Source organism: Drosophila innubila (genome assembly GCF_004354385.1).
Source record: "Drosophila innubila isolate TH190305 chromosome 2L unlocalized genomic scaffold, UK_Dinn_1.0 4_B_2L, whole genome shotgun sequence".
Classification (NCBI taxonomy): Eukaryota; Metazoa; Arthropoda; class Insecta; order Diptera; family Drosophilidae; genus Drosophila; species Drosophila innubila.
The window spans coordinates 13,836,044-13,963,751 of NW_022995372.1; the positions used below are offsets into that span (position 1 = coordinate 13,836,044).

A 127,708-nucleotide genomic window follows, 5' to 3' on the forward strand; every position below is an offset into this window, starting at 1 on the left:
TTATACTTTGTTGCAGACATTTTATTGTAGCAATTAATCGACTCATTGTAGTGTTTTAGTACAGGGTTTTAAAATGGTTGAAAATCTGCAAGTCAAATTCAAATCGGATGAACACCTTCTGCTCAGCACTTAAGCTACACTATTCACATGACTCTCTGTGTGAGTGTCTCGTGTTGTTGTTGTTGTGGCATTAGAAATCTGTCAAGTTAAGCCACAGAGATGCACACACACTTGACCGACAGTCCGACAGACTTTGACATCATTACTCAAAGCAGCAGCCGCAAAATGAGACAAAGTGAAATGAAACCTGGTGTGATTGACACTCTCCTAATAATGGCAAATTATGTGTCAACAGCATTAGCCGAACAGAGTCAGAGACGGACGGACAGTCGGATGCGTCAACACCTCAACAGTATCCCATTGCCTAGTCCTCTTCCTTTCCTCCTCCACTCTTCTTGAGCTGCAGCCCCATCTCAATTCGGTGGTAACGTGTTTCTATTTTGACAAGAAATTTTCCACTTCATTTGATCGCCTACAACGTTGTACTTGTTGTTATTTCTATCCAATTTTTGGGTCTACATTTCAATCGGTTATGCTGTCTGCCAGCTGTACAGTTTCTGATTTGTTCAGAATTTTTTTCCTCTGGTCCAGGGTTGATTTTGCAACTTCTCCCCTCATATTGTACGTAGTTTATTTTGCTTAGATTTGCAATTCTCTTTTTGTTTTGTGGAGGATTTCTTATTACCTTTCATTGAGATGTGTATATATATCGGATATCTGAGATTGTGATAAATAATGGGGGAGTAGAAAGTGACCGTTTGATATTGACATGACATAGACCTCCTTAGTTTCGCTCGCATATCTTATAAATTTAATCTTTATACATAGAAACTCTATCGCTTCGCAAGATTTTTAATTTTTAACAAACCAGAAATAATCGTTATAAATATAAAAATTGCATAATTTAATTAGTAATATGAAATATTTGTTATTATTGGAATTCCATCTAAATGTTTGCACAATGCAAAAGCTGTTATCGCTGGTATGGCAAACTTTATAAATTCTCAATACCTAGAAAATAATCTGATGAATTACAATTTCATCAGAAGTACTATTAAATTTTTCTTTGCTTTAATTTTCACTAATTATAAGGCTTAACAACTGTTTTTAAACAACATCTGCAATTGCAGAGCGGAAGAATTTGAAGAACATTTATGGAATTTCATGTTATGCACAGCTGTGAAATGCACTTTCCGCCGCATTTCATATAACTGTATGAGGCATTTTTTTAATTCTTGTTTATTTTGGTGTTTCTGGTGTTGTCTGGAATTCCTGATGCTCTCCGGCATTCCGGTTATTTTTTCTGGTATTGTGGCACTATTCCGGCCATCATTGTCAGTGGGTTTTCACACAGTTTTCATGGTACGCTCCTCGTATACTTTATGCATGTACGTAAGTATGATGTATGGTGCATGGTAAGTGTGAAAATTAACGGAGAGTGCAGCGAGTGCCGTGTTGCCATTAATCAAAGTTGTGCAACAAAAAGCCACAGCAACCAACAGATGCAAATGCGGCCAAAGATGGCAGCAAAAGTTAATGTATTGAAAATATGCACAGGGCCGGAAATATTTTTAAGAGCCCGTTTAACTTGTGTTGCAACTGCAGCTGGTAATTTAAGCGCCACAAATTCCGGACGACGGCTCTCTGCTTAAAAGGCGAAAATGAAAACCAAAATGGAGGTTGGCCAGCTGCAAGGGGCAGTTAGTGCGAAAATTACGTCATGCTGTCTTGCAGCTTAAGGGTAGCTGACTTTCTGAGTTGAATTACCCTGAACTCGTATATATACTTGCAACACCCCCAATACAAATATTGAATTACTAACCGGGCGACTTGATTTCTTGTTTCTTATTGCAGCCACTGAGATCCGTTGCCAGGAGAAGTCACGCGGTGGCCTCAGCTATGAGGTCATTTTGGCCGAACCGGCACCCAATGTGGCAGTGCCCAAGCGTCCCGTCACCCCTGGCAAAAATGTCAGCGTCGAGGAGATTGAGCAAAAGCTAAAAGCAGCCGAGGAGCGCCGAATTGTAAGTAAAAGAATGGCAACATTTTTTCAAATATAATTTATATCAACGTGGAAAGAATTATCATTAGTTTAATAATTAAATTTTTGAAATTTTCATTATTTATTATGAAATTATTTTGAACTTTTATTTTGGATCTTAATGAAAATAATAAATTTATTGTTTATATAAAATCACAAATAAATGAGTTGAAAGCTTTTAATAAGACAATTAAATATGGGAAAAGCTTGTTTTGTTTCTTTAAAAACAATTCAAATATTATTTGAATAAAAAGTCATGTTAATCTTAAAGTTTTTGAAACTTAAGTGTTTTACATTTTTATAATTACAATTTTTACAATTTATTTATATTCAGTCCTTGGAGGCCAGGAAGATGGCCGAGATCTCGATTAAACTGGCCAAGGTTGAGGAAGCTACACGCAAAAAGGATGAGATTACCAATGAGTTCATTACTCAGACCAAGGAGCAACTTGAGACCAAAATGGAGCATCATGTAGAGAAGCGCGACGCCATTATCAGCGACATGAAGGAAAAGCTAAAGGTAAAAAAAAAAAAAGTAAAAAAAAATGACAATGAAAATGATTCACATATTTGACATTTTTTATTTCAAATCTTTTCTCTCTATAAATATGTGCATTTTTGATTTTTCCTCAACAATTATTTAATGTTTTCAATAGCATCCAAATTGATATATTCGAACTCGAACTCTTCACAGATTCACGCTCAGGAGATTGAGAAGACGCGCGAGACTTTGGAGCAGCAAAAGGCTAATGAGCAGAAGGCCATTGAGGAGAAATTGAAGACCGCTCAGGCTTTGCGCGATGAGAACATTAAGAAAATGTTGGATCGCCTCAAGGAGCATGTGAGTTTACAGCTAAATAATTCGGATCAAACTTAGCTGAGCTTGTTTGTTGTTGTGTTTTGTGTTTGTTCTTAACATCTTTTCCATTTCAAGTAAATATTTGTATATGCATGGATTTATATCGTATATGTATACTATATATTTTTGTTTCATCATCCAATATAATTTGTTGGTTTTCATTTTCTTGATCTCTCATTTAGAACACAATCAAAATTGCTGAAATCAAAACGCAGAACAATCAATTGGAAAATCAAAAGCTTGAGGAGAAAGCGCGCATTATTGAAAACAAATTGTTCACCGCCGAGCAGAATCGCGAAAAGGAATTGCTCAAAAAAATTGAGAAAGTTCAAAAGCTTGTAGGTTTCCCTCAATAACAAAAAAATAAACAGATAATTTCACTTCTATTGTTAATATCATTTGCCTGCCGTTGATTTGTAGCAGCCATATTTTCCAATACCTTCTAAATTGAAAATGGCTTGAATTATTTATATGGTTTTCTATTGCAGGAACGTCGCGCTGAGGTTGTGCGTCAGAACAAGGCCCAGACCCAGGATATTGATGGCCAGCAGAGTCCCATTGCCTCGTCGGGTTAGGCGCTGATGGAATTGTCCGTTGTTGCTGAAGAACGTGGAGCGTCTTAAGCTTACAGCTTGCAACGGTTGCAACATTGCATACGACAACAGCAAGAAAAACTTCAACACATATTTAAGCGAAAAACTTTAAGCAACAACAAACAGAATTGCTTCAAAAATTTCAAGTATTATACAAAAATCGAGCAAAAAACAATGAAAAAAAGATGATTTTGCTGAGCAAAGGCAGCGTTAGTAAACAACAGGCAACAACAAAAATAACAACATCTTAAAAGATAGATTACAGCAAAACGCAAACATTTAAACTCAAACTTTACACTACACTCTACACTACACTACAAAAGTGAAAACATGATAAGTGCATACTGCAAATTAATACGAAATACATTTAGAAAGCAAATTTACATATATGTACAACTCAAATCGAAAAACAAAAATTAAAACAAAAGCATTATGATAAGGTCTACTATCGAATCATATAATTAATTTACTGAATAACCCTAATTAATATTGAAATTTTAAATTCGCTTCAACTTTTGTGGAGGCATCGTTTGAGTTAATTTTGTTTCTGTGTGAATGTTTCATTTTAAAAGTCTTGTTAACTTTTTTTACTTGTTCGATATAAAGCATATTAAACATCCTTAAGGTAATTAAGTGTATTTTCAATTGATTTGCAGAGCATTTTCAAAGAACTAAATGCCATAAGAAATGGTTTGCCTGTCGTTTTGTGTTTGCTTTGCTTGATGATAAAGAAAACAAAAAAAAAAAAACAAGAAACGCAAAATATATTTATATCAATTTTATTATTTAATTAAATATGATTACTATCTATATAATTTAACAATTAACTTTAATTTATAAACATATACGAAGTTGCCAGTTTGACACTTCTTAACATTTTATACCATTTCTGTATAAGTTCGCATTTTCTATCTATATAATAAATGTCAAACAGGAAAAATAAATAAGAAATGCTTCAAAACAAAACAACAACAAAATCTTAATAAAAAAACAAACAATTCAAAGTAAAACAAAACACAATTTTCGTTTCATTTACACAATTCAAACAAATATGAGAACACTTTAGGCATAAATAAAACATAACACAAAACATAAGTACATACACATATATACAATACATACAACCTATATATTATAGAAATTATAATAAAAATGCATATTTTGTCTAACGTCAAGTTATATTTAGAAGAAGATGAGGATGAACATGGCGCAGATTTTTGGCCGCTAAAAAAAGGATTAAACAAAATTTATTGGGGAGAGGGAGATGATTTTTTAGGCAAATTTTTGCATCAGCTGCGAAACTCTTTTCAGATTTATTTGCAAAGTGCAAAGAGCGCTGAAACTTAGCTTAAATTTAAATTCACATAACGTTATAAATGTGTATTTCTGTAACTTAACTATGATAACTATAAATCAACAAGTATATATATGTGTATATATATACAGCTACAATATAGACAACACACCACTACAACAACCACAATCCCAGACACGTGCAAACTTTAAGCCTATTTCAACAAAGAACAAAGACAAACGCAAAAACATCAATACAATTGATAAAAACGCTTCGATATGTACTCAAATTACGATATATACTAATATATTAATGTATAATCAACACCAATAACCAACGAAATAAAAAAAAAACAAATTTTTGTATGAGGAAAGTGAAAAACGATTACGTTTTTCAACAAAAATAAATGTTCTCTTTAAAGCAGCCTACGCGAATGTTTTTTTTTTAGTTTCACGCATAACTTAAAAAAATATAAGTTTACATAAATCAATGACGATAAGTAAATTCGAATAATGAATGTATAATAAAAATCGTAATTGAAAATAAATGAAATATTTATAATTGGTCACTTGTATCTTGACTTTCATTCAAATATGCCGCCAAACTAGCATTTTACAATTATTTCACCACTTTACATAGAAATTTCCCCACATAACACAATTTGTACAGTGAGGGCAAAAATAAAGGGTATGGTTAACGCCATTTGAACATAAATATTTTAAAGACTTTAAGTAGTTTTATGTGAACAAATGTATTTTTTAAATAATGTTTAACGGATAAACTTTGTTTTAATTAGTAATCTTAAAAAACTATAGTTAAATTGAAACATTACTGTCGCCACACCAGAGCAACAATATTGCGTTCTCATAATCAATGATACGCTTTCCTTCAGACTCCTCCTCCTGATCAGGAATGTCCGGTGTTGTTGTGTTGATTGTATTCTCGTGATTGTCGCCTGATATGAAGTGATATTGTCCCGAAGTGCTAGCCAAGATGGGTAAAGTGGGATGGAAGCCGATTCCATTGCAGCAATCACCATGAACTGGCAACTTGATTGCCTCCTTATTGTCCTCCGATTTCAAATTCCAGATATTGAAAGCTCCGTCGGTGTCACCGCTGACCAACCACGATTGATCTGCGCTTAGATCAAATTGTATGCGTTGATTGGTGTTCACCTGTCGCTGGAACTCATGCAGCGGCTTCTTGTAGTTCCTCATGTCCCACTGCAGGAGCTTTGGACATTTGCGAGCTCCACTAAACAGTTGCCAATTGCCGGCAGCGTCGTTGGCATAGCGCAATTGAGTAATTCCCGCCGAGTGGCCACCCAAAGTGAAGAGCGGTCCTTGGTTGGGCGGACAGCGTAGGTCAAAGTGCTGAATGTATCCTTTCCAGTTGCCACAGGTCACAGTGTGCGGATGCTCCGAAGTCTGAGTCATGCATGAAATGGCAAATTTCACTGCATAATCATCGCAGATGCGACCAGGTCGGCTGACGTCAAAGATTTTAAGGCACCGCTTGTAGCCCGCATAGATCTTCTGGCCATCCTGGGAGAAGGCGAGCGATATGGCTGCCATCACCTCATCAACTTCATCGTAGCCGCTGTAGCTGCAACGCAGGCGACCATCAAAGGCGTCCCACATGTGGATGGGCTCGTGTTGTCTTGTGGCCAACCAGCTGCAGATAAAGAACGGAAAATTCAGTGATGCACTGCATCTGCAGCAATAACTGAAAGGGAATCACTTACAAACAGGTGCTTGGATCTTGGCTGCTCATCAGCGGATACCAGACGCAATCGTAGACAGTGCCTCCCTCGGGTACATGCACGGCTGACTGTAGTTTGGAGAGGACACGCTCCTCGGTCACGCTGCTGGCGCCGTACAAGTCCAAGGGCAGCTCCATCACATGCATGCCATCCAGGTGAACGGGCACCAGCAGACAGGTGCCATCTGGTGACCAGTAGCAGCCTTTGGTGTAGTGCTGAGTCTGTGCCGTGGATAGCCAACAACGGCGTCCCAATTCCACGAGTTCCTTCTCAAAGTACGTTGGCATTGGGGTGACTGTCTCCGTGCTCGAACTCTGCTCACAGTTCGATTCCTTCGGCTCTGTGATTATTTTGGACTCTGCACATGGCGCCTCATCCAGGGAGTCATCAAGGCTTATAATTCTCTCGCTGTCCTCCAGTGTGCTGCATTCCTCCATGTCGACGCTGGTTTCCATGCAACTTTGGTTCTTATTGTTGGTCTCCACATTCATGGACAAATCCCTGAGTGCACTGCGATTTACACTAGTGCTATTGTTGTTGTTGTTGCCATGGCATTGCTTCAGCTTAAGACGCTCCGCATCGCTGAGACTGAAACTGAGATTTGCCGGCAAAGTTGTTGCCATTGTGGTGTATTCCATGCTGCTGTTGAAGCTCACGTTGTGATTGAGTAGAGAACTCGCCTGCTCTTCGTCTGCTCCACCTTCCGTCATTGCGACGCTCAAGTTGACGGCTGTGCAACACGCGAAACTAGTTAGAAATATTAATTTTAAAGTCATTTAAAAGCTTACTTACAATCCTCCATGGCGGCTAACTTATTTTGTTTATTTATTTCCAGTGTTTCTTGGCGCGGCGTCTCCTATACTTCGGGGCTGCCACCCGGTCCCAAAGGTTTGCCCCAGAAAAAAAATTTCCGATCTGGCAAGCCTTTCCATTTTAGAACAATGGCCAAAAATAGTAGAATTTCTGAAAACAAACTTAATTTGAATATTATTGTAATATTTCTTGTCATGGTTTGAATATCTATATATAATAGCAAAGTTGGCAACAGTTATTATTATAGCCGATTCGACGGGATTCCTATATCGATATTCATATCGTATCGATGTATCGGTGCTTGATTATGAATTCACCACGATAGTTCGATTGGTCTGTCTTTTTCATTGCGCGCCAAGAGAAATATAATTAAAATTGCATGCAATAGCAATAAACAGTTAATGAAATTTAATAATCAATATGAGAACAATCATTCACATTCAAACAAATAAAAATAATACATTTCGTTATGGAACACAACAAATTTGCCACTGCTTCAGTGTGACCAAAGTAGAGATTAAGGATGACCATACGCTGAATATTGGAATCAGCTGAGTAAATGAAGTAAAAGCGCGAACAATTTAAATTGGTGGAATTTTGATTGAAAAATAAGTGTGATATTGTAAAACGATAAAAATTCACATAAAATATCTGTCAAAACAGTACTTTTACAACATCTCACATTCTACCATTTGAACCTGTGTACATTTAATGATTTAATATGGTTAAAAAAATAGGTTTGCAGTTTTATAAATATTTGTGTAAATTGTGTACAATTATTTATAACACAGATGAATAAGTTAAGTTTCATACTTGTATATTTAAGAGACACTAGTAGCTTATTGAAGCATATAAGTCAATATTATTTTAATGCTCGACACCTTTTACTGATTGGCTAAAGACTTTTGGGCTATATTCATACGTTGACATCGTTTTTGTCTTGTCATTTACGTTTATTGAATTCTAAAGCCCAAACTTAGGCTTCGTGCTTGCTTTCTACTTCCAACAATTGGTCATTTCTTAATCTGACTATGTTTGTTATGTCGTAAATATAATATGTATTGGACTGACTTATTATACAATTCATGTAAAATAATAAATACCGCAAAGTGAGCACCTCCACTTTACATAATCGACAGCCTAAATGTAGGAAACAATTTTTTATTTTGTACAAACATCTCAGGTTTGATCTAATGTTAGGTATTTTACCTGTCTGACCTTACTTTAAGACAGAGGTCACTTGTTTAATAAGTAGTCCCGTTTTTTTTTTTCAAATTAACACCCCCCCCCAACAGTAGGGGTGGAAAATTTTGAAAATAAGCTCGATCTGCCTGAAACTACAATATATATGTATATACTTTTCTCAAAACATATATACCCGCACGGGGTATAAAAATACATACTAACAAATTTTGCTGACCACATAATTTGTATCTTGCGCACGCACTTGCCAACAACTGAGAGCAGTGTGATATTGTCGTTGCCTATTTTTGTGAAAGAGAATGATATTTTTAATCATCACTCATAATGTGACGTCATTGGTAACGTCTCTTTCAGCCGTGTGAGCAGCATTTATTAAAATGAAAAGGCCCAAATGTATCTGTATTATGGTTAGCTACAGAGACAGTGAAAGAGGTAAAAAAAATACATTGAGGTTCCGGTACTGGCTGTGACATTTGGTACATTTGTACAAAAACTAATAAATTTTGTATTCGGTGGAACAATCCAATGTTTTTAAAATGGTTAATATTTATATGCATAGCCCAATTTATTTTATTCAAATTTCATTTGGAATCTATGAACCTTGCACATACTTTTTTATAGGTTCAAGCTTAACTTTAATTGAACTTAAATTTTGTTTTGGTTATTTTTAATACAAATTTTTTTTAGAATCTTGATCTTAATAAGATCTTTTTGATTTAATATAATCCTTTCTATTGATTTAAGGAAAATGTTTGAAGTTACTTAGTATATTTGTACCAAGCTATCTTATTTGTATATTTTGCGCAAGTGTATTCGATAATATCCTATAGACTCTGTCTGTATAGAGTTCCAATAAAACACTCCAATCGTATGGCGGTATCTGGACAAGAGAATGGGGACTTCAATTGTTACGTATTTATTGTATATCTTGGAGTTGCTGAAGTAATATTTTAAAATCGATTTAATAATACCAGTAAACTATATTAGTTTTATGGAATCCCAGCTTTTCAAACATGTTTTTAGAAGGCGTATTCTTTATAACTACACTGGCTAGAGCTTCTCCATCCAATTTAGTTATCTTCTTGGACATGTAACGCACCATCAAACTACCTAGCCCTAATCGTTTATGGGATTCTTTAACTTGCAGCAGTCCCAACGAGCCCGTTGGTAATCTGTAAGATAAAATAGTTGAATGGAATCATTTAACCTCATGTAGCTGGATATCAGAGAGTTTTAAAGAAAAATTTTAATTTCTTTATATTTTCAATTATATTGAATAAATTGGCAGTGGCAGCATAGCAATGGGAACATGTGCATTGAAACGTTTCATTTCTTTTCAGGAATCTGTTTTTAGTTTTATGTAGCAAAATAAGCCAACCGAAAGTTCCCCAAAACTTCAAGTATTTTTGGGAGGTTTTGGTTGGATTTGCTTTCCATGGCACCCCTGACAAGTTTGTTTCAATCTGTTTGTGCATCCTGGTAGTCTATATGCCAGAGATGCCGGCTCAAATCTGGACACTATATCAATGATTTTTAAATTTATTTTTATAACCTGCGTCCAATATATAATACTTATATATTTTTGAAATTTGAAAATAACTTTAAATTTTTTGTAGTTCCGACTTGCAAAATAATTTGTCGTTTGCATAGGTAAATTTGTATACAATGTTGTCAAGCTTTCACACCAAAAAAGACCAAAAACACATGTTTCCCCTGCCATGCTGCCACTGTCAAGTGATTACAAAATTTTTAAATGATTGTATATATAGACGTTCATTCAATGCTCATCACAAAGTAATAATAAAGCTTATATGTAGAAGAAAACTCACCTCAAGCACCACGCAATCAATTTTCCCTTGTTATCGTAAGCACCTACTGATATATTGTGGTCTATCAAACATTTTACAAACTCCTCAGAACCCTTTTCGCGATATGGCCATATTTCATTTACAGTTTCAGCATCTTTAGTTTCCAATTCTCGCAGTGTAATACCAGAAGGAGGTCTGAGAATACAAATTTGCTGGAGTTTTTCGGATAAGTAAAATAATTAATGTTCTTACTCTATAGAGAATTTAGCAACCACTTCTTTACTAGCTCTGTACCAAGATGTCTTCAATAATAGTCGCTGAGAATTATCACATTGTCTTATATAGACATCGGCTGCCGGTGCCAAACGTTCCTCATAGCCATGGAGTTGGTACTCTTCAGAGGAATATGTTAAACAGAGAAGAGCATTGGCCAAGCGTTCTAAATTATTGCTTAAGGTGTTAAAATATACTGTTTTCTTCATGGAACCATTATTTGCCTAAAAAACATTTTTTTGTGAGTAATAATAGAAAGAATTGATTATATTTGATCTATTACAATGATTATAAAGGTGCCATCGCTCTGCCATTCACCGTCTAAAGATAGAAACTTGACATCAAAGACTGGCTCCTTTTTTTTCCATTGAATATAATTATTTATTACATTATATCCTGTTGGCTTAGATCTTTGCCCAGAGTAGAGATCCAGTAAAGTATTCCAATCACTTGCCGGTATCTCGAAGAGAGAATGAGTAAATAATTTCCCTTGCTGCGGCATGTCTTTCACTATGTTGAACTGTACGCAAACTAACACACTAATAAACACTATTAGCAAACGATTTATTTTAAGACAGTGAACGTCTTGAACAATGAACACAACGAATTGTTTGTGGCAGCTCTGCAAAGTCAACTGATTTTTCAAAAAACGTGCCTATGAAAATTGGCAAAACTGTTCAAAGTAAAATAAGTTTAGTATGGATAAATATTCTTGAGGTCATAAAAATATATATTTATATATGTATATCTGCGACAACGCACACTGGGACCGCAGTCCGAAAAGCGTGGCAAAAATCATTTTTTTGACGAAAGCGTTCGTAAAAAGTAATATATGCATTCGATTGAATAATCTTCAAAAATTACGAGTCCTGTTGGATTATTGAAATCGGGTAAGAATTGTAGGCGTGGCAACTTCTCAAAGCTGAACCATTTTTCGGTGCGAGCACAAATGGGATAATTTTACAAAAAATACGAACTAGCTGAGTTGTACAAAATTTATGAGACCGATCTTTATGTTTTTTGATTTCATCTGAAAAGTAGGTTAATTTCTACTGAATTTCCGGAGAAGTTAATCTCTTCACTTGTTTACTTCTCATCCCAGCGATGTTTAAAAAAAAATTACTTAAATGAGTCTATTTTTTTACTTTGATGGAATAGAACTAACAATGGATTCGTTTGGACTCCATCCCACTACTATAGAAGTCTTTGGTAACCAATTCTCTAACTAAATTTCCTGGTCTTTCTTGCGTTCAGATGCGTCTACGCAAGTTATAGTGCGAAAACTAATGCAACCTCGTAATAAAATGGTGATAAAAGAGGAAGAGCGCAGTGCAATTTCATACGTTTTCGCTATGCCAGGCATCATACGATATTTTTTTTTTAATTAACGTACTTAAATTAATGTTGTTTAAAAGATGAAAAAGATTGAAATGTATATTTTAGACAAAAACAAATTGATTTTATTTTTATTTTACATGTAAAATTTTCTCAGAAAATATTTTTTAGCTTTGACAACAAGCCTGAGTCACCCAGTGGGGTGACTCAATTTTGAAAATATGTAAATTTATTGGTTAAAAAGATATGATTTTGCATCGTAAAAATTGTACAAAAATATTTAAAAGGAAAATAAATCCTTTTTTATTTGTAATAATAAAAAAATCAGAACATGTATTTAAAAAAAATTTGTTTTAAAAAAATCTTTTTCTGCTTTTGAATTATTAGTTTCGTTACGCTAAATCGGGCAATTCACCCACTGTGCATTGACATCATTAAAATTGTACAGCACGTGTAATATATTTTTTTTTATTATTATTAAAAGATTATGATTTTTTCTGCGATTTTCAGGCAGATATAGGGGACTCTTCCCCCTACATTCACAGATATAGATTTTTTATTTTTAACACTATGTCATAGATACTAATAAAGAATATATATACTTTGTAGGGTCGAAAATGCCATCATTTCTCTGTTACATACAATACATTTGTGTTAAAGGATTTCTCTTATTACCCATTTAATAAACAAAAACTCGTCATTTTGGCATTTATCAGTCAATGCCAAGTGTTTTTTTTTAAGATTTAAATATTGCATTAGACCTAATCAATCAATGAATGGGTCCAGTTTAAGTGTAAATGTTGCAATTTGATCTATAAGCGGATCGCTTTAAGGCTCGATTTCTGAAGTGCTGAAATGCCGCTCACGTATTAGACCGAGATGAACCGACGAAGAGTATCCTAATTTAAATTGAACGCAATGCAATGGAGCATTGACATTGGAAAATATGCTGACAGTTGACAAAATGTCATGACCAGAGTCCTTCTCCTCCCCTCCTCCTCCTCGGTGGAAATATATGTACGTGCTGTCGAGCCGAATGTCAAAATGAAATTTAGATCGAATTACTTGTACATTTCTCGAATCAATTAAGGCTAAGACACTCTGAGGGAGGCGCGCCAAATAAAAAATGTAGACAACTGTCTCGTGGGATAATGGAAGCATAAAAATAGTTGCCTTTGGGCAATGGGCGTGGTCTTTAGCCAACCTGAAACTCAACCCCAATTTCCAGCTCCAACTGCCGGCTTCTGTTTTTCAATTTGGTCATTTGCGTGACTGTACTTTTGGGGCTGTTTCTGCCTTACCTACATACAAAAAATGGCCTTAAGTTCTAATGCCACTTTATGAGTCGTTGGGTTAAAGTCACATATTTATGCATCCGCCTTCCTGTACTAGTCTGAACATATTGTGGGCTTGGCTGGCGACTTACCTGGATAGCGACTCCCCTACTGAAAACTTTGTAAGCCTGGCGATATTGTGTTTTCCGTAATATTCTAATGGAGTTTTATGACATGTCATAAATTAGAGGCGAACTCTTTGTTAAAGGTGCAGCTTAAAGGAACACACATTCTCGATACTCTCGCTGTCTGTCTAATTATATCCCAACATGTCCCTGTTAAATGCACTTTTAGCGAATCTCGAGATATGAGTTTTATATCCTTTCCGAAAATCTTGTCGTTTTATGAACTTTTTGTTTTGTACAGCTTTCTGTTGATTTCGCATATTTTTGTGGGCCTCTTTCATTGTCCTTATCGCATTGTCAACTGGATTTGTGCTATATTTAAAAGAGGAATGAAATATCTGAAGGCGGTAGACCGAAAAGTCATTCGCACACAGTATTCAAGGGGGACTCATTAGGTTGGGGATTCTTATGCCTGGCAACGTTTCTTTTTTTTTTCTTTTTTGCACAGCTCGGCAGGTTTCGCCTGTTTGTTTTGTATCCTTTTTGCCTTCATTTGACAATAAGCGAAACATTTGCCTATACTATAAGAGTAGATATAGCCAAGGATAAGATACGACGAGTATTCTCGCATGAATATGCATGTTTTGGTAATGACTTAAAGACGCTTTTTCCCCTTACGCAGTTGCCACACTTGAGAATTTAGGTGTATAAATTAACATAGAATTGTATTTGATAGTCCTTGGAGCCAAGTTAATTGTTGTGAAGATGTTTAAATGGGATAGTCAATATCTTGCAGAATAGCAATTATTTTACTTAGGGATTTAAGATGTAATTTGAATCAGAATTTATTGCAAGCGAACATCAAGACATACAGTGGAAATTACATAGCACGAATCCACTAGAAGTAAAGTTTATTCGATAAAAAATAGATTGAAAGAAAATGAATATTTAAAAAATATTCCAAATTCTTTTTAGATTATTAAATTTACAAAAAATCGACACTTTGTGGTCGTATTTTTCTGGAAAATACCAGATCTTCTTGACTAATATTGACATACATAAAAAGATAAATACTTCAACTTGCTAAGTGCAATAGACTTAGACTTTTTTAGACTTTAATTAGAATTTTAATTTAAATTATTAGTTTTTAAAATAGTTACACTAAATTTGATTACAAAATTGACTTTTTGAACCGATTTCCAGAGCTGTTGTTAAATAAATAAATTAAAGTCACTCGAATTCGCGAAGTTTGAGTATAAACAATCAATTGAAGTCTTTAAGAAGTGTTTTGAGCTTATTTGAAATCCCTGAGATGAATTCAAAATTTGCATTAGATAATGCTTAAAACTTAAACGAGTCCTAAATATCAAGTCTTACAATATTGTTGTTCTCACTGATGATAATGTTGTTGTTGATGTTGACTTTTATAGCCAAGTTAAGCAGCTTAACACGACAAAAAGTTGCAGTCATAAATAATTCGCTTAAGCAGAGGGAAGGAGGGAGACATTAAATATAAATTCAGAACTCGGAAGATACCAGAAGAATAACAAAGTGTCATATTCTTATAAACGAAGCTGCGTTTAACATTGCAATTGCTTTTGATGATTCTGATATATCAATATTAAAGATTGATGAGCTCGAAAGCGCATGAAGGTTGTTCCACTTTTGGATGAGTTTTTTCTTTTTTTGTTTTCGCATTTCTTTGTTGACTTTGTGTTTGCCTGCAAAGATGTTGGGCAAATAAGCGAAATGTGGATAAACAACAGATAAGTTAGCACTTGGCCGTGATTCTTAAAAAGAATCTGGCTATAAAAAGTGCAGTTTCGTAATGCAAGGAAGACAGTAATCAATTGGATTGCAAGATGTATCAACTTCTAACTTATCTCAGCTGTTGTCTGCTGCTTGTGGCAGGCATCACAGTGATTCCTGAGTCCGTGGAGGAGGCAATGACAGAGTCTTCCTTTGAGTTTCCCGAGGATTTCACATTGCATGAACTTGGCGAACCAACTTCAGAGGAAGATCATGTGATGACGGCCCACAAGATTAACTGGATGCCCATTGCACAGGGTGTGGATCCAGTGAATATGAGGGAAGCTCGAGATTTGGAGCACGTGATGCAGCCGCTGGAAGTGATTAGTGAGACAGTCCCGACAGATTCTATCCCCGCCAAGCAAATAAGCGTAGTACAAACTAAAGTAAAGGAAGATTTGACAGTGGAGCAGGTCGAGAATGTTGAGGTTGAGGAGGTGGAGGAGCAGGAGGAGGATCATGTGCCACGTGAAGGCAGTGCATGTCCGTCTAACGCGGAGCGCGGTCTGACACGCCTCATTATCAACGCCCGCCCCCTTTTACCCGTCGAGCGTCTACGCAATATTCTTGCCCATGCCAAGGAGGATGCCGAGGTGAGGGATCTTCTAAAGCTCCTGCGCAGTGATGAGTTCAAGGAACGCGTTTCACGTCTGCGCGGCACCAAAGAGAAAGGCGTCCTCAGGGATTATGTGTGCCAGGGACTGAAGCTCAATCACGCCTACTTCATGGACTATGTGGAAATGTTCCTCAATATTCAAACTACAGAGATGTCCAGCAGTCCAGTGCCCAATCGTCGTAAAGGTGTGCGAGGATTGTTGCAGGATCTGCGTGATGCTTTGCCTCGTGCTCAGCTCAGAGATCTCTATCGCCGTCAATTGGCTGTTGATAAGGAACTCAACACCGCAGTTCGACGTATCCGGAGTTCCGAGTTCCGACGTCTCTTGAGCAACGTGCGCGCCTTGCCGGAGTATCGAGCGGTTCGATCTGATCTGGAAAAAGCTGGAGTTCCGCTACAGCAGATACTCAATTTGGTGTCCAACGCTTTGGGCTGGGGCACTATCGACATGGGCAGTGAGACAATTATTGCGGGTGTTTAATATGGAGTCAAATATACACAATTTATTTCCACTATGATCAGAGGTTTTCCAGAAATTAAATCTAACCGAAAACCAACCCAGAAACCATACTATTTTGTTTGGTTATCGGTTGGATTGAATTTCTGAAATAACCCTGAGTATCACAATTTCTAACTTGGAAAATGTAAATTCTTTCAAATTTCTTTGTACTATAACTGTTCTGTATTTTTCTAAACTTTCTAAATTTTTACATTATGCGCAGCAAAAGTTAGAGTTATACAAATGTTCTTGAAAACTAGAAAAATTCTTTATAAATTTTGTAAATGGTTTTAATAATAAATATCATCACTATCATCAGAAAACACCTGATTTTAATGTAGGTATTGCATCAATAATGAAGCGTTTGAATTTCTTTCAGAAATCAAGTTTCAGCTTGCATTAAATTACATTCTGTATTAATATGAGACACGAATATCTAATTTAAAAAAAAAATATGTCTTTCATTAATAAATTCTCCGTCAAATTTAACTTACAGAAGCACGGGTCAATTTTTAAGTTCGAGTTATGAAGATGTTCAAGACTTGGCAGACAAATTACAGTAAAGCTAGGCTGTAGTCATCATCAATTACAGAATTTTTGTGTATTATAATGGTAAATAATGGCGTGATTTTCGCGTGTTTCTTTTAAATTAACTACAGAGAAGTTCGAATATTCACTTAATTTAAATTGATTACGACTTAGGGAAGTTCTACTGTAATTTTTGAAGCATTCCACACGGCTGTCATCCTATTTCGCTTTCGTCTTGGTCCTCCCCTCTATGTGGTTGCTTCCCCCCGTGGTTCTTGTCAAGGCGTTGGACAGCGGGACAACTAAATTTATAACTCATTCGTTGCAATTACAAAAATAGTTGACGATGGTCTTGGACACGTCTTGGGACCGAAATGTTTACATTGTGGAGCAGCAGCAACACCCGAAACCACTTCAGATTCGTTCAGGGTCAAAATCATTAGAGCAGACAGTTTTAGGATTTCTGTGGTTGTTGTTGTTGTTGTATGCCGCATGCTGCCTGTCTTGCCACGCGGCATAAACAAAAATTGAAGAAAAAAAAGACGCTGCCACACATGTTGCTCGTTGTCGTTGTCGTTGCCGTTGTCGCTGCTTCAAAAGAGTTCATCAACTGTGAAGCTGTCAACGCCAACATCTAATCGGGGCAACAGTTGCCATAAACAAATTTCAAAACATATCAAACTCTGTGGCAGTAGCCAAGTGGCAAGTACCTAAAAATACACACACAGCAAGTCTCGAAAAAGGGCAAAACATCAGATTGCGATTGGTTTACGGAAATACAAAAAATTATTTATTGAAATCGCCAACGCAGAGACCAAAAAACATCAACAGTAGCAGTAAAAGCAAAAACAACAACATCAAAAACAACAACAACAGCAACGCTGAACGTGTCAAAATAAACAAACAAAAGACAACAAACAAATCGTTCGACTTAGATAAATGCTAATGTCGAGACATTCATGATAATTCATTCGATAACAGTTGACAGACCTTTGACATAGCAGTGCAATCCATATATGCAGAGATACACATATATATGTATATATATTGCACTGTGAAATAGTTGAACAACTTTGATATAACTCTGAAATTGACTGGAACTTGTCTTTTCTTCGATTGCACACAATTATTTATTTATACGATTTTAACAATGACACGACATGTGCAATAATTATGGCAAGCGATGACATATCCTATTAGGTATATCAGTAAATGTATATTCTCGAATAGAATTGAATAAGAACATATTCTTATTTTCCTGGGGTAGACAATAATCAAGGCAGCTCAACCTTTGTTTTTTCTCAATTACATTTATTGAAATGAAAAACTGAATAAAAACTAAAATACGTATTTTCAAAGAACATTAAAATTTTTAAATTCCAGAAATGGTACAATTTTTTGAATTTTTTTTTACTTTTCTACTTGCTTTTTATTACCTAATAGCATTTCAACAGAATCAGGAATAAGTCAATTCCACATAGACATTCATTAATGTACCTAATATGTTTAAAATTGACAATTTATTATATATTCCAGATTATTGATATGCTCATTAGTTCCATTAACCCGATGAAATTGTTGTTGTTAATTCATTGCAGCGAAGTTGGAAGAATATATATATATTCTTGATCAGGATCAACAGCCGAGTCGATTGAGCCATGTCCGTCTGTCTGTCTGTCTGTCTGTCTGTCTGTCTGTCTGTCTGTCTGTCCGTCTGCTTGAGCGCGTCGATCTCAGAATCCATAAGCTTCAAACTTGGTACGTAGGTTCCTGGACACCATAAGCAGATCAAGTTTTTATTTATTTTTGGATCGGATCACTATATCATATAGCTGCCACAGGAACGATAGATCGAAAATGAAGTTTTAGTATGAAAAACTTCTTGGTTTTTTGAGATATATACATACAATATACATCTGGGCTGGTATTAAACATCCTGCCCAAATTTGGTTCAAATTGGACTACTATATCATATAGCTACCATACAGACGCTCAGTCGAAAATCAAGTTTTAGTACGAAATTTTTTGTTGTTTTTCAAGATATCTTAACCAAACTGATAGAATATGCATTTAGTTTGGTGTTTTACATCCTGGTCAAATTTGGTTCAGACCGGTTTGCTATATCATTTAGCTGCCATAGGAACAATCGAGTGTGCCCAACTGTAGCCGCCAACTTGTTTGTTATTGTTATCGTTCCGGCATTCAAACACAATAAAGCAAATTGTCAGTCGTTCACCTCTTGAGGAGGGTAATACAATAGTTGCCACCTTTAGAACCGCCCCCACCCGCAATCGCTGTTGCAGTTTTAGTTGCAGTTGCATTTAAGGTTGAAGTTGCAGCGTTATTCCCAGTTGCACTGCTGACGCTTCTACTGCTTGGCAATGGCAACAGCTGGCAACTCTCACAGTTGCCGCACCTTGACTTGAACTGGGGAGCAATGTCTCCATTCCCATCTCCATCCCCATCTTCAACTCCATCACCATCTTGAGGTCCACTTTCAACTTTGCTGCGTGCTTCCGCCTTAACACTCAGCCATACGAAACGGCGGCCACATGGCAGCTCTTTGTTGGTGTTGGCGTTGGCGTTGCAAATTACCCTTGGCTTCTAGACAAAACTGGAACACCAACAGCAACTACAGGTACAACTTCAACTACACAGGAACAAAAAAAAAAAACGGCATTCAGGGATAAAACCAAAATGTTAAATGTCTTATTTATAACTATATTTGACGTCAATTGAAACCAGCTTATCTAAAATAATTTAAAATAAAATTAGAAACTAGAAACAAATAAAAAATATAACATAGATATTTAGGCTTAATAAAACTGAAAGAATAAAATATATTTAATATTTTAAAGCTCTGAACTAACTTCGATATTTTTAATACTGAATACAAAATATTTAGTTTTTTCACATTTTGGAAAAATTTAAATCCTCGATGTATCATAAAAATTTTGTATATTAAGCAAATATGTGTTAGATTACTTATGTATTTAAATGCAGACGCATTGGCATTTGATGCGCATCATGTTTTAATTTAATAAGTATATTAAAAAAAAATAAGTACTCAAATTTTTGAATTTTAAAATAGCTTTGTTTTTTTTTCCGTGTACAAGTGCAATTGCTATTGCAATGGGGCTGGAGACCTGCTATTAACTTGGCCACGCTTGGCCAGCTCAACAAACATTTGTTGTTTTTGTTGTTGTTGTTCATGTTGCAATTGTTGTTACCCACGCTGTCTATTGAGAGGAGGCTGTCAAATGTCGCTGCTCGTGGCCAAGGCCATTGAACTGGGCTCTTACTCCAAATAATCTACACAATCCACGCAATCCGCCCAACACACACCACACATACACACACACATACACAAACACACACAGTACTCACACAAAGCGCGATTTGAGGCCAAGAACTCAACGCATTTTGGCCATGAATAAAACGGCTTTTGACGTCATCAAAGTGATTAGAAAAATATACCAGAAGCTGCCACGCCAACGGAAGCCATTAGATGAGTGCAGAGGGGGAAGAGGTATGTGGATAAAGTGGGGAGGGGACAGCTGAATGGAGTTGTATGTTGGAGGCTTGGCATTCCAAGCAATTAATAATAATTTCCGTTGCTCAAACAAAAAGCCAAGTTAAAGCTTCTGCAGTCGCTTGTTCATTATTGTTGTGGCTGCTGTTGTTGTTCTCTTTATTATTGCTGTTGTTGTTGCGGTTGTAACAGACCAAAATCATAACTCTATTTGCGGATGCTAAACGGCCAAAAAAAAAAAACAGAATATTTATTCTTTTTCCTTAGAACTTTACATTAAGTCTAGGTTTTGGGGCATGTGTCGGGTTGCTTTTTAACATAAAGATACTATAATATATACATTCACATATGCATTTACATACCTCTAAATTCCTAGAACAGCTCACAATGGCTCAAAGGCCCTTTTTGCTCTGTTGAACTGCAAAATATGCAAATTTTGTTAAGGATAAAATCTATATTTGTTAACAAATTCTTGAGAATCGATTTTTATCTCCATTCAAAGTTTGATATTCTTTTATCTTATATTTTAAGTTATTGAAATGAATTATAATTAAATCTATTGAGCTGAAATTGACTTACACACATAAATTCCTAGGTTAATGCCCAATGATTTAAGCTAAAAATGTACTATAATTACATAATATTGTAGGGTTGGTAGCTCATACTTTCCCAATGGAAACCCTATATTAAATACTTAAGTCTGGGGCGTTACGCACCACAATTTACGCCTAATGAAACGCACCACAAATGCTTATTGAACTAAAGCAAACTTGAAGTCCAAAAGCTAACGAAACGAAACCACAAATCAAATTAAAATTCCAAATATGTTAAGACATAATATGCCAACCCATTTATCCATTAATCTTCATGATGGTGCTGCAAACGCCTTCCGAGAACCGCTGCGAGAACTGCAATGTACCGATAGTTGATCTTCCAGTAACAACAGCAACTGCGGTAGCAACAACCGAAAAAAACTGGCAACACTTCTGCAGTCTACTGGCCATGCATGACTTGGCGTTTGATGGAGCGCTTAACCCAAATAAAACCAAAGACAATGTGTGAGAAATAACCAACAAGGGTCGAACCATGAATACTCTTTTATTTGCCTTTCAAAATTATTCAAGACTCAACTTTTTTTTAAATTTAATTATTGTAGTTAAGCTGATTTTTACATTTATATGTATGCTTGTTTTCTGTAAATATGACGAGAATGTGTATGCTTCATTCTTATTGAATTCTTGACATTCAAATATGCAATATTTTCTCAAATTATTATCCAGAAAACTATTTATTCTATTGTTTTAAGTTTCGCAAGTTTCGATATATTCAGAATACATATTATCACTTATAAAAATGGTTTTACAGTCTCAAAATTTGTTAGGAACCAACAACTTTTATAAATAGATAATACATCTTTATTGTAAGACCACTTTGACTTATATAAAATTACTATATTTAAGATATATATTCTTGATTAGTGCTCTACCTTATTGAACTTAAAACTTTCGATTAAGACTCTCCACTTTTTTAATTGCAACACATAGTCAGCATACTTTTTATAATGTTAGGGTATGGGCAAGTGCGTTACAGCTAAAAGTTCGATGACAACAATACCAGAAATAACAAGAGGCATATGAGAAAACCGCCGCCAAGCCAAGCCTCGGACTCGCTTTAATCAGCGTTTTTGAACGGACAAAACAATTGCCGGCCGGCACCGTCAGTGGTGTGCCATAAACCATGCCCCCATGTCCCTAAGCCCCCATGCCACATGCCCCCGCTACCAGTCAATATATATTAATTTACATTAGGGTGCATCAGTCTTTTCGAAAAAAATAGTAACCCATATTCGTAATCTAATGTCAATTCCAAGTCTAAAATTAGGCTTTCAAGACAATTAGTCCTCTGATTCTATGTTAATACTATATAATTTTTAAAGTGCTGGTCCTGACAAAATTTTTGATACCAATCTTGTCAATTAAAACTTGATAACAATTTCGAAAAAATACATTTTTCAACTCGAATAGCGGGGACTAGAAATTGATTTAAGAACTATGGTATCTCGGTAGAAATATCTTAGAATTGACCGTAGATTACGAAATTGGTTTACCCTTTTTTATTTTTTTTCGTTCCATACAAATAGATGCACCCTAATGTACATAGTTCCCCCAAAAATTTTCGAAAACTTGCTGAGTTTTCAATTGACACAGCAAAGTCGATGAAGGGAAGAGGAGGGAGGAAAATGGGCAACTTCAGCAGAGGGGAGTTCAATTTGTTTGGTCAGCTAGTGCGAGCAGAAGTTGTTTACATTGTTGCTGTTGTTGTGGTTGTTGTTGCTGTTGTTGTTGCTACTGTTGTTGTTAGGGGGTACTCAGTGGGTTAAGTGCGTTTTATGGTTTGTTGATTCAAAAAGCAAGGCGTGTTCCCAACAACTCTCAACCTGAATTGAGAGCAATGAGCAAAGCAATAGCAAAAGCTTGCCCCACGGGGCTGAACTCTTTGGAACGGTATTACAAAACTTTACGCAGCACGATTGGTGACATTTTACGGCCTTGTTCGACGAGACTCGCAATTCAGTCAGCCACTCTGTCAGACAGTCTTTCAATCCTTAATGATTTATGGTGCTGGCGCTTGGAATTTAAAAAAAAGTAAAGTACATAGCATCGAAATTGCGTTTTGCCAAATGAAAGTTGGACAGCAAGTTGTCAGTCATAAATCGGGATCTTCTAGTAAAGAATTGTATTTTGTACTCTTAAGTTCTGTATATTTCCATAAATACAGCTATGTTTTAAAGGGGTATACTTAAGCTCCTCATTGGATTCTCTTTAATAATTTGAAACTCTAAGAGTTCTTCGCAACATCTACTTAAGATTTCTTTAGATTTCCGGGGCCAGCTTGTTCTCATTTCATATGTTAATTCGTAGACACTAAGCCAAAAACACCTTTGGGCCATGTTTTACACAATATAAAATACAAGCCGCAAAACTCCATTCACAAGCGGTTTTTATCAATGAAAAACTTAACTAAAAACTCTAACATCAAGACGGCGTTTAGTGAATGATTTAGTTTAGGTTTTGGGGCCAAGCCCACGCAGTTAATGCAACAATCTAACAAAATGCAAAGCAAAGCACACCTAAAAGCCACATTCAATATGCAAGTTAAGAGACAAAAAGTTGTCTTCCTTTTTTTGGGAAATAAATATTAAAAAAAATACTTGACACGCGCCAACCTGTCGGGCTTCTCATTAATTAGCTGCCAAAATGGAGCTGAACTAAAAATTGAAATCAATCTATACTATACATATACATATCATGTTAGCATCAGCTGTCGCATTGAATTTGTTGAGAAAAAAAGGAAAAACAGCAGCTTATGTCATCATCAAGCATGTGCGGGCGTCTTTTGTTTCTGAACTCATAAAAAACAAAAGATGTTTTATTATACACCATATTTTTATACCATATGCTGGATTTTCGAGCCATAAACGCCATCAAATTGATGACGTTGGTGTTGCAAATGAGACAACGACCTACATCAATGTTACATGTAATCGTTTCAAAGACCCGATTACGAGTACAACGCGACTTTTGGTTTCGTTGTGGGCGAGTAAAGTTAGACATGGATTAAAGCTCGTCAAATGTCGACTTTTGTGTAAGTTTCCTTCACTTCTGAGACGAGATAAGTCAGAAGTTAAGCGACTGAGGCTTAACTAAGAATAGTTCATAATGTTAAACAAATAAAAGCGTGACTTCGAATTACACTTTTTCCAGATTTGAGACACTAATTTGCAACAGATAATCAATTATTATTATTATTTACTTAATTTTTCAAGGACCGATACTTATAAGAATTATTTGTTGATTCTTATTAAAAAAATGTATTTTAAATTTTATTCTTGATCAAAAAAAAAAAAAAAATTATTTGTAAATTTTAGAATTGCTCATATTTTGAACATTTTGTTACACAAACACTTTTAGGTTTGTTTTCTAATATATATGTATATGGTATACATACGTGTATACGTGGTATACAAAAGTGTATTATATAAATTTTTTATAAAAATTATTGAAATTAAATTATTATTAACAACTTTTTTCATTAAGTTTAGTTTATTTATTGTTATTTAATAACTGAGATTGGCACAGATTATTTTTATTAGGTTTGATTTTTTCACAACTTTTAATTGCAAACGCTGATAAATTTTCGAGTGCCTAAAGTAATATAATCGTATAATACGATTGTTTTATGCCAAAGTAGAGAAATTCGTATAGTTTAAAATCGTAAGTAAAATGTTCAGGAAAGTAAAGTTGAGTTAAATAATTTCGAGTTTATATACTGTACGAGTATAACAGTATTACTATAGTATATTGAGTCCCTCCAGTTGCCTGGCTGAAGCTGAGTGCAAGTGAACTGGGAATTGGCTTGATTTCTTTTGGCAGACAGTCGCTGTAGTATCTTAAATTATAACGGAGGGCTCTCACAGTGACAATTGTGTCAACGTTGCACTTACTATATTTTTCTCACATGACGAGCACATGCAACTTCAGCTGCAACTGCAACTTCAGCTGCAACTGAATAGGACAAAGCGGCAACTTGTTGCCTTGCTTTCTATTGCCAGGCAATTTTCATGCTTTCCACATGCCACCAAATGGGTTATGCATAAGTATGAGTATACATACATACATATATTTGATATATGATTGTCGTTACGCATGATATTTCTTTAGCTTTTCTTTTGTTGTTGCTGTTGTTTTGTTTTGTTGGCGCTTTATATGTCATTGTTTTGGCGTTTGAAATTACACGGAGACTCGGCCAGCATCAGAGTCATGAGTTGCTTCATTGAAACGAGTTGTTGATTGTTGATTGTAATGAGTTGTTGATAACTTTCGCTGCGTTCCAAACGGAAGTTGATCTCCAATTGATATGCTGATGATGATGTAATGATTGTGGGTGCTGCCCCTCAATAGAAAGTTGTTCGTGCAAAAGGTAAAAAATGCAATCATAATCATAATTATCATTAGCAGGTTAAGTAAAAAGTGTAGCCCGCATCTTGTGCTAAATTGAAACTTAAAAAGTCATAAACAAAACAATTTACAAGCTGTTCGCCTTCTACGGTCATATCCAATATCTAGCCAAGATTACATGCCTCTTACAGACATTGATTACAGGCCGCAGTTAAGCGACAAACACTTTTGCCCATTTGCGGTGTAACTGGTAGCAATTTTATCATCAACTCAGACACCACGCAAATTTCGTGTATTTTGCGCCCAATTCCACAGCATTTTTATCAATTAACCAGAGACACCTACCCAATACAGATGGCACCCACACACACAGAGTATCTTTGGTCAAGTCTCGCCCACTGACCGACTGAACCGACTCGACGACCCTGCCCTCATCCCTCCTCCCACATGCCACATGCCACGCGGTTTCTTGGCGCGTGCGCAGGCGCAAAACTTCATCTGCATAATTTGAGTTTTAATTCAAGTCTAGTTTTATTTTAGTATACTTTTATTTGGTGTGTGGGAGACTTTTTATGTTTATTGTTCATCTGGTTTAAGTTTTATGTGCCTCTGGAGCGGATGTTGACAATTTTTGGACAATACTCACATTCGTTCTCGTGTTCGCGCAACTGCATTTTCACTTTTCATGTGCAACTTTTGCTTATTTTTTTAGAAATCATCTCCTGTAGACAATGCCATCATGTTTTGAGGGAATTCCCACATAAATTTATTGTGTGAATATTGCGCACTGTCTTCGTTATTAATGAGCTGATCTTAATGCTGCTGCCTAATTATATTTATAATTTCATTTTATTTGTTAATTAAGTTGCATGCATCATGACAGTTGCATGTGCAGATGGAGATCGGTCAATAAGTCTATCACGATAGTCATATAAGACATCATTAGTGTGGTATCTTTTTTGTTAGTGTCCACAAATAATGTCACTAAATTAATTTGGTGTATTTTTAGAAAATTCATATTTTGTTAATCAAATGTACTTTTATATCCTATTCACTGAAAATATTTGGATATTACTTTAAGCACAAACTTTTGTGTTGTTTAATAAGGATAAATAGTAAAGGCGAACCAATCAGATTTATATTTCCATTAAATACTCATAAAAAAAAAGTCGACCCTCATTTTATTTATATATTTCTCTTAGATAGAAAATTGACTGAAAACTATAATTGATTAAATGATGGTATACTAAGTAAAATTTAGACAAACCTATGTAAATGAAAACTATGAAATTATGGAAGAGATATTCGGAGTAACTTTAACTATTTAAAATCTATTTTTCATTGACATATTGTAATTAATAAATATACTACTACTTACATCAGTTTTTAGCTAAATAATTATGTGGAGCTTGTTCTATTTGGTCTTCGTTTGGATGTGACAACCCTCCAATTTTGATGATATGTCCAATCTTGATTATTAAATGGACATGCTGCTATTATTAACACACCGCCTGAAAGACCAGAAGCCAATTAAAACAACATTATCTACACACAGTGGTGTCTATAGCCTATGGATTTGTTTAATAAACAATTTCCGCTTTGATTTTACCCACATGCCCCCAACTTGTCTGAGAGCTCGTTTCCTCCTACTCCAACTTCCCCCCTCTTTGAAGCTAATTAGTTGGTTGTGTCTGCTGTGTGTGTGTATGTTTGTGTGTGTCTCAGTCGATGGCAGCATCCACTCAATTATGCCAGGCAAAGTGTGAAAACTAAGTCCGCACCCGCAGTGTATGGGCCCTCTGATATGACCAGGGCCTAAAGGGCTCGATAGATTGGCTGGAATGCCGATTGATGACTCGTTGGGGCTCAGTTGCTCAGGTGCTCAGGTGCTCAGCAGCTGGCTGACTGACCTGCAGACATAACATAGGAAGTGCAGCTTCCTTTTGTCGGTCGTGTTCTTCTCGCTTCGAAGCATTGGTATTTCTTTTACGCGTATATTGCGTAAAATTAGCTGGTAATTTGCTTTGGCTTCTGGAGTTTTCACTGGATTCGCTGCTACATTTGCGACTTTGATGATTGATTGTTGTAGTTGTAGTTGTTGTTGTTGGCCTATTCAATCGATTCCGATGCAGTTGCGACTTCGCATTGGAATTTCCCTTTTAACAAAAGCCGACAAAGCCGCGAATGCGAGCAACAAAACGATGTCGCTTTAAGTCAATTGGCATGCAGCTAAATGGCCGGGCCAAGTACGTTTGGCACGTATATAAGTAAGTCTACCTGTACAGGTAAACAGCTCTGGGCTAGCCCTGTAATCAATCAATGCTCCACACTCTTTTCTCCATTTCCCTGTGCTGTTGCTTCCACCGGAAAATATTTGCTTCCGTTCTTTGTTTTTTTTTTCTCCACATAGTTTTTTCTATTCTGTGGCAAATAAATTACAATTAAATGCAACAAACATGCAACAATTATGCACTCAGCGGATGTTTATTATCAACAACAACAACAACTACGAATATAGTCAGACCATGCCAAGCGACAACATCATTAGCCAGTCCCATTCCAAGCTCCAGCCCTAGTCCCAAAACAGAACCATTGTATCTAATTCTGAAGCCCTTGTTTCGTTGCAGCGAATAACTTCAGAGTGTGGACTTAATATACGACGACATATAGATGCTCTTTTCTACTAAATAATAATAAAATATTTCTAGAATTTAATAATATATGACAAAGTTGATTTTTCAGAATCTTAAACGAAGCTATTATAAAAGCAGATAACCTTGATTTTACTAAATGATATCTGATTTAATTTTATTAACAATATATATACAAATTAATAAAATATAATATGAGCATACAGAAATATATGTTTAGAATAACGATGAATTTATCGTTCTTAATCTTCCAACAGTTTTACAATCTCTTCCTCTATCTATTATTTCTAACTATTTTATTTCTTGATTTGGGATCTCCACATTTTCCCTCTCTTTCTTTCATTATTTCTTATTTGACTGTATTAGCATCAGAAATGAATTTCTTATTAATTTTCTGATTTTACTCTGTTATTTTAGGATCTAGGATCTAAATGTGCTCTCCAATTTCTGCTTCTGTTGCTCTCCAATTTTTTCTCTCTGTCTCCCTCTCTGTCTCCACCTTTCCATACCTCCATCTCTCTATCTTTCTCGTATTATTTGCTTTCAGATACGAATGTGATGACAAAAATATTATACTCCAACTGGTCAGTAGGAAAATGCACAACCCCACTAAAAAAAAAAAAAAAAAAAAAAAAAAAAACTGAAACAACAATAGCAGTGACAGTAAAAGTTGTTGTCTGTCCCTGCTGAGCATGTTAATCCGGAAGTGGGTCATTTTCCAAACGCAAATGAAAGCGTGTGCCCGCACTGCGAACCGTTGAAAATCATAATAACACATGCTAGCTCATAGATGAGAGTTGCGAGATGGGAGATGGGAGATGATAGATTCAAAGATGTGGGATACGCTTCACGATGTATGTGAAAATGATACGATGAAGTCAGTGAAAGAGAAGCGCTGAGCTGACAGAGAATTGCCGAATGCATCATAATAATACTTAATAATAATATAATCAAAATGAGACATTGTCTTTTGTGTGGGAACGAGGAACTGTTTCAACTGTTGGCTCTTATGCAAAAGCCATAACCGATTGACGTTACAAATTTTGATGGCAGAACTAATGCTCTTTATAACATTGCAAAATCCACAACATAGAATAAATGAAAGTGCTCTAAGAAGTAAAAGATATTTCCCTTAGGTTCCTAGAGTTTAACCCTTGTCGTACTGTAAATCATAAACAGGGAGTTTGTTTGAAATATGCAAACCTTTTAAACGGAGCGCCTTTTTGACGCAATCTGTGCCCTCGATATAGTCGATCTGACTATCTACCTGCTGGCTACCTGTCGGCTCGCACTAATTTGTGTTCGAGTCGATGTTAGCTGGAAATCGTTTAGGCCAAAAGTGTCGCATTTCATGGCCCTGACCCGAAGTGGACGATGCTACGAGCTGCGACGCGGCGGCGCTGCTTGAAAGCGATTCATTTGACAGATTTATGCATATATATACTTTCGGTTTTCAGTTTTCGGAGCTGAAATGTTTAATTTATGATATGCATTCTGTTTGCTCGACATTCTTTTCCATTTCCACGAGTAGTTTTATTAGTTTTACTGCCGGCCATAGAAGATACTCGTAATAATGCTCTGGAATGTTGTTGGATCAGGGAAAATTTATACATATTTACAGTCTGATAGTCTGGTTACCGCTGAGCTTCGCTTTTCAAATGAGTTCTAAAAATGTAGAATATTTGGGGAGAAGGAGAATTAGGAAAACGAGTAATTGCTTTAGCAGTAAACATATAGCAACATAATATGTTTATATATTCCCCCTTAATTTATAGTATTAAAAGTATTTAAGCCTTTATTCCACACATATGACTTCATCAGATAAAAAAACAAGTGGGATTCCGCTTGGGCATTATCTTTATGAGCTGTCTTTACAAAATTTGTCACGTAATCCAACATGAAATTATACAAAAGTAAATTTGACAAAAAATATGTAAAAATATGAGTATAAAATTTATATTTACGGCACACGACCATTCATTACGAGTCGCAAAACAACAACAAAAATGCAAGAAATATGAAAATAAAACAATAACAACAAGTGATGACATATCTTTGGCATATCATCAGACTCAGCCACCATCACAGTCACATCGGTGTACATCTTAGCCAGCATTATCAGCATTTCTCTTTATGTCTTGGCCATGTGCCCAACATCCAAAATCCTCCCTCCTCCTCACCCCACCCTATAAACTTCCGCCTACACCAGCCACACTTTGTCATGTTGATGACAGCTATCACAAAAAAGAGCACGAGTTGTAATTTGGATACCCTAACAAAAGGTCATGTTAATTTGGTCGATTTAAAGTATATTGTATTTAAATATTTTTCAATAATAATGGTTGATTTTGTTATAATAATATTTGAATAGTTGTTAACTTAGGCCTGATATACCTTATAACGGAATTATTTAAACAAAATATTTCTTTACGATGTATTTAACTTATTTTTCATGAGTTCCAACATTTTATTAAACTTAAATGTATAATACTTTATATTTGAAACATGCAAAGAAAAATAATATAATATTAAAATATTATTTAAAATATCCCGACAAAGAGAGTCACACAAAGAGTAAGATAAGAAGCGTTAGTTTTCAAACTAATTAGTTTATAAACTAAACTAAGAGACTAAATATTTGGCAAATATATTCTTGTCGGATCGGGGAATTGGAACGATTAATTGTCAATCTGTATTAATTGGAAATTAATTAAAATTAAAATGTAGTTAATTATAATTGGAATTGTTTCTTAGTCATTCCGACAGTAATATAGTTTAAGTATATCTAAGAGTCGCCGTTGACAATTCAAATTTGTTATTATACGATTTTATTGTACCCTTTTGATGTGTATAATTCACACTTGCCATTTATTTGAGAGGGCTTTCTGAGGGTCCAACAGCTGCGTGTGTTTGGTTGTTTGTTTAAAGGGTGCCTTTTGCCACAGGAAGTTTGTTCTTATCGCTTCAAGATACAAAAACCCTTGCAAAATGACAGTCATTGTTGTGAATTCATTTCAGATTTATGCTTGGCTCGTTTATAATGCCTTTACTACTCTCGTATTTGTAATTCAATCTTGATAATTGTCATGGACATCAATAAAGCAACCCACAAACAAAATCTTATCATCAAAATTACTTGATTTTTCGCGCCACAGCTAAGCAAATAATTTGTGTTTATTGTGTTGATTGAATAATATTAAATATTGAAATAGAGAAATCGATAACAATATACTTCCATTGTGTTTTTCATGTTTAGGATTAAGGTTAATCGATGTGTTTTAATTTGTATATGCTGATTAGATTATTGGCTAAAAAGTCTTAGTTTTAAGTAGAAATAAACAAGAATGTTCCTATATAATAAGAATATGATTGAAAAAAGTTCCCTTCTATTTTTTTTATTCTAAAATATTCAAGTTCGATTAGTTTAAATTTCTTATAGACTTTGTCGAAATATATAAAATCTTGAATAAAATACGCATTCCGTATTTCGCTCTTTAAGTACAAAAGAATTATATGCAAATGAAAGCCTTGGTAAATAAAACTCAATCAGTTTTCTTTTACCTGTCGCCTCAGTCGTCAAACTCATTGTAACAACAAATGTTTTTTTAAATGACTTTTGATATTTCTTCATTGTCTTTTGTTTTGTGAAAAAATAAATGCGAATGACACCTACTTGCCGGAAGTGCCAGAAGCTAGAAAAATATTTTTTTTTCTATTTATTTCTGACAATTAAACTTGCTAACTGATATTTGTATTTAAATGCAAAGAGATGATGATGTTTATATTACAATGTACATAAATAGAAACCTAAATGAGCCCATATGGACGTACTTTCTCCTTCCACCCACTGGTTAATATTTGTTGGTTTTGCTTGTTTGGGGCAGACTGAAATTAGCTCGACAAGGCTAAAGACAAACATTCGCCCTAGACCTCGACCCTTAACCGGAGGCCAACTTTATCGTAGGCAACACAATAATAAAATATAATAACAACAAGAGCAACATTAAAGCAAACAATAATCATCTATTCAAGTGCGAGTATCTTTCCATCTTTCTGTTTCACTTTGCCACTTGTTCTGGTGTTATCAACTGAGGCTTTCGGCCTGAAGCAGCTGTCACCAACAAACGCAGCTAGAGATTTGGGACTTGTACTCTCAGCTTGAGTTAAAATGTTTTCAAATAAACGTATAAATGGAAAAGAATTTTGCATCAATGGGTGAGGCGGTGAGGCAACATTCTTTTCTTCTCGTCTGGTTTGAGTAATTTGCCAAAAATAAAAAGATGAATAGAAAACCCATTCATAAAACTCACTTCAGGCCATACAAAGTCACTGCACGATACAATTTCTATCAAAGGACTCTCTGCATTCTATTTTATTATTTTCCTTGTTTTTCGTTTCCGTTTCCTGTCCTGCGGCGCAACGAATGTGATTTAATTTCTATTGTCAGCTGAATCGATTCAAAAAGTCATTCGGAAAGTGAGCAGCGGGCCGACTGTTGTCTAAGTAGTTGGCACTCAGCATTCAAGTGTTGGCCAAAAGTGCCGACCAGCCTCTGCCAGGTGTGCATCTTTTCGTAGGTACCTGCATTGCAATTGGTGACTGAAAATCAGACTAAGTCTTTTAAGATATACTTAAGTTAATTAATTGTACTTTATCTACCGAGAACACTAACAGTTTTAATTCCCTTTTAGGATTTGTTCAACAGTCCATTTGAGAGCTAAGCTCTTTGATTGTGGCTGTCAAAATCCGTAAATTTTAAGAGGATGACAGGCGAAATCCAATCGTTTATCAATTAATTTGTTGGTCGTTTCAATCTCAAATCAATAGACCACACACAGACACTTAGCTACAATTGGGGGAATTAATTTCGCACAAAGCTTTATTTAATTCCTATTCTTAGCTCATTTTCAATCAATTAATTTGTCATTTGAAGAGGCTTATTAATCACAGATTTCCGCTCACGCCAACTGAAGCTCTTTATAATCAGGCGACTCAATTAACAAATCAAATCTCATTTGTTTTTACACATCGCTTTCAGCGGATATCATTGATTCGCTTTTATCCAAATATGTATAAAAAAGATTCACATTTAATTGGGTTCCCTTGCGAATGGAATCGATTCAGAACACGAATCCAAATTAATTTCATTCAATTAAATAAATAATGCTTTCTCACTTTTTCACTTCTCCATTGATTAAAATGACATTTCTTTTTCACATTTTTAATTTTACGTATTTAATGCAAATTAAAAGTGTTGCCTGCACATTTAAGCATAATTAATTTGCACTGCAATTTATTGTCAAAATTTATTAAGCAGCATTCAATTTGGTTTAAGTCGATTATGGCCATATTTTACAGCGTTCGGATTTTGGTAGCAGTGCAAAATTAATCAAATATTTCCCTTATAATTTTAAGCAGTGCATAATTGGTCGTTTGACATAGTTATTTTATTTTTACGGGTACATTAATTTGATAACAGCATAATAATCAGTTGGGTTGCACGCTCAACTTCCTTATGACGTTCTGATAAACTGATAAGGAATTGCTCAGCAAATCCCGTAAATGAACTGGACCCTTTTTGTGAAAGCTTTTGGCTGCAAGGATGGTGGTTGGCCCTTTAAATTGCAGAAAGGCTGTAAACACTCTCTACTATACTGAGTTGTTAACTCAAAACAAAATGTAAATTAATTGTGAAAGAAATAAAAGAATCGATATAATCAGGCAAAATCTCGGACATGTTACTTCCTAAAGGATACAGAAAAGACGACGCGACTTTGCTAATTGCATATTAAAATTTTATTATTAATCAGTTCTTGAAATTTATTAAAATTCTTGCCTATTAATTAGTTTAGAACTCCATATATTGCCGACTTGTCAATCGAGTGTTCAGGCAATAAATTTAATTTACAGCTTGTTCACAGTTCGTGGCTGACCAAAAGTTAAATTGGATTACAACAGAGGGAAGAGCTAATCAGTTAATGGATTTGTATTATTTTATATGGTTTTTCTTGTTGTTTTGTTGACTTTAAGCCGCAGGTCACGTAACGGGAACTCACCGATATCCGCGCTTCTATGGGTTCCTCACAACTTGCGTGAGTTTCAGCATCGATTCTTCTCCTGCCCGGAAACTTGTCAACTTTAATTGAATAAGCAATCGCAGCTCGTCAATCGGCAAATAAAGAGTACAAATCACGTGAGCGTGAAATGTCGATAAGTGAGTTCTGTGGACCACTTGCATCCCTGGCTTCTGACGGGTTACCTGTTCCCCTCACCTGGTCAATTGTTGTCGTGCTGCGATTGCCGTTCGATTGCCTCTTTCGTTTCATTTGTGAGACGCATTCAACTGTCGCATCTTGAGAGGAATCGAAGACATCTGCTCAAATACTCCCGATGCTCCCACGCCTGTTTATTTGCGGTCTCATTGATTGGTCCAGCACTCTTCACGTTTTCCCAATTTCACTCCATTAATTTTGCAATTTCGACTTGCCGTTTTGTAATTGTTGTTTGCCATTTTTGCGGTTTCCATGACACACAAACACACACATACAGACAAACGCCCCTATTTGTTTTCAATCAATTGAATTGAAAGTGAAAACATGAAAGTGTGAGTTGAAATTGATTTGCAGGCAAACTACATTTGATTAGACCATTCAGCATGATTAGCTCTAATGAGGCCCGATGCAAATGTGTCTCTTAAAGCTTTATGCAATTCCAAATACCCCTCAGTTGACTGACTCAGTCGGGAGCTTAGACTGCCCGCACAGTTTGACTAAATGGTTTTCTAATTTGTAATTCACAGAAATGCGTTTGGGCTTCAGTTTGAAGGCCTCCAAATGACCGCATTTTATACACTGTTAATAGAAAATATACTTGATTTTGTTGTCCATTTGCTTTTATGTTATTATTGTTTATATTATTAATCAAAACTATATTAAATTTATCTTATTTTTAGTCGCATATTTATAAGAAAGCAACTTAGTATGCAAAAACTTCTTTTTATTGTTTTTTTAAGGGATTTGTTCAAGGAATTTACAAAAAGAAATATAGAATTTTTATTTTGTCTAGTTTTTTAAAATAGAATTTAATATATTAAATTTATGTCATATTCGTATTTGATTTATTTTTCAAATTTTTTAAGAGAACTTATTAAAATCATATATTAACATGTAGTGAATATTCTCACTGTGTGTACAAGCATCAATTGTAATTTTAACATTATATTGAAATAAGAAAATAAATATTTTGGCAGAGTATATGTAGTCTTTTTATTTCAATTGGAATTGTATTCGTATAATTGTTATTTTAATAATTAGATCTCGTTTTCTTCAACAACTTGTCTCCAAATTGTGGAAAGCGAAATAAATAAATTATTTTTTATGGTTCTCATGAAATAAGAAAATAAATATTTTGGCAGAGTATATGATAGTCTTTTTATTTCAATTGGAATTGTATTCGTATAATTGTTATTTTAATAATTAGTTCTCGTTTTCTTCAACACGATATGTCTCCAAATTGTGGAAAGCGAAATAAATAATTTTTTATGGTTCTCATAAGAAGAGCGTCGACGTCTGGGCGCCAGAGCAAGTGGCACTTGTTCTGATTAACCCTTTGATGGCAGCACAAATAATTGTAAATTAATGCACAGCAGCTGCCCACCAAGTTTCATTTTTATTTATTTTTTTTGAACTGCGACAATTTGTCCTGCTTGTTTCATTTTTTTTTTTTAATTTTTTTCATTGTCCATTAATATTGATTGACCGTCATTAAATGAAGCACACTGTTTTTATTTTTCGGCAGATACATTATTAATAATTTCTGGTAATATAATTAAGTGGACTTTGTATTTATTTTAATTATGCCGCTTTGATGTTGTTTTTGCCTTACTTTTTTGCGCATCAACCACAAATAATGATAGGAAACGATTTATAATTTATTTCGATTTAATTGTATTAATTGTTTTTTTTTTTTTTTTGTCGGTGTATCAAATATAACATATTTATGTATTTACATTTTTCATTACCTAATTAGTTGGACTGCAAATTATAATGAACACTAATTGGTGGTCTCACAAATTGAGGTTTGTGGAGCACATAATCGCTAGGGACAATTTATCGAATCTCAATCAATTGCGGCAATTGAACTAGTGTTAATAGATTTAAAATAGATTTAAAAAAAGCTTATCAGATAAAGCGGCTAACATTCTTCAACAGATTACTTGCGAATTTGTTTTAATTTTAGTTTCTAACTTAATTTATAAGCCAAAATTTTTTTCTAAACTATTGTATGTAGAATATATTATAAAAACCGAAGATGTTTGGATTATATGCAATGTCGTTTTTTCTTGGCACCATAGTTAATATGGGTATGTGTAACTAATGTCGGAAATTATATAATTTGTTCACCTCACACATTTTAAGACGTGATATTCATATTCATTTTACAATGATAATGGCTTCAACTACAAGTATAATTATTCATATCTTTGCAAATAATATTCTGAGTAACAAATGGTTTTTTAAATTTTCAGTTATTTATACGATTGTGCTTTACCTGGGATTCGTTAAAGCAGAGAGAAAATGGTACGACTTTCATTCTAAAATGCCGCTGCCTGTCATAGGTCCTGTACTTTAATACCTTAGTGATCCAATAAAATGCTTGACTAATGATCTTTGTGCGTTGAATACTTATGAGTGGTAAAAGCTACTGTGATATATAAAAGGTGGTATCTTTCAAGATTCATTGCAATGCGAGAAAAAGTTGAATTAAAGAAACTTTGCAAGCTGTTAAGGAGAAGTCTATTTATTAGATTTCTTGGCGATCAACATATTTCTTTTTCATTGTATTTAGATTCAAAAATTGCTTCAAATTCTGTCTACACCTTTTAGAAGGGGAGTCATAAATTTTGCTACTGTGTCTTCAGAAAAAAAACAAGATCTATGGGCTTCTATTGAGTTTGGTTTCCCATAGAGCTTATTGGAGTAATCGGCCACAAAGTCAACTTGCTTTGTTTGGAAGTATCAATGACTCTTCATATTTAAATAGAGTCATTACATTTTGCCAATTTGTCAGTCATTCAGATACTCACGATGTGTTAACATGCAAATTGATATTTATAAGAACACAAATACATAAACGTGCCTTATTGATGGACATATGTAAAGATCGAACGACAATCGAAGAAGACAAAAACTAAATCGACTTAAATCAACTCTGTAATGATGCCTGCGAACGGATAAGCGGATGATGCAGACACAGATACCAGACACAGCACACATACAGATACAGATACAGATGCGGAGCCGAGATACATGTACAAATACAACCCAGACCCATCCACACGGTCAATGAAGTTTGTGGTGTGGTTTTATGTGGTCTATGCCGTTCCCGTCGTCGGCATTGTTTTGTGGTTGTTGTTTCCAACTTTGTTTTGTTTTGGTTTTTTGTCATCGTCAACCTTACACTACACTCTTAACTTCATTGATAAAACTTGTTGTAGCTGTCGCTTCCTCTTTGTAAGTGATTTTTTCAGTCTCTTTGACTTGTTTTGCATTTTGTTTTATAAAAAACAAATCCGGTCGGTCGGTCGTTTGTTCGCTTGGTCTCTTGGTAGTTGTGGATACGAGGTATCATGTGACTGCCATGCCCCAGTGAACAGTTTCGGGAAGTAGCTAGATATCGATCAGGTTTGGGGACCTTTTACGTGTATTATCTCTTTTTAATTGTAACGACAAACACACAAATTTCGACAACTTGTGGGCATTAAATTTACTTTTATAATTTCTTGACAACAGTTACGCGAATATGAGAACTAGTCTCAATTTTTAATAAGTCCAATTTCAAAATTATTAATAGTTTTAAAAATTTTTCAATTTAAACTTTTGTCTTTCCAATGCAATTTATTATTTGCCCATGCTGATCGGAATGCAGAATATAATCATTTTCGACTCAAAGATACATTAAGTGTATACTTGTATTATGTAGATACTTTTGTATCTTTACAACTTTTAAGTTGACAATAGCTCAGCTGGCATATCTTGTACCATATTATCCAACGAGCCAGCAAATGCATTGGGCTCGACTGGAGCTGGAGCTGTATCCAATGGATCTGGATTGGCCGAGAGTTCCACAAAATTGGAATCCAGCGGCATGACAACTGGACTCCTGGCAGCTGCTGCCGCATTGTCCAACGGCACTGCACTTATCATTTCACCTACACTCGTATTGGATGCAACTCCAGTTGCTGCTTGTGCCTCAGAAAATGTCTCGGTTATTAGTTTAGGTTCCGGGCCTGGTTCTGGTTCCGGAGCGGCATTTGATGCCGAAACTGGCAACGTGGTTCCGTAGACACTGTGCAGCAAAGCAAGTGCCGCCACTATGAGAATGACGGAGACTATTTTTAGTTTTTTTTAACGTTGAATTGTGCAAGTTTTCTACTTTACCACATGCAAATAGAATTGCCGAAATAAGTTTCATGTTCCTCTCACTGACCTGGCTGCCCATTCCATGATTGCTTTTATACCACTTGGGCAACTTGGCCCCAACGATGTGGCAATAATCAATTAATTTTTATTGATGCCCATCATTATGATAAGGTAATTTTAATAGCCTCTCCAAAGTACATTTGGTTATGGCAATTTCAATAAGTACGATATCAAATATTCTATAATAACAGAGGCAATATGCGAGAAAAATATATAACTTTTATTTTTACCAGATTCTCAATACAATATCAATTTCCTATAGAGAATGCTTTAAATCCGATAATAAATGTTCTTTATATTTCGTATATATATCTATAATCATCTGATAAATTCATTATTATTTTCTAGAACAAGCTAAAAGATTCTAATTTATAGTATATTCCACATATTTTGACCTTGTATAAATAAAATAGAGCAGCTATATGGTGATTTAAATAACCGTTAAATAAAATAAAATAAAAATTTAATCTAATCAAATTCAAGTTAAGTTAAATCAAAAACGTATTTAGGCTTATTCATATTTTATTATTATTGTTCATTGACATAAGACTAAATGCAGAGCATAGATATTGTGTATTTCAACGAACTTTTCAGATATCTCCAGAAATCTTATAGGCATGACTATGGGTTGTTTCCTCGTGCATCCATGGAAAACTAGTTTGATTCACTGGTGAGGCCAATGCTGAAGTTTGATCATATGACAGCTTGCTTAAAAGGGCAACTAAAAGAAATATGTATTTTAGTTTTATGGATCTTACATGAAGCCACAACTTTACTCACGAAAAGAAGCGACGACCAACGATATGAACTTCATACTTCAACAGTATAAAAACATCGAATGCTCTTAAAATGTTCTCGTTACACTTTATATAACATTTTCATAGCCTTTTTATGAAAAGTTGATGCTATAAAATCAATTGAAACACTTCTCGTTTTTGTAATAAATTTTTATTACAATACTTTTATTAGATTCGCCATTTTTAGCGCATTTCAAGTGCTCATTGTTGTTCATTTTAACAGCCAAGTTCATAAACTGCCCTTTAGGTGAAAGATTTTAAAGGCTGGCAAATCACTTGAATTTTTTTTAAACATAGTAATAAACATTAGCGAAACAATTTGTTGTCATATATTTGTGAGATAATGATATTAGAATACAAATAAAAGGAAATTATTTCAAATATATGCCTAATGTTTGGCTTAGGAGAGAGGTTGGCCAGAAGCATCTATTGGAATAATTTCGGATGCATCGCCGACCAGCTCAGCAGGCATATTGACATCATTGATATCAGGAAGTTGGGTAGATCCATCAATTAAAATGTCAGGATAGTCATAAGTTAGTTGTTGGACATCTGAATCATCATTAGCTGGTACCACAGTTCTAGCGAAAGGATCAGCTTTGTCTGATATCACTGAATATTAAAAAGTTGTTGCAAAATTATAATAGTTAATCAGCAGATCCTTGATGGAAATTAAACTAACCCAACTGCTTCATTGGTGGGTCCATAAAATAGAATGGTGGAATACCGGAATTTGGACCCAGCAAACGCTGCATATCAGGCAGGTTTGCCAGAGAATCTTCATTCACCAGTCCAGCGTCCACTTGTATTTGGTTCTGGCAATCAATACATATATTTCCCCCGTTGGAGCCATGAATATTTACCGAAATATTCCTGGGACTATCGCCATCGATATCTCGATTATATATCTGCACGTCGCCATGGCCTTTATCAAACATCATCCACACAACTAATTATGAGATTCTAAAATTGTTAATGACTTACTATTTGTACTTCTAAGTTTTACTTACAGCACACTACGAACAGGAAAGCACTCACTTTAACCATATTGATAGCGTCTTTCGGATCAAATAAACGTTGTCGAACCTGTACAAGCCTTTTTGTGACAGACTCAGATCATACCGAGAAATAGTATTTGTTCCGGATAGTTGGATAACCTGCTATGCGTTAATAGTCCAAATGAAATGGAAGTATCTTATATAAGGTTTTGATAATGCAAATAATTAATCCTATCCATATTAATATTGAGCTTATGTCAAGCAATGTAATTTATTTTGTTGCGGTGGATTAAGTAACTTGTTCTTTGTAATTTCTAAATTATCTTACTTGTTGTAAGATAATTTAGGCATATACACATAAGGTTTAGTAGCTGTTGATTTTCATAGGCCCTCTAAGTGTTTGTCTTATTTAAAGACACAAGCTTTTTTGCAGAATAACAATAAGTATATTATTGCTTAATACAGAACACTTAACACTTTTTAAACACTAATGTACAATTTTCTGTAAATCAAAGGTTATATTTATAGCCTGTAATATACAACCTCCAATAGTTATAGCAAACCTAAAATCTCTCTAAGCTTTCACAGATTTCAAAAAGTAATGAAGAACTAATGTAGCATCTATCAACTAAATATTAATAAGTATTAAAAAGATATTTTTACTTTACATGAGAGACTCTCTTTTTTATTCAATACGTATACTTCAATATGTATATTTCAAGCAATATTTAGGGACAATCCTCAATACAACCAAGCAAATTTGGAGCCTTGGTCGTAATAATATATCTGATAGGAGCTTCAGTCGTAGTTGTTGTAGTAGTAGTTGTTGTTGTTGTTGTCGGAGCTAGAGTTGTAGTTGTAGTTGGACTTGGTCTTTGGTTGGAACTAGACTGTATATAAATGAAAGGTGGAAAATTTGGACCCAGATAACGCCGAATATCAGCGTAGTTTGCCATAGAATCTACATTCATCAGTCCAGCATCCACTTGTATTTGATTTTGGCAATCAATACAAATGTTTCCCGCGTTAGAGTCATGAATATTCACCGAAATATTCCTGGGACCATCTCCATCGGCATCTCGATTATATATTTGAATTTCGCCATGACTTTCATCCAATAGAATCCAAACAACTAAATTTGGAGCTCCGAATTATTATTTGGTACCACTATTTTTTCTAAGTCTTACTTACAGCAAACTATTAACAGGAATGCTCTCACTTTAACCATATTGCATTTCAGATTGAAATAAATATTTCCGGGCCTGTACAAGGCCTTTTGTGAAAGCTTCAGATCAGACCGAGAAATAGTATTCGATACGGATAGTTGGATAAGTTGTTATGTATATAAAGTCTGTCTAATAAGGGTTCATCTTATATAAGGTTTTGAAATGCTTTTCATAGTGCATTAAAAACTAATATAATATTAATATTGTATATAAATTAGTGTACATCTGACCTTGTGTCAAGCAGAGTAATTAAGTTGGTTGCAGTCGGTTGGGTAAGACTTAATATATAAGTGTTAATTTCGAATACTTACTAGAGTTGTGCTTCTGTTTATTGTCATATCAATTGTGTAATTTTTTTGTCTCGTTTCAGATAGCATTCTAAATAAATTTTGTGATTTTTATACCTTGTTAGTATTTTTGTTACATTAGGAACTACTTTTTAAGTATTTATATTTAATTTATTGAAGTTGAACTTATCTAAGCATATTTCGTAAGACTTATTTGAAGGATGGGGGTAATAATGAACATGAAGCTTAAGAATTAGTTTTTAAATCTGACAAATTTCGATGTCGTTTAAGTAATATTTTAATCTGTTGACGACACCTTATACAAATAGAGCCTGTATTGCTGCCCGATATATTAATAAATATATTTTGCGATTTTTTATCGCCTTTCAGTCGGATTATTTGCACATTGCTGTAGGTTAGATCAAAAATCAACCACAGACCTAATATATAAATTGTAGATTAATAAAACTTTTAATTATTATTTTTGTTTTTACTTACAAAACCCTATGAATAGAATATTTTTAGTTAGAACCATGTTGCTGATGTCTTACTATCGAACTAAGTTTAAGGATTACATCGTTATGTCTTGAATTATGGCGAAGAAATTATAATTAGTTGCGGGTATTTCGAAATAACGTCAAGCTTATATGACACGGTTGAGATAAATTTTATTAAATACAAATAGTATGTATTATCTATAGCTTATAAAATATATATAGAGAATATTTTATTAAATAAAGCAAAAAAATGTTTGTGAATATATATACTTAATGAAAAATGTTTTTTTTCGGGATAAAATCAAACCCAAACCGTGTCAAAAGTTTGGCGATCTTGAAATTTTAAAATCCTAATAGGATTTTGCCGTCGCTCTTGCGAAAAAAATGTTTTCATCGTCATATTGAATGAAATATTTTGAACTAAAAATTTATTTATGTTAATGTTGATGCATTATCAATCGTTTTGCATATACTATAATCTAATATTCGGACGAAATTAATAGAAAATATTATAAATGTTCCAATCGAAATTTTGAATAATTTTATAATGCTTTTGTAATCTATGTATTGATTTCGAACTTATGTTGATAAATTGTGCTGATTGTAGTATAGTTATACTAAATATACTAAATATACTTATATACTAAATACAAAAAAATAAAATCTGTGTCCTGAATAATAAATTGGTTAAATGTTTTATTGAATTTTCTGTTCTTAACATTACTAGCATGTAAAATTTAGGGACAATCCTCAATACATCCCGCTCCCATTGGAGCTCGGGTCGTAGTTTCGTGAGTAGTGTATACAAATTGAGGGATTGCTTGAATAATAACTGTTGTTGTAGCTGGAGTTGTTGTTGTAGTAGTAGTTGGTGGTGTTGTAGTAGTAGTTGGTGGTGTTGTTGTGGGAGGTGGAGTGGTTGTTGTCGTAGACGGGGTTCTTGTGGTGGTTAATGCCGTTGTCGGTTCTTCAGTTGTTGGAGAATCGGTCAATAACGGAACTAGATTAAAGTTCCATTGGAAATCGAAAGTTGATACATCAACGTCTTCTTCACTTGGATGCTCCGCGGAACTGGTCTCCTGGTTATCATCCACCCAGATTGGAATTGGCTGATATTTCTGCTGCCAGCTCAGGATTTGGATAACATTCACCAGCCAGATTGGATAATTCTGATTTTCTACCGAATAGCTCACAATTGGGTCATTCTCCTGTTGCCATCTTAGAATTTGCAGAATCTTTATCAGCCATATTGGATAATTCTGATTATCTGCCAAAAAGCTAATTGGCTCATTCTTCAGTTCCAAAATTATTATTTGCAAAATCTTCACTATCCATATTGGGTACATATTATTCTCTTCCGATGAGCTCGGAATTGACTGATTCTCAAATTCCAATTTCAGAATTTGCAGGAACTTCATCAGCCAGATAGGATACTTTTGATTTTTTTCCAGCGTGCTCGGAATTGGCGGATTCTCCTGCTGCCTGCTAGAAATGTCTTCCACCCAGATCGGAATTGGTTCATTCTTCTGCTGCCATTTAAGAATTTGGATAATCTTTATCAGCCAGATTGGATAATTCTGATTCTCTACCGGATATCTCACAATTGGCTCATTCTCCTGTTGCCATCTAAGAATTTGTAGAATTTGTATTAACCAGATTGGATAATTCTGATTCTCTAATGGATAGTGTACAATTGACTCATTCTCTTGTTGCCGACTTAGAATTTGCAAAATCTTCACTATCCATGTTGGATAGATATTATTCTCTTCCGAAGAGCTCGAAATTGGCTGATTCTCAAGTTGCAATTTCAGAATCTGCAAAATCTGAATCAGCCAGATTGGATACTTCTGATCTTTTTCCGGCGAGCTCGGATTTTCCGGATTCTCCAGCTGCCATCTAGAATTGTCTTCCACCCAGGTCGGAATTGGGTCATTCTCCTGCTGCCAGTTAAGAATGTGCAGAATTTGTATAAACCAGCTTGGATACTTCTGATTCTCTTCAGGTGAGCTTACAATTGGCTCATTCTCCTGCTGCCATTTTAGAATTTGTAGAATTCTTATCAGCCAGACTGGATATGTCTGGTTATCTTCCGGCCAGCCCGGAACGGGTTCATTCTCCGGATGCCATCTCAAAATTAAAAGAATCTTTATTACCCAGCTTGGATACTTCAGACTATCTTCCAGTGAGCTCAGAATTGGCTGAGTCTTCATTTGCCATCTCAGAATTTGCAGAATCTCCATTAGCCAGATTGGGTACTTCTGATTCTCTTTCGGTGTGCTCAAAATTGTCTGATTTTGCGGCGGCAATATGGGATCAGTATGATTCTTTTCCGGGGGAATCAGACTTGTCTGATTATCCTGCGGCAATTTTGGATCATTCGGATTCTCTTTTGGTGGGCTCGGCTTTGGTTGTTTCTCCAGCTGCCCATTAAGCATTTGCAGAATCTTTATAAGCAATGTTGGGTACGTTTGATTATGTTCTGACCAGTTCGGAAGTGGCTGATTCACGCGTTGTGTTAGAATTTGCAGAATCTCTATCAACCAGTTTGGATACCTTTGATTATTTTCCACTAAGTTTAGAACTGGCTGATCCTTCTGTTGCCAATTCAGAATTTTCAGAATCTTCATGAGCCAGATTGGAATCTTCTGATTATCTTCCCGTGCGATCGGACTTGTCTGATTATTCTGCGGCAATAAGGAATTAGTCTGATTCTTATCCGGGGGGATCAAACTTGTCTGATTATTCTGCGGCAATATTGGATCGTTCGGATTCTCTTTTGGTGGACTTGGCGTTGGCTTACTCTCCGGTTGCCATTGAAGAAGTTGCAGAATCCTCATCAGCCATGTTGGATACGTTTGATTATCTTCCGGCCACTTCGAAATTAGCTGATCCTGCTGTCTTAGAATTTGCAGAACCCTTATCAGCCAGTTTGGATACTCATTATTATCTTCTACAAAGCTCAGAATTGGCTGATACTTCTGTTGCCATCTTAGATACTTCTGATTCTCTTCCATCCAGATCGGAACTAACGGAATCTCCTGCCGCGAGTTCACAATTTCCAGTAGCTTCATCAGCCCGCTCGGATTCTCCCCGAGTTCATTCGGCCAGATCAAATTGTCCGGGTCTTGTAGTTCAATTGGACTTCCAAAGCTATCAATATTCAGTTGATTTGATTCGTCAGAATCGAGTATAATTAATGGAATAATATCCTGACCATCCGGAATAATAGGTTGTTCCTGAGATTGAAGCTCTGTAGGACTTTCGTTGTTATTACAATTAAGTACCGCCTTGATGACAGTTGAGTGCATTGGGTTTTCAAGAAGAGGCTCTTTTTCTTGGAGTTGACTCCATTTATTCATCTGCTCATACCGCTGCCATTCAGCATCCCTTGGAGCCTGATTCGGATTGGAAACATCTTTCACGTTCATTTGGTTGCCATAAACATTCATTTGCTTGCCAAGTATAAGGTTATAGACATCGCTATAGACAAATCTTGGAAAAACCACCATCCAAATGCCTAGTGTAATAAGATATTGTATATTTGAGTAGTTCTAAATTGAAATATTCTCTACTTACAACACGCAATGAAAAGAGTTCTATCCGTTGTCACCATATTGACACTCTATTGCCTTTTGAACTTCGTCTTCCTAATCTTTCTAGTTTTATGACTAGCATTTATAACCAACAATCAATCGAATTAGTTGCAGTTGATTAAGTTAAGTTAAGTTAACATTGTTATGGTTCACTTGTTTAACTATTGTTAATGCGATTTCAGAAAAGTTTACTTTTATATAACAATTTCGATTTGGTTCATTATATAATGTTCACCTTAACATTATCATACAGAAAATCTTTTCCTTACTAAATGTCAGAATTCATAAACCAAACTCACTCTTTTATTACGTATGTTGCCAAATATGAAAAAAAAAACACATTTCTTTTTATTTTTTGTCATTTTTAGAGTTTTTTATAATCTTTTAAAAATGCTAAGACCAATTTTAAAAAGTTAATTTTGTATAAAGGTTAAGAAAGGTATTTGCTTAATTGCTTTTTTTTCGGTATTTTTACGATTTTTATGCCCTGTGTCCTTTTAAAATGGTATAATGTAGTTTGGGAAAATGTACGTCACAAGCAGAAGGAGGCGTGGCAGAAACCCAAAATTGAATATATTCTTCATCAGTATCGAAGTATTGATCAATATCAGTATTGAATATTTATATTTCAGAACCTACTATCATAATGATAACTTTATTCAAATAAATTGTTGTTTTATTAATAGACTCTGAGATTATTTTTTCTGACAATGTTTTCAGGGATATACAAACCAAGTTTTAATGTTTTTGCATTATTTGAGAATCTGATTTTACATTGTACTTGTTACGAAGCTGAGCCTGATCCTGACAATCTATACAGATATCGCCAACATTCGGTCCGCCAATATCGACAAGGAAGTGGTCTGGATCTGAATCGGCTGAAGCTTTTTTCTTATCTGTCTTGGCTAAAACGGAAAGTTCTTGGCCGTCCGTCACTTGTAAGACGAACCAGATACCTAATAAATAGTTGAAAGATAAATAAAAATGAATATTAAATTATTATTCAATTAAATTAGCCTAAATGCTTACAGATCACACAGACTAGAGTGTTTCGAATCATGACCATGTTGTTCGCAATTTTCAGATAAACTAAACTTAGCTAAACATATTTCTATCGATTTTTGTTTAGCTTACATAAGATTCAGTCAATCGAATTAGTTACGGATTACTGAAAAACCAGAAAAAATGATATGAGACTGCAGGTATACTTTGGGTAATAGAAGTGTGTAGATCGATTATCTTAGCTTGAATTGAAAGAAGTGATATAATACTAAATATAATTATTTATTCCAATTAAATATATAAGTATGAAATATGGGATAACGATAGGTTAATCTTAAATAGTGAATATAGTGAAATATCATTTAAAACGAAATCTCGGTATATTCTATTACATAAGTTATGCAAATTATGATTTTGTATGTCTTGATATATTTATAAAAATTTTTGTGTCTACTACAACATACACGAAAGCTCTTCATTAAAATGAAAATATAAAAAGTTCTTAAGTACTACTTTCTTAGCTTCTTTCTCTTTTCCCCTGTTCAATTCAGCAGGTTGCTTTTCCGGAGTGAGTTCAATGGGTTATGACTGGGTTTTATGTTTTCCCAAACATTATTTAGAAATTTCGATGACATTTATGGCTCTTTGATTTGTGTGTGTTATGCATTGGGAATACAAATATGAAGACATATAATGTGAGAAGCCTGTTTGAGCTGTGAATGATTTGTAAATGATATTGTTTAGGTCTCTATATGAGCAGCAGGTGGTGTTATTCAGTTACTTGTGACTAACTGAGCAACCCGCTGACATACATACATATCGAATACCCAAAGATTAAGCTGACCAAAGCTCTTTGAGTATTACATGTTGTAATCAAATTACATGCACAATTTCACAATTTACGTTTAATTGGACATTAGCGTAAATCGCTCTCGAATCGTTTTTCAATTGCATTCGTTTTCTATTTAAATCGAAATTAAATGAAAAGTGAGGCGATTGCGCCTGCAGACGTTTTGCAACACTGAAACACAAGCGGGAGTCTGTGTGTATTTTTATGAAGTGTAGCATTCGTTAAGCGTCTTGCGAGGGCTTATCTGTAAGTTGCATTGACTACTGCGACGAGGTTTCCTTCGGATTTCCATTCGTTGATGTCCCCCTACAATATATTCTTCGGTTATCTGAACAATTGCGGTGTATTTATGGTGAGCCATCTACTTATCTTTTCTTTTTATTTTGTTACAATAGTTATTCGCCTAATGAGATATTTTTCAAACTAGTTATATTAAAAGTGCTTTAAAATAAAACTGCACTAAATTAAAGTAAATTTATTTTTTTAATTTATTCCTTCAATAGGCTGAGAAATGCCATAGTATTCGGATTCTTTTAATCGTTATAAAATAAATATTTTAAATTAATTGAGAAAGTAATCAATTAGGCAATTAAGTGTTCCTTAAGGTATGATTATAATTAGACCTAGATCTTTTGAAACTGCCCCACAGTTTATAATGCATTTTGCAGGAAAAAAAACCTAAGATTCTCTCCTTACGCGACTTTTTTCTGTGGGCTTATTAATTTGCAGTAAAAAGCGTTTTCCTGAATTGGTTTTCTCACTTTATTTTTTTGAAAAAATTTGCTTAAAAAAGAAAACTGTTTTCTATGTATCCGCCAAGTTGCGTTTGCTGCTGTCACAAATTTCGTGGTAATTTTTTACACTGACTGCAGTGCTCCCCTCACTTAGCCCTCCTACTGTCAACTACGTTAAATTGGCATTTAATGCTGATTTATTGTATGCAATCCGTAAGATAATTTCACACAAGCATTGCGAATGTGTCGTGAGTGTTTCAAATGTAATTGAAGATTGAAAGTTAATGGGGCGTGGGTGGGGTGAAGTCGCAAGAGAGCGTTATGAAAGAGAAATTTGATCAATGCTCATGGCCAAGAGTTGAGGTTTCAGTTTGGACTTAGGGCTTATAAAAAACGTTCTTGGCAGAAACTCGTTTTAATAAAATGCTTAAAACAGCAATAATGTTTCGCACAATAAATCACTTCACATTAATATATGTATCATCTTAATTATGGAAACGTAAGCAAAAATACAGTAAAAACACTTCAGTCGAGTATGCTCGACTCTGAAATACCCTGTGACCAGCTCAGGGATTAAATAACAATCATATATTTATATGTAAATAATTAAGAGATGTAGAAGAAATAGGCAGGATACTAAGAATGTTTGCAACTTTCAGCAAAAGTAGAGTGGATTTTATAGAGATTGTATAACAAAGGCTTTAAATTATCACTTATCTCAAAAGTTACAAATAAACAGAAATATTTGATGTATTTGAAAGTTGCCTCTTTTTGTCTGTCACAAAATTATTATGCCCAATTAAATTTATTTTCAATGGGTACAAAAACACAGTTATTTCAAAAATGGTTTTCAATAAAAAATCAAGTTTAAATAATATATATAATAAGCTTATCTACGTTTGTCTGCAGTTATGCCACATTCTCTCGGAGTTAAGGCAGCTTAAACCCATAAAAGGAAGGAATATATGTATATGCAAGATCATTCTGTTTTGTTTAAAATTATAGGGGTAAATTTCTGTTCCATGAAGTTGAAAATCATAAAGCTCTGAGAATTATGAGCTTACTCGTAAGCACCCATCTCGGCATGCAAATTAATTCAGAGATATTTCGACTAATTCCATTGTCTGCTGTGTGTTTGCTTGCCAAAAAGTTCGCACCGTAGACGGGGTCAGACAAATGGTCTACAAATGATACCAGATATACGAGAACATAAAACACATGAAGGTCACGGCAACTGAACCAGGTCGAAGGCAGTTGGGCCCAAAGCTGGACACATTGACGCCTCTCCACTAAGCTCATGACGACGACGACGACGGCGAGAGCGGATATGCTCCTCTTCTTCTTCTTCTTCTTCATTTGCTTGGTACTGACCAGATGGCACCTGTTTCAAGTATCAGCAGCACAAGCTGTTTAAGTTCAGCTGCTCAAGTTTAGTTTTTTTTCCCTTGTTGATCTTTTTTTTTTTGGTTATATGCCTTAATGGCTTTTGAGCCGCTCGTGGCACTTGCCACTTGGACGGACACTTGGCCACAATCGGAAGTTCATGTTTATGATACGGTGTCTAGCAACATCCTGGGCGTTCGAAATCAACAACATCATCAGCATTGATATCAGCTGCCAGTGCTTAAGATTGCAGTTAAGGTTTATGTTGAAGTTGAAGTTGATTTGTCGTTAGCGTTGTTGTTCTCTAAGTGTTCTTAGCTCGTCAACTGGTTGGCTAAGTCAATGCCGTTGAGCTTTCTTAATTGACGTTGGTAATAATTATGAAAAAACAATCCATAAATGTAGCAATGTCTGTCGCATTATAAATCACTTGTTTAGTTAATTCTTGTCTTTTTAATTGCTATATGGATATAAGGATAATGATATGACATCGAAATAAACAGATCTAGGACAAATAAATTTGTTTGAACGAATTTAAAAATATTTGAACGCGGAATGTATTTAAAGGCCAAATCATGATCAAAATGACATTCCGCTTGAAAATCGGTTAAGTTTTGATCAAGTTATGACAGTTTGAAGTTGGTCAGACTGCGGATTTAGCCACTTTACAAGTCCAAATTTTTGTTAAATTTCACATGATTTTTTTCAAAAAAATAAAAGGTGTAAGATTCAAGTTTAAAGTGTTGTTTTGTACTAATTACGATATAAGGAGTTGATTAAAAGTCAAAACTTGAGATTAAAAATTTTGAATTTTCAAAATTTCAAAGGGGGAACCCTTATCATCAAAATCGAATCTTAGTCGAAAATTTTCTAAATGAATAAATTTTCTAAATGAACAAAAATTGAATACAGAATGAATTTAGAGGCAAAATCATGATCAAAATGACATTCCGTTTGAAAATCTATTCAGTTTTGATCAAGTTATAACAGTTGGAAGTTGGACAACTCTTGTACCTAGCAACTTTACCACAACCTTACCGGTACAAACGTTTCGTTATTCGGTTCTTGACAGAAAAATTAAGCTGAAAAGCATATTAATTGCAAAATAAATTGAATTTAAATACAGATACTTTTATGTGTGGAATATCTTTTAGACTTTATTAGAATAGCAGAAAAATTTAATATATACAAGATACTTTCATGGAGCTGGTGAAAAGAATCTCCTATAGCTAAATATACATACTTAAGTGCTCCGTCAGATGCAATTGTTGTTATCTTTGATAGAGGTGTTTGAATCTAATGCACAATGATCATAAATTTAACTTAATTCATTTGTCTATTCATTGCTGATGGCTATGGCCATAAGTATGTAAGTATCTCTAACAAGCCTTCACTTAAAGAGGCCTCAGTCAACTCAATTATGTAAGACGCTTAGAGATACAATTGTATCTCAAAGAACTTGATTGATAGCATCATTTGATATGCAAGTTGTTGTTCCATTTTTGATTTACAGCTACTGCGCGTATGAGTACGAGTATTAATAGGAAATGTGCGGAGCACGCAAAAATACGAATACGCCGGGGGAAGTGGCAGTTGTCAGTTGCCACTTGTCTCGGCAGATGCAACTCGAATTCAAGTAATGGGTAACAAGTGCAATGTGGCATCTGCATTGACTTGAACATCGACAACGGCATCGGCAACGGCAACGACTTCTGCCTTTTGTTTACATTTGGAGCACGTCTGTTTGGGCTGCTGCAGCTGCTGACCGATGGCTATTAACTTGCAGCCGGCTCAAATCCCCCCACAACAGTAAGTGGGGAAAGACAGAGAGGGGGAGAGGAAGCCCAGCTTCTGCTGTAGAGAGTTGCGTCTTCGATTACACAACTTGAAGTTGGAGTTGTAACTGGAGCATGCATAGGTTTGCCTCCGGCCTCATTCCTGGCATAGCTCAACGCCTAGCTGCCTTTAGATCCATTGTATACATACATACATACACGTACACGAATGTACCTCATAATAACCCAAGGTGCATTGAACGCTCCACATGCTGCCCAAGATTCACCCCAACTCGGAATGTACTCGTATTCGTTGAATATTCGTTGTGGAGCAGTTTTCATTGTGTGCTTTTCACACGCTTATGTGAAAAGCGTGCTATGATATGACTACGATTCCATTCTTAACAAATATTTAACTGTTTACCTTGAGAATGCCATGCAAATAATACAACCATATTTATATACAAACTGAACTCAAGAAACTGCCCAACATTCCAAGGCTTAACTATAATTAGATCAACGGTTTTATACGATCGAATAACTGAAACTGAAAATCAACTATTTAATAGATTTTTCCATACCAAATCATCATGATCATTATCATCATCGTTTTTCATACCAAAGACATCAATCTGTAGTTCTCTTTTGTTTGTTTTATTTCAAAAACTTTGCCATAATTATGATAATTTAATTAACTGCTAAAAACAAGCAAACTCGTTAATTGATTCCGCATTTTTCGCTCAAGTTTTGTCATCGAAACAATTTAACAAAATCCTATGATGTCTTTTTATTTAATTAGCAAACAATCAAGATAAACTGAGAAGTGGGATACAAGATAATACAAGATAAAAGATCTCTTTCCCTGTTGTTCAAATTTTCACTTTCATTAATAATTTTTTTGACTTTTTGAACTCTGTAGTAATTAATTTTTTGCTCGCTTTGTTATGTATTCTTTGGTAAATAAATCATGACTGAATATGATGGTCAACTTGACAGAAAATTACATTTGGCATTTGACTTTCTTTTCGGTACCTTTTGTTGTTGTTGTTGTCGCTGTTGTGAAGCACCAAAGTTCAAACTTTTAACGCTATGTGGCCATAACTTTAATAGCGGGTCTGAGTCTAAACTTCGTTTATTGTATTTGCCGTAATAGTCTTTAACCCATAAATGGCTAGAAACGTGCGCATAATACTTGAAGTTCTAAGTGAAACTTATGGAGCCCATGTTGCTGGCCACATCGTGTTGCAGTCTTTGTGAAAACATCATTTTGCTGTTCTTTTGAACTAGACGGAAATAAGTAACTGTAGAAACGCAACTTTTCCAGTTAATGTGAACTTATTATTTGCTAATTTAGTGTTTCTTATTCTTTAAAATTACTTGGGGAAACATGTTGCCGTAGAATGTTGCAGTACATGTGCGCCTGAAAATGTTGCTGTCGATTCCTCTCGAAAACACATATGTTGTACATGTGTATGTGAAGCTATACAGTTTCAAGCCCATCCGGCGCTCAGTGTCTCTCGTCACGCACTGTGCCTCTGTGCTTGTTCTCTCGCAATTACTTGTACCCATCCCAAAGTCAACCTTTAAGAAAAACCCACATGTCGGACGAACGCTCAATTCTAATTGGAAACCAGTTTTCCAGCGCCGCTCACTACCTACTCGAAAAAGTGAGCAGCCAGCAAGTGGAACTAGTTCGCCCAGGCAACATCGCCCACAGTTGAGCAACACACTTGAGAACGACCCACACAGTCACACATACACCAACGCTGGTCAGAGAGCGCACAACAACATATGATTTGCACCCACGCTAGTAGAAGAGCGAGCACGAAGAGAGAAACATCGAGAGAGCGAGCATAAGGCAGTGAACATAAAATGCATTTGTAGCCATAAGGTTTTCAAGCAGTATTATTTGTTGTATTAAATTTAAAAAAGAGTAAACATTTATTACTGTTTAATAGTTTAAATAAATTTGTATAAATAGTAGTTATATCTATTACAAATATAATACTTACTTTCTTTGACTTTTTGGTCTGTGTAGCAACATATGTTGCCAAGTGCGCTACGCTTTACCGGCTGTTGTTTTTGTTGCGCCGTCTGCTGTGTTAGCTCGATCTGCGCTCAGCAAATGAAATGAGAGAGAGAAAGAGAGAGCGACTTGTTTGGCTGACTGGTTAGCCCTCGCTGCTGGCTGGCTGGCAGGCAGAGATGTTGCTGCAGTTCGGAATGTAAACTTCAGTTGTACTCTAAACATTGTTGAGTGCGGTTGACAGTCTATCGTGTTGTGTGTTTTATCGTTGCTTTTGCTAACAGTTCAAGCTTATCAACATATGCGAAGGCTTTCAATACGAAACCGAAAGTGCATTGCGAATTTTGACAACACAATAATACGATAAATCATTGAGTGTGTGCAGATATAAATATACTCGTTCTGAGATTCCCCTCGAAACTAAAAAACTAAACTAAAATCGGTGCTGCACCTGTTTCCTGCCAACCGCAACAGATGCGCCCCAGTCGGAATCGCATTATGCGGCACGTACGCGCCTTTGGCTACGCATAAAAATGCGTTGTGTTCTTTGAGTGAAGTGCATGATAAGTTAACGATAACTAAGGGCTACAAAAAAAATAACATAAAGACAACAATAACTTTAGCTACGAAAAACGGCCTTGTGCATTTCTCAGTGTATTTTATTTTCTGTGTGCTTGGCAATCGATCAAAGTCGGCCTATAACATTTTTGGGATTACACATATTTGGATACATAGTCTAACTGAATTTTAAAGGTAAGCGCCAAAGCTTTCTTCTTTCTTCCAAGTTCTTAAGTGTAATCTTCAGCTCTTAAGCTGTTAGCCCAGTTCGACTGTTGGCTAATTCGAAATTGATTTATAACGATAATTCACTTGGCTCTGTTCGGTTTCCGCTAGAAAGTCTAAGTCTGAGTTTGAAACAAGGCAGATGATGCTATCTAAAGACTTGTTCACCACTTGCAAGTAGTTAGCTTTGGTCTGGTTTTCTTTTTCGTTTGGCGAAAGTTTAGAATTTTCACTAGTCAAATGGATTTCGACATTATTTTAATGAAGACACCAAACACAAACAAATTTGTGTTTAGCTTTTCCCAACGCTCCGGAGAGTTTGCTTGTTTATCAGGCAAAGTTGATTGAACTTGGGATTACAACGGTTCTTTCTATCTACCAACTCATTTCCGTTTTCCCTCACGTCTATGAATCACAGTAGCTGCGAGAAGAATAAGAGAAGAGATCATCTTGAGGCGATTATAATGCAAAAATTTGCACGCTCTTCAAAAGTTGCTTATGTCATTGTCATTGTCGGTTCTTTGAATGAAATGGATATTTAGCATTCTTATGCAAATTTCCATTGATATTTCAAGTTTCCTCGACAAGTGCCACACACAGAGGTTGACTACGACCTTCCCAACTATTTACAAATGCATAAACATTTTTATGGAAATTAGTCTTGGCTTGTAACTCCAATCAAATGCTCACTTAATTAGTCAGACTTGGTTAAATGTTTATGAAAGACATAAAACTTGATTTGATAATGACGACAGAGTTTACATAAATTGTTTTTCCAAATGCTTTAATCAAACTGTAAATATATCTCAAGATTGACCACATTACAAATTATTGTTAAACTCTTTTTTGTTTCTTTCAAATGTTTCACACGCCTCACATGCGTATTTGATTTGAGATCAGTTAACAGATCATTAGTTAATTTAAATGACAACTTTTGAAAGGGCTCCATTAGGCTACAATTCTTATCGAGTTATCAACTCGTTTTGGCCGTAAATCAGTGCCAACTTTTGCTTTCGATTCCCACAAAAAATGTTCCCATAAACATATGCCAAGTTCATTATTCATCTCTGAAAATCCGAGTATTTCCTTTCAGTTGAGCTCATCTACTTACCAACTTCGAGAATCTAGATGGTTAATTAACGCTTAGCGTATTTATGAAACTTCCATAAAAAACCAACAACAATTTAGACACAAGAATGTTTTTGACTAATTTGTCATATTCAAATGAAATTTAGCAAAATAAATTCCCTTAATCATTACGTATATAATAATTGTGATGGTGATGATGATGATGATAATGATAATGCTGATTACCTTGGAAACTCACTTTGGCTTGATTATGAAATTTTTCGCGAAAGCACTTGTCAAGTTAATAGTCTCATGGATGGAGATGGAGACTGAAATGAGGATGAGGATGGAGATGGAGATGGTGTTGGGGATGCTGCTGATGTTGTTGATGGTCTCTCTAAGTGGTTTTCACTTCACTTTCAAGCAATTTGGTGTCTTGACGGTCTTTTACTTTGGGTTCGTCGCCCCAACACACAATATTGTTACATTGGTATTGATATTGAATTAATTTCCTGTCTCTTGTCGTGTTTTCTCCTGAAAATCACTTGGATATTTGAGGATTACCAAATGCAGCTCACGTTGACCGGCTTTAAAGGTTGGTCCTATCGATTTGTACAATGTCTTTGTACAACCTTCTTTTGGCTAATTAAAAATCAGGAAATGCACGCGAACAATACACGACATGGGGTCGCCGATCTTCACCCTGAGAAGTCCTTCTTCTACGTGATAGCGGGTCGCATCGACTTCTACCTGCCCTAGAGACAGGGCTACTGTCAAGTGCGGTTTGCTACGGTTTAGCGCCTTTTCAGGTAGAAGCTTAAGCCACGTCTATTACGGCTATTTAGACTGGGCTTAGGGGATGGCAAAACGTGATCTATGGACAGTCTTTTTATTTTTTGGGATGTGCGCCTCATTTAATTTCGATATTGGCAATGGCAAGCACGTACTCAGTAGTTCCAGTTTAAGAGCAAAAAATACTCCAAGGTGCGTATTGATTAATATAGCTATTAATTTCGGTGGTCTGGCAATGTCCACTTGTAGTTATCTTTAGCCAAAGATCACTGTATACATTAAAACTGGGAAGATTTCTCAGTTAAAGATTGGATTTCTCTCAATTTACTGAAGTGTATCCAGGAAGTTGTTAGCTTACCATAAACGGTTATACCAATACTTTTTATGTCTTTTGTCTACCAACAAATTGGAGACACACCCGCACATTGTAAGACAATAGACAATAGACAATTGTCATGGCATTTGCATGTGTACAATGGACATATGTCCGGGAATGTTTTCATTTCAGATACTCAGATTGACAGACTTTCAGCTACATTTGAGCAACTTACAATACAGTTAGTCAAGTAATTGTTTTGACTTCATAAAATAATCATATATTATTTTCTTGATAAACAAAAAGCATTTCTGCTTTATTCGAGTCAACATACAGTTAGTAAAGTAATTGTTTTGACAAAGTAAAAAGAACACATATTTATTTTTAAATTAAAACTGTTATTTTTAAATGATTCTGATTATTAGAACAAGCTAAAAATGTCCATAATGGCATTTATTTTAATTATCTTTTAAATTAAAAAAAACAAATAAGAAAATATCTAAATCTGATTTAAAATTCCCCTCCCCCGCCATCACCACCGCACAGTGGTTGAAAGTCACGCGTTTCATAACTGATTTGCAAGTCAAAGTGATCGATGTCAAAGTCGAGACGACAACGGAATTTACAGCTAAATTCAAAGTATTCAATTGAATTGAAAACAGGCCAAAAATGGGTATTTTTGTATTCATTTGTATTTATTTATTTACCAGTATTTGCGTATTTCGCGCGAACTTGGCTAAATTACAGCTAAATACGCGCTTAGTCAGCATCTTAAAACGCAAATTATACGACTCTACAGAAATCGCAACAACAACACAGACATTTCGTAGATTGAGATATGAATAGTCGTATCTTATGGCAAATTGTTGAGGAAGCGTCAGCAAAATTATCAACTTGATTTTGTTGGCGCTGAAATTCGTCTCAGTTGCTGAATTGCTGAGTTGTTGTTGGCCTTTTTGTATTACCTTTTTTGTTGACGAGCTGTTTTGTTAACAATTAATTAACGAACTGCAAATGTCTGTTTGCTGTCTATTTGGCAACACAACTGTGAAATAATACGCTAAATGGCGTGCTATAAAACAATTATGGCGATTTATGGAGATCTAATAATAGGATTAGCAGCTTCTTGACAGCGCTTTTTGATATGCAAAAAAAAAATAGATCTTGAACTTGTGAAAGTCTTCAGACCTCATCATAGTCTGTTTTTCTAATTCATTAAAAATAGATAGAAGGATATTAATGGCATTTTAAATAGATTACTTAATCTGCAAAGTTGATGCTTCATTTTACTTGTATTTTACTTCAAATTGTATTGACTTTAATGTGAGAAACTGAGAATTAAACAATTTTTCTCACTCTTTTGCTGTCGTAACAAAAGCAAAAGACTTTTCCGTGACTTTCTAGATCTCATCTTTTATGGTTAATCAACTGCAACCACTTGAACTTTCTTCTGTCAAAACTACTCGCGTTTTCTTTCAGTCTGTCTGTCATTCTTTTAATGCCACTCTTGTCTTAGCTGATCCCCATTAGGGTCAAGTATCATCTAGTAGCTTAGCTGTGTGCATAAAGCTGATCTGCCTTCACTTTTAAGACTCGTAAAGCATTCAACTGCAGTCGGCAAATGTATCTCACAGTTTGCTTATCAAGTCTGAAAATCCATTGTAAATTTACTTTCTACGCTTTTTATGTGGCATTTTCGTGTGCAACACGTGCCGCACACATCTCCCCCTTCCCCACAAAAAAGTGGGCGGCACATTCTCACGCCCAATGTCAACGGTAACAACAACAACAACAACAACAATAAATAAAGTTGAACTGTCTGTTGTTTGTTGCTGTTTTCGCAGTGTTGCCGTAAAAGTAAACCGCAAAATGCGAACACTGTGGTGCGGTGGTGCAGTTGTGCGGTGGTGCGGTGGTGGAGTTGTGCATTGGTTCCCAGCTCCAATCCTGGAATGTGCTGTTGCCTTGACTTTAATGCACTGTGGGAATGCCTGACACATAACTTGATTGACTTGCATTTTTTTTTTCTCTTTTTCCAACTCTGGGATTCATTAACTGCAACTAAACTCCCTCTCTCACTCTCACTCTCCCTCTCCCTCCCTCCTCTCTCGCTCTCTCTCTCTCTCTCTCTCTCTCTCTCTCTCTCTCTCTCTCTCTCTCTCTCACTATCTGTCGTAATCGATATGCGTGTGCAGTTGGCGAAACCTTAACACCCGTCGGCCTAAAGGGTTAAGACCGGAAGCGCCCCAGTTTAAAGCCGCTGTAAACGCCCCAACACACACAAAAAAAAAAGAAAAAAAAAAGAAAGAAATATAAAAAAGTAAAACAAATCAGAAAACTGAAAAAAGCAGCAAAAAAATACTTTTGGCCATTTGGCGCTCTATTTGAGCGTGATTAATTTACGTACATCAGTCTCTGCCAGGCGGCTAAATGCACAAACACTTGGCCCAGACGCCGAGCTCATAAAAAACATAAAAAGCAACTACAGCAATTGCATTTTTTTCGTCAAGAGACATGAACTTTTATAGTGGGTTTCACTGTTTTGTTGTTAACTTGACGCAGATGTAACAATTTACACTAATAAATTGATCAAACTTTTTAAATATCAAATTTGATTAAATTTTTTAAAATTGTCATTAGTTCTTTAAGTCTTTCAGTAAGTTAAGTAAAAACTTAATTACAAATTGTAGTTTGTATTTGTCTCCTTCTCTTTCAATGTCGTTTTCTTATTGAAAAGTAATATTCCAAAGCAGAAGAAAAATAGTTCTCAGCTATTTTAAATTTTGAGGAACAAAATACATAGTGTGTATTTCTAAGAGTACACCTCATTTTTGTTATATCTTGTCAATGGTGTATATTCCATAAGTCATCAGCTTAGAAACACCCGATTTCTAAGAGTATTTGCTGCTGCGGTGTGGCCCCAGTCTTCGATTACTGTTATACTCTTCTCTCTTTTATTCCTTTCTCTCACTCTTTGACAAATTAGCCAAGTCAAAAGCTACTGGCTGAGCTGCAGCCAAGTTGACAAGTTGACGTCTTCGTTGGCATTGCATATGAACGAGGGGGAAAGGGGAAGGGGAGAAGTGTAAATTGGCAAGGGAAAAGGGAAGAGGGAAAGGGCAACAGCAGGAAACGTTTAGCTGGACAGGCTGCAACAACCTTTTGGCCACTTCAGGCCAACTCCCAGACGAGTTAATTGTGCGTACTTGGCCAATTTGCATGAGAAACTCTTTGATTCCACTTTTCGTTTACTTTTCTTCAGTTTTGGTCACACATTTTTGGGGCTTTCATGAACTTTGTTTAACTGAAATGAAAAAAACTCTGTACTCTCGACTGTACTCTGTACTAAAGCCAAGGCTTTTCGCTCTTATCAGCTGCAGTTGAGGTTGCAATAACATACATAATTGCAGATATTATTGGCATGTAGAACGCCTTGAAAGTCGACTCGTTGTTGCTGCTGCCCCACAAATGAATCAGCTTGCCACATGCCGCTTTATCAGCCAGAAATAGTTTATGTGTTTCCTAGCAAGAGTTATGCTGTCTTAAAATAAAAACAACTTAATCGACACATTCATAAACAAAATGAGAAAAATTAATTGTGGGCGCTTAAGTGGAAAAGCAGTCCCTACACTTGAGTATATATTCTATAAGAAAAGTATAGATATTTATGTATAGATACATTATTTATTTGCCGAAGATTTGCCCTTCCCTTCTCTGAAGGGAAGAATCGACAGACTAGCAGGCAGACGAGAATCTTCAGTTTCCCCTTCGCTCATAACTTCATTAAGATCAGCGCTGTATGTGTGTTTTTGTTTTTCTGTTCTTTCTTGGAATTCTCTTTGTTTTTTAAGCACTTATGTATGTTGGTAGACATATGAGCATACACATATATACATATATGTATGTGTATTGTTGTTGCAGTTGCAAGTTATAAATATTTTCAATGCTTTTAAAGGCCGTGCATTAAATCGTATTTTATGTTTCGTGTTTTGACTTTGAAAGGCATTAAGGAAAAATGTTTTTAAATGTGAAATCGCTGTTTGTTCATCTGTTGATTTATCTGCTCAAATGTGCAATTTGTTTGGGGACAATAAACGACCTTGTCAATGCCAACTCAGCGTTTAACTTTTAACTATGGGAACGAAAACTGAACAAAGCGTTTTTCAATTGAATTTTCCAAAGAACTGCAATATCAAGTCCGTCAAATGAAGTCCAAAAATAGAAATGTATGTAAATTTACATTTGGTTTTTCCTGTGATGTGTTCTACTTGAGAGTATGTTGTAATCATTTATTAACAAATGCAAACAATTGTAAAACAATACCTCGCTTTTCTATAGAAATCGAAAGCGAAATGAAAATGTTCGTTGGCTTTTGTAATTGTGTGCACCGAAAACTTTTGCTCTGAATTTATAATTTCCGCTGAAAACTAAAAGCTTTTTTCGTCGAGACTTTTATATTTATATATTTCTTTATTTTTTATTATTTTTTTATTTTTAATTTATGGGGCGGCAAAAGTTAGCCATAAAATATGACAGGCTTTCGATAAATTTATGACTCGGTTTTTGGTGCAGTGCCAGGAAAAAAATGAAAACATTAAACCGCAGCAGCTCTTTAAATTGACGAACTGCGTTGAAAATTGGAAATGCAGTGCAAATGTTGTGCATAATTTAAGAACAACATTTAATTAATTTCGACAATGCGTTGTTGAGTCCAGTGTTTTTTAAACTTAAGCTGAAATCGCGGCGAATTGTGTGGACAGATGAGCACAATCCTTACCCTAGATACTTTTCAATCTGACAGATACTTTCACAGCTATGATATCTATTGGTGTGCTGTGTGCGCATAAATACATACATAAAAATTAAGTATGTAGAGTATTAAGAACCAATTGAATAAAGCTCACACATACATACACACGTTTTAATTGTGGTGTAAAAATCTGTCAAGTGCATTAATTGTATCTACGAAAATAATAAAATAATATAATTAAGAGCATTTTATTAAATAAATCATGAAGTAAAAAATGAAAAAAAATTACAAACATTTTATATTAATAATAATTGATTAATTAATTGACAACAATTGAGCTTAATTGAGTGCGACAAGTGTGCAGCTTTTAAGGCTTTTCAGATTCGGAGCCTGTGCGCAGATTTAATTTGTTTTTCCGACAATTTTCAATGCAGGAAAAGCAACGTTAAGCGCATTAACAGTTAATACATTAACATTTTGCACTAAATACCAGTTGCAAGTTGTTGTTTATTTTTTGCCCAGGGAGTCGACAGGAATTGCAGAGACGTCAACAAGTTGAAAGCGATTTGCCAACGTAATGGCAACAAAACAGCAACGGCCACTCACCTTAGCAACATCATCCCAGAGAGTCAGCAACAATTAGCTACGGTCAGAGCAACAACAGCAACAGCAACAACAGAGGACTGCATAGAAACTTTGTTGACAAACGCGGAAAAGCGCAGTAAAGTCAAAGACCGACAGCAACAACAGCAACAACAAGTGCAGCCATACATACATAAATGAATGACTAACTGACAACGTTGACGACGACGACGAAGACGACGACGCGTGCTACATTGACAGCCCAGCGACAATGACGATGACAGCGGCAGAGACAGCGGCAGAGACAGCGACAGCGACAAATAGCTGAATGTTGTCATTTTTGTTGTTGCTGCTGTACTACTACTTCTTCTTCCACTTCTTCTCTGCTTGCGTACTCACTTGCACTCAGTCAGCAGCTTCGCAGCCTTCGCGCATGTTGAGCAACATTTTATGCATAAATTCTTTGTTGCAGTCGTTGACCGAAACTTGTTGCTGGCCAAATATTTAAATAACTTATTTGCTTATGTAACTGTTAAGCCGCAGATAAGCAGCAGATGCAAACTCAAACAATTATCCAGAAAAAGAAGACAAGAAAAGAGCTACCAAAATAACAACAAAGTAAAAAAATTACAAATTTATAATTATATTTACACAGCAGCAAAGTTTTCGTCGTAGACTCCAGAGTCAAAGCCGAAAGAACTTGGCCATTAGCAGAAAGCCGCAGCCACAGTCAAAACTTAGACTTGACAACATTAACAACAACGACTAAAACAAATTGTGTAATTTCATTTGTACTTCATTTCGGTTAGCCTGGCTAAAAGAAACAAAAAATGGAAATAAGAATTTGTGTTTTTGCCTTTCAGCTCGGAAAACTGAAAACTAGTTTAGTTTAATTCGCAGTTGGCCAGCAGAACGAGTAATTCCTAAGAAATGAGCAAAAAGGCCCATTATAATGTGGCGTAGATTCTTCTTATTATGTATTTAGTTTTTGTCTTTTTTTTTTTTGGTTCTCTCTGGGGGCAACAACATCTTCTTATTTATGACCATACAAATAGAAATAGACGTTAAACAAAAACATATTTCTGCCGCCATCAAAATCAACTTCCTGCCATATCAAAATTGTTGCTCATTCATGCCCACAAATTTGAGTTGACTTGATAAATTATCACAGTTCTCATTTTTTTAAGGGCTCATAAATTTTACGCCTTGCCATCAATGACAAAAGTTTGACACATTTTCTTTATGCAGAATTGAGTAGAAATTTCGATAGAAATATTTTTAATACAGGAAGTGTGCACCTGAATCCATCGAATTGCGTATGGGATTTGATTGAAGCAGCTATTTAATGACCGAGAATAGAGAAGTGAGAAAAGAGGGCAAGAAAATGAAAAAATGATTGGCATAAAAGCGAAGGCAAGATTCCAAGGATAACAACAGTTTGTATGGGCAATGACATCAAGGAAATTCCACAGGGACATGAATAGTTGGACAATCTAGACATAATAGAATTAGTGCTAACTGCAGATAAATGATGATCAAACGAAACAAAGTATACAATCACATTGTTATGAGCTGGTCAAGCTACAAAGTTTCATGAAACTCGCAGGAATTCGAAAGAACTTGCTTTTTAAAATAGAGAGAAAGGAAAACATTTGATGAAATTAAATCTAGATAAAATTATATATGCTTTGATTGGTTTTTTTGAGTTCTGTTTAATTTAAACTTATTTCAGCTTCGCACTTATTTAATTTATAATTTTGTGCAACGTAATTAGATCTAATAAGTAATAACATTCTAATTTTTTTTTAAATAATTAAATTCAACATTAATAATTTATAGATTTATTTATTTATTTTATTGTCTTTAAAAATCCTATAGAAGCTCTGCAAGTCATGTGAATTTTTAGAAATTTGTTTTAAATTTGTATTAATTTTTAAATTAATAAATAAAGTCAATGCAATTATCTTTACAATAGTATGGACATTTAAAATAATAATTATTATTAGTTTTTAGATTTAAACTCTTTCTTGGCATTCAAGTAAATCTCTAGAAGCTCTTTAAGTCATGTGCATTTCTGGGACACTCTTCAGAGTCTTATGCAACATCAACACAAGCTCTAAGCTGCAGCTCAACTTGTCAACAGTGGAAAGACAATTTTCAAATCCCCTTTATTGCACACGCTGTTATCGTGAGCATGCATCAATCTTGGGCCCAAACAATATGATGACAACAAGAGCCCATACCTGGAAAAATAAAGACAAAGACAAAGAAAAACACCAACACTTTTCACACCTACACAACCCAGAAAGAGGTTCCCCGTGTTGTTTCCTAATTGTGGGCGTTAGCCTGAAACAAAGGTTGAACAATTGCGTTAAGAGCGCATCTCTTTAACGTTGCATGCTGCCAGCTGACCTATGAACTCCGGGAAAGTGCCGCTGCTCCAACATCCGCTCCACAATCGAAAATACTAATAAAAGAATTGGAACCGGAAACCTATGGAAATAGCAGCAGGCAAACGTAAAAAAATATCCATTTTCGGAACTGCTCCACATTCGTGCGGCATTGACTTTGATTTGTCGACTAGAGGACTAGGGTTGGCATCACTTTGGCATCCACAAATGCATCCCTCGCTGCATTTTGATATCCAAATTCCATTTCCATTTCCAATTCCATTTTCATGCACATTTCCACATGTTGTGCACGCACATTTCCTCTGAGTATCTACCTACCTGCTACCTCATAGATCGCATCATGTGAAGCAGCCACAACAACAACAACAACAACAACAACAGCAGCTGGCTTCCAGTTCGACTCGGATTTCTCATAGCCAGAGATTCCCACAGTCGCTATCTATGGATATGGCCAAGGATGCAAGTCAGCTGCCTCGTTGCAACGCTGCAGCGTTGCTGCTGCTGCGTGTATCAAGTGCATCTGAGATACATCATCATTCGTATCTGAGAAATGCGCTGCACTCAAAGCATATGTGCGTGGCCAGATTGTTGTTGCTGAGCAGTCTTCATACTCGTATGTTGTTATTCTCTTCCTTTTGCTTTTGGCACATTTTCCCATATGGTTTTTCATATTTTCTGCGCTGTGGCAGCTGTCGCGTGGACGTCTCGCGGGGCCTGGGAAACTAAACAGTTGCACTGAAAATGCGTGTGGGTGGAAAACAACAGACAACTGTGAGAGCAACGAGTTTATGATACTTGGCAGACACTTGCTGACTGAACCCTCTGTTCTCAGACAAATGCCCGTAATAAATAAAAGATGTATACTGCACTTTTATCAAAAAATGTATTAATAAAAACTGTAATATTTTAAATAATGATTGACCAAATGTTACATTTACTTTGCGAATTATTTATGTAAGACAAAATATTGTCGAAACCTCAAAGTAGTCATGCTGAAAATATATTTAATTATTTTTATTCTAATAACTATAAAAAGATATATTAGCAACATATAAACGTTTTTCCAAGCTTTAAATAGTCAGTAAAATTTAAATATCTAATAAAAAGAATTTAAATAAATTAGTATCACAAATATTGATAAATTAAATAAAATAATCCCATGTATTTTAAAAAAATAATTAAGCAATAAGAATATGCCAAATAGACAACAGCAAAATCACCATGATGTTGACAAGGTCAATTTACTAATTTAAATACTAAAATGCTTAATTAAAATACTAAATTTAAAAAATCCTAATTAACTGTCATATCGCGAAAATTTAGTACAAATCTACATAGTTTAAATATTAATACATTTTGTTGTCACTTAAATTTGTCAAAATAGCAGTTTAGTTAAACTTAAATATATATTCCTAAATTAATTACTTCTTAACTTATTGTGAGCTTGACTTATAAATACACAGCAATTTAACACTAGATTGTTTTGTTGTTCTTTTGAATAGTTAGTTGGTATTTACTTTTTTGCGCAATTGCTTGGGAGTTCTTCAGGTTAATTTGTTGTTAGCTCATCTAACAATTAGTCAACTGTATGCTTACCGTCTCACTCATTCCTTCTCTCTCTCTCTCTCTCTCTCTCTCTCTCTCTCTCTCTGTGTCTGTCTGGCTTGTTGCAGGTAAGCCTTGGCATCATCTGAAGCGACTACGAGTATCTCATCATCGCATCCGCAAGTTGTCAGCGACTTTTACTACCCGACAAACTATTTATAAGGTAATTCGAGCTTGCTTAGCAACAGGCAGGGCAACTTCTGTGTGGAATTCTTTAAATGACAAGACAAATAAAACTTAATAGCTGGCTGGCGAGACGCGAACTCAAACTCAAACTCGAACTTGGACTTGGACTTGGTCTCGACCTGTCCCTGGGCCGAGTTCTCCTGCTCCTCTTTTGGCCTGATTCGTGTTCGTGTCCCTTTGGCGGCTTTTGTTTACCTTTCGGCTGAGGTTTGTCTTTGTAAAGCCTTTGTTGATTTTGTGCGCACGCCGCCGTTACGACTATGTGTTTAGTCCCTATACACACACATACACTGCGAGAAAATACATTAAAATATGCATATATAATACATATATTATAATTATAATTTTTATTTTGTGGTAAACTATTTTATTCAAGTTTTTCTTTACCTTAATTTCGTTGTTAAAAGTCCTGATTTTCACAATTTCTCTCAGTGTATTGTATTTTTAAAAATATTTTGCGTAATGCAGCGACAACGCCCGAAACTGTTGTCCTTCTCCTTTTTTTATTTTAATAGTCTTAAATTCCCGAGCAAATAATTTGACAACAAATAGAACGAAAAAAGCAAGATTAGAGTTGAGGAAAAGATAAGCATAGTCGGGACCATCTACTTTCTAAATGCATAGAACAGAAATAAGTTTGGACTATTTCAATTTTTATGTGGCACACAAAAATTGAATATTTTTCCTCTTATTTTCGCTGCGTAATTGAATTTCCCCTCTTTGCTATTAAGGTTTACATTTCCTGTTGTGCACATACGCACACACCCATGTTCTTTTATTTCCCAACCTCAAATGTAATGTTATGCCGTGTCAAGGTGTGGCCAACTCTAACGAAGACCCTGAGCTGGAGTTGAGAAAACTTATTAGCCATCTACTTTGGAGCCATCTACAAATGTTTGGGGTTGCAAATGTGCAAATGGAAGAAAGTTCAATGGGGGATAAAACGTGGGGGTTGCTCCCCTTTCTATGCTTGACAATTAGGGCGTGTTTCGGAGTTGGAAATGCGAATGATTTGATGATTTGACAGATTGCGGAGTGCCAGCATTACGTGAGGTGAGGCTCGTCACACTCTCTGGGATTGATGAAGTGTGAGCTTAAGTTAGAAGCTGACATACTTCAATGGAGAACCGCAATTATCCAGCGCTGATTGTGACGAAACTTGTGCTTAGCATACCGAAACACGCCCCAACATAACTCAAATAAGAGACAACCGTTTCTAGAAGAATGTAAGTAGATGTCCATAGACAATTTAAATGCTTAAACATTTGCAACACGCCGGGTAGCGTTAGTTTTCCACAGTTTTTCCCTCAGCATTCAACGTGCTACCGGATGCCGAATGCGATTTGAACCAGTTTTGTGACATGGACTGGGCACTGCATAAAGAGAAAAAATCTCCCAGTCGAGGTATAAATCATATCGAAAGAATTTATGCAGCAGGCAAATTCCTCAGTTCGTGTGGCATGGGGCAAACATGTTTTAGTCTGTTGACTGGGGCAACAAGTTGCCAACGGAAGTCGACACACACTTGGTGTATCTTAGAAGTCGATACTATGTATCTATCTCCCCCCTCTATCCCTCTGTCTCGGCTAATGAGTTTCGCATAGGAAGTGATTTCTTCCAATTTGACTTCCTGTCTTGTCTTGACTGTGCCCCGCCAAAGGATGCACTTAATTTCGATGTCTCTGTCTACAGATATGCCTCGGGGCACGGCTCGGCTTTAATTGATGATTGTCACGCTGCGTCGAGTGTTGCACGAGTGTCTTAAAGATACTTTAAGTGCGTGTCTCTAACGCTAGTTGATTTCCGGAGCAACTTTACATGTCGTCGTGCCATAAAATCATATCCAATTATTACGAAAGCTTATAGTCTAAGTATAAGTTCTACCGTCTTTCCACCTTGCCACCGTGCCACGCCTGCAACATGCCACGCAAACATGTGTTGCACGACTTGACTTTACAATTTACGGCGCTCCGCCAAAAACTTTGCGCCCTAAAGTATGCAATGCCAAATTGGAGTACGCTTGACTCTGAGTTGCACTATGGTCCGGATGACGGTTTTTTTGGTTTTTTGGGTCTAGCTTTTTGCATTGGGCCTATGGTATATAGAAGATCAGAATACTATACTATTTAATATCATAATGTTCACGTTATAAAAATCGGTCGTTAACCGACTTTTTGTATGAAACAAGAAATTTGCTCTTTGTTCAAATCAACTCTGGAAAATGTTAAAACTTTGGCTATGCAACATTTGAATTGGAAGTATTTTGAATGCATCGCCATCAAAAAATCGTTAATTTGAACAACTTTAAATAATGACTTTATTCCAAAAAAAATCCTCATCCGGACCATAGTCATTTTAAATGCCTGTGTGTGTGTGTGTGTGTGTGTGTGTGTATGGAGTGTATGTGTGCAAGGGTGTTTTTCTTTGTGTGTGCCTGCTGCATTCGATTCAATTTCATAGTTGGCTCTCGCACCTACGCAAAATTTACGGCACTTTTAAAATATGCAATTTATGGAAGCTGCCAACCAAGTGGCATTTTACCTGCAACCTGCTAGCATCAGGGGAAGGGGCGTGGCAATGTTTGCTTTTGCCACTGCGTCGAAATGGTAAAATTTGTGTGCAGGGGCATATCATTATTGCACCTATTTCATGATATTTTCCCATTATGGAGCAGAAAAGCGCATTAAGAATATTAACAAATAGCAAAAATCCGGTGCACAATATGTTGATTCAGCATCAACATTTCTTTATTTTCTTTTACCGAACAACTGTTCTCAACATTTCTGGAATTTAGCTGCAATACAACAGAGCTTTCTTTTAAAGTAAACTCATAAACATCCTTGGTAAATTTATAAATGATTGGTTTTCAACTAAAACTAGTCACGTCAATTTATTTAATTTCCATTTATATTATTTTAAACTATGATGATTACCAAAATAACAGAAAATGTAGTTTACGCTTCAAGCAATTTTTTCATAATTCTTAAAATTTCACTACTACTACGATCAAATTTCAAAAATGATCAATATTATTTTAATTGCGATGTTATTGTTTTCTTTTTATGTTGGAGAATTTGCTTGTTTTATTTTTGAAAAAAATTTAAATTATTCACAACTAACGTTGGGAAAACTGTGCTGTAACTAAAATACAATTTACCAATATATGTAAATGATTAGGTGACAAATCGCATAAACACGTACATGCAACGCTCACATTTACACACACTCGAACACACACGCACATGTTGATGGAGATAAACAACAAACGAAAGCCATTGCCATTTGTTGACCACAAAATTTGAAAGTGACATTTGCTCTGGAGAATTGCAGTTGTTTCGTTCGAGTGCTGAATGGAGGGGAGTAGAGCGGTGGACGAAGCCTAAAAGCATGCTCTAAATAATTGCAATTTATTTGTGCTGTCATCCTGTGACATGTGGCAACCTCCTGTCTCTTCTTACCTCTTGCCACCTTCGTCCTCGCGTTGGCCGCAGTTACCACTTAATATGCTCATGTTATTAACGGCCACAAAAACGCAAAATGTAACTGCAACTGCACTTCGGGGCAGCGGTTTTGCATCCCTGATTGACAGCATATACTTGCCGCTATCTCTCTCTCACTCTATACCTATCCTTTTCCTTTTTCACTCTACCTGCAGCTTATTCTCCTTTGGTTTTGTTTTTGTTAACTGCCACACGAGGCGCCACTTATGCAATTTTGTCGCCTACACCAGCATCAACAACTGACATTCTGACAACACCTGTCACTCCGTCGCTTTTCCCGACATTTCCGGCAGTCAGTCGAGTTTGGCGCCTGCATATTATCTCACAATGTACGCTCATGGCGCCACACGCTGCGTATACGTGATGAGTATTTGTACGGTTAAAGCCTTTCGAAGTAATGGCTTCCGCTTAAGTTACTGACTTGGGGATACCCGTAACTGTTTCATAATTTGAATTGACTTTATATAATTCATCAATCAATCAATCATGCATCAATCAACGTAGAAAACTTGTCTTTAGTCAGAATTATCACTTGAGATCTGAGAACAGTTTGCACCCTGTGACCTTCATTCCCTATCCACCCCTTTTGAGCAACGGTACGAGTATAAAAAGTAATTTTCATTTTTGTGGCACGCCACATAAAGTGGGCGTGGCGGTAAGTTTATTGTTAATCTGAGCTCTTGTTTTACATAATGACAAGCAGAATTGAAAGTTATGGAAAACGATTCAACTCCTGCTGTCATGGTCATGGAGGAAAATTGCTCCATTTGAGGGATTTTCACTTTAAACTCTAGTTGATGTCTATTTAAGTGCTGAAAGTTTAAAAATGTTTTTCTTTTTTGTTGATTTTCCTTTTGTCTCTTTAAAATTTCAATGATTTAGCTGCTTTACATTTTTCTATTTTCTCGCCGTTTTCTTGGCCGTTTTCTTGGCCGTTTTCTTGGCCGTTTTCTTTGTCCGACTTTTGCCGTCTTTACGCCAGTCTTAACGCTTGCCTTAGCAGCTGTGGGCTTACCTTGTGCTCACCACTTAATTTACACCCTGTAGTTAAAGAAATTACCGAAAAGGGGTTGAAACTGGCATCAGGTGGTATCTTCAAAACAAAATTTTCCAACTTTAATAGTACATTATTAAATTTAAAAAATTGCAGGGTATCTCTAGCATACCCACATTCTTTAACCTAACCTATTTACGGTTTGAATTGTCTCCGACTTGGGCTGTTTTAATGAGCAGCTCTTTCTCCTTTTGGCCATGATGCTTCGCACTGCAAAACGCGTCTCAAACAAGGCCTAATGCAATGTGTTTGTCAATGCCTTTTCATTTTACATTAAACAAAGCTCGTGGCTTAAAAATAAACTCGAGAAGCTTAAGGTGCTTTCGACCAGCCACTTTTTGCCTTGCAATTAAAAAGCAGTTAATGTGCGGGCTGAAAGCACTTACCAAGGCAAAAACGGGGAAATGAGGAAAACACTTTGGACTGGGGTCAGTACTAGTGATAGTGGCAACTTCAACCGCATTGAAATTCGCATCGCACTGGAGAGAGAAAAACTGGAGAATAGGCTTAGAAAAAATACATGTTTAATTTTCGCTAAACAACAGTTAATTTAGTGTCTTTTTTTGTTGTTCTTCTTTTTATTTTTAATTGATTGGGCCCGCCTCCTTTCGTCTCTGTGGCTTTGCGCTTTTTGCTATGCAACAATTTTTTAATTGCGTATCAAATTGGCCAACAGCAACGATGGCCAAGCGTCGCCTAAGCGGCTTACAAAAAGGCCAATGCAATAAACTTGTCTGTCTGCAAAAAAAAAAATGACTTGAAAATTTCAAACCAAAAAATTGCCGTGGATAAAAATATTAGTAAATTATACAAGTAAATGTTAGTTAGTCACTTTTGCACTCTCTTTTTTCAGTCGGTTTTTTTTAAGGATTTTTCTGCCCCGTTTTGCTGCCTTTCTTATGTAAACTTATTCATTCTCTCAGAGAGCAACAGATTTCTTTCGAATTTCTTCAATCCATAATGTTTTTATTTTTTCGAAACAATTATTGTGAATTTAATTTATTGTCATTTCATAATTTTCAAATATTTAACATATGTATCTGCTTGTAAGAGTATTTCCGCTTCGACTTTTTTGCTATAAATTTTTTTGTCATCACTATTTTACTTGAACTGGCGGGAAGAACTGAAAAAAAATGGTTTATAAATATTTCTGATATTAAAATTGGTTTGCACTTTATGGACTGTAACCGACATTTATAATAATTTTTTTCAAATAAATTTTTTTTTTTGCAATAATTCGGTAATGCTCTTATTGTTAAATGAAAAAGAATTTTTACACATATTTCAAAAAAAAAAAAAATAACAATAGTAAACTTAAATGCAGCTAACACTCGAAACTGATAATCTGTTGTCAATTTCATTTAATAAATCAAATTGAAATGAAAAAATATATTAAAGTTTTGTGCCGGAAGTGCGTCTAAAATAGCGTGGATTGGGAATATTATTGTTGATTGATTTAATGTAATAATTAGAAACTTTAAGTGAGCTGTAGATCAACTGCAGTTTATTGACTCATTATCAAAAGGCCAATTTTCATAACTGTTGTTAAAAGTATCATGATTTATTGGAGGTCTTCTTGCTGCTTATTTATTTGTGTATTTTCTTTCTTTATTTTTGCATTGTTCTAGCTAACTTTTGCCTCAATGTGCAGCGAAGCATTGCATAAGTATTTTTTGCCTTTTTCTTTAACTTCTTATTTTTGTTTGGTTTTTGTTGTTGTTAATTTTTCATTTACTCTGCATTCTTAGTTGAGTGATTTTTGATGTTTCGCTATACGCTTAATTTAAGCGCGTCTCGTTTTTTATATTCTGTTTTTTTTAGTGGATTTCCCTCCTTATGGCTTATTTTTAGCAGCTGAAAATGTTTAATGCTGGGCTTCTGCGGACTTGCCGATTTGGCGATGACCGCAAAAGTTAAACGGGTCATGAATATAAAACAGAGGATTATGATCCGCATATCGAGCTGTAAGTCTTGCTTTATAATGTGTATGCTACTGTCGACTTTTGGTACAGTCTCTCCCAAAAGATATCCCTCAGCTGCATTTGTGAACTCCATCTCATTTGCCTGTGGCAAGTAAAATTCAATTTCTGATGTAGATCAAAATGACATTGAATCATCATCTGATTCAGAGGCAGGGAAACCGTCTAGTCTTATCAGACTCAATCCACTCCGAGATGAGAGGGTATAACACAAAACACATTTGTTTCGGCCAGAGTGTATTTTCATGTTAGCGCCCTAAGCACACAGTAAAGTGCGTTAAATTTGAAAATTCTTAAATTTAAGTCACGGCTTTGATATGCCAAATGGCAGAGAGCTCGGAGAAGTTTCTACCCTTTTTGATACAATGTCCTTTTTTCTGGTCTGCTGACCATGAAAATATTTCGTCCGGTTCGTCTTGTTCCTCTTTACTTTTCTCGATTTCAGGGTTCCTAAATTTCTGGTGCGGCTTCTTGTTATTCAATCTATAATGCCGTTGACATTGTCGTCGAGTGTGTGAAATTGATAAAGGATGCCAGTCCAACTACAAGTACAAACAACAGTCTCTGATTTACTTTCTTAGCAGCGGCAGCAGCAACAGGAACAAGTTCAAGGACATTGTCAGCCGAAAATGTCACGGTAGGAGCTTTTATCACTCCGCCGTCTTCTGATAAATCTCAACAGTGCGTGCAGTCAAGCAGCCGACGAAACTTGAAATTAAAACATTCCTTACAAGCTCCAAAAAAAAAGTCAGCTTTTATTACTTTTCTTATGATTGTCCAAGCAATTGCTTAGTTTTGTTCTTTGAGTCTCCATTTGCTCTCTCGTTCTTAAGTTCTCAAACTCTGCAGTTCTTCACTTTATATACCCGTAAATCGGGTTTGCCCATCTGTTTGCCCGTCTATTAAACAACTGGATATCAAAGATTAAATTATCCTTTTTATTATTTTCAATAAACGTATCGTTATCGAATACACATTGTTGAAAGTTAAGGCTGTTTTAAGTTTTTCAAATTTCCAGAGTTATAAATTTCTAGATACTAAGAGAATATATGCATAAATTGACTACCGGGTATCTCTTAGTTGGAAACTCGACTAGAACGTTCTTACTTGTTCTTTTTACTGTTGTCGCCAGTTGTCAGCAATTGTAGCTTTAGCCTCTCTCTCTCTCTCTCCCTCTCTCTCTCTCTCTCTCTCTCTTTCTTTTGCAGTTGCTGTTACTGTTGTTGTGTCTTATTGTCTTTTGGAATTTATGCGACTTTGCAACACTAGCAAGAGTGGTGGGGAGGGGGGAAGATAGGGGCAGGACATTGTTGGCGTTAGGTCTGCAGTGTTATGGTTGGCATAATTGGAAAAGTTCGATACTATCGATGCCAGACTAGGTCTGGCACCAATCAAAACTCAATGCGAGTTTTCCAACTGGACTTAACGAGAATTTGAATTTTCGACTGATTATCTATGATGAGTTTTCAAAGTCGACTTTGTCTCAGCTCTCTCTCTCTCTCTCTCTCTCTCTCTCTCTCTCTCTCTCTGTTTTTGTACGAATTTGTTGCCTCTCTCTTACACTCTCTTCTCTCCTACGCTTTTATGACCAGCCACGTGCGTGCTTTCAAATTTTATGCGATTTTTCTAATTCAATTTCATTTTAACGATATTTTTTTCTTGATTTCTGTGATGTTTGTGTGTTTTGCTTTCGCATTTGCTGTTCTTATTGTTGTTGGCTTGTGTGAAAAATTAATTTATTTGATTTGCATTTCAATTTGTTCGGCTTTTGGGTGTCTTCTTCCCCCCGCTCTCTTTTCAGTGCCAGTTGAAGATGCTTCAACAGTAATTTTAGCGTTGCCCAACTGTTAATCGGTAATGAAGTTGCCACATCCGGCTCATTGAGGCGCTGCCTGCGAATTGGGCAGAAATGTGGGCACAGATAACCTGTGACCTCCCCTCAACCGATCCCTCTCCCCCTCCCTCATCAGACCCTGCCACAAGGGGTTGATCATTGAAAGCGTTGCTGCCTGACGAATGTTGCCGCAGTGAAGCATGCTAAGAAGGGGCAACAGTGGGAAGGGGACGTCTCGTTGAAGTGCCCTCAACTGAATGAGCTGATTGTGTGTCTCAGTGTGTGTGTGTGTGTGTGTGTGTGCGGGCGGCTGATGTATTGAAATTAATAAAAGGGCACGGCTGGGCACGTCATGGAACACGAAACGCCGCGTCGCGTTGACAATGAGCCATGAACGCCCCATGAAGTGGGGCAGAGCGACGGGAAGGGGAGTGGAGGGGAGAGGAATAGCTGAGAGCCTAGCTGTGCTCTTCCTAGAGGCAACGGCTGCTCACCTACGTCAAGAGGGAAATTCGCTGACAATTGATTGAATGCCCAGCCGGTTCCATAAACCATTGAGATCGAGGCGTGCCGCATTGTAAAGCGCTTCTAAGCGGAAGTTGCTGACTGGGCCACCACCAGGGCTACAACTACGGGCTCTCAACATCCGGCCCGAAGCCACACCCCTCCTCAGCTCCCCATCTAGAACTCCTCATGCCGATATTCGCTGTGTGTGTGTGTGGGCGTTCGCATCTGTTAATTGCCGCCATGAAAGACCGCACAGTTAGTCAAGTAATTGTTTTGACAAATTAAAATTAGTTTCTTTTATTTTAGTTTGATTTTTCCCATTTTTATTATAGTTGCATCAAAAAACACCAAGATTCCTTTTTGTCAAAACACTTACTTGACGTACTGTATATGGCAAGTATGTTTTCGCTTAATTATCTGCATTAACAGGGAGCCAGGCGAAGGGATCTGGCTCCCCATCAGCCTCTGGCTCCAATGCAGCAACGTTAATTAAAATGTTCAAACTATAACAGCAAAAGAAGAGCAAAAATTATTACGCGACTTTCGCACGATTAATTAGAATACGCCGGCAAAAATGCAGCCTGAGCAGGGGGAACCCCACTGCGACTGAGACCCAAGTGGAGCAGCAAGCGAACCATGACGAACCAGCACAAAATTCAAGCGGGCATTGAAGCAATGCACTCCGCGATACGAAAACCGATGCATATGGATGATGGGCAGGAAAAGGCGACGGGAGGAATGAGGTGACGGGTGACTGGGCAGCATCTCTTTCTGCCCCTCTCTCTCTCTCTCTCTCTCTCTCTCTCTCTCTTCGCTCTTCGCTCTTCATGCAATTAGCGGCAAATGTTGCAAAGAATCGCCGGCTCATGGGTCAGTGCTTAAGCAGTGCAGATAACTCATACTACGTAAAGTGACTTTCTTGGGCTTTCGAAGACATATTTGAATAGATTAAATCCGTTATTGGGCTCACTGGTTCCTTGAATAGTTGTAGACATTCACTTGGGCTCACTGCTTCTTTAAGAGCGAACGTTTTCTCAGCTTAGCAGCTTAAGCACAGCAATTGCGCTGCTTCGAGTCGAGACGCTGAACGCAAATAGTTTTAATTTTGCTAGTATTGCTGTGGATGTTTTTATAAAACTCACTTGTGGAATGTGTCTGCAAATTGGCATACTCTGCTCTAGTTTTGTCACTTTCACACCAATATAACTGAATCTCAATTGATCTCTTTCTTACCTTTGCCTTCTCCATTACAGATGCTGAAACACGTACAAATTTCGCCGCTGCGCAATCGTTCGGATTCTGTCTCTTTGCGCTCCTCGAGCAATGCTTCTTCTTGCGCCAGTTCCATGTGCGGCAGCCCGGAACCGCCAACGGATATGCAGCGAACTCCCTCGCGGGCCTCCAGCTACTCCAGTCTCAATGAACAGTTGCCACAGGTAAAACCATAGTCATTAAACTATACAAAAATAAAATAAATGTATAATAGGAATCAGGGAATCAAACCGAAACAAATAAAGGTACGTCCGAAATAACTATTTCGGTAAAAGGTTCTGTTCCAGATTTGTTTTCCATTTTTAAACATTTTAAAGTCTTAAGATGGCGTTTTATAATAAATATGACATCGAAATAAACAGACCTAGAGCAAAAAAAAAATTTATTAAACGAATATAAAAATATTTGAATGCAGAAAATGTATTAAGAGGCCAAATCATAATCAAAATGACATTCCGCTTGAAAATCGGCTAAGTTTTGATCAAGTTATGACAGTTTGAAGTTGGTCAGACTGCGGATTTAGCCACTTTACAAGTCAAAATTTTTGTTAAATTTTACATGATTTTTTACAAAAAAATGAAAGGTCTCAGAATCAAGTTTAAAGTGTTGTTTTATACTAATTACGATATAAGGAGTTGATTAAAAGTGAAAACTTGAGATTAAAAATTTTGAATTTTCGAAATTTTAAAGGGGGGACCCTTACCATCAAAATCGAATCTTGGTCGAAAATAATTAAATTTTCTAAATGAACGAAAATTGAATACAGAATGAATTGAGTTGCCAAATCATGATCAAAATGACATTCCGTTTGAAAATCTATTAAGTTTTGAACAAGTTATGATAGTTGGAAGTTGGACAACTCTTTCTACCGTACCGGTGCAAACGTTTCGGTATTCGGTTCTTGACAGATAATTTTCGGCACTAAAAATGAAACGGTTAGTTTCGGTTAACGGTTCCGGTACCGGTTCCGGTGTAATTCACTGATAGTAATACTTATTAATACATAGATAGCTAAATTATTTTTAATATTTTAACAACTTATAAGCGAATTCTTGTAGGAAGCATTATAGTAATTTAATACTAAATTTCATGCCGAATCAAGACAGAGATTAATACTCCATCTGTATCTTACAGACCACGATCAAAGTCTACACAAACTGCCTGAAGATCGACATTGAATACAAGACGCTGGGCATACAGTGGGACACTACCAGCAAGGAGGTGATAACACAGCTGCTGAGACGGTAAGTGATACAGTGCTACTCCGTTAGAGAGGATTTACTAAGGATTGACTTTTAATTTACAGCCTGAAGATGCGTCATCGCGATCCTCGCCTATTCTACCTCTCCATGGAGGTGGCCGTGAGACGTGCCGGAGTGAAGACTATTCTGGTGCTCGACGAGGACACGCGACCGGCTATACTCCAGGCTTGTCATCCCAAGGGCGAGTCGCGATTCTGTCTGCAACTCAAGCCCGGCGGATTGATTCGGGTGCACACTTCGGCACTGCAGCCGAGCTCCCAGTACAAATCGCTGGTGATCAGCGAGGAGACGAACTGCGATGAGTTGTTGCAGCTCTTGCTGGGCTGCTACAGTTCCTTGGAGCCCGTTGAGAACTTCTCGCTGTACGAGGTGTGTCCGGGGCAGGAGTGCCAGCGCAAGCTGCATCCCGACGATCTGCCACTTCGTGCCCAGTCGGAGCGCCTGCGTCGAGGCGAGAGTTGTCACTTTCTGGTGCGTCGGACTCCCAACTATGCTCGGCGTCGTCAGCTGTTGGCCAATCTCAACGAGGCTATCAATCAGAGCACTGCGTCCAGTGCCAATGTGGAGGATACAGATTCCGTCAGTCTTCTCGAGATGTCTCTGGAGTCGGAGCTGTCGCTCTCCGAGGATCTGCGCAGCTGCAGCAGCAACGAGGATGCCGAGGATGATGAATGCGCCAGCAGTTCCGGCTCCTCGGACAACTCCACCGAGTGTGCCCTGCATCGTGACTTCTATCAGCGACCCACCTCAAGTCCCGCTACCTCCCCCAGTGTCCAATCCAGCAGCAACAGCAACAGCAACAGCAGCAGTGGCAACTCGGCATCTCCTCCAGCTCGCGCCTACAGTCCCGTCTACAACATCCGAGAGATTCGCACGGCATCGCACTCGTTCTCCTCGCTGGGCAAGGACAAGAAGCTGCTGGACATCCACATGAATGCCCGCTATGCGCCCACGGGAGTCTACAGTCGCCTCCTGCCCGTTGCCGAGGTGGACACCGGTAGTTGCCTCGATTTAAATGCGAATGCAACAGCAACGGCGGAAGCTGTTAACAACAATCCGGCCAAAGGACTTGGACACTTTGTCTATTTGTAACCGAAGCCGGCAACTAGTCAAGTTGCGACTTGTACATAGAGCAATAAGATCAGTAAGAGGATTAGGCTTAGTTGAATTACGTAAGCCGAGACGTAAGGAAATCCCCCAAAAACGAGTACCGTTTGGACCAAAGATGCATTTGTAGGCTAAGTGAAAAATGTAAATATAATAGTTAGGAAACTGTCGAGACATCCTTTGGCAATTCCCCAGAGGAAAGCTAAAGGAGTAAGAGGAGGAGTATATATCAAAAGGAGTCTAGAGCTTAAGGCTTTAGTCGCGTAGCTAAAGCTAAACTAAGTCCAAGATCCAGGCACCTAACCAATTACCATATAAGAATACGTATAGAAACCAAAAGATATTGTCATAATAACACAATTATACACACATAAAAACCAAAAAACAAAAAAAAACTGAATACTGTTTGCAACATTTTAACTGATGTCGGGAATACTGTGGCATATTGCGAAGAGGATGCAACGTGCAACATATTGAGGGGAGAATTAAACTGAAGGCAATCAGCCATTCAAATAGGCTGCAATTAATGTGGTCAGCCGCTCAATTTGTATTTAAAATCCAACCATTATTGAACGCCAGTCATGGAGCTTTACTTGAATGATTTACGTGGCGTATACGCAATTTGCATGACTGCTCGCATCGCTTGCCTGTTTTTCGAACTTTAACAAAAATAAAGACAGAAAGGGTTTTTTAAGTCTGCATGTGAGTGGAAAACTCAAAGAGCAGACTTCGGACTTGTTCCGTTAATCAGACAACGCAGCCACTCAAATTACACACATTATCAAGATTTTGTAGACCCATTAGTGACCTTTTTTGAGGGTCAGCAACAGAAGCATCAGCACACTAATTTATTAAGAAAGGTCGTCGGGTGCTGGACGATGGAATTAAAAATAAACAAATTGCCAATAAAATCCAATTTGCCTCGGCCTAAAATAATAACTCAGCTTGCCCACGACGAAGGGATTCATTTTAGGGTTACGTTCAAAGTTTTGGTTACTGCGATTTTGTTTGGCTAACGTTTATTTCTTGTTAATGTCTTGTTTTTATTTTTTTGGCAGATCTTGGGCGTTGTTAAGCATTAAGTTCGCCTTTAAATTGCATTGCGAAAGTCTTATCAAAAATGCAAGATACGCAGTCAGTCAGTATCTCCACATGAAAGGGAATGGAAATCGGATTGGGAAATTAAATGCGAATAGGAATTCAAGTGGCAGCTGTGCAAACGGAAACGAAAATGCTAAGCAGTCCACCCAACATAATAACTAAAACACTTCTTAAGTTAAGTTTAGCTCTGAGCCTGGCCAAGTGCCAAAAAGTGCAACTGCAACTGCTGTGAATGCTGCATTCAAGATAACTGTGCATGTGTCGATGTGTGGGTGCTATGAAAACGGGAACAGTGTGCATGTGGGAGTAGCTTGTAATTGGTAACTTTACAAAGTTGTTGCCTCCCAAAAGAACTTGCTTATATCGACCCAAAATTGTTTTCTGTGCGCCTGTTACTCGAGCACAGTCCAGAGCATATTTCTCTTTCCGTTTTTGGCAATTCTATATTCTCTACTGATGATTAGCTCAGCCATTTTCCAAACAATAAATTAATGAGCGAACAGATTTTCAGGAATACCAAAAAATTAATTTTTTTTTTAATATAATTTCAAGCATAAGTATGCAATAAAATAATTATGTAAGTGCTGCCAACATGCTCGATTAATTTTTACACATAAATTAAATTATTGCCTAAAACTATGCAGTAAAATTTAACAAGTCTAATAATCAAGTTGAATATTTTCAATTAGATCTAGCGCATAAAAGTATGCAACATGCTATGCATTGAACAATCCTTATATATTTTTATTAAATATCGAAATCGAAATTAATTTGAGCTTTGAATAACTTTTTCGGCAATATTAAAGCGGATTTCTTACGTATTCCGAAGGCAACGAGCTGTGTGGGCATATGGAAGACCCACGTAACTTGCATAAAATCGAGCTAAGCTCGTTTTGTAACTCGCTCAACTAATTGCCATAATCCGTAAAGTAAATTTGCACACGGTTTTTTCACTAGTTTGCCATTGAATTGGTTCTGCGTGCTTTGTTTTTACACAACTAATCGGCTTAGTAGCTCCTCCCCTCTCCCACCATCATCGAACTGAATTGAGACTCCAAACGCCCCCAGTTATGGCATTGTTGGCATTGTTGGCATTGTTGCCATTGTTGCACTTTTCAGTTTGTAATTGACTTCTTTAGCTGGCGAGTTTTTCACTTGCATAATTTTTAATCCGTCGCTGGTGCAGCTTATTAATTTTCCATATTTGGCTACAAGTGAAAAATTTCATCCCGCTGCTATAATTATCTACGATATTAAAAAATAAGTACTTTTTGCATGTTAATTATATATGCTTTGCAACATCATGAAAGTGTTTGCAACATGCAACAGCTGTGTCCATAATTGTATCCCTTGTTTCCACTAGATTTGCATTTAATATAACATTTAATAGACATAAAACAAGACATATACAAACCACAAGCACAAATCTTCTTCAGCCCAAATAAACTACATCAATTACAACTATCTTTTCTGCCGAATCGATTAATTGTTTCATAAACCATAGGTATTTGTATCAGAATTTCAAAAATCCTCAAAAGCCCCCTGAAATAGTTTATTTCCGCTTCGATTCGTTTTGTTTTGTATCTTCAATTTCAATTGCTTGCATCTCTCTGAATTTCCTTGTTTCTCTTGCTGTTTGCTAGTTTCAATGCTCAACAGAGTTTTCTTTATTGCCATTTTAGTTGAACTTGACTTGCATTGCCAAAAAAGTTTTCTCTTCTTATACCCTGTACCTATGGGAAGGATGTGCACTCATTGTTCATCTAATATTTGTTTTATTTATTTGTATTGAATAAGAGTTAATATAAGTATAGGAAATACACAATGATTAAAATTCCTACACTAAATTTTACGATGAAATAAATTACGCTTTACAGTATCTTTTATATTTTCTTGTTTAATATTAGCTGCTGATGGTTAATAAAGTTTAAAAATATTGGACTTAACTATAAAAGATTAACAAATATCAATAGTCTTTATTCTTCTGAATATAGTATAACTATATTTTTAATGATTACGATGTTCATAATATTTATTTTAATCTGAGTCTTGCTTAGAAAATATTATGAATTGATGAATTGATTTCAAGATACACATATTTGTACTACGAGTCAATATAATTAAGATATTAAATAATAAAGTCATTTTCTGGTTGCATGCGAATACATTTTAAGCAGTATAGGGTAGCTCACATTCATTCCCTTTCAAGAAGTGCTTCATATAAAGAACTTGCTTAAGCTTGCATCTTATACACACAAATACACACACACACACACACACACACACACACACACACACACACACACACACACACACACACACACACACACATGCATTGCACATACTGTTAGACATGGCCAACATTTTTCATCAGTTTCCGTATACTTTTTGACTGCACTGTTTCGACATTTGGTCGAGCTGCTGTCGTAGGCTGTTCGCCTGATACTTGCATTTTTTAATTTCTGATATTTTTTGGCAATTTTTTGTTTGTTTTGGTGCGGAGGATGGCCACAAAGGGGTTGGGGGTTGAACATGTTGGGATGTTTAACATGTTGCTTGCTGCATACGATGATTGATGCGGGCTGCTGTTTGTTTGCATTAGTTTTATTAAGTTATTGACTCGGACTGGCGCTCGACACGCCCATACGGCCACATATGATGATTTCATAAATCAGGCAGCCTTATCTTAAATGACATTCGCCGACTACATATAACCATGATTTATGTCAATACGCCGACTCTCAAGTTGCTTTTAATTATGAGAAATTGCAGGCTCGACTGACTGCCCGATGTTGAGATCCTTTTCGAGGCGCCACTTGACACAATTTATGGTCACTTTTTGCATAACAAAGGCCTTGCAACACAGCATAACCAATCTTAAAAAAAAAAAAATTCAAGAGACTTAAGTGAGCTTTTGGCCAGCTTTGGTCTCTTTTGTTTCGTTTTCTCTTCAATTTTGAGTTGATTTTTGATTTTTAATCTGCGCCGTCTTATAATTGAGTTTTTCTCGGATCTCTTTGTGCCTTGCCACACTTAAGGATTTACTCTCGAGTCTTTGGGTTGCACGACAAATGACAAACTTGAAATATTGAAGAATTTAAGAAAACGCTGCGCTTAGCACTAAAAATCAACCAACAATCAAGTGCTTTGTAATTTGGCAGCCGCAACAACGCGTGTCCTGCATCTAACCATAAAATCATTGTCATCACATATTTCTAGGAATATTTATAGATATTCTTAAATAAATTTAAATCGCAATCGCGGCTTGCTGATATGGCAAAATTGGAATCTCCCTTCCACATCGATTAGAAATCCAATTCAAATTTCGCCAATTAAAGCTCAGTTTGTTTACATTCGGCGCGTGAATTGCAATATTTGAGTGATTGATGGTGAATGGTAAATGGAAATACTGTTGGGGATGGCATTAGGGATTGGGAAAGTGTGTACTGCAATAACATTTTATCGTCATATGGTGTTTGTTTAAAAAATTGTTACAAGGACTTACTCAATGCTTTTAGCTTTTACGCTTTTATTTACGCTCGTTTGCTGTTGATTTTTATGAAAGTTGCTTCTAAACACATACAACGAATTCGTTGAAATAATTTTTCTTTGTCGAAAAATTGAAGTCGTTGGGATAACAGGCGTACTTTGGTTAATCAGCATTATTAAATTTAGATGGAATTTGTATCCATTTCCTGAAATTTCTTTCTGCCCCCTAGAATAGTAATTATTCATAAATGTTTCCAGTTAAAACCTGTTGGTTGTGTGATCTGAATTGCTTTCTTGTTGTAATGAGAACTAAAATTATTTCAGTCAAGCTTCTTAAGTCTCTTTACATCAACAGTCTGTTATGAAATCTGTTGTTGATTCATGATAATTGGAATTACCCTTAAGATTACATTAATAACATTACATTACATTAGCACTGTTCTCTTTGTTATCCTAAGAGTCTGTAAGTAGCTCTGGCCGAATTAAAATCCACGCGACCAAGTGTGGCAACCTAAATTTGAACCCAGGTACTCTTTTATAAAAGTTGATTTTCGACCAATTGTTCCTATGGCAGCTATATGATATATGGAACCGATTTGAACCAAATCTGGTCAGAATGTACAAAACCAACATTAATGCATATTCTATCAGTTTTGTTAGGATGTCTTAAAAAAACAAAAAACCTTTTCATACTAAAACTTGATTTTCTACTGATCGGTCCTATAACAGCTATACGATATAGTGGACCGGTTTAAACGAACTTCGGTCAGGATGGACAAAACCAAGCAAAAAGCATGTTCTATCAGTTTGATTAAGATATCTCAAAAAAAAAAAAGTTTTTCATACTAAGACATAATTTTTGATTGAGCGTCTCTTTTGCAGCTATATGATGCGGTGGACCGATTTGAACCAAATTTGGGCAGGATGTATAATACCAGCACAGATGCATATTCTGTTAGTTTTGTTCTGATATCTCAACAAAACACATTTTTTTATACTAAAATTTCATGTTCTATGTATCGTTCCTATGTCAGCTATATGATATAGTGGTCCGATCCAAAAATAAAAACAAATTTGATCTTCCTACGGTATCCAGGAACCCACATACCAATATTGAAGTCTCTAGCTCTTATGGTCTCTGAAATCAACGCGTTCAAACAGACGGACGGACGGACGGACATACAGACGGACAGACTGTTGATCCTGATCAAGAATATATAAACTTTGGGGGGTCTGCCACGCACCCATCTGTTTGTTACGTACCATCTGCCAAACACAATATACCCAAGAAAAACAACAAATTTGTATCGTTAGATAATTTATTCGTATCTTTCAGATCACTTTAAAATATGACTAATAATAAAATGAGGACTCATAATGCACATGCACCGTGTCCTTAGACAAGGAAATATTCAAATACAATACGAGTTACGATTTAGTTAGCTGGTTATTCAAAATTGGCGTAATTGTAGTACAACTTGACAATAATGAGAATTAAAACTATGGTTAATACATGTACGATTATGTATAGATTTTAATTGCTAATCCAACCAAGCAACGGGCTTCTTAAAAAATCACAATAAAATTACATTTAGCTATGACTACGAGTACGACTAATTGGAGTTGGCTAAAAGTGGGTGCTGTGCTCCAAAGGGTTCTATGAGCGACGACCGAAGGACCTCATCTGTGAAATCCAGCAACTTGGCCATCATAGCTGCTCATTGCCAATGTGCGTGGTATCCGTGGGCAGGGAGTGAGTCTGGGGGTTAAACGGGTTAAGAGTTCACAGATCTGTCGCTGGCAGAGTGGGTAAACTCACCTGCAATGCCTTGCGCTTGTGATGCATCGAAGAGTTGGACGATGACTTTCCCTTGCCCTTCTTCCAGGAGCACAGCAGCAGCTCCTTCATCCCCTTGCGAAAATTGCGGCTAAGAAAAGCATAAAGCAGGGGATTAACGCCCGAATTGAAGTACGTGACCAGAAAGGTGAGCGGCGTTAGCAGCGCATTAAAATTGGAATCACCGCGATACGAACGTGACCTGTAAATGTTTAAATATTGGATAAAATCAGTTAACATTTATGTTCCGCCATGTAAATGAGAGTAGAACAAAAAGGAGATTTCCAGTATGTCATGATAGATAGGGATCTAGTCTATCGTCACATATTTGTCGTTCGTAAATTGATGAAGCATCTAATTTTATAATTTGCATTAAAAAGATAAATATACAATTAAACCTATTCTAGTAAACTCATCCACTTCACTTTTTGATATATATTTTTTCGTACTCTCTATTTAAAGAGATCTTCAACTCTTTTCTCTATCTGATGCTGTAAAGGTACATAAATCTACCAAGAACATATTGGTGAACTAACTCCATGCCTGACTTTCTCAGTTTCTTCTCCTGAAGTCAGCAATGCCTTTACATTTTCTCTATATTAAGTATACGCACAAGTAGACAGTATATATTTACCCGTGTTGTCACTACTCGCTAGAGATTTCAACAGATTTTCACCTTAGCTCTCAAGCTGATGAAGTTTCCTGCTGAGAATCGACATTGGCTCGCTTAAGTTTTCACAAGAGCAAAGTTTTCCGCCGCCTTGAAGTATGGAGCATAACTAACTAGGACACTTTGGCAGGCAATTATACCCTGTACTAAAGCAATGCATAAAGCATACATGCAGCTTACAAACATTTATTTCTAAAAAAACAATTAGATGAAGATATAGGTACAACATTTTAATTTGTATTTTAGCAATAATTTTTGAATGCATGGATATCTTATAGGGTATCTTGTAGTCTCTACCCAATGTCTGGTGTATGTAAAGATTTGTTTTCTGAACCGGGCAAGCAAAAAGTTTTCTTTTCCCACAGTATAAATGTTTTTTTGTTGTTGTTTGTTAGTTTGACAATTTGCGCTGCACTTGCAACTGACTCGGGAGTCAACAAAAAGGGGGCGCGGTGAAGAGTGGGCGTGGCTAACTGATGGGCTTTGCTTTGTTGCCGCTTTTCGCGCTTCTTGAGTTTCCAAGTGGTTTCTGCAATTGGATTGCAAATTTTAAAGGTAAATTCAGAAATGCCGAATACGAAATGTGTCTAAAAATAAATTAGTACTTCAATGTCGAATCGAAAGCATCTGTGAGACAGCTTGCCCCAATGTGGTGGGTAGTTGGATGGTCATTTGGTGACACTGGACAATCTTCTCTTATATAATAAGCTTACATTAGGCGCAGTACAACAGTTGCCCGCTGAGTTGTTATCGCTGTCGGGAAGCTGAAATTCCTTGAATTTCTCGTCTGGCCTAATTCTCAAAGCCTTGTCCAGTGCAAATAACGAGCACGTGCCACACTAGCAACACGCTGTGGCACCAATTGATGACGCATGGTAACATTGAATGAGTCTAATGCTCAAATCACATAATGGTCACTTCATTAAAGCTCTCCCCTTCTCACTTTCCATAGACAGTTCTAGCTTACGCTCAAAAAAATATTGTTAAGCTTCTTATTATTCATAAAAGCTTGTGTTCTGTATAGACTGGAACTTATAATTAAGGTTGATTTCAGAAGAATCATAAATTGAAACACATATAAAAAGTATACAGCTTAAATGGTAAGTTCCAAAATAGTAATGCAGCTAATGAAGCTGCTTTCTTCATAGAAACACGTTATTTTCAAAAAAAGTCATTAATTAATTCAAACTAGCTCGAGTACCATTTAAATATTCCAGCTTGAAATTTCTTTGTAAATACTATTTCTCAGAATTAAATTTAATATCGTAGTTTATGGAGAATAATAATTGTTATTAATGCCATTATAATAGCATTTTACACTTTTTTAGCCTCAACAGATTCTAAAAGCACTATTGCTTTAACATCCTCAATTAATATGAATTTATTCTCCTAAAGTTGAATTTACAAGAAACATAATTCAGAGACTTGTTGAACTTAATCTCTAAGAGACCTAAACACGCTTAAAGGACTCCCAATTTCAATGTCCTTAAGCTCTGCGTGTCAAGATGTTCAAGTTTGCCATTGATTAATGGCTATTCATTCATAATTTTATTCGGATTTGCTGGCCATTAATTATGATTGTTATTGTCTCAAATACATTGAGTAATACCATCTATAAGATGTATTTTCAAAATAAATTATTCTTGCCTTCGCTATGTATAACTTATAATTCTGAAATATTTCATTTATTATTTGCAACGTCGCAGATTTGCTCGACTGACTGGGCAATTTCTCAAAAATGCTTATATTAATTCATATAATCCTACTTTTTTCTTATTGTATTTAAATGGATGTGTGAAACAAATGGCTGAAATGCATTTCTCGGCAGAATTTTAAGAGCATTATACAAATGTAAACTTGAAATATGTTGTGTTTTTTTTCTTGCTTTTTCTTAGCTGGAAGCGAATAAATAATATTTATTTTTGCAAAGTGAGAACAAAAACAATTTTATTGTATTTTCATACCATTGTCAGCTAAAATAATTGAGATTTATTCTTGTCTCGACCCTGACTAAACCATAATTGTTGGCATTTCAATATCGTCTGACAATTCCATTTCAATTTCAATTTTTATTAAGTAATGTTTGACTTTAAAAACATTAATGCCAAAGTATTTTCTGTGGGCGTTAGACTTTTATATCGAATCATATATCTGGGACAGCTGCTCTTACTTAACTTGACAGCCAATCACAGAACCATCCATTGACCATTCTGGGTCCTCACTTCAAATGACCATAAACTGCCATATAATGGACAAATCAAATACACACACACGCACACACACACTCAAAAAACCGACCAAGGCTGAAAATAAAAACAAGATGACCACAAAATTGAAATGTTTGAATAGAGACAGAGAAGAAGAGCAACAGGACAATCTCAGTGAGGGAGAGAGAGTGAACCTGTTACAATAGGAGACTTCATATTGAGACCTTGTCAATTTTTTATTAGGATATTTGTGATATGAAGCGAAAGCTTCGTTGAACAACGGGTAATTGTTGCTCATGGAATAAATTGCTGACAATTATTGGCTAACAGATGTCACAGTTGACAAAGTTATTATACTGATTTAATGGTTTCATGTGGACAAAGTAAGAGTATGAGTAAGGGTATAAAAGCTAATCAAACTGAGTCAGTTATGTGTGAAATATATATGATTGTGGTTTAAGCCCTCGTTAGCCATGTTCCGCCAGGAAATGGCTTTATGTTAATTTCAGTCCAAAACTCTTCAAGGCGTTAAGGATGTGTGAAAAACAGTCGATTTATTAAACGGAAATGAACAAATAATGAAACGAAAACGAGGCAAAGACAAGCTATGCATAATAATAGGAAAAAATATGTAGAAAGAGATGGAGAGACAATCAGTCTGTCACTTGGTGCAACTCAATTGGCAAGTTAATTGTTTGCCAGCCCAGTTAATAACACAGGATCGACAGCTGGAACTCGTTGTGAATAAATGCAAATGATTGTCAACTGTTTGCATAAGATAAAAAAATGTAAGTGTTGAAGATGATGAGAGTAATGACGATGATGATGAAAGTGATGACGATGATGACGACGGCAGGGTTGTCACAACTCTTACTCACCAGTATTGCCACATCTTACGCGCATGATACGGCAGATTGCAGAGCGCGAATGTCAGCACAAATATTATCAGCATGCGAACCACGCCCCTTCGAGCCCGTAATACATTGCTCGATGAATGTGACATGTGTGTGGCACCGCCTCCCGTCCCTCCCCCGCCATTGGCGCCTCCTCCCCGCTGATTGTGCGTGTGGGAGTGATGATAGAAGCTCGTTTTGCGACAGGCACTCACAATGGGACGATCCGCCTCCAGCGAGACCTGAATGACAAATGGATTGAGTTATAGCAATATCCATATCACCCCGACTCGATAATTTACACTGACTTATCGACTAGCCGACATACCCACCTTGCAATTATCAAGCTAAGTTTAGGATTCGTGTTGTTGTTTGTTGTTGTTGTGGTTTGTTGTTGTTAGTGTCGTTGTTGTGTTTGGGAGTTGTTGGATTGGTTAGTACGAGAAGAGAAGGCAAACAAAATTGTGTGGATTTCGAAACATAAACAAGAAAGAGAAAAAACATTTCAACATAAAGATAGTTAAACAGTTAGCTCTTAATTTAAGTTAGAAGTAAGCATAGGTAGTACACTAAATAATATATAATTGGGATAAGATTATATAATTTTGTTTACTTATTATCGTATTAGTTATCAGCTCATAAAGTTGTATATCCTCGCATATATTCCATTTTAATCAATTGTATGTCTGTCTATCTACATATTTGTATACAACTTAATATTAATTAATAATAACTTGTTATCATCCCTTATTATCCCTTTCAGTCAATCTATTCGCCTGTTTGAGAATCAATTTTCCCTGGCTACTGAATTAAGTTATCTTTGATTTCTTAAAAAATGAAAAAAAAATCATACAGATAAGATATTTTAATTGGTTGCACAATTGCGCAATTAAGGAATAGTCTATACTAAGAAAGTAAAGTTCTATAACTCTTCTCTGATTAGAAGCATAAAATCAATATAATTGCTCGACCAGAGATACCGATTGCGATACCTACTCTTCAAATGTTCGCAGCTTTATTTTCTAATCTTTCCCATAGATTAAATTTCTATGCCAACTGAAGTTCATAAATCATTACAGCACATAAGTAGATACTCATATCTAGGTCATTTCTCGGAAAAAGTTCACATTTTTCATTTTATTTGCCCTACCTCGAATGCCAAACAAGTCGATTGATGGATGACTAATATCCGAATGACTCAAAAGTAATAATTTTTATATTTATGTCTATTGTTATCTATAGCTTACACGACTGACGTTCAATTGAGGCTGAGAAGCGTGTTTTCTAAGTGGCAAGTTGAAATGTTGCACATACGCCGCGTTGTCTGCTGAATACTGAAAATGCAGCTGGTCAAACTATTTCACTTGGTCTTTCGGTTCTTTTGCAGTTGAGTGAGTGGCTTACTTAAGTTTCTTCGAAACAAAACTGTAAACTATATACTGATAGTTATAATGCGCTTTGACACCTGCTGTAGTCGCCGCCAGGTAATGGCCAACTGTGGAGGCCACTTGGCCAAGTTTCTGGTGAAACGAATTTCTAGTGAAACTTGTCCACTTCAGTAAATATTAACTATTATGAGAGATGGTGAACTTTTTAACTGCCAACATTTAAAACTCTTTAGTTTGAGCTGATAAAGTGCAGCTAAGCATAAGCAATTTACAAGAAGAGTGCTGAAAATTAGCAGATCTATAGTTTTTTGGTTTCCTTTAAATCTGAGTGCCACGAATAATTGCCAAAGCAGGTTGATCCATCCTAAGAATATAGTATAAGCAGGATATGTTTATTTATTTAACTTTACTTTCCTTTTGCATATTTGCACACTTTGCTCGAGGGAACTGTTTTTTTTTTTTTTGACTTTCCCTGTGATAGCCTGGCTGACTCACCTGGCTCTCAGTGATGCTGACGCCACGCTTTTCATATTTACTACTAAGTTTACGTGACAAGGACGCGGAGCTGCTGCCGGAAGCAAGCGCCGCTCCTCCTCCTCCTCCTGCTCCTCCTCCTGCCGCTGCCGTCGTTGTTCCTGCGCCCGCTGGCAACTGATGAAGTTGATGATGATGGGCGTGTTGATGGGGATGGGGATGGTGATGGTACATGCTATTGTGCAGGCTCATGCTTGTCTCCTGGCCATGCTGCTGATGGTTCTGATGCTGCTGGGGTACATGGGAGGTGAATCCCCGCGAGCTGCGCCACAATGCGATGGCTATCTTGCTATACAACACCTGTCAAATGCGCAAATAATTTAATTACATTTTTATCTTTTCGAACACTTAAAAAAGAAAATAATACTGATATTAATTTCACAGCATAGAAAAGTTTTGACTGGCAAGAAAAACGTTATTAGCTGTAGTGCTTATAATTAAATTTAAAAATGTTATAAGCAATTGAAATTAAATTTTATTTAAGAAAGTTTCATTTATTTAATAGTTATGTTGCTTTTTTAAAAATTTTTTTTAGTTTTAGCTTGTCCCGGTTTAGTTTACTAATATTTCCAATTTTCTCTAATAAATAAATAAACCAAATAATAAATAAAATACTTATATACTCATAAAATCACCATGCTCATTTGTATTAATACTCACCGTCATGACCAGCAACGGCATCACGTAGAGCAGCACAAAATTAATTATATCGAGCAATTTGGAATTAAACATCTCACGATCCAAAACACAAATCTCCTCCTCCTGCCCGTCCTCGGTGTGAATGTTTTTGATGGTTTTGCTGAAGACAAATTTGGGCGTTGAATAAACCGCCGATGTTATCCACACAGTGACAATCACCATCTGCAAGGGTTGAGGTAGTTGGTTACAACAAATATGATGGATACGGGAATATATTTCAAACACGCCAACAATTTGTTTAATTACACACAAGCACACAAATTGCCATGTTGTCTAACCATTTGGGCGTCTTTATGTCTCGGACTGTGTAAGCCGTACTTTAATTGCCGCAATTAGCATTAACAAATGCATATTTTGTTGTAAATTGTTTCATTTGTCCGGCGATAGACACAAGTTTTCGTCTTCATGGGCAATTATAGGACACAAAATGGGGCAAATACTCGAATCTATGAGTAAACTCCACCCCCCGAGACACTTATACTCAGAGATAGGTCGCCTCCTATAGCCCCTGGCACTCGAAAGAACTTTGACTTTTACTCTCAACAAACTTTTGGCTGCCACGGCTTGTTGAGCCCTTTGGGTAGCTCGACCCGCAATAACTTTTGGGACTCAGTTTAATAAGTTCCATTAGCGTGCAAATTGCGGTCAAAATGGGTAACAAAGTTATTAAAATTAATACATTTAATGAACAGCGAAAAATTCGCAATTATTTGCAAATGCATTTCTTATAAGATTCTCAAATTGCCAACTAATTAATTTTTATATAGAATGCAATTAGAATATAGAAACATATTGTGGAAATTAATTTAAAGCCAATTGGAACAAACTAAATAATGGCGTTTTAAATATTTAGTGAATGAATCCTTCATTGAATGTTTTTAAGTGTTCCTTATCGTAAAACATAATAACAAATTCATAAAATACCTCCCCACAAAATGTTTCCCTATTGGCTAAAAATTTAATAATTTTTTTTCAAAAGACATTTTATTTCAATAAAAAATGATTAAATTTTGATTCAACCAATAAATTTTAAACTTATTAATTACCCCTTAATTGTTTTACAATTGTTAATTGTTTCTCAATACTTTAGTCATTTCAATTCGATAATTAAGATAATTTCCAGTTATTTTGACAATTTTGCTCACACACTTTATATTAGTTAATCGATTTAAAAAGCTGTCGATGTCGTGACGCAAACAAAAATAATTTATTTATAGCATCACAAACAATTCATTTAATTCAGTTTACATTTTTAGTACTTCAGTTCAATACAATCGACATTTTCATTGGCAATGTCTATTTTCGTTATTGTGCGTGGCAATACAAATTAATCATGCAACAATGAGTTCGAAATGGAAGTCATTGGGAATTAAAATTGCATTCAACTTACCCTTAAGCGTGCCGCAGTCAGAATTTGTTTACACGTTATTGGATGGACAATGGCAAAGTAACGTTCCATGCAGATGACAACAAGTATAAATATTGAGGCCGTGTAGCTCAGCGAGTGGACAAATTGATACATGCGACAGAGGAACTCGCCAAAGACCCAGCTGTAAATATTCCAGAAAATTACAAATATATTTAGTTTTCATCTATGTTCGGGAAAAGAAGAGAGCTCTCATTGATTTTGGCCAAAAGGCCATTCCCATGGCCATGTGAGTCCTGGCTGGGACACATAAAACCTTATGGCACGCCCACCGCAAACTAATACGCATTAAAAGCATCATTAGCCGGTGTATTTTATGTTTCGCACTTTTCTTTTTTATTATTGCATTATATTTTCGTTCTGAAATTTCAGCCTTAGGATCATTGTGTTTGAGGATTAACACGTAATGCTATTTTGTGGCTGGACAGAGGGGCAGGCTATGGGGAAAACCCTGCAATACCCTCCAGTAAATGGAAATTGTTGTGCTTTTGCCGTTTGGCTGCAGTTACGATATTTTGGGTTATGTTTGTTGTTGTCCTCCGCATTAAAAATTATTGCCCTGTCGCCAGCTGTATTGAATTTGGTCTGCGTTTTATGTTACAAGCGAAAGGCAAATGTTCAGGCACTTAAATGTGAAAGCATGGAATATTACCTGATTTAGTGAAAGAATTCTCTTAGATTACAGGTACACGGAGCATTTCATCTATTAGGTTTTAACAATAGAATTTAACCCCAAAAGTATTGATTTCGATTCGCGATTTAAGCTAAAGCCGAAAAATAAAAGTCTAACCACAGATTCCAACAGTATTTACATTAAAATAAATGCAGTTTAAGATATCAATAAATTAGTGGCAGATAGTAGGATGAACATATTTCACATGGTGTAAGCTTAGAAATTTATAGCCACATTTGCTTTAAAGAAAGATTTTATAGTTCTGATTAACAATTTGCATTTATTTATTATTTGTATAAAAACAAAGAAGTATATATACAAACGATGGATCAAATAATGCATGGCAATAATAAATACACTTTTTAAAACTTATAAATTTATGCAGGAATATGAAAATTATCATATAAATTTGATAATTTAAAAATGTATATTACTGTCGGGATAACATCCCAACCTACTTAACAACTGGCTTATTTAAATAGTAAAGTAAATTTTCAAAATAATTTTGTCTGTCAGTGTTATTTGCTTTCAAAGAAAGTCCTTTATGATATTTTTACAAGTTATGCATAAATTTATTAAATTATAAAGTCATATATTGGCCTTTTAATATGATAATTAAGTGGCATTGAGTTGTAGTAAAATTTATACACAAAATAACCTTTTATATTTCATTTGAAAGTCCAATTTATTTTATATTAAATTTGTATTGGTTTGAAAAAAGAAAGATGTTGATAAATACAGAGAAGCCTCAAGTATTTAATCAAAAGTAGAACAATAAGTAATAAGAATAAGCATTTTATGGGTTAAAGATTTTTTCGCCTAGCCAATACTACGTTAATTTTAGACTAATTATACAAACCTAATTTGTAATGAGCACAGGGCTTTAACAGAATAATTTGAAATTCAACAATGCACAAGTAGAAAAAGGTGAAAATGCACCATAAAAGATCCGAGTAAATAATCAATTTCAAATTATGCAAAAATATAAAATTTATAAATTATTTGGTATAAAAGTAAGCTCATTGAATATTATGTTCGTGTATGCATATGACTTTAATTGACTTCAATTTAAAATGTATTTTTTTGCAATTTTATTTACATCTGAAAAATGCATTTGATTAATATATGAGAAAGTCAACACAAATTTCCGACCTAAAACACAAGTTCATTCCAAATGCAATTCTTATAAAATATAGTATATGGAAAATGTATATTCGCTTGTCTTTGTTTATTATTTTATATATGTCGATTGTTGACTTATGTGCCTCGAGCGTGAAACACGAAATATTAAAACAGCAATAATAAAACAAAATTGCGGAAAACAAAACATGAACATTTACATTACGTATTCGTTGATATACTTGCACAAGTAGAGCATTTCATTATTATTCGAGGGTGACGTGAGTTATAAGAAATACCCGATTTGATTAACACTCTTAATTTTGATGTTCTTTTATTATCTGAGTTATTATAAAAGAGTTGTTATCCGCAGGTAAATAATTCAGGAAAACATAAAATCTATATTTTTCCTTTATATCGAATAGCTTATAAATTCATTTTAAAAGAATCCCTGAAACAGACATTGACAAACCTGTCTACTAAATATAACACAAACTTAAAAATATATAATGATTCATTGGCAGATCATTTAATTATTTTATTTAGTTTGGACTCTAAATTGTAGAGCAATCGAAAATTACTGTCAACTTAATTGACCTATAACTTAAAATATTTGGGGTTTTTACAGAACGTAGTATTATTGTATTTGCGTTTGTGTTTGTTTACTTGACTTCAAATTATGCTGAAAAATGTTGCACATTTTTTTAAGGAAGCAGGTATTTTTTTGCATTTGCAGCAGTTTAAATTTCAATGCAAATATTATTTCAGCTATAACAGCATACAACCAATTTTATTCAAATTTTAAAAATCAACAATTAAAAGTCAACAATTATTAAAATACAAGCAACTATTGCATCTTATATGTCATTTTTCGTCCAAAAAAGTAATTTTCATTTAGTTGGTCTGGTAAACTTACACAAATACAACGATACTTCTTCATGTATACTTGTGCTCGCACGTACATATATGAAGTGTGCATAACAAATGTCTAGCATGGTCAGCAAATGTTGCGCATACGCCACGTTGTGCCACATTAACAGAAGGCAACCGGCAAAGCGAGCTGCATGCATGACCTGTCTCGGTCACCTGTCGCCAGGTGCATTTAATATGCGCACATTTGGGTATGTCCCTGGGAGTTTTGTCATCTGCCTGCACTAAACCGTCAAAGGACATATACACGTAAAAGGGATACTTATTTACTGCCTTTAAGGGAAACAGAAACAAAAAATGTTTATAGGCCACATTTTGGATAGTAAAATTGCACTCAAGCAATTTTCTTAAAATATTTACAGGGTATCTGCAGTGGGAGTATGTATGGCACTTGTTAGTTTAGTTTATGCAAACATCTCGCAACACAACTATTCCTGCTGACCATTGTCGACTCATTCTCAGCTTCCTATTGCAACCTGACCTTTTTTTTTCGTTCTTCACCCGTTGCCAAGAGCTTTATTTGTGCAATTGCAAATGTGTGTGTGCGTGCAAATAAAAACACACACTATGATGGTGTAGTGGGAAGAAGGGGGCGTGTCACGCCTTAACACAGACTGTGCAAAACTGTCACTTGTTTGTGCTGCGCTTTTTGTTTTTGAATTTAGTGTTTCATGCTTCTGGGCGTGGCATACTCCATGACAGCTTCGTTAGTCACTAAAGCTGCTTAAATAATGCCAAAGTCGAATTCAGTTTACACTACATGCCTCTCACACTATCAACTATAATTTTGGCAGTCATTTTTATTGTCGATAAAGCCAAATTAATTCGGCTAACGCTAAAACATACGAGATATTTTTTAAAACAATTAATAATTGTGTGGGATAACAAATTCTACAAAAAAAATCAATTTTTTTAAAGAGCATGTAGTATGCAAATTTTTAATGCTTTTTTTTTTTTGCTTTCGCAGCGGTCTGCTTGCACATTAATTAAATATATTCACCTGTCGATGAGATAGATGGACAGATTTTGCATCACACAAAAGAGACCCACACAAAAGTCGGCAAACGCCAAGTTGGCCAGAAAAAAATTGGTTATGGAGCGCAAACGACGCGACAAGGTGACCACCAATATCACAAGTAGATTGCCTGAAAAGAAATAGATATAAAATGAGAGACAGACAGATTAAGTATTAGAGAGCGACTGAGATCAGATATCAAAACGTCTATTAAATTCGGCAACAATTGCAAAACAAAAGCTGGCGAGAACATTGCAACTCAGCTGGGAGATATTAAAATGTTAGCCAAATATTTTGGCAACTGAGACAAGCCAGAGAAATTCAGCTCTTATTTCAGACTAGGCCAAAAAGTTTAGGCGACAGACAACTGAGGACTGAGCACTGAGCACTGTTTGCACTGGGAGCAATAACTTTCTGCAGTCAGTATACATTTTGGATGACAGTTTTTGTGGCATTCCCTCGACTTTGGGTTTAATGTTGCGTTGAAAGTTTATTTTAATTAGGGGTTTTGTTCATGCCACAACTGTAAATTAATGTACATATACTATATGCACATATATTTGCGAGTGCTGTCGAGTGCTTTAAGGGCTTATGACGTGTGGGTTTCAATTGAATAGAATGTGCAGCAAGTTGAGCTAATTGTTCAAATGTGGTCTCGTCTAAGAACTAAAAGTGTAAAATTGAAGCTCATGATTTACACATGGCTTTGTGAACTAGCAGAAAAAGGGACACAAGTCCAATTTGTTTTGACCCAAAAGTAGATTGTGGTTAAAACAAGACAGACGGACATAACTGTATTCCAGATTTATTAAGGCATTTTCACAAATTTTAAATACTTAAATGGATACATATGTATGGCTTAACGAATGACAGAAGAACAAACAAAAAAGTTGTCCCAACATATGTAACAAGCAGGAGGACGTTTCATCTTCTTTTCTACAGATGACTCTTTGAGAGGACTCTCAGCCTTGCAACACATTTCCAATTTGTTCCACTTTGCTTTTGTTCACTGCGAGTTTGCAATTGTTCGCTTCGCCTGTTTAAAGTAATTAAAAAAGTTTCGCATGAAATATGCGCGAAGCAACAAATAATAATTTTAATAACATATTTGTGGAAGGAAACGAAAATAAATAATACACATTATTTTGTCTCATGTGCCCAAAAGATGTGGCAAAGCACATAATGCACTTTTTGACCGAGCTCTAATTAATTTTGGGTCCAAAGCTTGTAGTTATAAATCGTTTGAAATTTACATTATAATTTATTTTTGAGCCTGACTGACCGCAATGTATACCAAGAGCATGCGGTAGTGAAAAAGAGAATAATAATTTATATTATTATAAATAATTTATTTTGGTAGTAAACAGCACGTGTCTCCAATGTAATTTAACACCTAAATAAATGTTAAATAAAATGAGCTTAAAAAGAGCTTAAAATGCTGGCAAACTGACGCAATTTTCCTTAGTTAACTTTGCAGCAGCCAGGACTGCAACGCTTTGGACCACAATTGGTGGCCAAATGTGGATGGTTGCGGTGAAATATATTTGCGTGATAGACATACGTGTTAGCTGACAGCTTGACATGTGTGAGTGTCTTTTTAACTGACGCTATGTGCGGTTGTTTAAGCGTTCTGTAATTGAAGTTCAAGCAATTTACTAGAAAACTTTTCAATAGTAAAGGGAACACTGTTATATTCTGTCCTATTGAACTCAAGCTAACTCACAATTAAATAATTTGGTAATTTAACTGTCTTTAATGACCTTGAACTTTGGTTTTCACACGCATCGCGTATACGCCCCATGTGGCAGTCATGTAAATCAATTAGTCATTAGGCATTTGCTTTATCTATACTTAATTTCAGACACTTTAATTTGACATGCTCTATTTTATTTCAACAAATATTATGTTTTGCCAAATGGCTGCTAAAATCAACTATTCATTTTTGGGGAGCATTTCAGACATTGACAACTGCGCCACAAAACATTACAAAACTTCCCAAGCAGACATAAAATTGCAATGTGTAAGCAACTAACAAGAACGCACTTTCTTCAAGACAGATATACGTTTAGTCAAGAATGCAAAATGGCCAACTGGACTGTTGATATTGGCCAACATGTAAAACACTAATCTATAAAATTTGCAAGTTGCAGTCACGTTCGCAGTTTGTTTTGCTGTCCCTTATTGCCCTTTAGCTTTTGCCGTTTAGCATTAGGAGGCGGATAAGCTTTCCCATGTGTCTCGGTGTGTGTTTGTGTTTGTCTGTGTACGTGTGTGGGTGTTTCCTTGTGCCACTAATTGCTGCCCCACTGCGACGCAGCTGCAACCATTTATGTATGAGGTACTCGTTATTAAATATTAAGATCCTTTAAGGAGCATTCTTTTTAATAAAATATAAATGTTCAGTAGTTGACTTGGAATCTTCAATTGTTTCAGAAAATAATAGAAAAAGAGAAAAACTCAATTTCAATAGAAAAAGAGAAAAACTCAATTTTAAAGTAAATTACATATAATTTAAATTTAGCTTAAATTCTTACTCGGATAAATTTCTTTTAGATGCCCCTTTTATAATCAGACTCAGTAATGTAGAGTGACAATGTTGAAGGAAATAATAGTAAAGAGATTTGTTTTCCTTATTGGGAAAAGTAAACTGAATTGCAGTCAGCCAACAGGTTTTCAGGCCACAAAAGCCGCACATGAACAGCTTTAGAGTTAAGAACCCTGAACAAAACCGCAAAGCTTGTAAGCTGAAAAAGCTGAAAGTCGGTCAAACGGTCAAGCCACAAGAGTGCCTTCTATCCGTAACTGTTGCCATTTTTTATGAAAAGGAATAAGGCTTTGAGTAATTGGCAAGTCGGCAGTTAACAGAGACACCAAGAAGAACAAAAGGCAGTTCTTGACAAAAACAAGAAACAAGGGACCAGGATCAATGAAAGGACATGTGATGACCAATTTCCCAATATGGAGCAAACAAAATAGATGCACAGGAGCTGGAATTTATAGCAGGCAGTGTTTATAGCCGTGTCCCGAGAAGAAAAGGAATTAGACGAAAAGTTGGACAAACTTGTGAAATGCTGCAGTCAACATTGATTTATTTAAAAGCTAAGTCTCGACCAGTTGGGTACACTCTCTATATTGATGATAATTCTATTTCCTTAATCTTTTGTACTCACCAAAAAAACAGCAGCAGAAGACAATGGAATAGAGCGTAATAAATATAATGCGGACATCGGTGCGATCAAAGATATATTCACTGGTGTTATCTCCGTCATCATCATCCACGGCCAGTTCTTTGCTGCTGTCCTGACTGACCGTCACGGCGGTGGTTGGTGGTGCAACTGCAGCGGTGCTTGACTCATTAAATAGCAGTCCGACTTCCGAGTCGCTTAAATTGACTGCACGGAAGGAGTAATTTCCAGTCCTGGCCAAAGAGCAGTCTACTAATAGAAGGAGCAGTATTGAGAGGGGCATCGGAAGTGGCAAGAGTAACGGAAATCTGCGGGTGTGTGTGTAAGCTGTGGATTCTACAGCCTTTTCTTGATGTTGTTTTCGCTGTTGTTGCGGTTGTTGCTGTTGCTTCCACTCGCATAAGCCGGAAATGCTATAACTTGATGTTGTTGAAAACAAGCTTCTGCTGATGTTATTGTTGTTTAGACTGCTTTGATTATGTGGCTCGTTTTCATTCTCATCATCATCGTTATCATCATCATAAGCTGCTGATATGTTTGTACTGCCATTTTGAAGCAGTTGTTTATGTTCTCGTCTCTGCGCTGCTTCCGTTTCCTGTCGACGGCGCCGCCATTGCCGTCGCTGCTGACGTTGTCGTTGTTGTTGTTGTTGTCGTTGTTGTCGTTGCCAGGATGATGACGTCCATTGCAGGATTCGGGCGCTCATAGTTGTGATAATGCGCTGCAACTGCAACAAAACACAAAATGAGACAGAGAATAAGAGAGATGAATATTAAGTGCATGAAGGATGGAGAGATACAGATATGAACACAACGAGCTGCATAATAGTTAGTGATAATCAGTTGCCAGAGGAAACCACGGAAACCGTAGAGCACTTAACTGTAATTAAAATTTACTGAAGCCACTATGAATTAGTGTTTCTCCTTGTTCGTAGTTAATTGTAAACTCAAATTACGTATACGAAGTTTTGCAGTTTAAATATATGTAAATATATGTTAATATATGCTCACACAAATTTTTATTTTATTTAGTGGGGAAATGTAAAGTCAAATTATAATATAAATAATTAATTTTAGATCTTATTACTGCTAATAGAGATCATCCCAACGGTTTAGATTAACTTTATATTTATATAATATTATACACACATATTTTTGTAATATAAATTTTCCTATGATCTCCACAGTTTTGCGAATTTTCTAGCAAAATGTGTATATAAATTGATAATCTAATCCGACTAAATTTAATGTTAACAATCTGTCAGATCAACACGGTTTTTGAGATTAAATCACATAATAAGCATTCTCTTTGTCAAAAAGTCCACAAGCAGCGAACCCTGTATATGAAACACTTAAACAACAAATTATGACTATTTGTACACTTTTAGCAATGGCTATTAAAACTAAAATCCAACTGTGAAAATGTTTTTGTGACATTTTGTGAGTGTTGTTTGCTAATTTTTGATGTTGGCATTTAAATATGTTCCCCCACCATTTCCGAAGTATAATATTTGCATTGTACATTGCACATACATATTATACAGCAGAAAGTCGTGCGTGTTTGATATGCATGACGATTCAACAGCACTTTAATTACTTGATAGCTATTTGCTGTGTGTTTTAGTGTGTGTGAGTGTGTGCGAGTGTGTGTTTGAATTCGTGTTCATTTACGAGTGGAAAAGTACACGAGTCCTTATTAATTAGAGCACGTACTTGTACACAGACGGGGACAAACATTGAAGTGGCAAATAATCAAAGCATCGTTCAGGAAGCCAAAGTGATGACAATGCGGCGGAATCGAACGAAGATCCTGCAGATGATGCACTCGCATAATGAGCAACAAAACGTGTCGCACATTAATAACTACAAATTTTCTGCCAAATGGTTCAAATATTACCAGTATCCAAGTCCATAAAAAATTTAAGTTATATTTATATTTAAACTGAATATTTCAAATACATTTGTAAGCCAGAATAATATGAGGAAACGTGTTGTATTTGATATGTCAAATAATTAAAATTATTTATTATTTAAATTATTAACATTAAAATTAGATTATCTTAGGAAGAAAAGTCAAAGTTACTCAAGTTAACAGTCTATTTTCATTTATTATCCTCTTCCAACAAGGAAAATCACTAAGCTCCGAGGGAAAATTCAAGGAGTTCTTTGAAAAACTTTAATAAATAATCATAAATGTCATTGAAAGTTTTTATTTGCCGTGCACAATTAAAGTCGGAAATATGAAATAGCAAATGAAAGACTGGAAAAACAACAAGCAAATGGAAAGCACAAGCATAAAACAATAGCCCCAAGTGGCAATCAAATACAGAATGAAGCGTGAAAAACAAAGTTTTCTCAGTCACGACCATTGTCGGCAATTTCAAGAGTTCCATTGCAATGCCGCTAAAAGTCTCCAAATCCCCTGTCTGTGGAAAGCTCGGTCAGTCAGTTAGTCCAAGGATGTGGGTCAAGCAGAAAGAACTGACATTACAGGTAACACTTAATTGCCTGAAATTATAATTAATGAGGCCGGTCAAGTAGAAAGCGGCCAACAACATTATTACTTCGGCGCCATTAAAAAAACTCATATTGCCAGAAATTCAATTGGGGTAGGATTAGTAATTGTTTTAAAAGTTGGGTCAACAAACTTTGAACTAGCATGATGGAATCGTATTATTGAATAATTATGGCAAGCAAAAAAATAAACAAAAATTAATTAATTAAATTTATTTAAAAGACTAAAAGGCATCTACTGACATTGTGGATATGATCGTAATAGTTCGAATTCTGAGTAGCGGAAAATAATAAGAGATGAAATCTTAGCAAACAAATATGATAAACTCTGAGATAACCAGAGAAATCATAGAGATTGTTGCAATCTAGAAGTGAAGACACTAGAATATTGCCTGAAATAACTATTTTAACGATAAAAAAAACTTTCAGAGAAATTTTCAAAAAGGACATGAACATAAATTAAATAAAGGGATGGTGCAATCTAAGTTTTTTCTCAATTTTTAAATAATATTTGCAAAATAGTCACAGTCTTAAGGCAAAATTCTTAATATTTGACCTTTTCTGTAATCTGACAGCTTTGTATCTTTGAATACAATTTGCAATCCATTCGAAACGTCTTCTAGATAAACACCCACTCTTAAATAAAGATTGAGTATGTTATTCGTGCTCTGCCGAGTACTAATGATAGCACGTCTTGAATTGAATAATATGTGATGCAGGCAATGCAAACTCCAGTGGTCTTTTGTTTGACTCAATGCTCTGTTGAATCGTACCAAAGATGAGAATTACAATGTGCTGGTTGAAGCATGACAACGTCATTCGATAAACATGAAAATGCCAAATAGCTGCAGTTATCACATCAATGTTTGCCTGGAGACTTAGCTGAAATCTTCCTGCACTAAACAAAATTGTCAACTTATGTCAAACACAGACGCTGAGGAAAGGTAGCAACAAAAGCCCTACATAACTTTGGCCCAGCTATGAGTCCAACTCTTTCATTTCACAAGTTGTTTGAGCTTGTGAAAGAGTCACGATTGCAGTTGACAGTGGCAGATGTCGGGATTAGTTTGCCACCAGGTGGCAGTCATCATGCCATTTTCACCCTACACCTTGAAACTAGCGACTTTCAACTTCCAACTTGCAACCTGTTATTGAACTGCACTGAATTTAATGATGCATGGATTTTACTTCTGACACTTTCTATGGCAATTGCACTTGAACATTATTTGGAAAATTGAGGAACAAAAAAACAAATAAATATATCAATTTTTTGTATCTATCTTAAATTTATTTATTTTAAATATTTTACAAATTGGAATACTTTGTAAAAATATTGCAGTCTGAAAACATATTTTGTTCATTCTGTGTGAACTTTTTGAATATCTCTGCCCTTGTCTAACAGTTGTACAAAAAAAAAACTTTACATGCAATGGCTGCCAATTTACTATTTAATTGCGATTTTACACCATTCACATGCAAATGCAAATTGTCGAGCTGCATTCTGAAATGTGCAAAAACATTGCGAAATGTGTGTGTTATAAATAAAAAGCGGCAACCGAAAAACCTTGAATTTCATAACATATTAAAGAAGTGTTCAGCTATTTGGTTGCGGAGAATTTAATTGAATAACAAGTTTATTGATGACAATACTAATAATTAACTTTTCACAATTACGGAAGTATTTTTTTAAATGTCTTGTTTTCCATCAGATGCTCCATAATATTCTAGTACATTCATTTATAATAAGATACTTATAGCATTAGAATGTAGGATAATAAAATTAAATATAAACTCTATATATTCCATATTCATAGCTGATGTAATAAGTTTCAAGTAATACATTTAGTTAAAATTTTCCTTATCTTTTAAATTGTAGCTTGAATCTTTTTTTTATTTTATACTATTACAATAATTAGCATTTAAAGATTTAATAAACATGTTTAAATTTAAGTTTTAAGTTACATTTTATATTGCTGATAAAAGCCATTTTCAAAACCTTAATATTTTCACTACAGTATTAAATTTATTATATATTTATTATAGATCCGCAATGTTTTAAATTTTTATCGTTTTTTTAGACGTTGATTTAATAATTAGTGTTTTAAAAATATAGAAAGACATCTGTCAATAAACAAAATCAGCACTTAAGTTAACAAACTGCAAAAAATAACTATAATAAAGTCTGTCAAGTATCGTTAAATTTACAGACCATTTATTTGAGTAAAAACAAAATAATTTAAACGAAATTTTTTGAATGAGTATCTCCTAGTTGAGCAACTTTAAAACTTACTTTCGATTGTTCTGTTGATGCTCTCCATTTGTTGATGTCTGCGCAATTGTTTCACATTCTACACACCTAGTTGAATGTATTTCCGTGTCTGTATCTGTGCGTGCTTGTTTTTGTATCTTACTGAGCATTACAATTAGTTGAAATGTCAAATGGATGTTTTCCGCAAATTGTTAGCTTATGTGTGTCTGAAGTTTAACAGCCATTGTCGTTTCAGTGATTGTTTTTGCTATGGCTGTAAATGCAAAACACATATGCATGCTGGCTAAAAGGCTTACCAAAGTAAGAGATACATTTTATGCACACCTTCAACTAATTCCCTGAGACATTTCAAAGTTCTCCCTACGCAAGTTTTCATCCGACAGAAGCAAGCGACAAGCCTTCAAGTCTACGACTAATTCGGAGTGGCAGGATGCGAGTAATCACGATGCCCTGGCGATGCCACTGACAGCTCAAACTAAGCTGCATTTCAAGCACCTAGCTAAATTAAATAGTTTGTCTATGGCAACAACTTCCGCAGCGGAAATTGTCTGGCGCTTTAATGAGCCAAGTGGCACTAGGCATTGACTAACTGACTGTGAGGTAATTCAGTGAAGAGCGGGGAAGGGGTAATGAGGGGAATCCTGGCAACAAAGCTTCTTGGCAACTTGAAAGTGACGTTGTCAGACTTCAAGAACCAAAGTGATTTGGCTGATTTTGATATAATTAAAAGCCAGCTGCAAGTGCAATGAAAACTTGCTTCAACTTGGAATTGGTTTTATCTCCGGTTGACTGTCTCCCAAGAGTCTGAAATGTATACATAACATAAATCATGTCAGTCTCTGAAAGAACTTTAAAGCGATAGGATTAATTAGAGTCACTAAAGAAGACAATTTTTAATGGGAGTTGTAACTGAAAAGGAACTCACACATATTTTCATTGTATACTGACAACAAGCTTGAATTTAAATTAAAGGCATTTGCTGTGTGTACAGTAAACTCTCCATACTATAGAATCTATAGTATAGATTGTCATTTACTTAGAGAGCTTCAATATATTAATAAAAATGTTTAAAATATTAATCAATTTTTGTTATCATATTTTAAATGATTAAGCTCAAACTATAACGTTTTGCAAGTTAATTTTTCAATTCAATTTCATAAAAATTTATACTTGTCTTCACTGTAATTTCGTTGACTTTTAATGCACAAAAATCACGCAAAACGGCAACTGAAAAACTGCAACAACTTGTGCAATTTTCTTGTGCCATCTCGTCGGTCAACAAAAAACAAGTCATTACAAATTGTGCAATGTGTTTGGTAGTTGTTGCACCCAGTTGCCCCCATTTCCCCGAGTTTCCTCAGTTACCCCAGATCCCCTTCAACAGCCCTCAAATGTATCTTGCCGTTCGCCATGTTTGCGTAAATTGTGCTGAAGTAAGGACATTAAGTGGTAATTGAGTGTTCAGTGTGCCCGTACCATGTAAAATCTGCTGCAAAAAAAAAAAAAAAAAAAAAGTGACTTGACATGTGAAGTAAAAGTGGACTTTGGCTGTGGGCTTTGGGCGGGGTCTGTGGATTGGAGTCCTTCCTGAAAACTATGATTTATGTTGGCGTTTTTTTGGCTACCAACCAAAATGAAATCCGATTGCTGGCAGTCAACCATCCTCATATGCATTTTATTCAAATGAGTTTTATAAAAAATACAGGAACAAAACAAAATCTGTCACTCTACTCGGGGCTCTCTTCAATTTTATGTTTTATGTTTACAGTCAAATAGGTACACAATTTTTAGAAAAATCGTTAAAGCTGAAAATCGATTAAAAAGTTTTCTAAAATTAGCATACGTCAAGGTATATAATATTTTTCAAATATCATTCTGTCTCGCTGGAAGTAAAACATTCTGGAGGGGTTCCTAAGGCTATTGAAATTCCAAGTGTTCTTAATAAATGTAGATTTTAAAAGTTAGCTAATAATTTATTTAAAACAATATTGATTGTATATGTGGTTTTTATATTTGTTCATGTTAACCTTGATAACTGAATTAAAAATAGAAAACATTTTATAATAATGCTCCAATTCCAATTTTTTTTTGTGTTCAAAGCAAATAATAAGTGAGTTTACTTAATTTTGTTAAAATTGGAATGACTATAATAATCCAACTAAAAATATTCTTAATGATTGTCTGGATAATTCTGTGGTATTTCTTATTAAGCATATTTATTATTGTTAAGGCTCATTGGCATTTGCTGGCAATTGAATTATCAGATTAAAGTTTTTCAAGCAAAATCCTCAAATAATATCGAAGGACTCTCCCAAGGCTTTTAAATACTTCTCAAAACGATGATTTTTTCTCTAATAAAAGTTCGATGACAAAAAATATGCCACAAAAAAAAACTGTTTGTCTGCAGCAACAATGGGTTGCGAGTCTGAATAAAAGTGCGAATACGAGTGCGAATACAAGTGCAAATACGAGGGCAAATGCGAGTGCAGTTGGATGCCAATTTAGCCAGAGAACTTGGCCAGCAAATTGACAAGCGGTTCCACCATCGTTAGCCCAATTTGTGCATTGGCATTGCAAATGCCAACGGCATAAGTGTCGAAGTCGGAGCCACTGCTCGTGTTGCATATTTATGGGGCCAATTGCAATTTATATGGCTCAAATACCAAACGGCATTTGTCAAACGTCTTAGTCGACAATTTTTGTTAAGTTTCTATGAAATTTACTGTTCACTTTAATTTTATATTACACCCTTTCCCATTTTAACTCTGGCGAAATATCCTGCTGGGAATTACATAAAGTTTCGACGCTTTTATGCCGCAGTCGCCCCCAAAAATTCACGGAACTCCTGAGTTGAGAAATTTTTATTAAAATAACTTTTTTTTGGATTTGACAGGCAAGTGGCTTTCAAACAGCAGAACATTAAAAGTAAAAAGAGGAAAATGTAGAAAGCCCTAAAAATTAACATTGGCTTAATAACAATCGTTTGTATGTGACACTCTTCATAATTATAAATAAATAATACCATGCGGATGAATATAAAATAAGGAAAAAAAAAATTATTTTTACACATATGTCGAGTTCAGGATAATGGATAACCTTATGTATAGAGTACAAAATAAGAACAAGACACATTAGAAATATTAATATTGGATTTGGTAAGAAATGGTGTGAATTTAAAGGAGAGCCAACAGGTCTTTAATCTTATTATCCTGCTACATTCATTAACATTTTAATTGATGATAACAAGGACTGTAAATATTTGTAAAGCTTGTCTGGAAGTCTTTTAACAGGACATGAACGCGTCGTCAAGTTGCTTTAGACCACAGCAATTTAATTGCAATGGGATGGTAAATTTTCAAAGACCACAAAACTGAGACAGCAACGATAACAAAGAAAAGCGCTAGACATCTGCCACTTTCTGCTATTTGCGTAAACAAAAGGACAAGGAAAGTGTCAGCAATTGTCAGGACAGAAGAATTCCATTGGGATGGGGATACAATCTCAGCCTTTTAAGTGAGTGAGCGAGTGTGAGTGTGTGTGAGTGTGTGTGTGTGTGAGTGAGTGTCGTGACATTGCCCCCAGCAGCTCAACACTGGATAATTAAAATGGGCAACGGGTCGGGTCGATCGCATATGACCTCAAGCCATGACCCTCGATATAAATCTTGCTTTGCCTTTCACCATTACATATGTGTATCAAAAAATGAGCCAGCACACAAATACTTTGCAGATGCATTCGAAATTCACACTTTCTACTTTTAGTCATGCACACACATTTATTCTCTTTGGTGTAAAGTGGAACGGGAGAGTAAGCTGTGCAGAACAAAATGGCCATAAATGACCATAACTTACTAATGTATTGGTCAAAAATGGCGAGAAAGTTTTCTCAACCAAATCAGAATTTGCTGGATATCTCAACTTTTTATTTACTGCATGTGAACGATTCTAGGTAGTTTTTAAAACCTCTAGCATAATTTCCAACGCTAAGCCTTATGTCCAATTTATTTAAATTCATTTTAAAAATGTTAAAGTATTACTAATAAAATAATAACAGAAGTAAGTAAATTTCTTCGCTCCGCTTTTTCATAGTCACGATAAATTTTATTATAGAATTATTTTTAAAGACAACATTAATTTCTAGTCATTCAACGCCAAACCCAAATTTATATCAAAACCTCTTGAAAGTTACTTAGAAAGTATATTGGTCCTTAAATAGAAATTGCTGTACATCACAGTTCTAAATATTTAAGTAAAATTTCAAAGGGATCAAACGTATTCATGGATTAGTCCGAATAACCTATGTTAGTTCAGACCAGGGAATAACACCGGAACCGGTACCGAAACCGTTAACCGAAAGTATCCGTTTCATTTTTAGTACCGGATCTGAAAACGTAACCGAATGAAAATTCTCTGTCAAGAATTGTCCAACTTCAAACTGTCATAACTTGATTAAAACTGAACAGATTTTAAAACGGAATATCACTTTGATCAAGATTCGGCCTCTAAATTCTTACTGTATTCAATTTTTGTTCATGTAGAATTTAATTATTTTCGACCAAGATTCGATTTTGATGGTAAGGGTCCCCCTTTGAAATTTCGAAAATTCAAAATTTTTAATTTCTAGTCTTCACTTTTAATCAACTCCTTATATCGTAATTAATATATAACAACACTTTAAACTTGATTCTTAAACCTTTAATTTTTTTGTAAAATATCATGAAGAATCGGCTAAAAATTTTGACTTGTAAAGTGGTTAAATCCGAAGTCTGACAAACTTCAAACTGTCATTACTTGATCAAAACTGAACCGATTTTCAAGTGGAATGTCATTTTGGTCTTTATTTGGCATCTTTATTCATTCTGCATTCAAATTTTATTAAATTCTTAAAAAAAATTTCCTCTAGATTCTACTAGATATTTATTTCGGTGCTAAGGGTCCCCCCTTTAAACTTTCGAAAATTCAAAATTTTAAATCTCAAGTTTTCATTTTTAATCAACTCCTTATAAAAAATAGTATAAAACAATACTTTTTTCTTGATTCTGAGACGTTTAATTTTTTTGTAAAAAATTATGTGAAATTTAACATAAATTTGGACTAGTAAAGTGGCTGTCATTTTAAAATGATTCAAAATTTATTTGGTGTACCGTAACGTACCGGTACTGATACCGAAACCAAAAGCAAAAAACTGAAATAGAACCTATTTCGAAATAGTCATTTCGGGACGAACCAAATCGAAACCGTAACCTATATTTGTTTCGGTTTGATTCCCTGGCTCAGACCTAATCAAAGTTACAGCAATAACTCAATATGCAGTAAATAAGTAACATGTAAATATGTACATAAGAAATTTCTGAATAAAGAAAATACACGAAACACACGACATTTAACATCCTCTTCGGCATGTAGTACTCAAGTGATGCTGTTCACAACGTCTGCCCTTGGCCATAACACAATAAGAAGGATAAAACTATTGTCTAGCATATTAATAGGCGTGTTAGCCATTGAATGAAATATGATGCTCATTAATTAGGCACAAGCAATGACCGTCGGACCTTGAATACTGTCGAGGGCCATTTATCAGGCTCAAGTTTCTGGTTCAGGTCCTCGTCCTGGGTTTGGTTTGGGTTTTGGCTTTGGTTTCGTTCAGCGGCTGCAAAAATATTACAATATAATTATGATCACAATGATGACCAGATGGAATAAGTTTTGCGAGTATTCGCTAACAAATTAATCAAACAGTACTGAGCTGTGTTGTTCATTCATTAATCGACGTCTGCAACTTTGCACGAACTTTGACGAGACGAGTTGAGACGAAATCCATAAAACCCGTAACAAAGTCGTTGCCAGTAGAATTCAAGGACTAGAGGACGTGTTGTCGAGTCCTTGGCGCTAATCAAATCAATTGCAATGGCCGCACATTAATGCCAAACAATTTGCACAAAGACAAAGTCTCGCATATATGCGATAAAACTGTGATGAGACCGATGAAGATATGACTGTTGCCCCAACGATAAGAACAAGTTTGATTGACAAGCATGCAATGTCTGAGCATTGGCAGCATTCAAGGATTTTCCGACACAGGGACAAGCAGAGATACCAACGTTAACCCTTCAGTGTTGTCAAGTTTTCACACTCCATTTGAGCTGACATTTAGTAAGCCACAAAACCACATAGCTTTTGAATCCGATTCAATTAGATTTAGATTCTTTTCAACCATCAAACACTTTACGAATGACAAATCTATGTATACCCTGTAGGGACAAGACAACAAGAGGAGCATGTTTGACGTATTTAATCAAGTTGTCACGTTTAATTATTTTTAAAAGGGTTAATTAAAAGTCCTGCATTTAATTCATTTTTTAATCAAACTGGAGGATCAAGCTATAGGGCATCAGGCTAGTATATCTGCTTGTTTGTCATCACCTGTCAAGCACAGATTCGTCCCAGGGATTTTCGTTTTGTCAAGGTGTCAAATCCACCATTACTATTACTGCGACCGCAGATATATCACCTCCGGCATATCCTGCAGTCATCACCTTTAACCAGGTGCCACATTCAGACACACACACACACACACACACACACACACACACACACATACATATGCATATATACATTTATATATTCCACCCATGGCTTTATCAGTTTAGCGCCATCTTTTGGGAATTTCAGTTAAACTGTTAGTAGTAACTTCACTGGAGGGAAAATTGATTTTCTTTCGTGTATGAAATTTCCTTCGTCTTTTGCATTTTAACGTTAAATTTAATTTATGCACCCGGAGACTTCAAGCCACAACGAAAAATGTGATTTACCCGCTGGGTTTATGATAGCCACTTTGTTGTCTTTTCACTTTTTCGATGATTTTTTTCTTTGTTTTACTAACCGAAATTTATGAGCTTGTATAAGAGCATCGAAATTTATAGCCCAACATTTGTCTCTTTTATGGTATGGGAGACACGGTTCCTTCCCTTCCAGGTATACTCGTATTTTTATGTCTGACAAAGCACTCGGAGAATTACAAAAGTGCTTGATCCCAAACCAATTTCAAAGTTTTTCGAATACAAAATTTAAAATTGGCGTCTGTCAACTGTAAGTTTCATGCATGATTTTAATTAAAAATCGAATTAAAGCTGCCAACGTTTGCAGAGATGTCACAAGTGGGAAAAGTCTCTGCACAATGTAGCTGAAAATTGCTTTTCGGCTGAAATTCACGATATAATGAACGCATTGGACACTTGTCCCTTTCATCTCAGTCTCTGTTGAGGGATTGTGCTGGTAAATATTTATAGTTAATCAAATTAAAAAGTAACAGCAATTTCATTTCTCACTGACAGACTGTTAAACACAATCAAGGGATAAGGTGAGTATATGAAAGGCGGGAATTTAAGCCTGTCTCGATTGCTCAAGAGTCATATAACACGCCTAATTGTCGCTTTCATTATAGGTTATTTGGTTTAACGATCGAATTACGTTCGAATTGTTTAATAAATTTGAGCACTCAGTCGACTGAGCTGTAAGTCTAGCATAACAATGTGAATAATTTACTTAATTGTATATTAAGGCAAAAGCATCTCAAGAAGCTATCTAATAACTTAGTCATAAACTCAATTGATTGAGCTATTAACTATATAAATTTAAGCTGTCAATTATGCCAACCAGCTCAGGAATCAAGCTTAAGATAATTTGAGGAAAGGATCTCTTTAATACTCAACTAAACTTACCTAAATAAAATTAAATTGTCTTTAAGGTAAAAATATATAAATATATTACAAATGATTGAAGCATCTATAAATTTGTTAATCACTTTTCAACCTCATTTACCCATTTATTTTCCCACATTTTCTTTAAAAAATATTGTTTTTCACAATGAAACTGTTGCAATTAGGCATTCTGTCAGTATAAATTCTTGTTATTACCTGTGCGCTGTAATCGCTTCTCGGAAACTACCAAAACTACCATAACAGTTTGCCCATTCTTTGGGCCATGTTTGATGTTCAGCTGATACCAAACTTTTAGCCCATTACCGAGTTTGGTTTTGGCCCTTCACGAGGCAACGCTGTGCTTATGTCTGTGTGTGTGTGTGTGTGTGTGTGAAGTTTCCGTTTCCGGCTGCCCGAACGCCAATTTGTGGTGGGTGTGTGTCTTGCTTTCAAGCCTGCCATTGGGTATTAACTACAACTCAGACACTTAAACATACACTTCTGATTTTAACAGCATTAAAGAGGGAAGCCTTACCTGATAATTGGCTTGGCAACTCTAAGGTATGAACAATCGATATTATAAGGAATATTTGTAAAGCACATTTTACTTTATTAGTTTAGTATATAACAACTAACTATCTGACAACTCATCTGCTAATAATAATAATTATTTAATTACATTACAGATAAAAGAGAGTATAAATTGTTTTATAGATACTGATGCTTATCAATTCATCTATGATTTATTCCAATTTGATCCCATAGAAATGAAAAGATTTCTGTAGCTTACAAGAAAATATTAATTTAAATAATATTCAAACCATATATGACTATTGATTTTTCTTTCTCCATTTAAGAAATTTGTTTCTCACTCCTGTGTATGATTTTATGGATTGAAGCTAATGAAATCTTTAATTTGCACAATTAAATATGAAATCAATTAATAAAAAATCATAGCTGTGTGTGGATTCGTGTTCTTATAGGATTTTACGAATAACATTTAATTAAGTTGAAGAAATTTAAAAGTAACTTATGGAATAAATAAAAGGTTTATTAAAATAATGGCCCATAAATATAGTTTTGTTTCGGATTCTGAATTTTGAAAAACATTTCATATGAAATAGAAATTTAAAGACTTTGTATCCTGTGAATGCTCTGTTTATTATGTGGAGTATAAAAAGTATTTATTATTTAGTAAGATAACATAAATTGATAAAATGTGATTCAATCCTTCTTATAATGTCATGCAAGAAAATACATTTAAATTAAATAAATGTAAATAACAAATTTACACTTGCTACTAAGTAATCAAAAGATTATTGAATACGTTTTTTATTTTCGAATTTGCTCCTTTGTTTCTTAACGATTTATTTTTAACATCAAAAGAGAACCGTCCACAAAACTTTTGTCTTTTGGCCAACTACGGTAAGCTTTCAGCCAAATAAAAAAGGCAACAATAGCCGACTTTCTGACATAACAAAATTGCGCCGTAATGTTGTCGACTTTGGGCTGCCGGAAATTGCTTTGACGTTTGTTGTGGTTGATAACCCTACCGATTTGCCATATCCGCCCATCCCACCACGCCCCTACACCAAAACTTGTTGTTGTATGCCACAACTTAATATTTTGCTGTGAATTTGTTGTGTTGACTTCTTTTGCGGTTTTCTCTGTGTTTCCCAAGTTTCATAATCAACATTTGTATCACCAACAATGGTAAAATTTCTGTTGACTGCACTGCGCTTGTTGCATGCAGGATAACCAACAACTACAACTTAATTAGGGCTAAAAGACTAAAAGACCCAAACTGCCAGACATGCAAATGCCTTTGAAATTACGCAAAAAATAAAAGAAGGTCTTAATGAAATGCATTGCGCAAAATACATTTTGCCAAGCTGTAGACAGAATTGCGTGATAACATTGCATGAAGTCAAGCAGATTCAGAGTTCAAGTTGGATGTGCTTTTCTGGCCAAGTCAAAAGTTCAGGCCATGTTGACAAACGATTTACATGGTTAGTGGTTCAAGGTAAAATAAATTGACTTTTCTGCAAGGCTAAAGAATACTGACATTGTCAAGAAATAATGAACATGGAAATTCATATAATAAGCGCATTCACAGTTGACTTTCTAATTTTGTTACGTATACGCCATGTGGGTAAGCATGCGAAGATTAAATTGATACTAAGTAAAATTTGGGTTGGTAAGTAAACACAAACACAAAAAAAGTCAATAAAATATCAATTTGTCAGTCAAACACCTAATCAAACATTAAGCGAATTTAAGGAGATGCATGCAGAAACCCAAAGGGAAAAGGAAAAACGGCTAATTGTGAGAATATTAATATCCAAAGTGAAATAAGTTAATAACATAGAGAGGGTCAAGACAATTATAGGTTAGATTAAATAATAATAGGGGGGAAGTCAAAAATCAATCAAATGAATAGACATAAAAAAGCTTACAAACTGTGATTTCTATGGCCCAGACAACCTGCCACTCATACTTGTGAACAGAGAGATAGAAAAAGAGGCAGACAAGTACTCATTAATATGCAAGTGACATGAAATTATAGCATACACTCGGACAGTTGGCCATTGACTAAAAGCCTAACTAGGCAGAAAACCAGAAGCACAGAAATAACAACTATACAAATATTTATTCGGGTCATTATACAAATAGGAAAGGAAGGGGAAGAACTGCAAATATGATAAATTGTTGACATTCGAAGCTCAAAAAGTTGGGTTAGCAGCTTTAGGTCAAATTGAGGCAAACAGTTGGCCAAAAGTCACCAAACGTGAACTGATTTAATTCGGGCGATAATACTCAAGAAATTGAAATGGATTATAGTTCAGGTATGTTGACCGATATGAAGCAGAGACAGTGAAAGAGAAAAAGAGTGTGTGAGACAGAGACGGAACGAAATTCGGTCCGCATCAAAGCCAAATTGCAATGCAAAACATATGCAAATCACGAGCATAAGTTTGGAGTACCCTTTCCTTGGGGTCGTGTGCACACATAAGTGCACATACATAAGATTCTCCCATGCGAATAATTTACGACAGATATATGCAATAGCCTCAAGTTAATAATATGAAAATGTTATTCTACTTTAGCACATTTGTTAGCTAAAAGTTCTGTGGCTAAACCATAACAACGGGTTGACTGCATCCACTTGCTGAACTGATATACATATTTAGTAAAGTTTTCCCATTAAACCAATATAACATAATGTACAGAAAAAACAAGATCCCGACCATAGGATACCCGTTACTTATTTCGATATATATAAAAGTACATTAAAGAAATTACGACCTAATAAAAAGTACTGCATACTTTAAGGTGATTGTATTGAAATAATAACAGAATTAATAACTTTGGCTAGCTATAACTCCCGTTCTTCTTGTCCGATCTTGCTGCGGTTAAGTGATATTATAGATAATATAAATAGATAACGTTAACTACCATAAAAACTGTATTATCTATACTGTATTAATTAATTACCATAAAAGCTGTATTATCTTAAAAACCGTAGGTGTGGTGGCTTTTCGCGATTTGTGGGGGCGGAAGGGAGCGTGTCAAAAAATTTCAAAAAACTTGACCTGCTCCAACGCTTTCGAAGTCTGTGTGTGAATGTTTGGTATCTCTATCTCTTATAAACTCTGAGATCTAGGCGCTCACTCAGACGGACAGACGGTTGGTCGGACGGACGGACAGACACACATGACTATATCGACTCGGTTGTTGATGCTGATCGAGATCATATATACTTTATGGGGTTGGAGATGCCTTCTTCTCCCTGTTACTTACATTCCAACGAACACAATACACCCATTTACTTGTTTTTTAAGTAACGGGTATAACAAAAAAACAAATGGAGCTTCTTTCATTTGTTTAAATTCCAACTATTACGAATCTAATGACAAATGCATCTTGACCAATTTTACACTGTCGAACACTTTTTTTTCGGCAATTTAGTGAAAAAATTATTTGTTTGACATTAAGTAAATTAATCGAATAAACAAACAAATTCCTCATTAAAAAAAAAATTGTTCCAAAACTATTACAGTAATCGTAGAGTTAACCAATTTAATTTTACAAGCAAATCATTAAATATAATTATAAACAAAAAAATTGATAGTATGTACACTTTCGAAACTAAGTGAATATATGCCAACGAATAATTTAGAAGAGCAACTGGAGGCAAAAGCCATTTATTGCCACAAAAATCCGGCACTAAATGCGGAAACGGAAATGCGTTGTTATGGCTGCAATGCCATATTGAGTTGTGTAGATACCAAACACGACGAGCTCAATTCGGAGTGCTCCACACAGTGCTAAGTTGAGCTGCTGCTTCGCCTTTATGGCCAACTCAAGTATCAAAAATATTTTCAGTCAATTCATCTTATTACCCCCTCTCATGTTTATCGCTAGCCTCAACTATGAAACAACTAGTGGAATCTGAGACCATTTTGAGTGCTGCTTCTGGTCGGAAAATGGCCCTGGATAGTTGAACTTGGCATTGAGTGCCTATTGTACCAGAGATAGTGAGGGAGAGAGAGGGAGAGAGAGAGAGAGAGAGTAATATTAAAAATTCTTCAAACGCAGACAGTCTCTTGTCGAAAACAGGCACAGATTCCATTTCCTATTGCTCAAACGGTTCCCAAAAACTATTTACAATAGATTCGATTCGATGAGTTTTCGGTTCTGGTTGGCTCAATTTGCTGTGCATATATTTGCAGAACAAATCAATACAACAAGGTACAAAATATTTAAGCAAAACTTAAAAACAAGTCTTACTAAGAAATAGAACATGTTTTATTAAAGTATTCTGCATCTGATAAACTCCAATCCCGACAATATTTAACCATTTCATTTTCCAAATTACTTTATTTATATTTTCATTTTTCATTTTTAAAAAATAATAAAATAAATTCTTAGTTACTGTGAATCAAAACTAAGCACTATCTATATAGTTAATATCTTTGTTTGTATTTTCTAAGCGACACTGTGGATTTTTGATAGAACATTCAACCGTGTTTTGCTTTCCACGTAGTCCCAAGATAAATTCGCCATTTAATTGCAAACCGAAAATCTCGGCTATGTAAATTAATTGCACTTTCCTTAAGCAAATTAACACAAGTGCCTACTTTGATGGGGAACGGTGGCAATTTGATTTCGGTGCCATTGGGAAAATGCGCAACAGTTGTAAAGGTGTGGTAAAATGCGAAATATATAATGAATGAGTCAATTTCTTGTACGAAGCGAATAATGAAGAGTTTCATTAAAAGCAAATCATGATGCTAAGAGAATCTAATCAGAGTAAAAATGAAACAACTACCAAGTTGACATTGTTTTCATGTACGCTACATTTGGTTTAATCCAAAGGAGTCTTAAATCACAAAAAAACACTGTCAATGGGCAGGATATGGTCTGAACAAGAATATCAGAAACTACGCGTCCTGCACAGGAAATTGGCGGAAATGTGGCCTTTGGCTAGAAGCACTTAAATATACCATTCAATTTTATGGCCTTGTAAAACGTTTTCACACATTTAAAAATTTAACGCATACTATGGAATTTTCTAGTTGTCAATTGAACAATTTTATCTTAACGTTGCTGCTTATGAAAATATATGATACATTAAAAGCTATTATTAATTGATATAAAGCCGATTATATCACGACTACTTAGCGAATATCCACAAAATGTTGTGAGGCTTTGGATGACAGTATGAAATTCTTGCAAATATGAAATTCTTGCAAAACTCCCACGTGTCTAATAGATTTGAGATAAAGGCATTTCTAAGAAATTCATGGGAATCAAAACGTGGGAAGCAAATGTTAAACGCATTTACAGACATTTTTATATCCTTTAAGAAATATTTTGAAATTGTATGTTCGTGAAAACAACTTAATTTCATTTCTAAATGCTATTTAAATAATTCCTTTTTAATTACATTTATCTCATTTTTGTTTATAAAGGGGTATATATATTGAATCAAAATTTACAATTGTATAACAATATAGTTCTCTAGAGTTATGTTTCACCAAAGTCTGATTTACTCAGGCGTATGAGAAACATTTATGTTTTAAATTATTTTTGTTTATCTTTATTTAAAAAATAAAATATTTATTTTCAAATTAAACACGTTTAATGAAGATAGTGCCGAGCTGTTCCACCTTTGTGGAGGATTTGTAAACAAGTGCGAAAAGCCGCAAATATGATTTGGAATAAACCAAAAAGCTTAAATGAACCGACGGCTGTTTCGTGGCTGTGGCTTGTGTTTTAAGCAAATATCAAAAATTTGTTAATCTAAACACGCACACAAGTCAGAAGAGGAGAAGGGGGAAGAAGAAGAAGTTACACCTGTCGCAGGTTCCCTCATTTATTGTTTGTTGTTGCAGACGTGAGAGGAACGTGAAGTGTTGGCAATTTGTTTGTGGGGAAATCACACAAAATGTGAATTTTGTGGGAAAATAATTTTAAGCTCATCGTCAGCTATGACATTTTTACCTAACAATTGAAAATGATGTGAAAACTCTTAGGCTTTACGAGTTTCGTTTACAAAATGACAGCACATTTTCATAAACATAATTTGTACAAATTAATTGAAAAACTCTTGAGCCGAATTCTTATATGTTTTATTCAAATTTAAAGATATTCACTTACCTAGTAAAGTGATTTTTTGAAGTAGTCCTTCGGTTGCTCCTGACAGGTTTCAGTTACACGCTTAAGTTACTTGTCGAGTGTGCTTCTTTCTCGTTTGTCCCTTGACTCCTGAAGATTCCACTTTTTGACTAGGTTAGTTGACTCTCCTTTTTTTTATTGTGACAGCAAAGTCCTGCATAGAAGCTGACTAAAGCTTCTGAATTTCCTTTATTTCTTGTTATGCACTCCCTTTTGCTCCTCAAGAACTTGAAATAGCTAGTTTTTTACATGGTTAAACATGCAAAGCGCAATTTCACAAGAGTTTTATGCATGGAATACTTTTAACTTTGTTCACTTTCACTTAGTTTTCCTCGAACTTTGACTTAACGAAACTCTTTTGATTATTTAAGCACTATTAATCGAGAATGTCTTAAGTGTAATACTTAGATTAACATTTGATAATATTTTGGATAAATACATATTAATTTTGAATTTTCTATTACTTGTCCGCGCCTGATTGAGTTATGCATTTGCGATATAAAACAATTCAATTAAACTTTTACTGCATTCAAGCGTTAAAATTGTTTATTTTAGTTCGATATTGAAATATTTTTTTTGCTTTACTTTTTGCACTGTTTGTATCCAAAATATAAGTACAAAAATCATATATCAGATAAAATTCAAATGTATATTCTCTTACACGCCCTCGGCAATGTTGCACAGATATATGAGTAATATGTATATGTTATACCCGCACATACAAATAACATTTAAACAATTTATCCAGATGTAAGCTGCAAATTGACATACTAAATTCTTTTTGGTTTTAATTAGCAGTCAGCCACCGAACCTTAAAAATCGATTGAGCCAAGCACAAATTATTTTCAATAAATTTCAAACCACACTTTATAGCAAGAGTTTAAGTAACATTAAAATTTTGATTAAAATTTAAAAAAGTTATTTTAATTTTATATGTTTATTTATATTTATAATATTACTGTCATTATTTAAATTTATGCTCTGCTTATATGACATATGTTTTAAAAGCTTATTCATATTTATTTTATTTAGCTCTGTACATTTTATTTATGTAATTTTACATTTGCTGCTTTTATTTCGAAATTGTTTAAAACAAATCCAGCTGCTCATTGAATCGTACCTTGTTTTTTTTTTAAATGTATTAAGTATAAGTCAATTTGTGTGTTAGATTTTTAATCTATAAATGGATGAATATTTTTTTAAGAACACTAATTCACAACATTCATCAGATAGATTGGGCATTATTTATTTTAGTTATTGAACAATTTGTATTTGTCTGAATATCTTTATTATTATCATTAATTTACATTTTATTTTCTTTGATACAATTCCACTCAAATACGTTGTATTCTTCGAACACAATACTGTTTAATTTCTATATCAGAAGAATGAACATGATCCTCGCTGAGAGAGCTTTTCCAGATCTCGCATCTGATTCGATAGAGTTCCCGCGGCAGACTAAATGGACACAGGAAAGTCGACATCGGCATTGACGTAGCAGCAGCCCGACTGTTAACGAAGTGCAAATTAACATATCAGTGTCAGCAGCAACTGCGACCGTTAACAGATGTCAACACTGTTAGCGCTTAACAGTAAGGCAACTAAACTGTTAGCAGTTCGTTTGTTGTGGTAGGTTTCGTATTTTGTTATTGCATTGAACTTGAACTAGTTGTGAATTTAGCCGGCTGTGCTGCTCGTTCTCTTTTCGAAACAAACGCTCTCTCTCTCTCTCTCTCTGTCTCTCTTAGGGTGACCGTATTTCAATTCCGTAGTTTGATCTGATGCAGGGGAAATTCAATTGACGGATTTTGAGAGAAGATACAATGGATGTAAATTTAATTCATTTGATTGTAGACATTTCTTATCATGTACTAATATTCAACTTAGGAAGTCCAAGGTTCTGTTTGAGGAGTGATTTACTCATGAATGACTTAGCTCTGAAACACCTGAGTAAAATTTTTAATTTCAAAAAAACCACCAAATGCGGCCATGTTAATGTCCAATGCATCAACTAACGGTTAATTACAGTGTGACAACAATTTAATTGGGCAGTCCAACGTGAAATGTAATGAAATGGCCAACAAAATGGAACATGAATTGTTCGAGTTGACTGTTACCCAACTAATTGCGAAGTTTGTCAGCCTCTGGTGGTCAACCAATAAAATATGGGTGCATTGCTTCGATTCCCCTGAAATGCGCAACAACAAGTGGCATGTGTGCTAGGGCAAAATTCAATTGAAATTGCAAAACTATCAACACGAAACGTGCGCTGCAGATCAACAACATTAGACCAGTGGCACTCAAGGGTTGAAAGGGAGGAAGGGTGTATGTCTATGGTGAATGGTGTACGACTTGTGAATGGCTTGTGGGCATGACGAGGACGTAATTAATGCAGTCCCATGTTCCAAAACACGCAGAGGAAAGAAAACAAGTAACATCAACGCTGTCAGCCAGAAATAGAAAGAACAAATTTATGGACATTGCATTTAAGAAAAAAAAAGCAAGGGATTTACTGGAAAGGGTAGAATGTTTAGAAAGTCGAGAACATGCTCGATATTCACTATATGCTGGAAAGCTCCGCTCTTAATATTCAAATATTTACTAAGTTGAATTTCACTGATATAGTTTGAACCTTTTTTTAATTTAATGCTTAATAAAATTGTATTTTCTTAATTGTGTTTTGCTTTTTCTGTTTATTTTTCTTTAACTTGTAAAAACTTTATATAACACAGTAAATTCAAGTAAGCTAATTACTCTTTTATTATGTTTTCAAGCTGACATTAAATAATTATTCGAAATATATGTTCATATACGTATTATCATCAATTTTTGTATGCATTTTTAAGAAAAAGGTCCAGTTTGGATATGGTCACAAGGGGTAGATGATTTCTAGGGCTGCACTCATTTTTCTCAGCTTTATTCGCACGTGTCGAAATAGAATTATAAATAGGATATGAAAACGCAATACGAAAACAGTTTTAAAGTTTCTATCGATTGGCAGTTGCATCTCTTGTGGCACCCAAATCCTTGAGTCAAGTGGCCAACCAACGTGAACTTGGCACTGAATATTTAAAAGAACTAAGAACTGAAAGACGTGAATGGGCATGTAAAAGCATAAAGGACGAAGGATGTGTGTGCACAAAAGCTGAAAGAATGCTCAGCCTCGAGGCAAACAGATTTACTTGTTTAAAACTTAACAAACAAAAATCAATTGCAAGAAGAAACTGCAACTAGTTGAGGAATTCTAAGCTGAGCCCACAAAGAGAGTTGAAATTGCTAAACTAAGTAAAACGAGGGTGGTGTGACAAGTTGTGATATTTGTCAAGTCTATAATATGTATGTTAATAATATAAACAACAGGCATTTTCAGTGTCAACGGATACTAGAGATCCCAAATACCCAACAAACGGGTTATAAAATATTATTTATGTATTCTGAGCTTGCATCATTGATTACCCTCGAACTTTTTTTGCTCCCCCACACGAGCATTATTGGTATAATCAAATTGCAACTTAAATCCATTGTCCGATGGCCAAGTTCAAGTGGAAAAGTAGTCTTAGGTTTTAGTCACACAAGATGAGGGGACAACAAAATAAAAGCGTCGAAGTCATTCGTAAATAATTTAAGTATATGTACACTAAGCTTAGGTCTTAGCGGACCTCCCGCCACAAAATGTCTCTCGTTTTGAAGCAGGGAGAAAAGTAGAAAATGTTGCCTATGGCACTGAGTTTGCGGCGACTTCAATGAGAATTTAATTTGCGCCGCAGCATGTCTTCTGTCGTCCAGGAATGAGCATTTAAGTAGAAAAGCAAATGGGAATCGCCCTGCTTCAATCAACTTGCCCACACTCAGGGCAGCTGTTCAATTGATAACTTAATTAATTTGTCTTCAGAAAATTGCAAAAATAAAACGTTAATTTGAATGGGCGAACAGATGGAGAGAACTCGAAATGGAAGTGGATGACAGGACAAATATCAACATCCTTGCTGCATGCAATCAACTGTTGCAAGAACAGAGATGCAAATGAATCCATTGATTTGTGGAGGCTCAGAAGCCAACATACGCGTTTAATGCACGATTAAGTAAAAGTCGAATCCAAAATTAAAAGATATTGAATGAGACAAATATAGACCGTTCATTAAGATTCAAAAGATACATTTAAATTTCACTTCAACATTGCCAGAGTTTCAATAAAACCAATCAAAATTTTAATGATTTTTAAATAACCGAGGTGGATAGGTATATATGACATTTTTAAGCTAGAGTGCGATAACAACAGCATAAGTATCATATACTTATTTTAGCTGATGATAAAAACAACAAAGTTATTTTTGGTAAAAGGAAAAGTCATTCATTTTCAAGGCTGCAAACCGGTTCTAAACCGAACCTCGGCTTTTTAAGCAGCTTGAACCGGACCATGAACCGAACCCTTGAAATTATTTACTTTGCGAACCCGAATATAAACCGAACCGCTTTCTAAAATAAAAGGTTCGGTTCGTAAAGAAATTAATTGCATAAATTTTATGGTTTTCTAAAATTACGCAATTATTTGAGACTTCGGATTAAAATTAGTCATATTTAAATCTTCCAATAAATTTAAAAATATCATCTAAATTTGATTTCTTTTAACAACAATTTATTTAGTTTAAATGTAGAGAAAAATGTATAACAATAAAAAAAAAATATTTTTTTGTATGAAATTTAACCAAGGTTCGAACCTCACCTATAAACCAATTCGCGAACCGAACCGATGTCTTGCTCTATATTTCGAACCGCCGAACCGAACCTTTAACAAAATGTTGGAGGTTTGCAGCCTTGTTCACTTTATATATATTATCACATAAACTGAGCAAACAACAAAGCATTTGCTTAAAGTGTGTGTTAAGAAATATGTCGAAAAAATATAATATGTAATACGAGTGTTGTAAATTTAAAACAAAAACAGCTTTGTTTTATAGTCAAATTCATAGAGTGAGTCCTTGGAAAATGGTAACAAAGTGCTTCTTGAAAAGAGCTCATCATAAACCAAATTTATGCATTGCTATAAAACTTACTAAATTTTTGGCGAATGTTATGTCTCTCGTCTTAACTACTTGCCAAATGAGAAGGTCTCAAATTCTCATCATATTTCCAGATTCAGAAGCACACATTAGCTTTCCTTAAATTTCTTTCTTCATTTCTTGTATTTATTTTTTTTTTACTGAGTTTAAGCCTTAACTTCTTCTTTAATCATGCAAAAGAATTTGCGGCAACCTACGCAGCTGCCCAAAAGTAGGCAATAAAAATTGTGTTGCCTTCGGCCTAATAAACAAGCGTTGCACTATGGTCCGGATGAAGATTTTTTAGGAATAAAGTCATTTTATAAACATGTTCAAAGTACCGATATGGTATGATTTTTTGGCTTATTTTATTGGGCGCATTGGCGAATATTACAAAAACTTGTGTTTACGTATTGAATACATGTTAAATCTTTACAATCGACAAAAAATAGAAATTTCTTGTTTCATACAAAAAGTCAGTTCACGACCGATTTTAATAATTTGAGCAATATGATATTATAAATGATAGTATTCCGATCTTGATATATGTTAGCCCGAATGTGAGGAGCATAATATCACATATATACGATCAGTTTGGTCAAATATTTTGGAAAAAAATAGCGTTTTTACAAAAAATGATATAGTTGTCCATGATATTGTTGTCCAATTTGGATAAAATTTTGGCAATACGTTACGTTCATAGTAACACGCCTAACCTGTAAGTTTGGTCCTGATAGCTTGAAAAACAAAAAATTTACATATCGCAGAATCTGAAATAAAGGCGGGACCACGCCCACTTTTCTAGGCCATTTGCGTATTTATATAATAGGCCCAATACAAAAGGCTAGACCAAAAAAACATTGCTCGTTCTCGAGTTATTAATTTATTCCTAAAAGATCGTCATCCGGACCATAGTGCGTTGCCAAGAGAAACGTAAAAATGTCGATGCCAAAAAGTAGGCAACACTTTTGTTAAACAAAGGTCTCGTTTGTTTTTGGGGCTAAAACCAAAGAAAAAATCTCTCTGAGTCGTCGTCGAGGCATTCTTTAATGTGGTTGTACTCATATTCTTGTTGAAGTTGATTTCATTCATGTATTGCCTTCGTCAAACCCATTTGCATTTCCCTTTTTCCGTCGACTGGTAGCATTTGGAGCATTTGCTTTAATTTCGCTATGTCGTTTTGCATGGCGGGGGTCAAAGTTGCGGTCGTCGCGTAATACAAGTTTAACGGAAAGTAGACGTTGCAAAGTATGCAATGATAATTGTCAAAGCATCGACAATCGTTTTTAATGTCAGAAAGCCGTCTGGAACATATTTAAATATACTTCTGCCTGTTTGGTTCAATGTTCGGCTTAGAGAAGAGTAGTCTTAGTAGAATAAAAGTCTTAAAGACCTGTCCATTCGGTCAAAGTTGAATGGTCAGCTTATGAAAAAAATCAAACGATTTGTTTTAAATTTAATTGCGAAATGTAAATATCAAAACTCGAAATCCCATGCGAAAACTTTTCAACAATAACTGGAATAACATAAATTCCAACAACAAGGACTTAATTATGCGAAGATTCCTTGTCAAGCGTTGGTCAGACCAACATAGATAGAACAGGTGCAAAGAACTTGCCAAGTTATGAATGTGAGTTGAATTTTCTTCCATTGGTTTTAATCTCAGCAAATCTCAGCCTGCAGAAAAACAAAATATAAAAATAGAAATAAGCTTAAGTTGTAGGGTATCAATTGACATTAGATATATGCTGATTGTTTTATGCAAAATAATCTTGATAAATGTTAAACAAATATTTCAATACAATGCAAAGAACGCTTGCACTAAGGCATTGAAGAGTTCAATAGACCCTAAGATGGCTTATGTGATGAATGTGAATGCTGACGGGAATGCTAATGAAATAAGTAAGTTAACGTCGTCAGCTTGCCCACAAAATGGCTGACAGATTGACTGACAGATTGCTGGCACAGCGTTTGAAGACAGACGAATTCGTATAAATCGCATGCCCAGACGCCTTCTACTTAAAAGTAGATTCAACACAAGCCACAAAAATGTTGCCAGCTTTCTCCTCGCTTGGACTTTCTTTGGACTCGGAGGACAGTGCGCCATGTGGTGTATACGTAATATTTGTACGTGCCGAACAGAGAACTGCAACGGGTAAGAGATGTTCGATCAGACTCGAACATTGACTCGAACTCGTTGTGATTTTTTCACTTTGTTCAAGCGATCGGGCGGATCGTTCGAACTGAGCGTTTGATTCGAACGGTCAGTTCGAATCAAATCGTCCACAATCATGCTGATCGTTTGTGAGCGTTCGTTTCGATCAATCACGTTCGGTAGCAATGATCGAAATGATTTTGAGCGTTTGTGAGCGTTCGTTTCGATCGAGTCACAGTCATGATCGAACTTGCTGGTTTGATTTGATTTGATTCATGCCCGTTTTGTTCAAACGATCGGATCAATCATAGGTCATACTCGGAGTTGACTCGTTCAGAAAATGTGCTAGGCAGAGCGCGCACGTGGCAGCGTTTGCGCTTGCAATGATATATTTATGCGCGTAAATACATATGTATGTACATATATAAATGCAAAAATGATATTTATGTAAGACGTTTATTGTAAAATTTATTACGAACTGCACGTATACATACGTACATACATAATACGTATACATACATGCAATTACACATGCTTACATAATAAAAAATAACTATTTTAATTTTTTTAAAGACTGGAAAAACTATCAAACTTTAAATTATTTAAAATAAATTGTACTTTTATAATATTAATTAATTTAATTTTTTCATTTTACTTTTAATTTAAAATTTAAATTTTTAACAGACATTTTGACATTAAAATAAATAAAAAAATATTTAAACTAAATAAATAATTAATAATAAATAAATAAATTATAAATAATAGTTTAATAAAATGTGTGTACATAATTGCGTTCATAAATATGCATTTACATAAATATAATATAATTACATAAATATAAATGTATGTACATATATGCGCACATTTTACTTAGAAGAAGAAGCAGGAAAAAATACAAAATCAACAGTGTCGTTTTCGATCGTACTCGAGACAATCACAATCAAATCAAATCAGTCAGCAAGTTCGATCATGACTCGTGACTCGATCGAAGCGAACGCTCACAAACGCTCAAAATCATTTCGATCATTGCTACTCGAACGTGATTGGATGAAACGAACGCTCACAAACGATCACGATCCATGACGATCGCTGCTACTCGAACGTGATCGGATCCAGAACGAACGCTCACAAACAATCACAATCAAATCAGATCGTATGACTCGAACGCTACTCGACCCGAATTGTTTCGAAAGCAAAAAAAATCATACCCGCGACGATCGTAAACAAAGAGACCCGTGACTCGATCGAACCCGTTGCGACCGAGTCTCTGAGTTGATTTGATCGAACTTGTCGCTCTGGTGCTCAATCATACTCGAACATACCCGTTGCAGTTCTCTGGTGCCGAAGCCATCAAACTGAAGCATTCTCTATGCCGCTAATTGAGATTTTCTTATGTTAGCTTCTCGTAAGAACGCAATTCAATGGCAGAGTTTAAAACAAGTTGATAATACAACCGGGAAATAACACAACTAACTCATACCCTTCCGTAAAGAGGC

General features: G+C 35.5%; 9 protein-coding genes and 3 long non-coding RNA genes across 21 annotated transcripts in view; 5 read left to right on the top strand and 7 right to left on the bottom strand.

Moving 5' to 3' along the window:
- LOC117779720 (stathmin) overlaps positions 1-4,497 on the top strand; it is a 65,578-nt gene extending 61,081 nt beyond the window's left edge. For 5 of the 7 annotated variants that reach the window (XM_034616013.1, XM_034616011.1, XM_034616009.1 and 2 more), the window contains 5 exons: positions 1,915-2,084; positions 2,436-2,621; positions 2,796-2,942; positions 3,143-3,298; positions 3,449-4,497. In XM_034616013.1, coding sequence (XP_034471904.1) covers positions 1,915-2,084; positions 2,436-2,621; positions 2,796-2,942; positions 3,143-3,298; positions 3,449-3,535 — 746 coding nt within the window. In that variant the 3' untranslated portion in view covers positions 3,536-4,497. The remainder of the gene's footprint in view (positions 1-1,914; positions 2,085-2,435; positions 2,622-2,795; positions 2,943-3,142; positions 3,299-3,448) is intronic. The other 2 variants (XM_034616015.1, XM_034616012.1) reach the window with 1 other exon arrangement.
- Positions 4,498-5,610: 1,113 nt separating this feature from the next.
- LOC117779711 (telomerase Cajal body protein 1 homolog) lies at positions 5,611-7,527 on the bottom strand. The gene is made up of 3 exons (XM_034615997.1): positions 7,402-7,527; positions 6,592-7,339; positions 5,611-6,521 (listed from the first exon to the last, which is right to left on the bottom strand). Exons 1-3 carry the CDS (start codon positions 7,409-7,411, stop codon positions 5,663-5,665), a joined length of 1,617 nt encoding a protein of 538 aa, XP_034471888.1. The 5' UTR covers positions 7,412-7,527; the 3' UTR covers positions 5,611-5,662.
- Positions 7,528-9,494: 1,967 nt separating this feature from the next.
- Positions 9,495-11,223, bottom strand: LOC117781066. Its single transcript, XM_034617786.1, has 4 exons — positions 10,990-11,223; positions 10,686-10,930; positions 10,455-10,628; positions 9,495-9,797 (listed from the first exon to the last, which is right to left on the bottom strand). Exons 1-4 carry the CDS (start codon positions 11,206-11,208, stop codon positions 9,587-9,589), a joined length of 849 nt encoding a protein of 282 aa, XP_034473677.1. The 5' UTR covers positions 11,209-11,223; the 3' UTR covers positions 9,495-9,586.
- On the top strand, positions 10,420-10,760 carry LOC117781067. Its single transcript, XR_004617142.1, has 2 exons — positions 10,420-10,489; positions 10,543-10,760. It is a non-coding gene; the product is annotated as an uncharacterized LOC117781067 (long non-coding RNA).
- Positions 11,224-15,296: 4,073 nt separating the features above from the next.
- LOC117780728 lies at positions 15,297-16,687 on the top strand. The gene has a single exon (XM_034617367.1). The coding sequence runs from the start codon at positions 15,303-15,305 to the stop codon at positions 16,344-16,346; it is 1,044 nt and encodes a 347-aa protein (XP_034473258.1). The 5' UTR covers positions 15,297-15,302; the 3' UTR covers positions 16,347-16,687.
- Positions 16,688-36,426: 19,739 nt separating this feature from the next.
- Positions 36,427-36,711, top strand: LOC117781190. The gene is made up of 2 exons (XR_004617153.1): positions 36,427-36,497; positions 36,561-36,711. It is a non-coding gene; the product is annotated as an uncharacterized LOC117781190 (long non-coding RNA).
- A 1,191-nt stretch (positions 36,712-37,902) lies between these two features.
- LOC117780765 lies at positions 37,903-38,519 on the bottom strand. Its single transcript, XM_034617411.1, has 2 exons — positions 38,473-38,519; positions 37,903-38,405 (listed from the first exon to the last, which is right to left on the bottom strand). Exons 1-2 carry the CDS (start codon positions 38,504-38,506, stop codon positions 38,038-38,040), a joined length of 402 nt encoding a protein of 133 aa, XP_034473302.1. The 5' UTR covers positions 38,507-38,519; the 3' UTR covers positions 37,903-38,037.
- A 1,092-nt stretch (positions 38,520-39,611) lies between these two features.
- On the bottom strand, positions 39,612-40,395 carry LOC117780515. Its single transcript, XM_034617072.1, has 3 exons — positions 40,322-40,395; positions 39,994-40,260; positions 39,612-39,923 (listed from the first exon to the last, which is right to left on the bottom strand). The coding sequence occupies exons 1-3, from the start codon at positions 40,356-40,358 to the stop codon at positions 39,712-39,714; spliced, it is 516 nt and encodes a 171-aa protein (XP_034472963.1). The 5' UTR covers positions 40,359-40,395; the 3' UTR covers positions 39,612-39,711.
- Positions 40,396-40,996: 601 nt separating this feature from the next.
- Positions 40,997-41,575, bottom strand: LOC117780589. The gene is made up of 2 exons (XM_034617175.1): positions 41,501-41,575; positions 40,997-41,441 (listed from the first exon to the last, which is right to left on the bottom strand). Exons 1-2 carry the CDS (start codon positions 41,535-41,537, stop codon positions 41,038-41,040), a joined length of 441 nt encoding a protein of 146 aa, XP_034473066.1. The 5' UTR covers positions 41,538-41,575; the 3' UTR covers positions 40,997-41,037.
- Positions 41,576-41,996: 421 nt separating this feature from the next.
- Positions 41,997-42,367, bottom strand: LOC117781638. Its single transcript, XR_004617190.1, has 2 exons — positions 42,321-42,367; positions 41,997-42,262 (listed from the first exon to the last, which is right to left on the bottom strand). It is a non-coding gene; the product is annotated as an uncharacterized LOC117781638 (long non-coding RNA).
- An 11,529-nt stretch (positions 42,368-53,896) lies between these two features.
- On the top strand, positions 53,897-79,085 carry LOC117779864. Of its 3 annotated transcripts, XM_034616187.1 has the most exons (5): positions 53,897-54,435; positions 66,058-66,152; positions 76,303-76,485; positions 77,456-77,565; positions 77,628-79,085. In XM_034616187.1, exons 3-5 carry the CDS (start codon positions 76,303-76,305, stop codon positions 78,673-78,675), a joined length of 1,341 nt encoding a protein of 446 aa, XP_034472078.1. In that variant the 5' UTR covers positions 53,897-54,435; positions 66,058-66,152; the 3' UTR covers positions 78,676-79,085. The 3 variants fall into 3 exon arrangements, with proteins under 3 accessions (XP_034472078.1, XP_034472077.1, XP_034472079.1); XM_034616186.1 differs by lacking the exon at positions 66,058-66,152; XM_034616188.1 differs by lacking the exons at positions 53,897-54,435; positions 66,058-66,152 and adding an exon at positions 67,380-67,401.
- Positions 79,086-84,581: 5,496 nt separating this feature from the next.
- On the bottom strand, positions 84,582-120,472 carry LOC117782037 (trissin receptor). 2 transcript variants are annotated; one of them, XM_034618949.1, is made up of 11 exons: positions 120,326-120,472; positions 119,001-119,421; positions 99,842-100,583; positions 96,657-96,801; positions 92,899-93,058; positions 91,470-91,670; positions 90,771-91,109; positions 89,220-89,234; positions 88,873-89,129; positions 85,100-85,319; positions 84,582-85,039 (listed from the first exon to the last, which is right to left on the bottom strand). In XM_034618949.1, exons 3-11 carry the CDS (start codon positions 100,560-100,562, stop codon positions 84,989-84,991), a joined length of 2,109 nt encoding a protein of 702 aa, XP_034474840.1. In that variant the 5' UTR covers positions 100,563-100,583; positions 119,001-119,421; positions 120,326-120,472; the 3' UTR covers positions 84,582-84,988. The 2 variants fall into 2 exon arrangements, with proteins under 2 accessions (XP_034474840.1, XP_034474841.1); XM_034618950.1 differs by lacking the exons at positions 89,220-89,234; positions 120,326-120,472 and having other exon boundaries at positions 119,001-119,585.
- Between the last annotated feature and the right edge of the window lie 7,236 nt (positions 120,473-127,708).

What these genes read in the sequence shown, in the direction of transcription:
- LOC117780515 (XM_034617072.1), bottom strand. Translation starts at nt 40,358, where the DNA reads ATGGTTAAAGTGAGTGCTTTCCTGTTCGTAGTGTGCT. An exon ending in TTTCCTGTTCGTAGTGTGCT is followed by an intron (nt 40,261 to 40,321) that starts GTAAGTAAAACT and finishes TCTCATAATTAG; the next exon opens with TTGTGTGGATGATGTTTGAT. An exon ending in CCCACCAATGAAGCAGTTGG is followed by an intron (nt 39,924 to 39,993) that starts GTTAGTTTAATT and finishes TTTAATATTCAG; the next exon opens with TGATATCAGACAAAGCTGAT.
- LOC117782037 (XM_034618949.1), bottom strand. Translation starts at nt 100,562, where the DNA reads ATGAGCGCCCGAATCCTGCAATGGACGTCATCATCCTGGCAACGACAA. An exon ending in CTTCTGCTGCTGTTTTTTTG is followed by an intron (nt 96,802 to 99,841) that starts GTGAGTACAAAA and finishes ATTTCTTTTCAG; the next exon opens with GCAATCTACTTGTGATATTG. An exon ending in TCCATCTATCTCATCGACAG is followed by an intron (nt 93,059 to 96,656) that starts GTGAATATATTT and finishes GAATATTTACAG; the next exon opens with CTGGGTCTTTGGCGAGTTCC.
- LOC117779864 (XM_034616187.1), top strand. Translation starts at nt 76,303, where the DNA reads ATGCTGAAACACGTACAAATTTCGCCGCTGCGCAATCGTTCGGATTCT. An exon ending in TCAATGAACAGTTGCCACAG is followed by an intron (nt 76,486 to 77,455) that starts GTAAAACCATAG and finishes TGTATCTTACAG; the next exon opens with ACCACGATCAAAGTCTACAC. An exon ending in ATAACACAGCTGCTGAGACG is followed by an intron (nt 77,566 to 77,627) that starts GTAAGTGATACA and finishes TTTAATTTACAG; the next exon opens with CCTGAAGATGCGTCATCGCG.
- LOC117780589 (XM_034617175.1), bottom strand. Translation starts at nt 41,537, where the DNA reads ATGGTTAAAGTGAGAGCATTCCTGTTAATAGTTTGCT. An exon ending in ATTCCTGTTAATAGTTTGCT is followed by an intron (nt 41,442 to 41,500) that starts GTAAGTAAGACT and finishes CTCCAAATTTAG; the next exon opens with TTGTTTGGATTCTATTGGAT.
- LOC117781066 (XM_034617786.1), bottom strand. Translation starts at nt 11,208, where the DNA reads ATGCCGCAGCAAGGGAAATTATTTACTCATTCTCTCTTCGAGATACCG. An exon ending in ATGGCACCTTTATAATCATT is followed by an intron (nt 10,931 to 10,989) that starts GTAATAGATCAA and finishes AATGTTTTTTAG; the next exon opens with GCAAATAATGGTTCCATGAA. An exon ending in TTGATTGCGTGGTGCTTGAG is followed by an intron (nt 9,798 to 10,454) that starts GTGAGTTTTCTT and finishes TTTATCTTACAG; the next exon opens with ATTACCAACGGGCTCGTTGG.
- LOC117780728 (XM_034617367.1), top strand. Translation starts at nt 15,303, where the DNA reads ATGTATCAACTTCTAACTTATCTCAGCTGTTGTCTGCTGCTTGTGGCA.
- LOC117779711 (XM_034615997.1), bottom strand. An exon ending in CAAGATCCAAGCACCTGTTT is followed by an intron (nt 6,522 to 6,591) that starts GTAAGTGATTCC and finishes CTTTATCTGCAG; the next exon opens with CTGGTTGGCCACAAGACAAC.
- LOC117780765 (XM_034617411.1), bottom strand. Translation starts at nt 38,506, where the DNA reads ATGAAACTTATTTCGGCAATTCTATTTGCATGTG. An exon ending in GGCAATTCTATTTGCATGTG is followed by an intron (nt 38,406 to 38,472) that starts GTAAAGTAGAAA and finishes TCATTCTCATAG; the next exon opens with TGGCGGCACTTGCTTTGCTG.